Source organism: Salmo salar, chromosome 04 (genome assembly GCF_965601325.2).
Source record: "Salmo salar chromosome 04, fSalSal1, whole genome shotgun sequence".
Classification (NCBI taxonomy): Eukaryota; Metazoa; Chordata; class Actinopteri; order Salmoniformes; family Salmonidae; genus Salmo; species Salmo salar.
In genome coordinates, this window is record NC_138294.1 from 42,720,624 (window position 1) to 42,853,323 (window position 132,700).

Here is a 132,700-nt window from a genome sequence, read left to right on the forward strand (position 1 = left end):
CATGTCCTCCCTTATGTCCTGCTCCCATGTCCATACTTTGAATATTCATTTTCTACAGGCAATACAACAAAAGGAAAAAAAGTATATAGTATGATGAATATTATTAACAGTTAAATCTCAATAATCACTCCTCTTTGACATACTGTAGATTGCTTAATTGAGATTTTGAGCATTCATTGATTACACTGTTGATGCTTTACCAAAGCAATCATCAAAAATAATAAAATGAATAAAATATTATTCATAAAATATTATTCATATTTTTCTGTTAATAATTATCAGACTCCAGATAATAAAGTAGGGCCACAGTAAGCGATGAAATAAAGACTCACATGGAATGACTCTGGCATGCGGTGGTGATGACGGGTCTCCTCAGAAGTGAGGCCCTTGTGGGGCGTGTAGACAGTGTCTCTCAGCCCAGCCTGCTGCTCAAACCTGTACATGCTGTCCTGGGTTTGCTCTGGAAAAACACAAGAGGACATAATATGTATTAATAATGTGGGAAATAGTACAAATAAGGAAAACACTAAAACGAGTAGGTGTCTCCACACTTTTGACTAGTACTCTATATAAACACCCCACCCTAATCAATGTTCCATTAATGAGCAACAGGATTGGATGAGCTCACGTTGATAATACAGTAATCATCATTCATTATCACAGTGAAGAGACTTACTGGTCATCAGAGAATTCAAAATGATGGAGGAGGCTTTGGCTTTCACCACTACTGGCATATGTGGCCTGAGGCCAGCGTCAAACATGGCAGCATGGGTCAGGGCATTTCCAGATTCATCCTCCTTTAAAACAAGAGATTTAAAAAAAAATAAAAAAAAATTAAAATACATGGATCACACAGACAGGTACAGGAATATTTGTATGATTAAAAACACCTGGGATCATATCCATAAAGTGTGTTGGAGTATGAGGGCTGATCTAGGATCAGTTTAGTCTTTTAGATCATTATGAATAAGATTACATGGATGGGGGGGACATGATTCTAGATCAACACTTCTACTCTGAGACGCTTTATGAATACGGACGAACACAGACCACTATCTTAACTACGTGAGGCTATAGATCAGTGGAAAATTGTGTGTGATATCTACCTCAGCCAGATGACTGAACCTCCTGTCTGGTACCATGGGCCTCCTCCCCCATAGGTTGTTGATGTTGATGTCAGAGGGAGGGGGCGACATGGGCGCCTCCATGTTGTCATCATAGCTCATTGCACGGCGGGTCATGCCAATGGGCAGGGACATGCCTCCCAGGAGCCCCTCTGGGGTCCCAGACTCCAGAGCTGAGGAGGGAATGTTCAAGCATTAAAACACTGTCTAAAATAACTTAAAATGTGCTCAAAATACATAAAATGATGATCAGTATATCTTGCCACTCTATAGGTGTTGGAAGCATATGTTTCCATACAGTATACCATCACCATTTTAAACAAGTACACAACACTGTAATGCCCACTCTTACTGCCCCCCATCCTTACCTGGTATATCTCCTGACCTGGACATTGTTGCAGAAGGCTGTCTCTGTTATGGCTCACAATGGGTTATTGTTCAGATGAATCCAACCTGACAAAAGATTGGACTGGACCTTTAAGGGATAAAGAGACTATTTTGAATACCTGTATCTAATTTCATCAACACAGAACAACCTATTTTGTGATCATATTAGGCTATTCATAATAAAATGTACAGTGTACACGCTCACCTCAGAGAAAGAATGTCATAATCAAAATGATGTATGTAATATGAACACGCACTACTTAGAAGTGAGTGATCCAGATAACCATTGGGAAAAGGACGAAACTTCCAGTTGCATGCTTGAGTAAGTGGCCAAAGACTGTAAGCAACCGTAATTAAACAGCTTGTTCATTGACAACATTGCGCTGCTCAGGTGAGTCAATGTTTCACTGCTTGGCAGCTGATATGGTGTTGTGCTCTGTTCTGGTGTTCTATTCTCTCAGGTGCTATTTGACAAAGCAATCTGGAACATCTGTGACAGGGAGGTCAAAGTCTTTACTGACAGATACAACCTGAAATGTAGGTTAGGTTAGATAATAGAGGCAGAGGCTTGCCCATGCTTACCGTGTTGTGCAGTGCTGAATAGAGGTAATGACCACTACAGTAGGCTGGGTTTATTATCTGGCTCACTCTCAGACAGTAAGGCCCGCTGACAAAGCATTTTGTTGGAGATGCAAAGGAGCACAGCCCTGTGAAGCTGAAAAGGAACCAAAATACAGCAATCAGCAGATGACATGACAGACAGGCGGTCTTTGGCTGAGGCACTCTCTGGCCATGTTCAGAACAACAAGAGCTCTTGAGCAGATAATAGCTGACACTACCTATTATCATCATCATCATCATCATCATCATCCAAAGGCATACAGCACAGTATACCGCAAACTGTGTGTGGGAACTTGTACTTAATACAATGGCTACCTATATAAAACACTAATGTCCCTGCATATGGCACACGTTCATTGGGATCATCTGTAACCATTTCTAATTCTCAATGCAAGTTAACAACAACTGTCATCGATTTACGTAATTAAAATGTAACAAATAAAATGCAATACATGTGAGCGTTGCTGCCTGGGATTATCTCACTCTATGCGCAATCCGTTATGCAATGTAATGGCTGTGCGTGTTGCGCTGGATCAACCGGTGTAGACCGGTGATGATGGACACTGCGAGTAAAATAGAATAGCGCGCGGCTGTTCTTCCTGAGCATCATCACCAAAAGCAGTTTTGTTGGACAAATAAATTAGAATGCCTGACATACTATTTCAAATGCATTATGAAGCAGATAGGCAGCCATATCAAGCTACAGCGAGCGATTATGGTGCTGTAACGACAACAATGGTCATTGAATGACAAACACGATCTAACATGTACAATTTCGTTTCAATTTACCAGATATAACGCCCCCACGTCGCTTACAACAGACACGTTGACGACGAAGACGGTCGTAACCTTATAATGTCAACGGGAAAGGTTTCGGCACAACTGAGAAACATCTCGCCCATGATAATATCCCGTTCTCAATGTGAGGAGGAAAGTCGGAGCGTTATGAACCTCGGCCACGTGATCATACTGCAAATAAAAGTCCCCCTGACAAAATGTTACTTGACTGTTACTGGACGTTTTTCTGATTTAAAATTGTAAAAAGTATATCGTCTAAAGTAGCTTAGACATACATTTATTGAAAATACAAACAATATATTATTTAAATAATTTAACAAAGATCGATTTAGTGTATATATGTATATATATATTGTTTTTCATTATAGTCCCCTGTAAAAAAAACAACAACAATACAATACCAACACTGTTGCTGGACGTATCAACTCTTAAAAGAACATGATTTAAAAATGTTTTGAAGATAACATTTTCATATTGATTGGCCCAATCCAAGGCTACCTGTTAACTGGGACACAGTGTCGCAACCAGTGTTCGAGCACCTCTCTCTCACTCTTTCTCTCATGGACTTGCTGTGTCGACGTCTGAATGCCTGGCTATGATTTATTTGTGTTCTTTTCAGATTTTTCAGGGGGTGCTGCAGGACTAGGGGTTTGCCTACATGGCCATACTCGTATTCATATCCATACATTGACTGTTGTTAGTCGGATCGAATGATAATCCTGATCGAAAAAAAGTGAAGTGTTTTAATATGCCTAAATAGATGTTGGGGATAAAATACCTGTCTGCACATTCTCACTGCAAAAAAACCTGCTGATTAAGAGCACCGTGCCGAGTGGTGTGTGTGTGGCAGAGGGCAGCCACATTTGCTGTCACTCAGTCAGAATGCACAGTCATCCAACTAGCATGTTCGAATCTGGGAGCAAATAAAGCAGAATATATTGATAAAAGTCACCTTGTCTGAGAGAGATTTACATGGTTATCCAAACGTCACGCCAGGGTAAGCCTGCACAAAACACAGCCCTTATTTTAAGTGTTTCTAAAATTCCCTATGGGAAAAGTGAATGGTGGACGGCTAGGTTTTATGGGTATCATGACACCTCAGCTGTGGGGCTTTATTCTGAAAATTACTCCCCTTTCCGCAGCAATCCTCACTGGCTAGTGGTTACTATGGCAAACCATACTCGATCAACTGAGCAAACTTGCACCTGCTAGCAGCCTAGTGGGAGCTTGTTTGAATGGCCATTACGGTAGCTAATTTGCCAGCTTGTTGATGAAGTTGTACAGCAGCACCAAAGTTATGGGGCTGTTCTCAGAAATCAGCATGTATCTGATTCTGACGAAAACGCACCCCATTCCGTACAAATGTGCGCAACCGCGACATTCAAACGAGGCTGCAAAGAAAACTAACGGGACTGTGCTGACTTCAAAATCTGGGGTGTGAACTACGTTTCTATTCAAGCATTGATCGACATGGTAATGGTTCTTTCGTACTGGAGAAAAGTTGAAAAAACTGACCCACCGTTACATCGTGACGTGTCATGCCGTAAGGTACAGCACGCATAAAGCAACTATTTCTGTCTTACAATCTCTCTCCACAAGGTGTAGCATTTCTCTCATCGTTTAAAAACAAGAAAGGGACATCTTGAGCATCTGATCCCGTTAGCGGGATCAAAATCCAGCGAAAAATCATATCGCCAATTAGCATTAAAAAATTATCATAATTTTTTACAAAAATAAAAAATATATATTTTTTTTTTTTATAGATACACCTCTCCTGAATCGACCCACGTCGTCCGATTTCAAAAAGGTTTTACAGGAAAAGCAAATCATTAGATTATATTAGATGAGTCCATCGTAAAAAGCAGCTTCATAGCCATTTTCCGACCAACCACTTCCATCACATATTATCAATAAACAGCTAAATGTAGCACTAACCTTTTACAAACTTCATCAGATGGCACCCCTAGGACATCATGTTATACAATGCATGCATTCTTTTGTTCAATAAAGGTCATATTTATATATAAAAACAGCATTTTACATCTCTGTCTGACGTTGACTACCTAATTTCCCCTCAAAAGCGTCCCGGTAAACAATGCTACGTTTCAATAAATTGCTATACTATAACGATTTTTTAAATGTATATTGTCAATCTAACATTTATAGATGAATATCTCTTGAGAACACCCGTCATACCAGATTTTAAATTAACTTTACTGGGTAATCACACTTTGCGATAAAAGGAGATGCGATACTCAGAAAATCAGCTAATATACAGTGCTCGGCGCCATCTTGGATGCAACAGTATGAACCATCTCATCTTCAATAATATTGTCAATAATCGCCTACCTTTAGTTGTCTTCATCAGAAAGCATCCCAGGTCCACAACAGATGTATTTTCGGTCAAAAAGTCCATACTTCACGTTCCATTAGCCTGATGTTGGTAGCGCGTCCTATGGCTCTCTCCAAACGCAGCTCTGCACTTCATACTGAAAGCAATCCTCGCGCATGTAGGTTCGTTCAAACATGTCAAACGTTGTATAAAATAAATGTTCAGGGCCACTAACACCAAGAGAGCCAATAAGATTCGAGGGGGATGATTTCATTGCCTTTAAAACCGTTTCCAAAGGTGGGGGCAGACATGGCCGCCGGCGTCATAATGGTGATGGCCCATCCCCTGTGACCAATTTCAAACTCCTGTCATTCACTGAGTTTTGACTCTATAAGGCTCAAACCACTGTGAAAGGACTGGCGACATCTAGTGGAAGCAATAGGAAGTGCCAAAATATTCCTAAACCCCTGTGTTTTTCAATGGGATAGGTTTAAACTCAATACAACACATCAGGTATCCACTTCCTGTCAGAAAATGTCTCAGGGTTTTGCCTGCCAAATGAGTTCTGTTATACTCACAGACACCATTCAAACAGTTTTAGAAACTTTAGAGTGTTTTCTATCCATATATAATAAGTATATGCATGCCCTATCTTCTGAGTTTGATTAGTAGGCCGTTGAAAATGGGAACGATTTTTTTTCAAAATGCGCTGTGGCGCCCCCTATCCTAGGGTATCCTCAAGAGGTTAAGGGGGATACCTAGTCATTTTTTTGCGTCATCACTGTAAGCGATCATGACTCTCAAAGCCGCTGTTTACTTCTGAAGATCACTTTAGCACCGACCTAAAAACCCGATTCAAATTCGACACAAACCTTCTAATAGGTATGTAATGACACATTATATAAACTCTTCATAGTGTTTTATTTACATTTACAAGGTGATAAGTTGGACAGATCGAGTGAAAAAGCCGTTTTCCCACACATCTCCTCTCCTTCTCACTACCACGCATTAGTTTCGCTTCCCCACCCGCCATTTTTAAAAAGACCCGATGGAGCTCAATTGCCTTCTTGAATCATGCAGAAACGGGCAGCTTGGAGGCCATGTCATTAATTTTGTTGGAAAGGGGAGAAATTGTGCTTTACAATGGTATTGACATTACAGTTGATCTGGAAGTATTACGTTTTTTGGGTGCTAAAATAAGGTCAATTGTACGGACCAAGGCGATGTACAAAAGTGAGTGAGTTTACGTTACTTTGTAACATTTGGCCAACACCATAATGTCGCAGCTAGCGCAGGTATCTGGATAGTTGTGTGATGCAGAACTCAATCACAGCAGAACTGAAACTAACTGCCTTATCATGAAAACCAATTTGTTATCTTAGCTACAATTTCACTACACTAGCTAGCTAGAGGGAGTATTAATCATTGAATGTGTGAACTCTAATTCTGTAGTTCTGGATTGATTTGAAACTGGTTCAGCCAGCGATTGCAGATGTTAACCTTAGCTAGCTAGCAAATTTTCGGGCACATTTCGACTTTCATAAAAACTGATTCTAAAACCACAAAACACCTTAGCTAGATGTAGAATTAGGTAGTGAAGACTTGCTCATGAAAAAAAAAAATCAACATTAGCTACAGGTTTATATGTTTTTGGCAAGATTAACTCTCTTTTGACGATGTCGTCTTGGTAAGATTTTAGAATGTTAGCATCATTAAATGTATTTTTTTTGGTCTGTGACTTAGGCTTTTTCTGTCTCCTCTAGTAACTTATTTTATATGGACAACTGGTCCCCTTAAGCTCCCGTGCTAATGCAAACCATTTATGATTTCACCCACTCTTCACAATGTAGGTCTATTGTTTTAACAATGTTCTGTAGCAATGTAAGAATTTGCTCTTGAGTGGAGCAGTGGTCTAAGGCAGTGCATCTCAGTGCTAGAGGTGTCACTACAGACCCTGGTTTGATTTCAGGCTGTATCACATCCGGCCGTGATTGGGAGTCCCACAGGGTGGCGCACAATTGGCCCAGCATGGTTAGGGTTTGGCCGGGGTAGGCCATCATTGTAAATAAGAATTTGTTCTTAACTGACTGGCTTAGTTAAATAAAGGCTCAATATCTTTTTTTAAAGTAATACGTGTTTAGAACAGTCAATAATATTGTAGTGACAGTCTATAGCAGTGTAATAACTGTTTTGTACAATGTACAGCACATCTACCAATGCACAGATGCATTTCAAGAGCCTAAATTATTTTGTTTATTTTGCTCACCACGGACAGAGTAGTATACTTTTTTTTACACCGGTGTGACATAGGATGTGAAATCTGAAACCACTTGAAGCTGGGCTGTACCTCCTACCTTTCCAATCGCTCTTCCGACAGTGTGAGGGAAAAATCCTGTATAACTTCTTTAAGCTTGTATAGCAGAGACAATGCAATGAAGAATTACTTTAATAGTTCTTAATGTTAAACTTTGTTATGCACATGTGCTGTAGGAGCCTTAAACCTGTACATTTCTACTGTGTGTTTGAAGGTCTTGTAAGAAGGAGCTGGTATTTTTCCGCTCTGCCTCTGTTCAATTTAGTCACACGGTGTCACACCAGCCTTCTCTTTGGTTCCCCCTCCTGTCCAGCTCAGGTGTTTGGCGTCACCGGCCTTCTAGCTGCTGCCCAACCTACTGCTGGCACACGCCCTTCACTCATCAACCCCGGACTTGTCTAGTCATCATTACACACACCTGGTTCCAATCCCCACTCTATCGCTATATATACTCCCTCTGCCATTTGTCTTTCTCGGTCATTGTAAATGTTACTTGTTTTTCTGAGAGGAATCTCTCCTATTTCCTGAGTACTTTATATTTTGCACTTTGGGTTCGCCCTGTGCCTTTTTGTTTATGAAGATATATTTTGAGCACAACAGTATTTGGGTTTCGTCTCGCTTTGATCTATGGTGCTTACATAAATTCAGTAGTTCTAAACCTGCGACAGCTTCCTGCCTACTCATCTCTACACCAGTGACACACAGTCAAGACAAAGAGCCTCTAAGAGTGACCACAGTTTTTCAGTCCATCCTGTCTTTTACCATCTTCCAAGGGTACAGCTGTGTGGAGATATGAAGAGGACAGAAGCTGGCTTGAACAGAGGAGTAACGGAACTAACGTTATCACTTGTTTGTGCACTATGACCTGATACACATAGCCACAAGAAGAAAACAAGGTAGCTTATGATGCCCTGAACCTGCCCAGGAAGGGGTGGAACCAGCCATGACTAAGCATTTTTAGGTCCACTATATAAGACCTCAGCATTTCCTCTATTGTCAGGCTCTATTGCAATAATTAATTGATATTCAAGTATGATTGCTTGAAGAATTATCCAAGTCTCTCCTGATTCTTTAGAACTTCCACAACAACTGTCCATCAACTCCTGGCTGAACCCTACATTACAGCCACTGACAAAGCACATGCCTGATATCTTTACATCATAGTGCAGCAGGTGATAGGGATTTCATCGCTATAGCACATTCAGCGATCAATTTATTGCCATTCATCTAAAATAATTCATAGATTTTAAACAAAAAATGCATTCTGTTTGTCATAGATGGACAAGATTAATATGAGATGAAAGGCGAGTTCCTAACGAGTTCAGATAAGATAATGGAGCAATATATATACCAAAAAAATAAGATGATCTTTGAGAAAATAGCAATCATCCAACTACAAACGAGACAGTCAGGGAGAATCTGAAATTCCAAAAATGTCATGGCAAGGGGCACCTATTGATTTTCTTATAATGTTTGAGTCATTCAGATAGCATGAAAACAAAGCACAATACCAGCACTAGTAGGAGACATCAAAGGATACACTATGAGACACTATTTAGTGTGTTTCAACTGTGAAATATATTTTTAAACAGTTCTCCGTTAACTCTTAACATGGTCTAAAATCTGTTGCAGTTGTCTTATATATGGCTATACACAGACAAGTTATATTTACATTATTTAGCATAATTAATTCATCATTACTGGTGGTTCGCACATGTGACTGACCAATACCTCACAAGGCTTTCTCTAAGTTGAGACCTTGAAACTGAGATACCTTGGTTTTTCCCATAGCAACATTCTGGGCGTACTGTCAAGTTTCTTATCAGTGATAGTGAGGATTCCTCCATACACGATCAGTCAGTCACCTGCATGAACTCATCGAATTGGTTAAGAGAAAAGCAGCATTGATTTGATACAAACATAACATTTCCCTCACAGGGTCTCAGGGACCAAATCGAATTTCTGTTGCGCCTTATTCACTACACTGTTTGTGTGAAGGCCATTTCAGACCGTCAATGTGCTCTCTCTGCTGTCTCCCGTAGTTCGAGATCAGCTCGTTCATTTTGTTGACGTTGAGGGATAGGTTATTTTCCTGGCACCACTCTGCCAGGGCTCTTACCTCCTCCCAGTAGGCTGTCTTGTCGTGTTGAAGACATGGATGTCTCATGGTATGGTGTGTTATGCAAAATAGGTCAAATTTGAGCACCTTAATCTCTTGAATGTTTTGGCAAAAAAAGTCACTTTCTGAGCACTTCTACCATGGGCAAACATGTATGGGAATTTTTGTTTAAATCAAAAGGGGTGCCATCAAAAAGTGATTGAATTAAAATGGATTTACCCTACCTCAACAAGAGGCCAACGTACTCTTGTGTCCTGACTGCTATCACTCACTGGAGGACACTGTGTTACTTGTTTGCACAAATCAGCCATTGGACTGACAAAGTTATTATTGAATCTCAGTTGTATATTCATTATTGTAATCTAATTTCTGTAAATCCTTTTCACAAATAACATCCCTGGTTAATTCTAGGAATTTAGAATCCGTCATAATGCTTCAAGATATAGGGCAGGGGGCCTCCCGAGTGGCGCAGCTGTCTAAGGCACTGCATCGCAATGCTAGAGGCATCACTACAGATCCAGGTTCGATCCCGGGCTGTGTCGCAGCTGGCCGCGCCCGGGAGACCCATGTGGTGGCGCACAATTAGCCCAGCGTCATCTGGGTTAGAGGAGTGTTAGGTCGGCTGGGATGTCCTTGTCCCATCGGGCTCTAGCGACCCCTTGTGGCGGCCGGGCGCATGCATGCTGGCTTTGGTCGCCAGCTGTACGGCGTTTCCTCTGACACATTGGTGTGGCTGGCTTTCAGCTAAAGTGAGCAGTGTGTCAAGAACCTGTGCTGCTTGGCGGGGTCGTGTTTTGGAGGACGCATGGCTCTCGACCTTCGCCTCTCCCGAGTCCGTACGGAAGTTGCAGCGATGAGACAAGACTGTAACTACCAATTGGGGAGAAAAAGGGGTAAAAAAATTGATACTGAGCAGGACTTCAATTTTATTATCTCCCCATCACAGAAGGGTTTTGGATAACTTGTTTATCTTGCACTATACGGATATATTTCCTAGTGCAACAGGTCTAGGTTTTGGACACTCAGAGGCAGGGTAAAACACATAATTTTATTAGATTACGAGCCAAAAATGGACAGAGTTAGAAAAGCCATACCATACAAGATCAAACGATTGTATTGTCAACCATTTACAAGTTAATTATACTGTTTTCTTTCCATTTGTATATTTTGACACAGAGTTCATTGTACTGTCATGGAGGACCATTAAACACAATCAAAAAGTAATATACAACGTCACATGCTGTTTCACTCAGTGTGAATATGATGTACTGTTTCATCATGGCTTTACTTAGTGGAAGATTTAAATAGACTCATCAGTTTTGCACAGATCTACATTGTCATTGCATAACTCATATCATACATGAGAGAGGAAATCGCAAGAGACATTTTCAGAACCACTGAGAATAATCTGAGTTTGAATGCTCTCCTACAGGGAGCCTGAACTAGCTATAGGATCACATTATCCTCCGTTCTGATTCTAAAACTGTACCATTCCAATTTTTATGAAAAGTAGAATGTTTTTATTTGACCAGAGTTATCATTTGTCAATAATGGAGTGAGCTATCACTCACTCAATAGTAAAGATTATGATCTGTCATTTTTTGTAGTCATATGTCTTTGTGCATAATCCTTATAGCAAATTCTGCATCTTTTCCACACATCTTTACTCTCCCTAATACTTGTCTCGCGTGATCATCCTTCCAAAATCTGATGTCTTCTAAGCACTGTCAACATTCCACTTACTGTAATATGTGTGAGGCATACGCTAGTCTACAATATGTCTTACACTACATACTGTACAAAAAGGGCAGGCATGAAAACTCAATTTGTACATGTTACCACATGGACCTGCATTGTCCAAATGTACCAATTAAGCGGTACATAAGTACATCAAGGATCCATAATGTACAATACTTAAAAGTGGGAATTAACAACGCTACACAAGTTTACATCTCTGCGATGGCAGGAAGCATGCACGCCCTGATTCTTGCTTCTCTCCAGGCCGAGCGACAGTCAGCGATCCAGTGTGATACCATTGTGTGATTGTCCATGTAGCGTGTGCACTTCCCCCTCTCACCTGCAGGTGCCCTGTCTGGGTCATTCTGGAACCTCCATGAGAATGAGCTGGAGGCATCAGGTTTCTGCTGGTCTGATGAGGATGTCTGTGGTGGAGCAGGGTCAGGGTTTGGCTTCTTTTGGTCAGTGGGGTCCACCAGCCATAGCTCACGGCAGCTGTTTTTGCGCTGGGTCAGGGGTGAGGAACACATGCGGGGGAAACTGTTGGCACGTACCGGGGGTTGTGGTCGACGCTGGGTCGCACTCTGACTCCCTTCACCCATCCAGCCCTGTGAGCCATGGGCGCGACAGGCGGCTGAAAGGAGTCCTTCCCTGTGACCGTAGAGGAACTCCAAGGGGTCAGAGACACTGGGGACAACCCTACTGGAGGTCTGACGTGAACTGACATCCACCACTCTCTCTGGGCCACTACACTCATTCTGACTCTCCTCTTGCTCTAACTGTGTGTGGCGGCTGACCTTAGAGATCAGAGGCTGACAGGGTGGCACAGGGTCCCTCAGTCTGTGCAGCCTCAGGCAAGGCCTCAGGGAGGCCAGAGCGCCCACCGTGAGGATGTCACAGTCAGGTTCTCCCTGGGGGAAGGTTGGTTGGGCGAGCTGGCAGATGGACAGGAAGTAGTCATGGGTAGACAGTGAGTGTACCTGACCATGGGGAGGGAGGTGGCGGCTGTTGGCCTGGTTCATGTCCTGGACCAGCTCCTCATAGCCCTCCCTGATGGTGGGCAGGCACCTCTTAGCCAGGAGTCTGGAGCGGGGTCGCATGCCTAGGAAACAGGAGGGAGAGAGAGGCTGGTCAGGTCAGTCTCTGAGAATAACTTTTTGTTTTTGCAAAGCTTGGATTGTGGAAAATGTAAACAATGCCATGAGAATGACACATTTTTTTATGAATTATCAATTTGCATCTAGTTAAATACAGGAAAAAGTCAAAAACAGGCAAAGTGTAATTGACTGTGCTCTTTGTATGTTTTTTAAATACATAATTGCATATGAAATGCATTTGTGTATTTGATTCGTATGTGCAATCTTTTACAGGAAAGATGTGCTGAGCCTGTCTCCATGGTAACCTCGCTTTCCCTCATCACATCTTAAGGTGTGCTCATATTAGACACACACACTCACATAATCCACCCACCTAATAACCCACACATACAGCACACAATCCACCCACCTAATAACCCACACACACACTCACATAATCCACCCACCTAATAATCCACACATACACCACACAATCCACCCACCCAATAACCCACACATAAACCACACAATCCACCCACCTGATAACCCACACATACACCACACAAAAACATGTTCACACACACTAATAAATATATAAAAGCACAGATTAACATTGAGTGGGTTTAAACTATTAGCTTTCCTTTTATTGAAGGTAACACAGCACAGCTCTCCATTTTAGGACCCCATGTAAACAACTCATTATGCCCCTCCCTATTCTCATGTTGTCTCAGGAACAGTGAGCTTAGAAGACAGACTGACAAACCGACAGTCAGACCAGTGTTACTAACTTACATTAGGCATGGGGACTTCATTCACATAGCAAAACAAATCCCTATTACATAATCTCATCTAGTATCCTAAAAATATCTTAATTTTATGCAGAATTTTAAATATAGGTTATCACGTATATTTGTTCTACACATCCCATAGGGTACCAAAATACTTTAACTTGAATTAATGACATTTTAAGCATATCAACTATTTTGCCATTGAGCATCAGCACTTACATTGTTTTTTGTGTACTTATTGCCTGGCCATTTACGCAGCTATGATATAACCATTCAATTTCCTCAGGGCACGTACCATCTATTAGTATTGCTATCAGTCCAGGTGTCTGGCTTTGCCTGTTCTATGTAGAATGCAGCAGAGCTTCCTACCTGTGTCTTATTTGTGTTTCTGGTGGTGTCGTTTGCTCGTTTTCGTTGCCTCTCAATCCTCTCGCTGTCTCTAGCCAAGCTACCCCAGAGCTCTGTGCCTCCGACCAACATACAGCTACAGAACGAAAAGAACGGTTTATCCCACCCCCTTTCTCTCTCTCGCTCCCATGCCCTCCCTCTCCTCCCTTAGCCGGCTAAAAATAGCACCTCCATCCCATTTTGTGGCTGAGCATAATCATGTGCCAAATGGATTTTATTGATGTACAGAGTAAGAGTGTGGAAGGTACAAGGAGTGAGTGGAGTGGCAAGAAAGGGAAAGAGAGAAGAGAGTAGGAGGTTAGGCATTAGGAGGAAAGAGGCGGCATTTAGAGGAGGATGAGGTCGTGGAGAGGAGGATGAGAGGAGAACAGGATGAGGAGGAGAGGATAATGGTCCCCATGATTCAACACGGGGTCGTGATGCAAGAACACAGGAGTGCCCCAGGGGTGGGTCCTTTCACTGTTGTTGTTCTCTCTCGACCAACCAGTGGAGGTGGTTAAGTGTTTAAATATCTAGGGACACAAATTGATAACAAGCTGAGTTTTTTTTAAAGAAAGCCAACGCCTGTTTTTAATCAGGAAATGAAAGGGGTTTGGGGTCAGCCAGGATGTTCTGGAGAGGGTGTACAGCAGCTTGGGCGAGAGCATCCTCACGTTTAATATGACAGTCTGGTATGGTAATCTGAGCGTGAGGAGCAAAAGCAAACTGACCAGAATAGTAAACACAGCCAGCAAAGTAATTGGTCGACCACAGGCACATTTGAGCATTCTGTTCCACAAAGCAACCAAAAAGAAGACACTGGCTGTCATTAGCAACCCCTCCCACCCTCTACACCCTCAGTTCGAGAGGCTTCCCTCTGGCCGGTGCTTCAGAATGCCCATGGCCAAGAAGAACGTGTTCAAACATTCATTAGTTCTTTGTGCTGATGGACTACTAAATGCAAAGTAAATTGTATCGGTATATGTACTTCTCTATCTAGTGCAGCTGGGACAGTGGTCGTTTGTGAGTGAATGTATTAATGTCTTAATGTTTTAATACTTGTTTCGATATCTCACAATTGGATTTCTCAGGTGATCACAAGTAACCGATCACACAACGTCTGTCGGAGATAAACAGGTGGCGAATAAGGTGAGCCCATTCCTCCTCCTGAGGCGCCACTCGCCCGCCTTATGGTCATTCTTGCATCTCTTCCTTGCGGAAATGATCACGACGGCTCCTGAAGCTTTCCTCAGCATGACTTAAATTCCTGAATTCCTACATAACAGTTCACAGGCGAATGTTGAGGTTAACCCTGCCGAACGTAGGACCTCAGCTTTTATCGACAGTGTTTAGTACTTACCGAAAGGAACATTTTGGTTCGAGTCGAATTGCTTTTCTACTTCTCAGTCTCTGGTGACAGCTACTGTAACATGGCTAGCTACCGAGACTCAGTTAGCCCACGCTGCAAGGCTTAAGCTAACTTGGCTAGTTAGCTGGAAAGCAAACTAGCCACACTTCTACCTGCACATACGATAGTATTGCTAGCTCCCTTCTCTTGTAAACCTACAGTACCAGTCAAAAGTTTTGACACACCTACTCTTTCCAGGGTTTTTCTTATTTTTACTATTTTATAGGTACAGTATCTTGATTTGATTACATAAGTATTCAACCCCCTGTTAGAATCACCTTTGGCAGTGATTACAGCTGTGAGTCTTTTTGGGTAAGTCTCCAAGAGCTTTGCTCACCTGGATTGTACAATATTTGCATATTAGTCTTTAAAAAATTCTTCAAGCTCTGTCAAGTTGGTTGTTGATCATTGGTACACAGCCATTTTGAAGTCTTGCCATAGATTTTCAAGAAAATGTAAGTCAAAACTGTATCTAGGCCACTCAGAAACATTCAATGTCGTATTTGTAAGCAACTCCATTGTATATTTTGCCTTGTGTTTTAGGGTTATTTTCCTGCCAAAAGTAGTGGAGGCTGCTGAAGGGAGGACGGCTCATTATAATGCCTGGAATAGAGTGAATAGAATAGTATCAAACACATGTTTGGAGTTGGTCTAGGTTTTCTGGGATGATGGTGTTGATGTGACACAATCTCAATCACACTCCAAACTGACCTTTCACACCTGGACAAAAGGAACACCTATGTGAGAATGCTGTTCATTGACTACAGCTCAGTGTTCAACACCATAGTGCCCACAAAGCTCATCACCAAGCTAAGGACCCTGGGACTAAACACTTCCCTCTGCAACTGGATCCTGGACTTCCTGACCGGCCGCCCCCAGGTGGTAAGGGTAGGCAACAACACATCTGCCACGCTGATCCTCAACATGGGGGCCCCTCAGGGGTGCGTGCTTAGTCCCCTCCTGTACTCCCTGTTCACCCACGACTGTGTGGCCAAGCACAACTCCATCACCCTCATTAAGTTTGCTGACGACACAACGGTGGTAGGCCTGATCACCGACAACGATGAAACAGCCTATAGGCAGGAGGTCAGAGACCTGGCAGTGTGGTGCTAGGACAACAACCTCTCCCTCAATGTGAGCAAGAAAAAGGAGATGATCGTGGACTGCAGGAAAAGGACGGCCGAACACGCCCCCATTCACATCGACGTGGCTGTAGTGGAGCAAGCCGATAGTTTCAAGTTCCTTGGTGTCCACAACAACAAACACAGCAAGAAAGTTATGAAGAGGGCACGACAACACCTATTCCCCCTCAGGAGACTGAAAAGATTTGGCCTGGGTCCCCAGATCCTCAAAATGTTCTATAGCTGCACCATCGAGAGCATCCTGACCGGTTGCGTCACTGTAAGGCGCTACAGAGGGTAGTGCGTACAGCCCAGTACATCACTGGGGCCAAGCTTCCTGCCATCCAGAACCTATATACTAGGTGGTGTCGTGTCTTTGGCTATGCCGGATTAAGTGATATGACATGCTATCCTATAAAATCCTTTCTCTGTAATTAATATTACCTGATTAAGCTAATCATGTAAATGTAATTAACTAGAAAGTCGGGGCACCACGGAAGAACGTTTATAGAGCCGTTATCTTCCGAATAAACTCTTAAAATACTTAGTCATATTTTACATCGATAGCAGTCAATATTAACCCTTATCTTATTTTCAGTCTCATAATGAAAGTTGTAAATTCTTGGCTATCTTCATGAACCCTGGCTAACAAGTTGAATCAGCAATACAAAATTGGGTTTAATTATTTATTTACTAAATACCTAAACTAATCACACAGAATTACAAATACACCGAATACAAATGATGTCATACATGATGGCTGGTTACACAAAGGAAAGGGGGTTGGGCTTGAATGAAAGAGCGGGAAGACTTAGGAACAAAGAAACAGCAGCTATGCTATCGTAAATACATTATCTTATGCATTCTAAATTACCGCCCATTTGAAAAAGGAAAATGCAATAAATATTTACTCTGAGCTGCGCTTCGGTAGATTGGTCGTAGATGCTGGCCGGGTTGGCCAACAGATCTTCCTGTCCTCGGAAGAATGTCTCTGGTGGTAAATTGGATACGTGGTGGTATCTTTGTCTGTCTGTTAGACTGGATCCGTCGTCCGTCCTTTCCTAGCCCCCGTCTACAGCGGCCGCTGCTAACTCAACGGCTAGGAAATATCACTTCTGTAGTGAATAAGCTCAAAGTTCATACCATTCGCCACCAAAGCTCACGCCGAGGTTGGCTTAGTTCTGTACTTGACGTGTGTCCTTCTAACGTAGAGGCTGCAGACCTCACGTACTGGAACCATGGTTATCTTTACGTCAAAGGCTTATATAGTGGAGAGGGAGAAGGATGTGTTTCATCGTTTATAACCCGTCTCTTCACAGGGGTGGGCCACTGATCAAGCAGGGCACTTTCCTTATGAAAACCCAATTCTCTCATTTGGAAGCTAAAATTACATTTAATCTCCTAACAAACAATTTCAATATCAAACATTTCAATTGCAAAACAATTCCATGTTACTCTGATAACTAGAGGGTGTATACTTTCTCAGGTACAGTTTATGTCGTCCTGTCATCAGTCATAATGTCTCAGATGACAACCGAACTGACATCCATACTCATTACATTCCCAAGCATATTTCCAACTGGTTTTATTACCAAAATATGGTTCCTTTTCCCCATTTGTTTGATGTTCCCAGACTCTCTATATTTAACATAGGCTATTCAAGTCCTTCAGTAGGGTCAGAAAGAGAGGGGAAGGGAGAAAGGTATTTATGGGGGGGTCATAAACCTTACCCACAGGCCAATGTCATGACAGTGGTGTCAGAGGAAGGCCCAATTTTTTTTTTAAATACTCCAGTCACCCAAGTCATAGACTGTTCTCTCTGCTACCACACTGCAAGTGGTACCGGAGCACCAAATCTAGGTCCGAAAGGCTCCTTAACAACTTCTACCCCCAAGTCATAAGGCTGCTGAACAATTAATCAAATGGCCACCCGGACTATTTTTATTGACACCCCCATAGTCACTTTAACCCAACCTACATGTACAAATTACCTCGATTAACCTGTACCCCCGCACATTGACTCGGTACCGGTACCCCCTGTATATAGCCTCATTATTGTTTAATTGTGTTACTTTTGTATTTAAAAAATAATAATTTTTACTGCAATTTATTTTGTCAATATTTTCTTAACCAACAATGCAGTTGGTAGAGTTAAGGCTTGTAAGTAAGCGTTTCATGTTAAGGCGTTAACCTGTTGTATTCTGCTTGTGACAAATAAAATGGCACAGATATCAAGACGAATCCTCTATCTATCTCTATGGGGGATGATTTTTCATGAGCACAGTTCCTGCCCACATTTTAAACCCTGCCTTCCCACACTTGTGATGTGTTAGGAGGGATGTTTGTCTGAAGAGGACCCACCCCAGAATTGTTTTCCCCCTCCGTCATTGAAACCAGACCCTAGGCACTCTCTGTTACCTAGGGTCTGGTATTCAAGACTAATTCCTACCTTTACTCATCAATCAATGTGTCGCTTATCACATGGTCATATCACATAATCACTTATATCAGATGGTGTACAGTATCAGATGGATTGAAAATTATATTACACAGGAACTATATTCAATCACATCCACTGTTTGGGTTTCTGATGAAAGTAAAACATGTCCAATCCTTTTACTCTGCATGAATGCATGTAGCCTACTCAATGAAACAATGTGAAATTAAATTATAATTCATATCAAATTGACTTTCTGGCTGTGTGGAATTGCTGTTTTTGACTGATCCCAGAAACCCATACAGATAAATGAGACACGAAATAGCAATCAGGTGGAGGTTAAAGACAAGAAACAATACAAACAACAACAACATCAACAAACACATGGCTGGAACAACCCATACAAAAAAATCTACATAGTGACACAAAATTGCCTATATAAAAATAAATTCTTCAAATTCTCTTCAGAAAAGGAATTAAAAAAATATTTATAACGGCAGGGGTACATATTATATATACATATACATATATTCATCTTTTGAAAGTAAGGCTACAATAGAAATTGAGACTTTCCATGGTATAGCCTATATTATTGTACCCGCCTTTAATTGCATCTACAGGAAATGTTGAAATAGGTCTAGAAGACAAGACAGGCATTAGTGCCACCCGGTGGACACCGCAAGGTGTTCAGCATCATAGAGAGCCTAGTTCTCCACTGCACATTATTATTACCTCATTACCACTGGGGGAGCAAGAGATGGTTTGGCATTGCAGGCCTACAAATTCCTGAAAATGTATTTTATTTGGTATGCAATCTTCATTATGTGGATATTAGCATTCTTTACCATTCTTGACACAGTTCAAAAGTCAAAGGAGGACAACAGTAGTATATTTCAATTGCAGTTTTATTACATTATCAGATTATCAGGTATGAAAACATTCAGTTTATATTGTTGTTTCCATTGACAAATGTGTTAGAATACTACAAGGTGATTGTGCTGCTGCTAGTCCTATGAGCACATGGCTCATGCACCTGCTGTGTGAAAAGCACTAAACATTTGGCATTATTTAGGCTGGGTAGTAATTATATGCCCAGTATGATACGGCTAGCAAACTTTATTAGCAGATAATGACAACATGACAATAACAGTAGCTTTAGATGATGTAATGAGATGGAGGAGGGGATGGGATGAGTGGGCGGATTGCTGGGCAATCAGACGTCACTAGATGCAGAATTTCGTCTGGAGGGAGAGGAGAGATTTAAAGGATGAGGAGAGGAAAGAGGCAGAATCAAGAGAGGCTTGATCAGGTGCTGCGGCTAGTTCTTCCTGTCACTTGTCCTCGACAGGCAGCCAGTCTCAGTCAGGAGTTCAATAACATGGGCCTGGTTTAGTTGGAAGCCCTCTCACCATGTCAAGGCACAGGTCGAGAGAAGGATTTTGTTTTTAATTAAGGCCTTTAACCCCCTACTCTATCTTTGTAGTGCTTGACCTGATGGGGCTTGGATAGGTGTAGCAATATGGCAATATGACTCAACCCTGCTGTGTAATGGACTCCGGGACAATTCTGCCATATTACATACACAAATCTAGAACCTCCAGACATGCAAACACTAACTAGAAACCAATGTCCAATTCCATACCAACCCTGGCCTAAAATTTGATTTGGAATTGGACACAAAAGATTAATGGCTACGGAGAAGGGGTTAAGGACCAGTAAGTCTGTACCTGATCAACTGAACAGTCAATTTTAGTCAATTGAAAATTTTACCTGCAATGAATACATCTAATATGCGAATGTATACATTTACAGCCAATTCAAGCAAGTTTCAAATATTTACCAGCAAACAAATGGAAAATATACAAATATTTACATGCTTGTAAACGTTACTTGGAATACAAAACAGATACGTACGCTATATACTTACCAAACAACTTACCAACATAACCAATGTCTGCAAAAAAACACATCTTTATACAAATTTAAAACAATATTACAACAGGTTATTAAGGTTATTTACAAGAACATACAATTTACAACAACACGCAATGTAGTAAAATACCTACCGTCTTGAGGTGGGGAGCTGGCCAAGCAGTGAAAACAAGGATGTGGAAAACATCAGACAAAACAGATGACGGACGATGGACAGACAAATTCACGCACATTGACAACATGAGACAAACAAGACACATGAAAATGCTTGCCGCATCTCCTGCACCAGGCCACCTCCTTACCTTTTCTCACGTATTTCCAACAGAAGCAGTGGACGATGACCTCTGTTGTGTAGAGTGTGGACACCTTGGGAGGCCAGGACCCAAGACGGGGACTGGAATCGGGACTGGGAAATGGTGCCAGTTGCCCAGCCTGAAAACAAGAGATATATGTTTTCTCATGGATTTATGATGGTATTGTGCCATGAGGGTTCTTCATCTCTGCAGAGAGTAAGACAATAGCAAGACATTTTGCAATAGCAAGAAAATCTAACATCAGTAAATAAACTTGGCTATTTATATCATTGGTGACAGAATATAGCCTGTAATGTTATTACCTTGTTCCAGAGTTCATGACCTCGGTCACTCAAGATGACCTCAGGGAACAACACCGTCTTCGAAGAAGTAGGAGGTAAAGATCTACCGCCCACGGATTGCCTCTCTTGCTGCGTTGTTGAACCCCATCCTTGAAACATCCTGCAGAGCAGCAGACTTCTCCTCTGGCACACAGCGGCGAGCTACAGATCCCCTCCTGGTCCTCATGTCCATCCTCATGAAGTTATGCAGGACACAGGTAACCTTCACATGCCTGAATTTCTCCAGGAGGCAGTCCCAGATGGCCCTGGTCACCAAACCTTGCAGTGCCCTACACGGTAACTGTAGGCAGGAATCTCCAGTTACAAGGTATTTGTAGGAATATGGAAGATAATGTAATTATTAGACTTTTACATCACCAGGTCATTGTGGATTACTAAAGTATTCTATCCCTTATATCAAATCATGATAACATTGGATTGATAGATGCATGTGCACATGCAGGATAATATCAAGGATAGCATCACAAATGAATACATAAATACCACTTGAAGCTTGATGATGAGTTGACCATTTGAATCAGCTGTGCAGTGCTAATGCAAAAACAAAAATGTGCACCCCTTTGAATCCCCAGGACCAGGACTGAGAACCACTGCTCTTTATTGTGACCTCTTTGTCTGCAGACAGGCTTTCACAGCTCTCTGTATCTGAAGACAGAAAACCTCATACTCAAATTAGACCACACTGAATATTATGTTATTATTATCTCCGTCCTCACTTCTAGGGACTGGAACTACACAAAAGTACCTGCCCTATCCAGAATAGCATAACGTTACTCTCTCACTTTGACAGTTGGGGCTGCTATCCTTTCACCCTCCTCCATGGCTGTTAGCTAGCTACCTACAAATGCAGGTAGCTAGCAGTGATAAATACATCAAGATAGCTAACGTTAGCTAATATGAAGTTGGGTTGCTGGTGATATTTAATTCACTTAGCTAGCTATCTATACAGAATGTAAAGTTGGCTAGATAGCTAACTACTGTTAGCTACGTTAGCAGCTCATTTGAGTTTGTCTGCACTGTAACGTTGTCTAGTTAGCTAATAAAACACAGTTTATTTAAAAAAAAATACATTTTAGAAATGTATTTACTTAAAGTTACTTGAATAGGTTATCCCAGCCATGTGGACGATTGGAAACAGGGCAGCAAAAAATGTGTTTGTCACCACAGCGTTTTAGAGCATATTACATTACATTTACATTACATTTAAGTCATTTAGCAGACGCTCTTATCCAGAGCGACTTACAAAATGGTGCATTCACCTTATGATATCCAGTGGAACAACCACTTTACAATAGTGCATCTAAATCTTTTAAGGGGGGGGGGGGTTAGAAGGATTACTTTATCCTATCCTAGGTATTCCTTAAAGAGGTGGGGTTTCAGGTGTCTCCGGAAGGTGGTGATTGACTCCGCTGTCCTGGCGTCGTGAGGGAGCTTGTTCCACCATTGGGGTGCCAGAGCAGCGAACAGTTTTGACTGGGCTGAGCGGGAACTGTGCTTCCTCAGAGGCAGGGGGGCCAGCAGGCCAGTGGTGGATGAACGCAGTGCCCTTGTTTGGGTGTAGGGCCTGATCAGAGCCTGAAGGTATGGAGGTGCCGTTCCCTTCACAGCTCCGTAGGCAATCACCATGGTCTTGTAGCGGATGCGAGCTTCAACTGGAAGCCAGTGGAGAGAGCGGAGGAGCGGGGTGACGTGAGAGAACTTGGGAAGGTTGAACACCAGACGGGCTGCGGCGTTCTGGATGAGTTGTAGGGGTTTAATGGCACAGGCAGGGAGCCCAGCCAACAGCGAGTTGCAGTAATCCAGACGGGAGATGACAAGTGCCTGAATTAGGACCTGCGCCGCTTCCTGTGTGAGGCAGGGTCGTACTCTGCGAATGTTGTAGAGCATGAACCTACAGGATCGGGTCACCGCCTTGATGTTAGTGGAGAACGACAGGGTGTTGTCCAGGATCACGCCAAGGTTCTTAGCACTCTGGGAGGAGGACACAAGGGAGTTGTCAACCGTGATGGCGAGATCATGGAACGGGCAGTCCTTCCCTGGGAGGAAGAGCAGCTCCGTCTTGCCGAGGTTCAGCTTGAGCTGGTGATCCGTCATCCACACTGATATGTCTGACAGACATGCAGAGATGCGATTCGCCGCCTGGTTATCAGAAGGGGGAAAGGAGAAGATTAATTGTGTGTCGTCTGCATAGCAATGATAGGAGAGACCATGTGAGGATATGACAGAGCCAAGTGACTTGGTGTATAGCGAGAATAGGAGAGGGCCTAGAACAGAGCCCTGGGGGACACCAGTGGTGAGAGCGCATGGTGCGGAGACAGATTCTCGCCACGCCACCTGGTAGGAGCGACCTGTCAGGTAGGACGCAATACAAGCGTGGGCCGCGCCGGAGATGCCCAACTCGGAGAGGGTGGAGAGGAGGATCTGATGGTTCACAGTATCAAAGGCAGCAGATAGGTCTAGAAGGATGAGAGCAGAGGAGAGAGAGTTAGCTTTAGCAGTGCGGAGAGCCTCCGTGACACAGAGAAGAGCAGTCTCAGTTGAATGCCCAGTCTTGAAACCTGACTGATTAGGATCAAGAAGGTAATTCTGAGAGAGATAGCAGGAGAGCTGGCCAAGGACGGCACGTTCAAGAGTTTTGGAGAGAAAAGAAAGAAGGGATACTGGTCTGTAGTTGTTGACATCGGAGGGATCGAGTATAGGTTTTTTCAGAAGGGGTGCAACTCTCGCTCTCTTGAAGACGGAAGGGACGTAGCCAGCGGTCAAGGATGAGTTGATGAGCGAGGTGAGGTAGGGGAGAAGGTCTCCGGAAATGGTCTGGAGAAGAGAGGAGGGGATAGGGTCAAGTGGGCAGGTTGTTGGGCGGCCGGCCGTCACAAGACGCGAGATTTCATCTGGAGAGAGAGGGGAGAAAGAGGTCAAAGCACAGGGTAGGGCAGTGTGAGCAGGACCAGCGGTGTCGTTTGACTTAGCAAACGAGGATCGGATATCGTCAACCTTCTTTTCAAAATGGTTGACGAAGTCATCCGCAGAGAGGGAGGAGGGGGGGGAGGGGGAGGAGGATTCAGGAGGGAGGAGAAGGTAGCAAAGAGCTTCCTAGGGTTACAGGCAGATGCTTGGAATTTAGAGTGGTAGAAAGTGGCTTTAGCAGCAGAGACAGAAGAGGAGAATGTAGAGAGGAGGGAGTGAAAGGATGCCAGGTCCGCAGGGAGGCGAGTTTTCCTCCATTTCCGCTCGGCTGCCCGGAGCCTTGTTCTGTGAGCTCGTAGTGAGTCGTCGAGCCACGGAGCAGGAGGGGAGGACCGAGCCGGCCTGGAGGATAGGGGACAGAGAAAATCAAAGGATGCAGAAAGGGAGGAGAGGAGGGTTGAGGAGGCAGAATCAGGAGATTGGAGGAGGTTGGAGAAGGTTTGAGCAGAGGGAAGAGATGATAGGATGGAAGAGGAGAGAGTAGCGGGAGAGAGAGAGCGGAGGTTGGGACGGCGCAATACCATCCGAGTAGGGGCAGAGTGAGAAGTGTTGGATGAGAGCAAGAGGGAAAAGGATACAAGGTAGTGGTCGGAGATTTGGAGGGGAGTTGCAATGAGATTAGTGGAAGAACAGCATCTAGTAAAGATGAGGTCAAGCGTATTGCCTGCCTTGTGAGTAGGGGGGGAAGGTGAGAGGGTGAGGTCAAAAGAGGAGAGGAGTGGAAAGAAGGAGGCAGAGAGGAATGAGTCAAAGGTAGACGTGGGGAGGTTAAAGTCACCCAGAACTGTGAGAGGTGAGCCATCCTCAGGAAAGGAACTTATCAATGCGTCAAGCTCATTGATAAACTCTCCAAGGGAACCTGGAGGGCGATAAATGATAAGGATGTTAAGCTTGAAAGGGCTGGTAACTGTGACAGCATGGAATTCAAATGAGGAGATAGACAGATGGGTCAGGGGAGAAAGAGAGAATGTCCACTTGGGAGAGATGAGGATTCCAGTGCCACCACCCCGCTGGCTCGATGCTCTAGGGGTATGCGAGAACACGTGGGCAGACGAAGAGAGAGCAGTAGGAGTAGCAGTGTTATCTGTGGTAATCCATGTTTCCGTCAGCGCCAGGAAGTCTAGGGACTGGAGGGTAGCATAGGCTGAGATGAACTCAGCCTTGTTGGCTGCAGACCGGCAGTTCCAGAGGCTGCCGGAGACCTGGAACTCCACGTGGGTCGTGCGCGCTGGGACCACCAGGTTAGAGTGGCAGCGGCCACGCGGTGTGAAGCGTTTGTATGGCCTGTGCAGAGAGGAGAGAACAGGGATAGACAGACACATAGTTGACAAGCTACAGAAGTGTTGTTTCTTGTATTATTGTCTCCTGTGTCTTTAGAGAACTGTTTCACTTTGATATCCTTTTTCTTCTGTCCTGATTTTCTCTTTCGTTTCTTCTGTTAACTAGATATTCTTTGTTGTTCTTCGTTAGCTAGCTAGCTTCTTCCAAAAGAGTCCCTAGCAACTGCTTAGCAACTGGTAAACAATTCAGCTTGCTAAGATAACTACAGTTTTATGAAAAATAGTTATTTTTCAAAAGCCTATCTTCTTTGTTTGTTGCTTGTTTTTTCTCCTATTCAGTCTTGCAGTTTTCTTTTGCTTTTTTCCAATGTACTTCACTCTAAAAACCATGTAAATTTCAATATTTGTAGGAGCTCATTTTTCAGCTGCTGCTGCTCAAATTGGAGTTCCGGAACAACCTATCATATTAAACCTAACATATTACTATGTAGCTATTTACCCATTTTAATAACCAGACCTTCATACAAACTTGCTATGCTGAATTCTTGACGCACAAGGTGCTGCTATATGCTGGCAGAAAGCCCACAAGCGAGCCACTCTGGGCGGCGGAGCGCTTCTGAGGTGAAACAGAACTAGAACTGCCGGCGTCCTCCTTCCTTCCCGCTGCTACGAGGTAACCAAGCAACCAGCATAGCAACGGACGCGTTTGTTAGTTGTTTTAAAAATCCGGTAAGAATGTTGCAAATTCGAGCAACAGCCCTAACAACATAAATTAGAACTCATAGAATCCCATTGTGACGTGGGGGGGGGGGGGGGGGGGGGGGGGGGGGGGCATGACATCAAAGCTCCACCACTATATTTTACAGTAGGTATGGGGTTATTTTCTGCTTATGCATTTTCATTTCGAAGCCAAACCCACCGCTGGTGTGCATGGCCAAAGAGCTTTATTTTCATGTAATCCAAGAATGCCTGGAGTTTGCTCAATGGCATTGGCACTTGGGATGGAACTGGTGCTTTGGTCAGATGACATGAAAAATAGAGCTCTTTGGCAAAGCACACCAGTGGCCATGCACACCCAATGTGTTCTCCAACTCATAAAACATCTTAGAAGGTGAGATATTGAAAGGTATTGAAAGACCCTACCTTTTTGAGAATTTGTTTTAGAACTTGTTTAATAACTATTGCTCAGAGAAAGATAATTAGTATACAATAATTATATACAATTCTTTAGCATGCAATATACAGTGCATTCGGAAAGTATTCAGACCCCTTGACTTTTTCCACATTTTGTTACATTACAGCCTTATTCTGAAATGTATTAAATACACATTTTCCCTCATCAATCTACACACAATACCCCATAATGACAAAGCAAAAACAGGTTTTTAGAAATGTTTGCAAATTTATAAAAATCTGCTATTAGACACGGAATTGAGCTCAGGTGAATCCTGTTTCCATTGATCATCCTTAAGATGTTTCTACAACTTGATTGGAGTCCACCTGTGGTAAATTCAATTGATTGCACATCATTTGAAAAAGCACACACCTGTCTGTATAAGGTCCCACAGTTGACAGTGCATGTCAAAGCAATAACTAAGCCTTGAGGTCGAAGGAATTGTCCTAGAGCATCAAGACAGGACTGTGTCGAGGCAAAAATTTGGGAAGGGTACCAAAACAGTTTTGAAGCTCCCCAAGAACACAGTGGCCTCCATCATTCTTAAATGGAAGAAGTTTGGAACCACCAAGACTCTTTCTAGAGCTGGCTGCCCGGCCAAACTGAGTAATCGGAGGAGAAGGGCCTTCATCAGGGAGGTGACCAACAACCCGATGGTCACTGACAGAGCTCCAGAGTTCCTCTGTGGAGATGGGAGAAACTTCCAGAAGGACAATCATTTCTGCAGCACTCCACCAATCAGGCCTTTACGGTAGTGGCCAGACAGAAGCCACTCCTCAGTAAAATGCACATGACAGCCTGCTTGGAGGTCGCCAAAAGGCACCTAAAGGACTCTGACTGTCACGGCCGTCGTTGAAGAGAGAAGGGGACCAAGGCGCAGCGGGTTGCGTGCTCATCATTATTTATTTAATTAAAGTTTCACATGCTATAATAACAGCAGTGCAAAATACAACTACCCACAATGAGACAGGTGAAAACAAGCTCCCTAAGTATGACTCTCAATCAGGAACAACGATGTACAGCTGTTCCTGATTGAGAGCCACACCAGGCCAACAAAGAAATACAAAACCTAGAAAACCTAGAAACACAAAACAAGAACATACACCAAAAACCCCGGAACACATAAATACAATACCCCTCTACATGCACATAACCCCCCGAACCATATAAAACAAATACCCTCTGCCACGTCCTGACCAAACTACCATAACCAATAACCCCTATACTGGTCAGGACGTGACACAGACCATGACAAACAAGATTCTCTGGTCTGTACAGAGAGATCCTTGATGAAAACCTGCTCCAGAGTACTCAGAACCAAAGGTTCACCTTATGGTAAGTTGAGCCAATAGCCATGGGGTAAGTTAAGCCAATGGCCACCATACCCCATACAAATTATGATAAATGTTGTCCGTTTTATGCATAACATGCATAGTATTTTTGCAATGTGTCATGCATATGAACTCAACTGCATTTTTATTGTTACAGAGCAGACATTATCATTCCCTGTGTATACAAAAGTAAAACAAGCAGGGGTCTAGCCCCCCTTGAGGTTTTTAAAAGAGAGCAGGTAAGGAAGTGAGAAAAGGGAAAAAGTCAATTTGAGGTGCAGCAAGGAATAAAACAATAGACAAAAATAACACTGAAGAGGTGCATTGACAAAAAAGAAAACGAACATGTAACTGCGAAAGAGAGGCTATGATGGAGTAGCAGAGGCTCACAACCCAGCTAACCATTCTAGGGAGAGAGAACATTTTTGTAATGTTATCCGGAATGTTCCCCTAATGTTTGAGTGTCCAGTTTTCCCTTAGTTAGGGGAACATTCATTCTCTCTATGTTAGTAAAAACCTTCTGAGAACCTTTTTAACATGTTTTGGTGTTGAAGTTACATTCCTTTAATGTCAAACATAACTTATCTAGAACGTGGTTACAATGTACAATATTAACCTGTTGGGGCTAGGGGGCAGTATTTGCACGGCCGGATAAAAAACGTACCCGATTTAATCTGGTTACTACTCCTGCCCAGTAACTAGAATATGCATATAATTATTGGCTTTGGATAGAAAAGACCCTAAAGTTTCTAAAACTGTTTGAATGGTGTCTGTGAGTATAACAGAACTCATATGGCAGGCCAAAACCTGAGAAGATTCCATGCAGGAAGTGGCCTGTCTGACAAATTGTGTTTCATCTTGGCTCTTTTTATTGAAGACTGAGGATCTTTGCAATAACGTGACACTTCCTACGGCTCCCATAGGCTCTCAGAGCCCGGGAAAAAGCTGAACGATATCGAGGCAGGCTCTGGCTGAAACACATTGGCAAGTGGCCGATCAGAGTACTATGGGCTTAGGCGCGTGCCCGAGTCGACCGAATGCTTTATTTTCTTTCGTCTGTTTACCTAAACGCAGATTCCCGGTCGGAATATAATCGCTTTTTTATGAGAAAAATGGCATAAAAATTGATTTTAAACAGCGGTTGACATGCTTCGAAGTACGGTAATAGAATATTTCGATTTTTTTGGTCACGAATTGCGCCATGCTCGTCACCCTTATTTACCCTTTCGGATAGTGTCTTGAACGCACGAACAAAACGCCGCTGTTTGGATATAACTATGGATTATTTTGAACCAAACCAACATTTGTTATTGAAGTAGAAGTCCTGGGAGTGCATTCTGACGAAGACAGCAAAGGTAATAACATTTTTCTTATAGTAAATCTGACTTTGATGAGTGCTAAACTTGCTGGGTGTCTAAATAGCTAGCCCTGTGATGCCGGGCTATCTACTGAGAATATTGCAAAATGTGCTTTCACCGAAAAGCTATTTTAAAATCGGACATATCGAGTGCATAGAGGAGTTCTGTATCTATAATTCGTAAAATAATTGTTATGCTTTTTGTGAACGTTTATCGTGAGTAATTTAGTAAATTCACCGCCAGTGTTCGGTGGGAATGCTAGTCACATGCTAGTCACATGCTAATGTAAAAAGCTGTTTTTTGATATAAATATGAACTTGATTGAACAAAACATGCATGTATTGTATAACATAATGTCCTAGGGTTGTCATCTGATGAAGATCATCAAAGGTTAGTGCTACATTTAGCTGTGGTTTGGGTTTATGTGACATTATATGCTAGCTTGAAAAATGGGTGTCTGATTATTTCTGGCTGGGTACTCTGCTGACATAATCTAATGTTTTGCTTTCGTTGTAAAGCCTTTTTGAAATCGGACAGTGTGGTTAGATTAACCTGTTGGGGCTAGGGGGCAGTATTTTCACGGCTGGATAAAAAAACGTACCCGATTTAATCTGGTTACTAATCTTACCCAGTAACTAGAATATGCATATACTTATTATATATGGATAGAAAACACCCTAAAGTTTCTAAAACTGTTTGAATGGTGTCTGTGAGTATAACAGAACTCATTTGGCAGGCAAAACCCTGAGACATTTTCTGACAGGAAGTGGATACCTGATGTGTTGAATTACCTTTAAGCCTATGCCATTGAAACACACAGGGGTTGATTAATGTTTTGGCACTTCCTATTGCTTCCACTAGATGTCACCAGCCTTTACAAAGTGTTTTGAGTCTTTTACTCTGAGATCTGACCGAACAAGAGCCATGGAACGGTGATGGCCGATTAGACTCTGGCGCGCGAGTTCATGTTGGGTACCCTCGTTCCAATACGTTATAAAAGAGAATGCATTCGTCCACCTTGAATATTATTCATGTTCTGGTTAAAAAAGGCACTAATGATTTATGCTATACAATGTTTGACATGTTTGAACGAACGTAAATATATTTTTTCCCCTCGTTCATGACGAGAAGTCCGGCTGGCTTAGATCATGTGCTAACAACACGGATCTTTTTGGATATAAATGATGAGCTTTTTTGAACAAAACTACATTCGTTATGGACCTGGGATTCCGGGAAGTAACATCTGATGAAGAGAATCAAAGGTAATGGATTATTTACATAGTATTTTCGATTTTAGATCTCTCCAACATGGCCGTTTGTCTGTATAGCAAAGCATATTTTTCTGGGCGCAGTGCTCAGATTATTGCAAAGTGTGATTTCCCAGTAAGGTTATTTTTAAATCTGGCAAGTTGATTGCGTTCAAGAGATGTAAATCTATAATTCTTTAAATGACAATATAATATTTTACCAATGTTTTCTAATTTTAATTATTTAATTTGTGGTGCTGACTTGACTGCCGGTTATTGGAGGGAAACGATTTCCTCAACATCAATGCCATAGTAAAACGCTGTTTTTGGATATAAATATGAACTTGATAGAACTAAAAATGCATGCATTGTCTAACATAATGTCCTAGGAGTGTCATCTGATGGAGATTGTAAAAGGTTAGTGCATCATTTTAGCTGGTTTTATGGTTTTGGTGACCCTGTCTTTGAATTGACAAAACATTACACACAGCTATTGTCAATGTACTCTCCTAACATAATCTAACTTTATGCTTTCGCCGTAAAACCTTTTTGAAATCGGACAACGTGGTTAGATTAAGGAGATGTTTATCTTTCAAAGGGTGTAAGATAGTTGTATGTTTGAAAAATTTGAATTTTGACATTTATTTGGTTTCAAATTTGCCGCTCTTGAAATGCACCTGCTGTTGATAGGGTGCACCACGGGTGGCACGCTAGCGTCCCACATAGCCCCAAGAAGTTAACGACAGTCTTATCTTTAAAATGGTGTAAAATCGTTATAGGACAGATGTTTCCGGCGGTTGTCGCATTCAATGATACCGAATTCCTAGCTGCAGACTAGTAATTAATATCAAAGACTTGTTCTTATTCTGTATCGATAGTCTAATAGTTTAACCACGTGGTATGGTTAAAGTTCAGTAGAGGGATGCATGGTCAAACCTATTAGCCAACTCGTAATGGAGTGGAGGCCTGATCTGGTGATAGAAAGCCTGGGTGGGGGTTTTATTCGGAATGACAGATAAAGGCTGTCTAATGACGCCAGGTCTCGTCTGTTCATGGGGGCGTGCCGATGACTTGGTAAAACTTTAAACAGAGATATCCCTTATTGGGCCGGTGGTTAGGTTGTTCGTCATTGATGCTGGTGGCTCTGGGTTCAAGACCTTCTAGGGCAGTTACCCTACACTCACATTCTTAGTAATATATGTTAATGTCATTATTCGGTAGAATCCTAAATAGCTGTGCATCTTAAAAACTTCTTACGGATCATTGGGACGCTACCGTCCCACCTGGCCAACATCCGGTGTAATTGCAGAGCGCGAAATTCAAATTACAGAAATCGTAATATTAAACATTCACGAAAATACAAGTGTCATACATCATTTAAAAGCTTAACTTCTTGTTAATCCAGCCGCGTTGTCAGATTTCAAAAATACTTTACGGCGAAAGCACACCATGTGATTATCTGAGGACAGCGCCCCGCACACAAAAGCATTACATACATTTTCCAACCAAGCAGAGGCGTCATGAAAGTCAGAAATAGCGATAAAAATCACTTACCTTGGAAGATCTTCATCTGGTTGCAATCACAAGGATCCCAGCTACATAACAAATGGTCCTTTTGTTCGATAAAGTCTTTCTTTATATCCCCAAAAAGTCTGTTTCATTGGCGCGCTAGACTCAGTAATCCACCGGTTTCCCTCGTTCAAAATGCATACAAATGAATCCCGTAAATTACCAATAATCTTCTTCCAAACATATCAAACAACATTCCTAATCAATCCTCAGGTACCCTAATATGTAAATAAATGATCAAATTTAAGACGGAGAATACCGGAGACCATTATCGGAGATAAATAACGAAGTATGCGCACTCACCGGAACACGCAAACACTACAGCCAAAATGGGAGCCACTTACTAAAACTACAAATTCTAGCTCATTTTTCATAAAACAAGCCTGAAACTCTTTCTAAAGACTGTTGAATATCTAGTGGAAACCATAGGAACTGCAATCTGGGAGGACTTCCTTTTATATTCCCATTTCCAGCCATAGTAATCAAGGGTGAGCTGAAAGAAAAACAAATTCTGGATGGATTGTCCTTGGGTTTTCGCCTGCCATATCAGTTCTGTTATACTCACAGACATTATTTTAACAGTTTTGGAAACTTTAGAGTGTTTTCTATCCAATAGTACCAATTATATGCATATCTTTCTGGGCCTGAGTAACAGGCAGTTTACTTTGGGCACCTCATTCATCCAAACTTCCGAATACTGCCCCCTAGCCCGAAGAAGTTAAGAGGACAGGTTCCACTCAGAACAGGCCTCGCCATGGTCGACCAAAGAAGTTGAGTGCACGTGCTCAGCATCATATCCAGAGGTTGTCTTTGGGAAATAGACGTATGAGTGCTGCCAGCATTGCTGCAGAGGTTGAGGGGGTGGAGGGTCAGCCTGTCAGTGCTCAGACCATACGCCGCACACTGCATCAAATTGGTCTGCATGGCTGTCGTCCCAGAAGGAAACCTCTTCTAAAGATGATGCACAAGAAAGCCCGCAAACAGTTTGCTGAAGACAGCAGACTAAGGACATGGATTACTGGAACCATGTCCTGTGGTCTGATGAGACCAACATAAACTTATTTGGTTCAGATGGTGTCAAGCGTGTGTAGCGGCAACCAGGTGAGGAGTACAAAGACAAGTGTGTCTTGCCTACAGTCAAGCTTGGTGGTGAGAGTGTCATGGTCTGGGGCTGCATGAGTGCTGCCGGCACTGGGGAGCTACAGTTCATTGAGGGAACCATGAATGCCAACATGTACTGTGACATACTGAAGCAGAGCATGATCCCCCTCCCTTCGGAGACTGGGCCGCAGGGCAGTATTCAAACATGATAACGACCCCAAACACACCTCCAAGATGACCACTGCCTTGCTAAAGAAGCTGAGGGTAAAGGTGATGGACTGGCCAAGCATGTCTCCAGACCTAAACCCTATTTTGCATCTGTGGGGCATCCTCAAATGGAAGGTGGAGGAGTGCAAGGTCTCTAACATCCACCAGCTCTGTGATGTCGTCATGGAGGAGTGGAAGAGGACTTCAGTGGCAACCTGTGAAGCTCTGGTGAACTCCATGCCCAAGAGGATTAAGGCAGTGCTGGAAAATGATGGTGGCCACACAAAATATTGACACTTTGGGCCCAATGTGGATATTTTCACTTAGGGGTGTACTCACTTTTGTTGCCAGTGGTTTAGACATTAATGGCTGTGTGTTGTGTTATTTTGAGGGGACAGCAAATGTACACTGTTATACAAGCTGTACACTCACTACTTTACATTGTAGCAAAGTGTCATTTCTTCAGTGTTGTCACATGAAAAGATATACTCAAATATTTACAAAAATGTGAGGGGTGTACTCACTTTTGTGAGATATTGTAGTTCCATCTCCAAGTTTTAATGTGGAAAAACAGACAAATTGCAACCGAATCACTTTGAACATATCAGACATCACAATATGTTAAAGGTGCAATCTGAAGTTGCTACATCAATTTTTGAATGGTGTGGATTTCAAGAAAACAATTTATTTTATTGAACTTTTATTTAACTAGGTAGCTGTATAGAATTAATAAAAACTGATAACATATGAGAGGTAGTGGAAATATGGTCATCATTTGTGCTCAAAGGTAATCCTACAGATTCCCATCTTTCAAACTCATTTTAATTAGACAGATAAGTGTGTTGTAACTGTCATTAACATATATTGCTGAGAACGTGAATGTAGGATGACTCCCTTAGCAAGCCCAGGCCAGCAGCATCAATGACAAACACCCTAACCACTGTCCCAATAAGGGTTATATCTAGGGCATGTGTTTAATGCGCTAGTATAGTAATGAGCTGTCCAGAAGAAACTAACCTCTACTCCCTAGGCACTTGTGTAGATCTGAAACAACTTGATAGGTCTAAGCAGTAGGGTGAATGCACTTTCAAACTAAATCTCAGCTCTGTTAAAAGTATTTTATTGATGATAGTGATTCAGGAATATCAGTAAAACAGATTAATATGCCCCACCAACATTAGACACCTATACACAAAGCCCTTAAATTGCTGAAATAAGTAAATCAAATCAATGATGACACAATCTTCAGATTAATGGATATCTGACACGGACATGGCCACCATGTCCGTGCCCAATATCCATTAATCTTACTATTGAGGGCAGGAAGATTGGAGTACCGTGGACCCAAGAGGTTGTGAGTTCAAATCCCAGGTGAGGACATGTTGAATAAGAGTTAGTGCTTACAATTTACATATTTGACACACATGATTACACTTTGCAAGTGTAATCAATTAATCCCTGTGTGCGGGAGTATACCCAACTTTGCCAACAGACAAAGAGCTATCAGTGGTTCACTGATCAGGGCCTTGATTGGCTCAGCACAAGATGTGTAATGGATTTTTTGTTGTTGACACATTGCAAAAACAATGTTCCCATGAAATGTTACTAGAACATTCATATCTTATGTTCTGAGAACATGGCAACCATCTTCTGTGTACAGTATGTTTGGTGGGGCGGAACATTCTCCTAACCCTTAGGAACCTGGACACATGAATGTTCTTGCAACATTCCCATGAAATGTGTCTAGAACATTAACATATTACGCTCTGAGAACATGCACCAGCCCCCACTGTCACAGGACACCATCACCCACTTACCCCAAGGTGGCTCAGACCCACCCTGTCCCTATGCTCTCCTTACCCTGTCCCTATGTTCTCCTTACCCTATCCCTATGTTCTCCTTACCCTGTCCCTATGCTCTCCTTACCCTGTCCCTATGCTCTCCTTACCCTGTCTCTATGCTCTCCTTACCCTGTCTCTATGCTCTCCTTACCCTGTCTCTATGCTCCTCCTTACCCTGTCCCTATGCTCTCCTTACCCTGTCCCTATGCTCTCCTTACCCTGTCCCTATGCTCTCCTTACCCTGTCCCTATGTTCTCCTTACCCTGTCCCTATGTTCTCCTTACCCTGTCCCCTATGTTCTCCTTACCCTGTCCCTATGCTCTCCTTACCCCTGTCCCTATGCTCTCCTTACCCTGTCTCTATGCTCTCCTTACCCTGTCTCTATGCTCTCCTTACCCTGTCCCTATGCTCTCCTTACCCTGTCCCTATGCTCTCCTTACCCTGTCCCTATGCTCTCCTTACCCTGTCCCTATGCTCTCCTTACCCTGTCCCTATGCTCTCCTTACCCTGTCTCTATGCTCTCCTTACCCTGTCCCTATGCTCTCCTTACCCTGTCTCTATGCTCTCCTTACCCTGTCCCTATGTTCTCCTTACCCTGTCTCTATGCTCTCCTTACCCTGTCTCTATGCTCTCCTTACCCTGTCCCTATGTTCTCCTTACCCTGTCCCTATGTTCTCCTTACCCTGTCCCTATGCTCTCCTTACCCTGTCTCTATGCTCTCCTTACCCTGTCCCTATGCTCTCCTAACCCTGTCCCTATGCTCTCCCTACCCTGTCCCTATGTTCTCCTTACCCTGTCTCTATGCTCAACTTATCCCATTCCTGGCGTAAGTTGTGCCAAGATACAGTACCACTAATGTTATGTTTTCAGAACTATTATGTTTACATTAATTCTGATTATGTCCAGGGATAAACAACAACAAATAAATATATGTAGATATCTTTGTTAGAAAGAATACTACAGTATATTTCCCTTGATACTGAATGTAAAAAATGCCTCAACATACTCCCCTCTCCCCTATATATACTGTATATGTATGTATACATTCTTTACGTACAGGTGGTCCTGGGACTCAAACCCACTACCCTGATGTTGCAAGCACCATGCTCTACTAACTGAGCTACAAAGGTCCAAATTGTAAACTGTTCACAATATTAACAAAAGTACAATGTAATAACATCAAAGCATAAAAGACAATCAAATCTCTTCATTGCCAAGTAGCAAGTACAAATGTGCAATTATCGCTCAAAATAATATATTTACAGAATAGTAATTGTAGTGTTAGTATATTCATTTCTGAATATTTTGTCTGTTTTGTCCATTGCTGTCCCCTTTCCTCATTGGATAAAAAAAGCAAAGCAGCCCAAATTCTAATCTTCAAGCCGCAAGTTTTAATTTCTACATGACTGACAGTCTGAGCTGGAATGAGTGGTTTCACTCTGGTTTCAATAAAGCAAAATTGTTATGCAGGTGTTCAATAGGAATATCTCCATATAGAGCACTAACAAAGATGACTTGAATGACTGACTATCAAGGTCCTGGTTTTCTTTTTGCTCGTCTGAGAAGTAAGTCTTGCCTCCTTTTCTCTGCTAGGAGTTCTTGTATCCTTTTGTTTCGTGTCGTTTCTCGGTATGGAGGCCGTATTCTAGGAACAAAGTGGTTTTGAAAGACCTCATTGTCTACACCAACGATCCTATACGGCACGTCCACCGAGTTGTTTTCTCTCTTGTCCTCTGTCCGGTGGGGGGCTATGGTGGAGGGCATGAGTGTCACAATGACCCTACGCTGTGTTGGAATGGTTTTCCGTCTCTTGTCTCCTTTAGGTCTGGAAGTGGATGGAGCCAGGGTTGTCCAGGACTCCCTCTCAATAACATCAACCCAAGCTGTGGTGGACTTGGGGACATTTGTAGTTCTGAGAGTTGATGGGTCCTGACTGGTGGGGATTGTGGTGGGTTCAGCGGTAGTGACGGTGATGATGGAGGTTCTGGGAACCGTAGTCTCCTCAGTGGTGGTGGTTGGAGATGTAGTACTTCTGGCAGTAACCGGATAGGTGGTTATTCTTCTGGGCTGTCTAGTGGTTAATCCAGGGGTGGTGGTAGGCCTATATGTTTTAGTTGTGTTGTGTTCGTCGGTTTTGGTTGTATACTCCCCATAATCATCATGCTCGACATAAGCAAAGTCAGTGCTATATATCCCAGCGGTGGGTTTGGGTCTGAGGGTTGTTGTGGGGTTTGTTGAATAGGTGCCATTGATGGTGGTGGGTAGTGTGGTGTACCTCCAGGGCCCAGTGGTGATGTTTTGGCCCATAGTGGTGAAGTTCCCCTCAGTGCAGGACTTGCAGCACATCTGTCTGTACCCTGGGTTGGTGCAGTACCTGCTCAGCACCTCCATACGACAGAACGCTGACCTATCCCCCTTACACTGCCCTGAAACACAAAGCAACACTCATCTCAGAAACGAAACACAACCTCTATAGGCCCAGATGTTATGGTAAACATAATAAACCACAGAACTACCCCAAAGAAAGAAAAGGTGAGAAAGTAACAGAAAAGGATACTGTGATTAAGCAAGCATATAGGAAGGGGATGCTTGTTTGTCAGACTGAATGGATGTAAACGGTAAGATACAGTTGTTCTTCACCATATTATTCATCACCCGCGGTGTATAATCTGTGAGACAAAAAGTTGAATCATTTATGAGTTTATTTGTTGGGTTTGGGCTGTACTGCTAAAACAAACTAGAAACCAAAGTCATATAATACACTCTCCCTGTCAAATATATGAAGCTGTCTATGCAGTTCAGTATGGAGCTGTTTGTCTTGATTGAGTACTGTACATTAAATCAGAAGGTACTGTACACAGTTAACAATTTGGTAAACACTTTGGTTAAGAACTGCATAACACCAGTAAGCCAAAACAGATTAACAATAACTGATATAAACACTGGTTGTCAAGGGAAACAATAAATGTGTCCTCCTATGTGTAAAAGGAACATATTTAATGTCTCCTGATAAGCATAAAAACTCTTAATCCAGTATCTCTGATAAAAAATTATTTTGGACCAATATATAGTAAGGAACACATGCTTTCAGGCCTTACAAGTTGGCTGGTGAAAGCACACAATTCATTGTCACCAAGTTCAGAAACTTGGTCCTTAATACAGGCAACACAATTTGATATACTGTAGATACTCTCAAGTCTTGTTGACACAGGGTTTTCCCCACGGCGGACAGAATATAGCTTTCCACAATAATGATACAAGGATAATAAATGACGATCTGTGTTGTCCATGAAGGTGCTGTGAATAGAATCCATTTGGTTGTAAACATCAAGTTCAAGTAATTTTTTCATCCTCAGGAAGCTTCTGCTGTATCACACAAGAAAAAGCCATGTTTTCATTTCTCTCAACAGCCTAATAAGGCAAAGGTATTCTCGAGATGTTTATGACAAAATCATTGCATGAGGTATCTGTTTTGACTAATGCCTTACAATTATACACTAACAAACAAGCATTTAGCGATATAAGGGCACATTTTAGTGTCCTTGGTCTGACGCACAAAATGTGTTTTGAGTAAAATTCACAGTACTTTCTGAAAGTGAGAATGAACCATACTCACCTCCCCATAAACATTCTGGCCTCCTTACTAAATTCCCATACTCTTTAATGCTAATTAAACATTTCACATAAATATTTAGGTAGAATTGATACAAAAATACATATACGGTATGGTAACAGTCAGTAATGGAGAGGCATAGTAATCCACACTTTATTTCTGTGGAACTATTTCTGTTGATAATTGTGTATGCATAATGTATAACTATAATGAGCTGCTGCACCTTTTGTGTTAACAATCATGGAATAAATGTCTCTTCTTGTTATCAAATCCACTGCAAAACTCCATATTCACTTCCATGGAGTGTCCCAGGTTGAAACCCAACAACACGCAAACCAGTGAGCAACTCCATATACAGAGGCTAGGCCACAACCATAGTCCTGCATCCAGGCGTTAATAGAGCCTTATCAGGATGGGAACTTCCATTTCTCTCGTCAGTGAGTGTTCCAAGGCCAGCTCTGCAGCCTACAGTACAGTAAGACCCCTGAAGGATAGAGTGTATATGTGTGAGAGAAAGAGCCAAAGAGACCATAGTACCGGAAGCCTCCACCTCTCAGCCAGACAGAGAAGCCAAAGTCAGGCAGGAGCTTTTCGGAGCCAACCTCCAGAGTAGAGGAGAAGAGGAGAAGAACAGAGAGCCACTATCAATGCAGTCTGCCCCGCAGAGAGAGGCAGAGAGAGAAGGGTAGAGCCCAGGTGAGCAGAGGCATGCAGCGGACTCCTCGCTCCGCGCTATAGAGGGGACGTTTACTTGAGGAGATCTTGGGTCCAGGAAATTCTGGGTTGGACCGTGACAGCCACTGGATCAAAACGTTTTTTCCGTCACCTGAGAACAAAACAAACAGAAAAGGATTGTGTACGGTGTGAAAAATAAAACAATATTGTATCAGTAATACATTTTTATGTACTTGTGTTCAATAACTTAAGCCTTGAGATTGGACAGTCACCTGTGCAGGGGACTAGCTGGCAGGTCCTGAGTGTGATGGGTTTGGTCTCCATGCAGAGTCCAACTGAGTTATCAGGAGTGCTACACAGAACCTGGCGCTCCTGGGTCCCATTGCCACACGTCACCGAACACTAAAACACACGCACACACTCCTCTGAGTTAAAGATTTCATGGAAACAAGTGTTTTCCTGTCTATCTTATATTTGCTGTTGGTAATGGTGGAGAATTATTCACATTTGTCTTTCAACGCCTACGTACCTGGGACCAGGGTCCTACTCTCCACTGGGCAGGGCAGAGCTGGCGATTGCAGGGTCGTCGTCCCTCTGGCCTGTCATCATTACAGTACTTGCTGTGGATGGAACGTTGGCCACCGCCAGAGAGGGGCTGCTGACAGCGTACAGAGCGGCTCTGGTAGCCAGTCTTGCCACAGGATGAACTGCACTCCTCCCAGTCCCCAGTGATCCAACTGGAGAATAGAGTTGACACACACACATACACATCACCATACAGGTAGAGTGAGAACAGAAATAACTTACTGAGACAACAGGAATATTAAAAGCTTATGTACAGACATAGTAATACAATAGTTGCATAGAACATTCACAGCACACGTATCAAACAAACACATCAATGCATTCACATACACTGGCTGGGAGCACTCTTTCTGGTTACAATCCCTGCTGATAGCTCTGAGATTGTCGATGTTCACACAGTAGGTGCGGTGGACCATCTTCCCATCGGACTTTCTCCTGCAGCCAAACCGTGTGTACTGCTTACCTATCGAGGGTACACAGTGTACACAATACCACTCACATCAACAATGTTGGTCAACATCCAAGGTTATTTGGCAGGTAGCCCTTTCCTGCAGTCAATGACCAAAAGCGCCCTCTTTGGTTTCATGGGTGGAATGTTATTAATATTTTTTATAATTTCATAATTAATAATGACTAGAAATATACGAAAATACAGCGTTTCTATGTCAATTATTTTGTGTATATTTCAGTCTTCTGTGATGTACAGTATATAAAGTGTAATATTGGGATGCAAACTCAAAATGTACATAGTACGTGTCTCCTTTTGTTAAGCCCATAACCATGTGTGTGAGGTCTACACTTTTGTTTCAAAGTAGATTTGTTTAAGACTACCCAGAATGTGTGACCTTGATTCAGCCAACTGCAGTAAAAAGTTTGAATAGCATGTTTATTGACACTTTTAAAGACACGCTTGTTACCTACCTCCTCCACAGGGTTTAGAGCACTGAGACCATTTCTTCAGAGCCCATTCAAAGTAGGCTGTGTCCTCCTGCACCAGATTGTTCTCTATGGATGACTGCAGCTTCTCGTGCAGAATGTATTTGTAGGAGAGGGTCACTTTGGCGTCACCGTGGGAACGGATCTGTGGGAGGAAAAGATACAGTAAATTATGGAGCAGCTTGAGACGTGGCAAACATGACAGCGACAATGATATGGTACATTTTCTTTAACTACTGTGCATTTGTTTTAAAGGCCCACACTGTTAGGTTGGAATAATATTGTGAAAATGATCCATTTCAGCCTGTTTTGGTGGGATGTAGTTTTGGCCTTCCAGAGACATCACCATGCAGTAAATTAGTTAATAAACCAGTAAGAAACATCTTTGCCAAAACCAGCAAATTTTTCATTTTCCCCACCGCACTCAGACCACTCCAAGACAGTCCTAGCAAAATTCTTGCCTGAGAGATTGCTCTTTGCTAAGCTACTTTGATTTCTTTTTGACAATTTTAATTGAAAACAATCACAGTAAGGTAATTAATTGTTACCCAAAATGATTTGATATTGAGATAAAAACAGCTGCATTGGACCTTTGACTAACTCCACATGAGGCAAACCGATGCACTGAGGTTTTTGCCAACGATATGGCTGGATAGTGGATACTCACTGCACAGAGAACATTTCAGGTTAAATTATTTCCTGAAGCCACTGCTACTATATCCGTTGGTGAGGTGGTTTTAACTAAAAGTGGGTACGGACTAAACAATGATATTAAAAACATTGCTCTGTGACATGTAGGCTACACATTAATACAGGTCATCGCAGTAATTTTGACTTGTCGGGGACCTGAGTATATTGACTCACCATGACCAGAACAGCGTATCCCAGAGGTCCTGTGGTCTGGACGGTCTCCGTGTCGTCATCGTTGTAGTACTCCCACTCCACCCCCTTCTCTATCACCATACGGGACTCTGGGAACTCATCCTCGTTATTCAGAAACAGATGACCTGTGGCCTGGTTCTTCACCGCTGACACAAGGAGAACAATGAGAAAAGGAAATAGTAATGGTTGGTTTCTTTTCCATCTCAGAATTACACTTTTGGTTAAACTTGAATTTTCTAAAGTTGGTTATTCATATGAGGAACGAACCAGAGACATTTGGCAGGATTATGAGGATGAGCATTAGATCAGTATAAATCAGTATCCGCAGGTGATCTCTTCCCAGCAGTCCAGATCCATTACTGGCAGCCAACTAGAGTTGTCTGTACTCTCAAACCCAACGCAGCCAAGACCTGACTGAAGCAGCAATTAATAACAACCTTCCATACCCAAGCTAGTCACAGATTACTGATTTATAGAGACCAATGTCCAGGATATTAACGACCCACTCTGTTATTCACAGAACCGTCCATAAATAAACCTACCTAGGATGTGAGGGGTCCCCTTGAACTCCTGGATCAACAGATGCCTGGCCCCGCGGGGGATTTCAAGTATCTTGAGGAAACCTGAAACAAACCGCAAACAAAATAGATGTGTGATGACGAAGAGTCTCATCTTGGTATAAAATCAGCTTAAGATACCGAGAAGAGCATCCCTAGACTCCCATTAAAATGTTTTATTGTGAAGTGAGGGTAGAGGAAGTTGAGGAGGGGCTCACCTTGTTTTTTAACGCTTCTAGTGAAGTTTCCCTTGATGATCTTACAGCTGGAGTTGTCTCCACCGCATATCCCACATTTGTCCTCCTGCGTGTCTGAGGCTATCTGGTTATCACAGCCAATGTGCTGTAGAGAGATAAGCTGAGTCAGTGTTTGGGAATATGGGATCAGGCTGAGGAGTGGACCTGGATGGGTCAATCAGGACAAAGACATTCTTTCTGACAAACCTCCCTCCTCCCATTGCACAGTCAGCATTTGCCGTCCACCTCATTTCTCATACTACTGTAATAAGGTGGACAGACAGTATAATACATTATATTTCAATATGTATTGCACGGAAAGGGAAAATATAAGAGAGAGAGACCCAGTAGCAGGAGGAGATTTATGGGATTGTATAAGGCGTTGTAATGTTTATGGCCGTATTTAATCATGTCCCTTCATGCATGACTTTTGTAGGCCATAAGACCTGGGCAATGCCTACCTCACAGTCCCCCCGCACACATATACTGTAAGGGTCTTTGTAGGAGCAGCGTGTGCCATCGTGCACCATCCTGTTCATGGCCACCACGTCTCCTGTCTCCTTAGACTTGCAGTAGAGTTGGCATCTCTCATCAGCTACAGTACAGATGAGAGGGGAGGAGAACATGATATAGGGTTTCATAAAGAAATTATAGTCATACAGTACATGTCTTCAGCTTTCTTTGACTGTGCCCATATTCCTGTCCATATTCCACTGGCACAAATGAAACAATCTGAACAAACAATATTTTGAATTCTATATCATACTATGTCAGCATTATTTTGTTTTAGTCATGAGGATACACAATTATGGCAATAACAACAGGATAATGCAAAAGGACACTGTAAGGGTGTGTAATGAGACCCCATTTATAAAGCTAATCAAATAACACAATAACAATCTTTCCACCCCGGAGGAAAGCAGGAGGGAGGATCCTGAGTAATGACATTTCCATGTGTCCTTATTTAAACACTGGCCTGACCGACATTCCCCTGACATGTGGAGAGGCATGGCCTGTCTGTCTGAGGGCTTCTCAGATTCCCCGGTAAACCAATCATTCCCATTGACCCCACTCATCACCCCACAATCATTATAGCTGCCAAGAGACTTGAGCTGCTGGGTCATTAACTGAGCTGATACAGCCTCATGAAGTAGTGTGAATATCAGTACAGCCAGATGCTTCTCCTCCTACTCTTCCTCCTCCCTTTCCTCCTCCCCCTGCTCTCCACTTAGAGCTCAGCTGTCTGTTTTAGCTATGGGCCACCTTATGTAACTTCAGATTTTTATGATGGTGTGCCATGGAAATTGGTCCTGGCCTCACAACGGAAGAATGAGAGCAGTGGTGTAGAATTTTTCCTTTCTCTGTCTCAACAAAGCCTCCAGGTCAACTTCTGATAAAAAAAAGCCATCTGGCCTCTGGACAGTCCATGGATGGAGAAGGCATGCACAACACAGGAGGTTGGTGGCACCTTAATTGGGGAGGACAGGCTCGTGGTAATGGCTGATGCCATTCTCTTATTCCGCTCCAAAACACATAGCTCCGTTTTCAAAGCCAGGCCTTTTGACTCCCAGGCAGCACTGTGAACTTACGATCAGGATGCTCATAGGGCAGCCAGTGGTGCTTGGTGTTGTCATACTCAAAGTAGGGGTCCCACATCTTGCACTGCTCCTCCCTGAAGTCAGCGAAAGGCTCGGAGCACTCCTCTAGGTTGCACAGCTGGAATTCATAGCTGTTGCCATAGCAGGTGCGTCCTCCATTGGCAGGGCTGAGTTATGGCAAGGGAGAAAGACAGCGGGAGTTCCTTACATTTTAGACATCTTCCTATTATGAAGAGAGAGTAAAGGCACATCTATCTGTGTGTCGTCTTGTTGTACTCACATTGGGTTGTCACACTGACGGGTCCGGAAGCGCACACCACCCCCACAGGTACGGGAGCAGGAGCCAAAGTTACTCCACGTGCCCCAACCACCATCCTGCCTTAGAATGTCTGGGGTCAACTTGATGCAGTAACCTTTGAAGCAGTGCTGAAAGAGAGGTAGAGGGTTGGGACGAGAGAGAGAACCAGGGTGATAGGAAGAGAGTTGTCACTGCTTATGTTTACACAAACATTGTAGCAAAGCATTAACGTGTAAAGAGGAATCGTTCTCACCTTCCCCGGTGAACACTTAGTGCCGTCGATGGGCGGACCCTTCTTGGTTTTGCAGAAGAATGGGTTGTCTGGGTGACTGCACCAGAGCTGTTTGCAGGGGTCATAGGTGCTGTACTAAAAGAAACAGATTCATGCTCTCTCTCACACATGCAGCTGAAGAAAGCTTCCCCACAGCCTTGACATGTCAACCAAGAAAACATCAACAGTAGTGTGTGTACACAGCCATCCAACATTGTTGGTATACCAGTCCAATATATCTCTAATATTGTGAATAGTTGTAACTTTACGTAAGATATGGTTTACACAGGTCAATAAATAATACAGTCATTAAGGACGTCTATGTTAATACTTACATTTTGTGAAGTACATATATTACCAAGACATTGAACTTGGTCAAATCTGATTCAAAAATAATGTTTGAATTACATACAGTACATAGAACCACACATACTATGAATCTATTGCGGTCCCTCACAGCACAGTACAGTCAGATACATTTGCAGGAGGATGTTTCACATATTACGCCTTAACTCCAGTCGTTTACACTTTAGGTTGAAATCACCCCATCTTTGCTTACTCCATCACCATCAAATAAATGAACAAGCTGCATGCGAACATACCGTACATGTAACCTGGCCTGAAGGACATCGAACAAATCATGGAGTCAGGTGTGTGTGTGTGCGCGTTTGTGTACACACGAGGACAGGTCTGTAAAACCAGTCCACCTACCTCATAAAATACTAACCCTGATCGACACAACTGTACATCAATGTCACGAAGGATAGACGGTGACATGGTTGACCACCCTAACAGACACCTTAACAGCTACATGGTTTGTGGACAACATTAAACAAAGAAGTTATGGACACACTTCTCGGACCTAAGCTTATCCCTTACCTGCTTTGCTGAACAGGCCACCCTTCGCAGCTAAGGAAATAGTTTGACAAGAAAGTGAAGCAAAGTGCCCAATAGGCACTCCCTCCAATTTACTCCAGAATGTGATCCAAAAACCTGCTGTCCCAGCTGTCTTTATTCTCTCCTTTCCACATCAAACAAAAACCATCTCTCCAAATAGTTCAGCCTTCTTGAAACGAAACAATGAAAAACATTTCAATATAACTGTCTCTGAAATGTTGATTTCCTCTTTAGAGGGACAATTGAATGTACCCGTTATTGTTATGTAGCTCTTTTCATCCAAAGACTAATGAGGTCATACTGCAGCGACAGATCAAGTCAGCCTGCTTTGAACTCATGAGTTCATAAAAATCTGATTTGTTCCCCTGGATGCTTTAAAAGCTAAGATGGCTCCAGTTTTATGGTCACACCCTGACCTAGACCTAGACAAGGAGGTCAAGGAGGAAGTCAAGGACGATGGTCATTAGAGAGACCCTGGAGTGAAGCTCAAGCTCTGTTGGATTTTACCAGCCCCAGATGGCAGCCTTTCTAAGGGAGGGATATTCAATTCAATTGGTAACACCACTAGATGCTGCTGGTGTGGCGATTAGTCAGCTTGTTGGGCATACGAGTGCGTACGGGTGAGGAGTTGAAGGACTCACCGCCGTGCACATGGTGTAGCCGGCGCCAAAGTCAAATCGACACTGCTCGTCCATGGAGTAGTGGATCCCTGGTAACTGTGGCAACGCCGGCCAGTCATGGTCAAAGGGGTCGTCACGGAGACAGTCATAGGAGCTGTGGGAGAAAAACGTTCATTGGAATTGAAGACTTTGGTTTCAATCTAACAGTTGAATAAACATTTCAAAATCTAACCCTTCACTGTAATCACATAAGGAATGAGCCACATGACTGCAAGACAGAAGAGAACAAGACAGAGAAGCCTCCATAACTAACCTGATCTAATCTGTATAAGACCATTAGACAACATACAGTGCATTCGGAAAGTATTCAGACCCTTTGACTTTTTCCACATTTTGTTACGATACAGCCTTATTCTAAAATGGATTCAATCTACACACAATACCCCATAATGACAAAGCAAAAACAGGTTTTTCGAAATTTTAACAAATGTATAAAAAAAATTATAATAATTAAATGTAACATTTACATAAGTATTCAGACCCTTTACTCAGTACTTTGTTGAAGCACCTTCGGCAGTGATTACAGCCTTGAGTCTTCTTGGGTTTGACGCTACAAGCTTGGCACACCTGTATTTTGGGAGTTTCTCCCATTCTTCTCTACAGATCCTCTCAAGCTCTGTCAGGGTGGATGGGGAGCGTCGCTGCACAGCTATTTTCAGGTTTCTCCAGAGATGTTCGATCGGGTTCAAGTCCGGGCTCTGGTTGGGCCACTCAAGGACATTCAGAAACTTGTTCCAAAGCCACTCCTTTGTTGTCTTGGCTGTTAGCTTAGGGTTGTTATCCTGTTGGAAGGTGAACCTTCATCCCAGTCTGAGGTCCTGAGCGCACTGGAGCAGGTTTTCATCAAATATCTCTCTGTACTTTGCTCTGTTTATCTTTCCCTCGATCCTGACTAGTCTCCCAGTCCCCGCTGTTCAAAAACATCCCCACAGCATGATGCTGCCACCACCATGCTTCAACGTAGGGATGGTGCCAGGTCTCCTCCAGACGTGATGCTTGGCATTCAGGCCAGAGAGTTCAATCTTGGTTTTATCAGACGAGAACAAGACTGAGAGTCTTTAGGTGCCTTCTGGCAAACTCCAAGCGGGCTGTCATGAGCCTTTTACTGAGTAGTGGCTTCCATCTGGCCACTTTACCATAAAGGCCTGATTGGTGGAGTGCTGCAGAGATGGATGTCCTTCTGGAAGGTTCTCCCATCTCCACAGAGGAACACAAGCTCTGTCAGAGTGACCATTGGGTTCTTGGTTACCTCTCTGACCAAGGCCCTTCTCCCCCGATTGCTCAGTTTGGCTGGGCGGCCAACTCCAGGAAGAGTCTTGGTGGTTCCAAACTTCTTCCATTTAAGAATGTTCTTGGGAACCTTCAATGCTGCAGACATTTTTTGGTACCCTTCCCTAGATCTGTGCCTTGACACAATCCTGTCTCTGAGCTCTACGGACAATTCCTTCAACCTCATGGCTTGTTTTTTTTCTCTGACATGCACTATCAACTGTGGGACCTTATAGACAGGTGTGTGCCTTTCCAAATCATGTCCAATCACTGAATTTACCACAGGTAGACTCCAATGAAGTTGTAGAAACATCTCAGGGATGATCAAAAAGTTGTGCGGTCTGAATACTTTCCGAATGCACTGTAAAGCCATGTTCTATGGGGGATTGAGATGTGTTGGTCCTGACTGTGGGAACAGGGAGAGGTCAGAGGTCAGCGTTGACCTGGACTCACTTCAGGTACTTGCTGAGCTCCGCCTGGCTACATCGGGACCAGTGGAAGCGATGGAAGGCAGCCTGCACCAGAGGGGCCATGATGCTGCCCATGGGCACCTCGTCACCACACTCATTACCAGGGGGGCCATCATGCTCCATACCCAGCCTGCCAGGGGAAGACAGGATGGCGTCAAATAAACAGCAAGCACTAATACATATCTGTGAGTATGCACTCATGTATCCTGTGTATTATTTTAGATTTTTTATAGAGTTTCTTGTTATCCTACGACATGTAAATGCATAGTAGTAACTGTTGTCATGCATACAATATTACTGTTGTAATATATACAATAATACAATATTTGTGCATACTGTGTGTTGAACGGTGTGTATAAGTGTGTCTCACACGTGTCCAGTCTCATGTGCCACGACGAAGGCAGAGGAGAAGCCATCCTCGTGGTTGAGAGTGCAGCTCCGCACTGGGTGGCACATGCCCGTTACAGGAGCGTAACCTAAGCAATGAGAAAGAGAACAAAAGTGAGAGAAAAAGAAGGAATATGTATACTGTGTGAACACACATGATGTGTATATCGTATCTCCAGTACCTTGCATGCCGGAGGGACCAAACTCCTGTCGGGTGAGGAAGATGGCATGGTCATGGTACTCCGGATCACTCCTGTCTTCCTTCTGCTGCAGGAAGGCCCAGCGACATATGTTCTCTAGACTCTGAGACGGGTTGCCCAGCTCTATCAGACTCATAGACTGGAGACAATACAGGAAAGGACAAACTGTGACCCCATTACCTGAGCCCATTCTTATGACATAGTTATGCTAAAAAAACTCGATCAGTTATTGATGAGGGTGACTCATCAAGAGGATGTCGACAACTTATTTTTGTATATTTCCCTGTATGTCTGCAATGCATTGAAAAGGCTTTTTTCCAAAGTATTTCTGGCATATCCTTCTAGCCAGTAGGTGGTACTCTTGAAGTGACAAATGCACACCGGTGCCATGACAGCAAATGAGGAATTCTCTCATATAAACTGACAATCACATCCAATCCATAATACAATTGATGTAACTCTGCATACAACAAAATGCTTTTGCAGACTGGAGATAATAGGATTTTACTATTACATTTACTTAATCAAAGTAAATACAGTAAAGGACTATTCTTTTTTGATCACGTTTTTTTTTATCTGGCATTTTAAAGATTATACAGACTAACAGGTAGAGGGCAAAACAAACAGATCCCTTACCGCATCAACCCTGCATGCTCCAACAGAGCCCCACTGCAGTACCAGAGTACAGATCAGTCTATCTCCTACAGGTTACATCTGGTGACCATGTGAGTGAATGACTGAGGCCTATTGTGTCTTACCTTGGCAGGACACAGCATGATGATACGGACCAGAACCACGTTGATGTGAGCACCCAGGGTACGATCCTGGTAAATCTCATTCACCTGCGGAGACAGACAGACAGACAAACTGACAGAAGCACGTGGCCTGCGACTACAGTACAGGATCATAATGCATATCACTTGGCTGACTTATCTGAGAGAGGTTGGATATTGTGCAGGAGGAAGAGAGCAGTTAACAGGACCTGGTGTTTTTCCATCTGACATTGATATGTTGGAATTTTATCAATGCATCATGTGCACCTCTTCCCCAGAAATGCACCTCTTGCTAGGAATGCTCTTCTCTCTCTAAGAGGTCTAATTAAAAAAGTATCCACACATATTTTATGTCTTCTGTCACTATTCCAGTCCCAACTGTCAAAGATTAGTAGGAGAGGCAGGGGTGTCCTCAGCCTGAGTGTGCATCTCCCAGAGAGGGATGGTCTCCTCTGGCCCTGTCTGTCACTCCTTATTCATTTACACACCTCACCTTTCCTGGCATAGGGGAGGAGGCCCACGACAGTGCAGTGAGTGAGAGTGTGATCTCTCTCTCTCTCTCTCTCTCTCTGTGTGTGTTTGTGTGTGTGAGAGACTGTGAGTGTGAGCGTAGAGGAATAGAAGGAGGACAGTCCCCTGTCAGATAGACTGAGTTAATGAGGCCAGGGGAGGAGAATAGAGACAAGAGAGCAGAACAGACACGCACACTGACAGACTGACTGACATGAGATAATGTAAACGGTAACTCTGATTGAAAATCTTTAGCTTGTATTATCATATCAGATTTCATCTAATACACATGGTAGCCATTTCACTACAATGGACCATTACAGGGTTTCTTGAAAAAGGCTAAAAGGAAAAAGTTATTGAATGTGCGTTGGAGTCTAGATACTTGATACACCGAATCCTTTATGTATTATGCAATTGAATGCAGTTTAATTGGCACCAATGCACAAGAATCCAAACGAGCGTATTAGAGCTAAACAGACCCGTTAAGGACTAGTCCCCAGTACCTAGTCCCCAGTCAGGAGAACACTGCCTGTCTCCCTCATGCTCTCTATCTCTCTCTCTCCTCTTCTTCTGCATAAGAGTTGCTAAGCAACCTTCAGAAGATGTCCTTGGTAGAAACCCCCTGGGGCCTGTGTCTGTCTGGGCCCCTCCCTCTTGATAGGCTGGGCCAGCTGCACCTGAGCCCCTGAGCCCTGAGAACGCCTGGCCATGTCTGTCTGTCTGTCTGTCTGCCTGCCTTTCTTCCTTCCTGCCTGTCCGACTTTCTGCCCGCCTGTCTCATCATCTTTCTGTAGACCTATCTGTCTTTCTGTCTGTCTATGTTTGTCTGTATGTCTGTCTTTCTGCCTGTCTGCCTGTCTGGCCACCTGTCATCATCTTTCTGTTAACCTGTCTGTCTGTCTCTCTGCCCGCCTGGCCTCTGTCTATCTGCTTGCCTGCCTGACTACCTGCCAGTCTCATCTTTCTGTCTGTCTGTCTGTCTGTCTGTCTGTCTGTCTGTCTGTCTGTCTGTCTGTCTGTCTGTCTGTCTGTCTGTCTGTCTGTCTGTCTGTCTGTCTGTCTGTCTGTCTGTCTGTCTGTCTGTCTGTCTGTCTGTCTGTCTGTCTGTCTGTCTGTCTGTCTGTCTGTCTGTCTGTCTGTCTGTCTGTGTGAATTGATTTACTTGGATTCATCCTCTTGCTCTGCTTCAGTGGATCAAATGTAAAATGGCTAAATGACTCCCCTCACTGAGGAATAACAGAACTGTGCCACAGTGTGTTTCTGGGTAGTGCATTTGATCTTGTTTTTCTTATATTTCTTGAAAATGAGCCGTCATGAAGCTTTCAAATTCATGCAAAGTGAACAGTGCTCCACTGGATCATACTAACAAGTGAAATAGCGAAGGGAGGCCTGCTGGTGTAGATACAGATGTGAAGCAAATTCCTCCCTTGGCCAAAGAAAAGAAGCATCTGATCAATATTCACCAGACTCCCATCGCACCCTTCTCTCGCTGTTCCTCACACACACACACACACTCTTTTGCCCTCATCCTTATACGTATCTACCGTCCCCTGTTTAATTCCTCCCCTCTCTTTATATCTCTTCCTGGTCCTACCCCATGCCCCTGCCCCCCCCACCCCATCCCTAACCCTGTGTTAATAACCCTGGCAGCAGGGCCCTCATTAGCACTGGCCCCTGTCCTGACCCACCGGAGGGCATGGGCTGGATCCTATTTCACTGGCCAGGTAGCTGGCTAATTGAAGCCAGAGTGCCAGAAAATCATTAGAATCAAATTAATAATTCTGCAAGGTCTCAAACAGGAGCCACTGTGCATTCACCTGAGGGGAGATGGGTGGTGGAAGAGACAGAAATTAAAAAGGGGAAAACACATTGAAAGCACATAGAACAGGTTACAGAGTTTAGGTTAGAGAATGATTTTGTGGTAGAAAAATCACCTCAGAGGTGGAAATGGTTGCATGTGTGAAAAAGGTTTAGTGTAGTGTCGTGTTGCGTAGCGTTGCATAGCATTGCATAGCGTTGCGTAGTATATGGTACTAACTATGTTCATGAGGGTGAGGAGGTACTTCTGGATGTGCTCTCTGCCATGGAATTGGACCACAGAGGAGTCCACCCCGAGTAGGACCTCAATGTTGAACAGCTCGTGTTCCTCGTTGGCCTGGCGTCGGGCCCGAGCCTGCCTGGTCCTGTTCCAGATCAGGTTGTGATGCTGCTGCTGCACTCCTCTGGACAGAGCCTGCAGGTCCATCAGATCACCTATAACTGACCCTGAACAACACAGACAGACAGATACAGTATGTGTGGAAGAAGGCCTTAGAGAGGAGTCACAGTAGTTAATGGCATTGTACAGAAATAAGCTGGATGATATTAGCCAAAAAAACATGAACCTGTTATGGCTAGGGGGCAGTATTTTCACGGCTGGATAAAAAACGTACCCGATTTAATCTGGTTACTACTCCTGCCCAGTAACTAGAATATGCATATAATTATTGGCTTTGGATAGAAAACACTCCAAAGTTTCTAAAACTGTTTGAATGGTGTCTGTGAGTATAACAGAACTCAAATGGCAGGTCAAAACCTGAGAGATTCCTTTACAGGAAGTGGCCTGTCTGACCATTTATTGTCTTTCTTTGACATCTCATTCCATTACAAAGGATCTCTGCGGTAACGTGACACTTCCCACGGCTCCAATAGGCTCTCAGAGCCCGGGAAAAACCTGAATGTCGTCATTCCAGCCCCAGGCTGAAACACATTATCGCCTTTCTCAAGTGGCCGATCAAGGGACTGTGGGCTTAGGCGCGTGCACTGGCCGCCCCCGTCTTTGTGATTTTTCCTCTGTTTACCGAAAAGGAGATTCCCGGTCGGAATATTATCGCTTTTTTACGAGATAAATTGCATAAAAATTGATTTTAAACAGCGGTTGACATGCTTCGAAGTACGGTAATGGAATATTTAGAATTTTTTTGTCACGAATTGCGCCATGCGCACGACCCTGATTTACCATTTCGGATAGTATCTGGAACACACAAACAAAACGGCGCTATTTGGATATAACGATGGATTATTTTGGACCAAACCAACATTTGTTATTGAAGTAGCAGTCCTGGGAGTGCATTCTGACGAAGACAACAAAAGGTAATCAAACTTTTGTAATAGTAAATCTGATTTTGGTGAAGGCTAAACTTGCCGGTTGTCTAAATAGCTAGCCCGTGATGGCTGGGCTATATACTTAGAATATTGCAAAATGTGCTTTCACCAAAAAGCTATTTTAAAATCGGACATATCGAGTGCATAGAGGAGTTCAGTATCTATAATTCTTAAAATAATTGTTATGCTTTTTGTGAACGTTTATCGTGAGTAATTTAGTAAATTGTTAGTAAATTCCCCGGAAGTTTGCGGGGGGTATGATAGTTCTGAACGTCACATGCTAATGTAAAAAGCTGTTTTTTGATATAAATATGAACTTGATTGAACAAAACATGCATGTATTGTATAACATAATGTCCTAGGTGTGTCATCTGATGAAGATCATCAAAGGTTAGTGCTGCATTTAGCTGTCTTCTGTGTTTTTGTGACATTATATGCTAGCTTGAAAAATGGGTGTCTGATTATTTCTGGCTGGGTACTCTGCTGACATAATCTAATGTTTTGCTTTAGTTGTAAAGCCTTTTTGAAATCGGACAGTGTGGTTAGATAAAGGAGAGTCTTGTCTTTAAAATGCTGTGAAATAGTCATATGTTTGAAAAATTGAAGTTTTTGTATTTTTGAGGAATTTGTAATTCGCGCCATGCCTATCATTGGATATTGGAGCAGGTGTTCCGCCAGCGGAACGTCTAGATGTAAGAGGTTTTAAACAAAGGGCTGACTCAAATTGTATTCTTCTCCAAAAATGTTTTTGTGTGTCACATATACTCCCTCTCCGGACTCTAGGTCATCAGGCTGCTGATTATCCCGCACACCTGTCACCATCGTCTTGCTCACCTGTGCCTTATGACACTCACCTGGACTCCATCACCTCCTTCATTATCTTCCCTATATCTGTCACTCCCCTTGGTTCTTTCCTCAGGTGTTATTGACTCTGTTTTCATGTCAGTGCGTTGTTTGGGTTTCGTGGTCATTGTTTCTTTTATTTATTAAAACACTCACTCCCTGAATTTGCTTCCCGACTCTCAGCGCACTCGTTACATGGTGCTATATCCTTGCAAGTAATCCATCATGTGCATGGTGGTAAAAATGTGTTTTTACCATTTAATATTCCATATTAGTCAATAGCCATTTTTGGAACATACAGACAAATAAAATGTGTCTAATTCACAGCAGGGTTGGACTAAATTCAGAATTGAATTGAGGAGGCCTCTTAAATTCAAATTTGAATAAAAGGAAATATAATTGAATTCAATTAAATTGAAATGCCTCTTCTATATTACATGTAGGTGTATTTTATACAAATATACATGTTGTACGTAAAACATCAAACATGTCGTTATATAAACTCAGTAACAACAAAAAAATGTACCTTTTTCAGGTCCCTGCCTTTCAAAGATAATTCGTAAAAATCCAAATAACTTCACAGATCTTCATTGTAAAGGGTTTAAACACTGTTTCCCATGCTTGTTCAATGAACCATAAACAATTAATGACCACGCACCTGTGGAACGGTCGTTAAGACACTAACAGCTTAGGTAGGCAATTAAGGTCACAGGTAGGCAATTAAGGTCACAGTTATGAAAACCTAGGACACTACAGAGGCCTTTCTACTGACTGGAAAACGTCAAAAGAAAGATGCCCAGGGTCCCTGCTCATCTGCGTGAACGTGCCTTAGGCATGCTGCAAGAGGCATGAGGACTACAGATGTGTCTAGGGCAATAAATTGCAATGTCCGTACTGTGAGACGCCTAAGACAGCGCTACAGGGAGACAGGACGGACAGCTGATCGTCCTCGCAGTGGCAGACCACGTGTAACAACACCTGCACAGGATTGGTACATCCGAACATCACACCTGCGGGACAGGTACAGGATGGCAACAACAACTGCCCGAGTTACACCAGGAAAGCACTATCCCTCCATCAGTGCTCAGACTGTCCGCAATAGGCTGAGAGAGGCTGGACTGAGGGCTTGTAGGCCTGTTGTAAGGCAGGTCCTCACAAGACATCACCAGCAACAATGTTGCCTATGGGCACAAACCCACCGTCGCTGGACCAGACAGGACTGGCAAAGAGTGCTCTTCACTGACGAGTCGCGATTTTGTCTCACCAGGGGTGATGGTCGGATTTGCGTTTATCGTCAAAGAAATGAGCTTTATACCGAGGCCTGTACTCTGGAGTGGGATCGATTTGGAAGTGGAGGGTCCATCATGGTCTGGGGCGGTGTGTCACAGAATCAACGGACTGAGCTTGTTGTCATTGTAGGAAATCTCAATGCTGTGCGTTACAGGGAAGACATCCTCCTCCCTCATGTGATACCCTTGCTGCAGGCTCATTCTGACATGACCCTCCAGCATGACAATGCCACCAGCCATACTGCTCATTCTGTGCGTGATTTCCTGCAAGACAGGAATGTCAGTGTTCTGCCATGGCCAGCGAAGAGCCCGGATCTCAATCCCATTGAGCACGTCTGGGACCTGTTGGATCGGAGGGCGAGGGCTAAGGCCATTCCCCCCAGACATGTCCGGGAACTTGCAGGTGCCTTGGTGGAAGATTGGGGTAACATCTCACAGCAAGAACTGGCAAATCTGGTGCAGTCCATGAGGAGGAGATGCACTGCAGTACTTAATGCAGCTGGTGGCCTCACCAGATACTGACTGTTACTTTTGATTTTGACCCCCCCCTTTGTTCAGGGACACATTATTCAATTTCTGTTAGTCACATGTCTGTGGAACTTGTTCAGTTTATGTCTCAGTTGTTGAATCTTGTTATGTTCATACAAATATACACACACTAAGTTTGCTAAACATAAACGCAGTCGACAGTGAGAGGACGTTTCGTTTTTTACTTAATTTACATATACCTGTATAGGAAATATTGTTGAAACAATTGATTTTAAAATGAATGATCATGGAAAACAAAACCTGTATGCAAAAATTCTTAGTTACTTCATTTCATTAATCACAAAAATGTTCTTCAGTATGGGAAAATGCTAAATTTCCCAAAATGCATTAGTTTAACCCTCACTTTGACCCTGAGGCCTTCAAAAAGAAGCCAAACAAATTAAACGGTTGGTGGAAATATAATAGGCTATTCTAAGCACTATGGTTGAAAAAGTACAGTATATGAACATTGTTTCCTGAGAAAAGTGATGTATTCTTTCATATCTGAAAGTGTGACCTGTCAGATTCAATGAAACTCTCGTTCTATTGCTGGCTTCACATGCTCGTGGGAAATGGAAAACTGGAAAGTGGGAAGACATAAATCCAACATGACTGTGTTCAATTGCTTTTGAAGTCAGAAACAATTCTTCATCCAATAAGATTTTAGCTAGCTTAATAAAGTTAGCTAATTTGCTTAACATTGACTATATGGTCAAACTAGCTACATTCTCCATATTGATAAGGTTGTAGTTGTCAGATAATGTCAGATAATTACGATAGCATGTGAATGCATGCAGCATATGACTGAGTGGAATTTCTTTGAATTGTACTGAATAGAATTCTACTTCTTGTCAGTCAAACTCATATTCTACATCCTGTGGGGTGTGGCCAATTCAATTTGAATTTAAACTCATGAGCTGATTCACAGTGCATAACCTTTTCTATGCCATTTTGAAGTCTTGTGGTAAGATAGGTTGATCTGACAGCTTGTTAAAAAGTATAATCCTCTCGACTGTTTACACACACATCTTCGTCCTGCCAGAGAGCAGGTTTGTGTCACGTCCTGACCATAATAAGAGGTTATTTTCTATGGTAGAGTAGGTCAGGGCGTGACAGGGGGTGTTTTGTGTTTCTATGTTTAAGTTCTAGTTTTTCTATTTCTATGTTGTTGTTTTTTGGGTCGATCTCCAATTGAAGGCAGCTGGTCCTCGTTGTCTCTAATTGGAGATCATATTTAAGTAGGGGTTTTTCTTCCTGGGTTTTTGTGGGTTATTATATTTTGAGTAGTGTTTGTTTCTCTCTGCGTCACTGTTTGTTGTTTTGTTAATTCAGTTATTTATGTATTGCAAAGTTTCACGGATTTAATCAAATGTGGAACTACAACCACGCTGCACTTTGGTCCCCTCTATACGACAGCCGTTACATAACTGCCCACCACAACTGGATCAAGCAGCGTGCTCAGGAGGAGATGGATACCTGGTCTCTGGAGGACAGGCTAGAGAGGGTAAACTGGACTTGGGGCCAAGTACTGGATAGATATAGAAGCCTGCCGGGGAGGCACGAGAGGCTACAGAAACCCACATTTTTTGGGGGGGGTGGGGCACATGGAGCAGTCGGCGGAGCCAAGGAGTAAACCAGAGACAATCCGGGAGAAGAAAGAGAATTTGGAGAAGGGAGAAATGGGAGAGTTATTGAGTTGGTGGAGGACGCACAAGTTTTTCCCCAAAGGAACGTGTCGTCAGTTTGGTGCCACCTGAGTCAGCTCCCCGTACTCATCCTGAGAAGTGTGTGGCAGTTCCGGAACAAGTGATACCGGCTATACACACCAGGTCTCCAGTACGTCTCAACAGCCCGGTGCGTCCTGTGCCTCCTCTCCGCACTCGCCCTGAGGTGTGTGTCATCAGCCCGGTGCCACCTGTACCGGTCCCACGCATCAGACCTCCGGTGCGCCTCCACAGCCCAGTACGTCCTGTACCTGCTCCTCGCACTCTCCCTCCAGTGTGCTTCCACAGCCCAGTACGTCCTGTGCCTCCTCTCCGCACTAGCCCTGAGGTGTGTGTCATCAGCCAGGTGCCACCTGTACCGGTCCCACGCATCAGACCTCCAGCGACGCTCCCCAGTCCGGAGCCTCCAGCGACGCTCCCCAGTCCGGAGCCTCCAGCGACGCTCCCCAGTCCGGAGCCTCCAGCGACGGCCTGCAGCCCAGAGCCTCCAGCGGCGGCCTGCAGCCCAGAGCCTCCAGCAATGATCTACAGTCCGGTTCTTTCGATGACGATCCACGGTCCGGTGGTACAGAAGCAGAGGGATCTGCGGGCGGAGCGGGAGTTACGCCCCGAACTGGAGCCGCCTCCTCTGCTGGAGGTTAAGGTTTTGTGGACTGCATTTGAGCCGCCATAGATAGGAGTTACCCAGCCAACCCTTCCTTTTGTTTTTGTTTATGTTTTGTTTGGTAGCATTCGGAGTCTGCACCTTTGGGGGGGGGGTGGGGGGGGGGGGGGGTACTGTCACGTCCTGACCATAGGTAGAGTAGGTCAGGGCATGCCAGGGGGTGTTTTGTGTTTTTCTATGTTTTGTATTTCCATATTTAAGTTCTTGTTTTTCTATTTCTATGTTGTTGTTTTTTGGGTTGATCTCCAATTGGAGGCAGCTGGTCCTCGTTGTCTCTAATTGGAGATCATATTTAAGTAGGGGTTTTTGTTCCTGGTTTTTGTGGGTTATTATATTTTGAGTAGTGTTTGTTTCTCTCTGCGTCACGGTTTGTTTTGTTCAGTATCGGTGCTTCTACACCTGCATTGCTTGCTGTTTGGTGTTTTAGGCTGGGTTTCTGTACAGCACTTTGAGATATCAACTGATGTAAGAAGGGCTATATAAATAAATTTGATTTGAAATTTGATGATTCAGTTATTTATGTATTGCAAAGTTTCATGGATTTAATAAAATGTGGAATTACAACCACGCTGCACTTTGGTCTGCCCCTTTCGACAGCCGTGACAGTTTGAAAGAGAGAGATTCGTTAAGACAATCGCAAAATCTTGGGTTTGCTCCTGAGAATAACTTCTCTCTATCCATTGGTGAAATGAAAAGCGATGGTTCACCTTCCAACAGGACAAAGACCCTAAGCACACAGCCAAGACAACACAGGAGTAGCTTCGGGACAAGTCTCTGAATGTCCTTGGGTGGCCAAGCCAGAGCCCGGACTTGAACCCGATACAACATCTCTCTAGTGACCTGAAAATAGCTGTGCAGCGACGCTACACATCCAACCATCCAAGAAATTGAGAGGATCTGCAGAGAAGAATTCAATCTTGGTTTCATCAGACCAGAGAGTTTTGTGGTCTGAGAGCCTTTAGATGCCTTTTGGCAAACTCCAAGCGGGCTGTCATGTGCCTTTTACTGAGGAGTTTTTGCTTTGTCATTATGGGCTATTGTGTGTAGAATGATGAGGAAAATGTTTTATTTAATCAATTTTAATAAAGCTGTAACGTAACAAAATGTGGAAAAGGTAAAAGGGTCTGAATACTTTCCGAATGCACTGTATATCTTCATAATAGCGTTAGCACAATGACATGCTAGCTGTTCTCATAGACTTTCAGTCATTGCATCAACTGCTATCTATTTAAAAGCACATCCCAGCGTTGTACGAGATCTTCAGTTCCTTGGCAATTTCTAGCATGGAATAGCCTTCATTTCTCAGAACAAGAATAGACTGATGAGTTTCAGAAGAAAGTTATTTGTTTCTGGCCATTTGGTGACTGTAATCGAACCCACACATACTGATGCTCCAGATACTCAACTAGTCTAAAGAAGGCCAGTTTTATTGCTTATTTAATCAGAACAACAGTTTTAAGCTGTGCTAACATAATTGCAAAAGGGTTTTCTAATGATCAATTAGCCTTTTAAAATGATAAACTTGGATTAGCTAACACAATGTGTCAATTGGAACACAGGAGGTGATGGTTGCTGATAATGGGCCTCTATACGCCTATGTAGATATTCCATAAAAAATCAGCTATTTCCAGCTACAATAGTCATTTACAACATTAACAATGTCTACACTGTATTTCTGATCAATTTGATGTTATGTTAATGGACAAAAAAGTTGCTTTTCATTCAAAACAAGGACATTTCTAAGTGTGACCAAACTTTTGAACGGTAGTACATAGGAAACTAGGCATATGTCATGTGTCACTACCTCACAGGAGAGGCATTTGAACATAAACATTCTGGAACATATGCATTTTCATGTGCCTTAATAAAAAAACTTGTATGCCATCTGTAAAAATTAATAGATTGTTAAATTATGAACCTAGTTGGTTTAGCCACAGAAAAATCCAGGAACCTTCCTGCTAGCCATGATTGGCTGAGATAATGGATGGGCTGGACATGCCGAGAGATGAGTTCGGATTGGTCTGCCATGTATTACGCTTCTGTCTATAACATAAAGTATGTGTCGGTAATTCGTTGTATCGCAGTTTTTTTTAAGATATCACGAAGAAGACCGAGTTTTGAAATCAGTGGAATGCCCGGTGGAAGCAGAGAATGATAGCTAAGGAGATAGCAGTAGAGAAAATTGAGGCGTTTGATTGCAAATGTGGAGGAAGTCGAAAAAAGAGAACACAGAAGGCTGTTGTATTCCGAAGACAGGTGTTTTATACATCTTCAAACTAAGGGCAACCATGGCATCCGTGGCAGAGAGGGAGAAGCGTTCATCCATGTATACAAGCAAGAGAGTCTAGCTAGCTACATTTTCACTTATTATACGTTTCTAATTCGGTCAGAAAGTTGTTTTCATTTAAAGTTAAAGGCTGGTTCGCTATCTAATGTTACGAATATTATCTTTGTATTAATACTATTGTTTTCATAAATAGTTATAGACTAATGTTAGCTAGTTAGCTAACATTAAACCTAGTTGGTGGTTAGCTTTAGCTACCTGTAGATTTATGCAGGGTAGTAACATTAGGAGTTGGGTTTATAGTTCATTGTGTAGCTAGCTAGCTAGCTAGCTTCATGTCTAAACAAAATACTACACTATGCAAGTAACCATTTCACTGTACCGTTTACACCTTCTGTATCCTGTTCATGTGACAAACTTAGATTTTATTTGATATAGCATGTGGTTACCAGAGACGGTATTGTGAAGAACAACATGACCTGCACCAAAGTCAAATTAGGATGTAACGTTAGTCCAACAAGACAGTGTCCCTGTTCTAAAATTCTCTGGTAGAATGCACTGCTTTTATTTTGTCACACTCACAACCGAGAATATATTTTCTGTAATTAGCTCGCCATTAACTTGTAAATAACGATCTTGTTGCGAGTTTATTTTCCTATATTAATGAATACAAATTAGCTAAAGTTAAGACGTTGTCAGCTATATGATATGGTCATTATTTGAACTGGCTAGCCAGCTAACTTAACTTTAGCTAGTTAGCTAACAAGCTAGAAATGAACCAAAACATTATTTAGAAAGTTGTCTTTAGTTGCCTGTTTCGCTAGATTTACATATACTAAACACATTTTTAAACAGATTAGTTTATTTGTTTTAAAATACACCAGTTATTCTATTGTGGACCACCAGGCTGCTGATGTCATGGAGCCTGTCATTTTTGTGTTTATAGCTACTTTTTCACTACGACAAGTTTGATGGTGAACGACTATAGAATGTTCATGATGTCACTGCGACAACTGTATACAGAAGTGTCGATAGACGTAGTATAAACCAGCCTTTAGTCTTGAAATCTTTGGTTGTTTAGTACAATATTTGGTTGTTTAGTACACTCACTACTGTACTCACTGTTAAGCACATGGCCTCAGATTTGAATCCTGAGTCTAGGGTTAACTTTTTATGGATAGGGGGCAGCATTTTCACGGCCGGATAAAAAACGTACCCGATTTAATCTGATTATTACTCCTGCCCAGAAACTAGAATATGCATATAATTATTAGCTTTGGATAGAAAACACTCCAAAGTTTCTAAAACGGTTTGAATGGTGTCTGTGAGTATAACAGAACTCATTTGGCAGGCCAAAACCTGAGATGATTCCAAACAGGAAGCGCCCTCTCTGACCATTTCTTGGCCTTCTTTGTTATCTCTATCCAAAACAGGGGATCTTTGCTGTAACGTGACAGTTTCTAATGCTCGCATACGCTCTCAGAAGGCGCCAGAACGTTGAATGATGACTTTGCAGGCCATGGCTGAAAAACAGTAGCGCATTTGGTAAGTGGTCGATCTGAGAACAATGAGACTGTTGCGCGCGTGCACGAGACGACTCCATGTTTACATTTTCAGTCTTTGAACGAAAACAACGACTCCCGGTCGGAATATTATCGCTTTTTTACGAGAAAAATCGCATAAAAATTGATTTTAAATAGCATTTGACATGCTTCGAAGTACGGTAATGGTATATTTTGAATTTTTTTGTCACGAAACGCGCCGGGCGCGTCACCCTTCGTTACCCTTCGGATAGTGTCTTGAACGCACGAACAAAACGCCGCTATTTGGATATAACTATGGATTATTTTGAACCAAACCAACATTTGTTATTGCAGTAGAAGTCCTGGGAGTGCATTCTGACGAAGAACAGCAAAGGTAATCCAATTTTTCTTATAGTAAATCTGAGTTTAGTGAGTACCAAACTTGGTGGGTGTCAAAATAGCTAGCCCGTGATGGCGAGCTATCTACTCAGAATATTGCAAAATGTGCTTTCACCGAAAAGCTATTTTAAAATCTGACACAGCGATTGCATAAAGGAGTTCTGTATCTATAATTCTTAAAATAATTGTTATGTTTTTTGTGAACGTTTATCGTGAGTAATTTAGTAAATTCACCGGAAGTGTTGGGTGGGAATGCTAGTTCTGAACGTCACATGCTAATGTAAAAAGCTGGTTTTTGATATAAATATGAACTTGATTAAACAAAACATGCATGTATTGTATAACAAAATGTCCTAGGAGTGTCATCTGATGAAGATCATCAAAGGTTAGTGCTGCATTTAGCTGTGGTTTTGGTTTTTGTGACATTATATGCTAGCTTGAAAAATGGGTGTCTGATTATTTCTGGCTGGGTACTCTGCTGACATAATCTAATGTTTTGCTTTCGCTGTAAAGCCTTTTTGAAATCGGACAGTGTGGTTAGATAAAGGAGAGTCTTGTCTTTAAAATGGTGTAAAATAGTCATATGTTTGAAAAATGGAGGTTTTCGGATTTTCGAGGACTTTGTATTTCGCGCCACGCCCATCATTGGATATTGGAGCAGGTGTTCTGCTAGCGGAACGTCTAGATGTAAGAGGTTTTAAGAGGGTATGAACGATGCTAAATGGGTGTAGACAAATAAGAGCTCTCCAGTCCGAAGTTGTCACGGTTGTCGTCGGTGAAGGAGGACCAAAACGCAGCAGGTATGTGTATGCTCATCTTGCTTTTTAATAAATACAAAATGAACACCAAAATAACAAAGAACGAACGATCAACAAAAACAGTCTGGTAAGGCACAAGGCGAAACACAGAACAATCTCCCACAAAATACAAGACAAACACACCCAACTAATATAGGACTTCCAATCAAAGGCAACACCAAACAGCTGCCTTCAATTGGAAGTCCAACCCCAATTAACTCAACATAGAACCAGACACACTAGACTAAACATAGAAATACCTGAACATAAACCAAAACCCGGAAATACTAAATCAAACACCCTTTTAACAAACACACCACCCCGAACCACATAAAACGAATACCCTCTGCCACGTCCTGACCAAACTACAATACTAATTAACCCTTATACTGGCCAGGACATGACAGTACCCCCCCCTTAAAGGTGCTAACCCCGGAAGCACCTAAAAAAAATATTTAAAAAAACAACAACCCCAAACAACAAAACCAAAATTCCCCTCTACTAAAGGGAGGGAAGGGAGGGTGGCTGCCGTCAACGACGGCACTGTGCTACACTATATCTGGAGGTGGCTCTGGTTCCGGCCGTTCCAGGCTGTCGGGCCACTCTGGCATCGCCGGGGGGCAGTCGGGCCACTCTGGCATCGCCGGGGGGCAGTCGGGCCACTCTGGCATCGCCGGGGGGCAGTCGGGCCACTCTGGCATCGCCGGGGGGCAGTCGGGCCACTCTGGCATCGCCGGGGGGCAGTCGGGCCACTCTGGCAGTTCGGGACAGTCTGGCAGTTCGGGACAGTCTGGGCAGTCTGGCAGTTCGGGACAGTCTGGGGAGTCTGGCAGTTCGGGACAGTCTGGGGAGTCTGGCAGTTCGGGACAGTCTGGGCAGTCTGGCAGTTCGGGACAGTCTGGGCAGTCTGGCAGTTCGGGACAGTCTGGGCAGTCTGGCAGTTCGGGACAGTCTGGGCAGTCTGGCAGTTCGGGACAGTCTGGGCAGTCTGGCAGTTCGGGACAGTCCGGCAGTTCAGGGCAGTCTGGCCACTCCGGCAGTTCAGGGCAGTCTGGCCACTCCGGCAGTTCAGGGCAGTCTGGCCACTCCGGCAGTTCAGGGCAGTCTGGCCACTCCGGCAGTTCAGGGCAGTCTGGCCACTCCGGCAGTTCAGGGCAGTCTGGCCACTCCGGCAGTTCAGGGCAGTCTGGCCGCTCCGGCAGTTCAGGGCAGTCTGGCCGCTCCGGCAGTTCAGGGCACGTCCTCGGCCGCTCCGGCAGTTCAGGGCAGCTGGCGCTCCGGCAGTTCAGGGCAGTCTGGCCGCTCCGGCAGTTCAGGGCAGCTGCGTCGGGCGCTGGCCGCTCCGGCAGTTCAGGGCAGTCTGGCCGCTGCCGGCAGTTCAGGGGCTAGCCTGGCCGCTCCGGCAGTTCAGGGCAGCCTGGCCGCTCCGGCAGTTCAGGGCAGTCTGGCCGCTCCGGCAGTTCAGGGCAGTCTGGCCGCTCCGGCAGTTCAGGGCAGTCTGCAGTTCAGGGCAGTCTGGCCGCTCCGGCAGTTCAGGGCAGTCTGGTCGCTCCGGCAGTTCAGGGCAGTCTGGCCGCTCCGGCAGTTCAGGGCAGCCAGGCCGCTCCGGCAGTTCAGGGCAGCCTGGCCGCTCCGGCAGTTCAGGGCAGTCTGGCCGCTCCGGCAGTTCAGGGCAGTCTGGCAGCTCCGACGACTGTTGACTGGCGGGCAGCTCCGAAGACTGTTGACTGGCGGGCAGCTCCGAAGACTGTTGACTGGCGGGCAGCTCCGAAGACTGTTGACTGGCGGGCAGCTCCGACGACTGTTGACTGGCGGGCAGCTCCGACGACTGTTGACTGGCGGGCAGCTCCGACGACTGTTGACTGGCGGGCAGCTCCGACGACGACTGTTGACTGGCGGGCAGCTCCGACGACGACTGTTGACTGGCGGGCAGCTCCGACGACGACTGTTGACTGGCGGGCAGCTCCGACGACGACTGTTGACTGGCGGGCAGCTCCGACAACGACTGTTGACTGGCGGGCAGCTCCGACGACGACTGTTGACTGGCGGGCAGCTCCGACGACGACTGTTGACTGGCGGGCAGCTCCGACGACGACTGTTGACTGGCGGGCAGCTCCGACGACGACTGTTGACTGGCGGGCAGCTCCGACGACGACTGTTGACTGGCGGGCAGCTCCGACGACGACTGTTGACTGGCGGGCAGCTCCGACGACGACTGTTGACTGGCGGGCAGCTCTGATGACGACTGTTGACTGGCGGGCAGCTCTGATGACGACTGTTGACTGGCGGGCAGCTCTGTTGACTGTTGACTGGTGAGGCTGGGTTTACGCACTTGAAGCCTGGTGCGTGGTGCTGGTACTGGGCTTACCAGATTTTGAACACGCACCTCCAGGCTAGTGCGGGGAGCGGGAACAGGACGAGTCGGACTGGGTTGACGCACTTCCGGGTTCGCACGAGAGACAGGAGCTGGAAACCCAGGGCTATGGAGGCGCACAGTCGGTCTTGATCTTACCTCCTGCACAACCCGTCTTGGCTGGATGGAACTAGTAGCCCTCTACGAGCGGGGTGCTTGTACAGGGCAGACTGGGCTGTGCAGGGGCCTGATGGTAGCCGTGCGTAGAGCGGGAGTTGGGTAGCCTGGTCCTCGGAGGCGTACCGGCGACCAGATGCGCTGCGCAGGCATCCTCCTACCAGGCTGGATGCCCGCTCTAGCACGGCACCTGCGAGGGGCTGGAATAACGCGCACCGGAATGTGCGTGCGTATGGGTGAGATAGTGCGCTCCTCAGCGAAACATAGCGCTCTCCACCCCATACGCTCCTCCATATAACCACGGGTAGCTGGCTTCCGGCTCTTCCTACGCCTAGCCAAACTACCCGTGTGCCCCCCCCAAAAAAATTATTGGGGGTGCCTCTCGTGCTTCTCCCTCAGCGCGTCCATGGCCTCGTACCTCCGCCTCTCTGCCTTGGCTGCCTCAATTTCCCACTGCGGGCGGCGATACTCCCCAGCCTGGTGCCAAGGTCCGGCCCCGTCCAGAACTTCCTCCCAGGTCCATTTTTCGCCAGTCCAACTCGAAGTCCCTCTGCTCCTTCCTCTGCTGCTTGGTCCATTGTTGGTGGGAGATTCTGTCACGGTTGTCGTCGGTGAAGGAGGACCAAAACGCAGCAGGTATGTATATGCTCATCTTGCTTTTTAATAAATACAAAATGAACACCAAAATAACAACGAACGAACGATCAACAAAAACAGTCTGGTAAGGCACAAGGCGAAACACAGAACAATCTCCCACAAAATACAAGACAAACACACCCAACTAATATAGGACTTCCAATCAAAGGCAACACCAAACAGCTGCCTTCAATTGGAAGTCCAACCCCAATTAACTCAACATAGAACCAGACACACTAGACTAAACATAGAAATACCTGAACATAAACCAAAACCCGGAAATACTAAATCAAACACCCTTTTAACAAACACACCACCCCGAACCACATAAAACGAATACCCTCTGCCACGTCCTGACCAAACTACAATACTAATTAACCCTTATCCTGTTAGAGCTAGGGGGCAGTATTTGCACGGCTGGATAAAAAAAAATGCACCCGATTTAATCTGGTTACTAATCCTACCCAGTAACTAGAATATGCATATACTTATTATATATGGATAGAAAACACTCTAAAGTTTCTAAAACTGTTTGAATGGTGTCTGTGAGTATAACAGAACTCATTTGGCAGGCAAAACCCTGAGACATTTTCTGACAGGAAGTGGATACCTGATGTGTTGTATTACCTTTAAACCTATGCCATTGAAAAACACAGGGGCTGAGGAATATTTTGGCACTTCCTATTGCTTCCACTAGATGTCACCAGCCTTTACAAAGTGTTTTGAGTCTTCTGGAGGGAGATCTGACCGAACAAGAGCCATGGAACGATGATGGCCCATTAGACACCTGGCGCGCGAGTTCATGTTGGGTACCCTCGTTCCAATACGTTATAAAAGAGTATGCATTCGTCCACCTTGAATATTATTCATGTTCTGGTTAAAAAAGGCCCTAATGATTTATGCTATACAACGTTTGACATGTTTGAACGAACGTAAATATATTTTTTCCCCTCGTTCATGAAGTGAAGTCCGGCGGGCTTAGATCATGTGCTAACAAGACGGAGATTTTTGGACATAAATGATGAGCTTTTTTGAACAAAACTACATTCGTTATGGACCTGTGATACCTGGAAATGACATCTGATGAAGAGAATCAAAAGGTAATGGATTATTTACATAGTATTTTTTCGATTTTAGATCTCCCCAACATGACGACTAGTCTGTATCGCAACGCGTATTTTTCTGGGCGCAGTGCTCAGATTATTGCAAAGTGTGATTTCCCAGTAAGGTTATTTTTAAATCTGGCAAGTTGATTGCGTTCAAGAGATGTAAATCTATAATTCTTTAAATGACAATATAATATTTTACCAATGTTTTCTAATTTTAATTATTTAATTTGTGATGCTGACTTGACTGCCGGTTATTGGAGGGAAACGATTTCCTCAACATCAATGCCATAGTAAAACGCTGTTTTTGGATATAAATATGAACTTGATAGAACAAAAAATGCATGCATTGTCTAACATAATGTCCTAGGAGTGTCATCTGATGGAGATTGTAAAAGGTTAGTGCATCATTTTAGCTGGTTTTATGGTTTTGGTGACCCTGTCTTTGAATTGACAAAACATTACACACAACTCTTGTAAATGTACTGTCCTAACATACTCTAAATTTATGCTTTCGCCGTAAAACCTTTTTGAAATCGTAAAACGTGGTTAGAATAAGGAGATGTTTATCTTTCAAAGGGTGTAAAATAGTTGTATGTTTGAAAAATTTGAATTTTGACATTTATTTGGATTCAAATTTGCCGCTCTTGAAATGCACCTTCTGTTGATGGAGTGCACCACGGGTGGGACGCCTGCGTCCCACCTAGCCCATAGAGGTTATACTGGCCAGGACGTGACAGAAGTGGATGTCGATTAAGGCAGCCCCCTGCACCTCTCTGATTCAGAGGGTTTAGGTTAAATGCGGAAGACACATTTCAGTTGAAGGCATTCAGTTGTACAACTGACTAGGTATCCCCCTTCCCCTTTCCCTTTCCAGTAGGTGTACCAAAACATTCAAGGGCCATTTTCTCAAAAGTGGAGTTACAAGTGTATCAACTTTCAAAGCAGAATTACTTTCATATTGTTCCTCAACTGTAGTGTATGATATACCATTTTCTAGCTCTGAGTCTCTACTTTTATCCAATGTAAAAAAACACAATTTCTAATTTTACTACATAAGACATAATCGAGATGGTGAGTCACATATATATAAAAAATGACATCATTTTTACAGCGGTGGCAACAATAGGGGAAACAATGATGCTCTACTGTACTGCAATTGCCAATACAATTTCAATGAGGCAAAAAGCATGTATAAATCCAGCATATTTAAATAGAGCCTGGATGATGACAGGGGTGCTCTTGAATTATGACAAAGTCAATTGACTCAGAAGTGACATATAAAGCTCAGACTAATAACAAGCTAAAAGGGTTCACATAAGGCCAGTTATATTTTTTTTTGAAAGCTCCCCTTTCAAGTTTTAAACATATTTATTTGATCATTAATGATGTGTTCTTCTCAATAAACAATCTCCTCGGGTTCATTACAGGAGCAGATTTATGGCTGATTCATAGAAAGACAGGGTGGTTAGAGGACAGAGAGCTGGGGCAGCCCTACTGCTGCCTGGCCACTGTACAAGACCTCATATGCTGTAGGCAGTAAATGTCATGAATAAATGGGAGAACTTCTAATAGGGAAACTGGAGGAGATACATTAGATCACTGTAATCATTTTTAAATATCTCTGGCAAAACATATGTAGAAAATGTATCTAGATTTATAAAATATGAAAGATAATATTAAGGGTGAAGAAAAAGGTTCCACATTCCACGATAAAAATTGATTTCATATCTCTCTTTAAAATGATATCATTGCTCCTCAATATTACAATAATACATCTTAAAGCATTATGTCTTTGTACGCACTTCCAGGCTTTCCTACCATAAAAAATGGTATGAGTTCTGTCTTCATGGACTCTCTTGCAGGTGAACTCTTGATCGAAGCATTGGAATAGATGGAGCAAACCTGGCAATCCAAGCAGCTTGGGAAGTGAAGCATGGGAACAGGGGACAAAACACCCATTGCTCAGGTTACCTTCAGCTCACACCCGGGCCCCGTTTCCATTCCAGCCCATCAAAACATAACTCAGCACGTTCCAACACAGGCACCCTGAGCTAAAAAACAAAGTCATCATATTTCAAGGGTAAAGCCTTCGAAGAACAACAATGTTCTCTGCCAATGACTATAAATAGATTGATACAGAGGCGGGTGGGTCACGTGCTCTGGGTTTCTATACTGACTGTGGACATTGATTCCTCATTAGTGTTGATAGATACTGTGTGTCGATGCTGGTGAGCTTTAATACTGGGCTTCCCAGTAGCAATCCTCAAGGACCCCTCATATTACACACAGATGAGAAAGTGTGAATTGAGACATGATAGCGCTTTCATATTATAAAATGGTTGAATAGAAAGCAATCAACCACAGGTGTTTTTTTTATTGGAGTGTCTACGCTACTTACATTTACATCATTTAGCAGACACTCTAATCCTGAGCGATTTACAGTAGTAAGTGCAGTGCATACATTTGTAGATTTGTTCGAACTGGTCCCTTGTGGGAATTGTACCCACAACCCTAGCATTGCAAGTGCAATGCTCTACCAACTGAGCCATACGGGACAAGAGTCTATACTTCAAGTATAAATAGCATGGTGCAGTTCTAATGCTGTTAGCTGTAACCCTAGGTGGGACTGTGAGGTGTGCCCTTGAGGCAGGTACTTAGCCTTAGGGGCCTCTGGGAACATTTTAGTGACAATGCAAAATCTAAATAGTACACCCACCACAAAAGTCACCCTGGATGAGGGTGGTCTCATGAGGTATGCTGGCTCAGCTGCTTTCAATCTGAATGTGAAGAGAAAGGATTCGGGTGCAAGGGAAAAGCGTATCAAGATCACGTCTACGCAAGATGAAGTGATTCTTGATGTTGTTTTCTCTCTGAGCGGATCTTAAAACACAGCATCCGTCTGAGGTCACACTTTCCTTCCCCTTTCCATTGCCGCCTGCAGCCAAATCCCATCCAGATGTGTTTAGAATCCTAAACCTTCCCTGGGTTACACAAGGTCCCCCCTCTGTCACTCAACTGATCCGCCGCATCAGCCCAGGCTAGCTCCACATTCAGGGGATAATGCCACCACTCAGATGAGATTGGAATACTGACATGACAGCCAAATAAAAAAAATTATGCTGCAGTGAAATAAAGGAAATCTGTTATGTGACGCAGTATACAAGACCCAAACGACTAAACAAGATGTAGTCAGAACATTTAAGACAGCACAGCACTTTGTAAAGACAGAGAGAACCAGGGACGTCTGTAGCGTCTACGAAATCGCCTGTGAAAAAACATGTTCACCGTCCAACATTTGTCAAAAACAAACAGAATGTTTTTATTTTAGATGACTTTCAATGAAAAACATGTGCGGTGGTGAAACACAGACACACAGACACACACATACACGTGCAGGCCAAACGAGGCAAGCATGCACATACACACAGACACACGTACAAACACACGTACACACATACACACGTACACTCTTAGCTACACACACAGTACGTAGAAGTAATGCAAGGTTTCAGCCACCTCTAGTATTAGGCATGACTATGTGTTTATAGGGTAACAGGGTATTAAGGGTGACCAGGATATACAGCAGCACTTCTTTGACCCATTCAAAATCACTCCCTGCTGCATGGCTATTACAGGATAACATTACCAAATCCTCAGAAATAGTTCACCTACTCTTACCATGAATGAGCTCACTCAAGTCATTGTCTTGCATCAGATACAGTTGAAGTCAGAAGTTTACATACACCTTAGCATAATACATTTACAGTGAGGGAAAAAAGTATTTGATCCCCTGCTGATTTTGTACGTTTGCCCACTGACAAAGAAATTATCAGTCTATAATTTTAATGGAAGGATTAATTGAACAGTGAGAGACAGAATAAAAACAAAAAAATCCAGAAAAACGCATGTTAAAAATGTTATAAATTGATTTGCATTTTAATGAGGGAAATAAGTATTTGACCCCTCTGCAAAACATGACTTAGTACTTGGTGGCAAAACCCTTGTTGGCAATCACAGAGTTGAGAAGTTTCTTGTATTTGGCCACCAGGTTTGCACACATCTCAGGAGGGATTTTGTCCCACTCCTCTTTGCAGATCTTCTCCAAGTCATTAAGGTTTCGAGGATGATGTTTGGCAATCTCGAACCTTCAGCTCCCTCCACAGATTTTCTATGGGATTCAGGTCTGGAGACTGGCTAGGCCACTCCAAGACCTGAATGTGCTTCTTCTTGAGCCACTCCTTTGTTGCCTTGGCCGTGTGTTTTGGGTCATTGTCATGCTGGAATACCCATCCACGACCCATTTTCAATGGGAAGGAGGTTCTCACCCAAGATTTGACGGTACATGGCCCCGTCCATCGTCCCTTTGATGCGGTGAAGTTGTCCTGTCCCCTTAGCATAAAAACACCCCCAAAGCATAATGTTTCCACCTCCATGTTTGACGGTGGGGATGGTGCTCTTGGGGTCATAGGCAGCGTTCCTCCTCCTCCAAACACGGCGAGTTGAGTTGATGCCAAAGATCTCCATTTTGGTCTCATCTGACCACAACCCTTTCACCCAGTTGTCCTCTGAATCATTCAGATGTTCATTGGCAAACTTCAGACGGGCATGTATATGTGCTTTCTTGAGCAGGGGGACCTTGCGGGCGCTGCAGGATTTCAGTCCTTCACGGCGTAGTGTGTTACCAATTGTTTTCTTGGTGACTATGGTCCCAGCTGCCTTGAGATCATTGACAAGATCCTCCCGTGTAGTTCTGGGCTGATTCCTCACCGTTCTCATGATCATTGCAACTCCATGAGGTGAGATATTGCATGGAGCCCCAGGCCGAGGGAGATTGACAGTTCTTTTGTGTTTCTTCCATTTGCGAATAATCGCACCAACTGTTGTCACCTTCTCACCAAGCTGCTTGGCAATGGTCTTGTAGCCCATTCTAGCCTTGTGTAGGTCTACAATCTTGTCCCTGACATCCTTGGAGAGCTCTTTGATTTGGCCATGGTGGAGAGTTTATAATCTGACTGATTGATTGCTTCTGTGGACAGGTGGCTTTTATACAGGTAACAAGCTGAGATTAGGAGTACTCCCTTTAAGAGTGTGCTCCTAATCTCAGCTCCTTACCTGTATAAAAGACACCTGGGAGCCAGAAATCTTTCTGATTGAGAGGGGGTCAAATACTTATTTCCTTCATTAAAATGCAAATAATTTTATAACATTTTTGACATGCGTTTTTCTGGATTTTTTTTGTTGTATTCTGTCTCTCACTGTTCAAATAAACCTGCCATTAAAATTATAGACTGATCATTTCTTTGTCAGTGGGCAAACGTACAAAATCAGCAGGGGATCAAATACTTTTTTCCCTCACTGTAAACTCAGTTTTTCACAATTCTTGACATTTAATCCGAGTAAAAATTCCCTGTTTTAGGTTTTAGGTCACATTATTTTAAAGAATGTGAAATGTCAGAATAATAGTAGAGAGAATGATTTATTGCAGCTTTTATTTCTTTCATCACATTCTCAGTGGATCAGAAGTTTACATACACTCAATTAGTATTTGGTAGCATTGCCTTTAAATTGTTTAACTTGGGTCAAACATTTCGGTTAGCCTTCCACAAGCTTCCCACAATAAGTTGGGTGAATTTTGGCTCATTCCTCCTGACAGAGCTGGTGTAACTGAGTCAGGTTTGTAGGCCTCCTTGCTCGCACACGCTTTTTCAGTCCTGGCCACACATTTTCTATGGGATTTTGGTCAGGGCTTTGTGATGGCCACTCCAATACCTTGACTTTGTTGTCCTTAAGCCATTTTGCCACAACTTTGGAAGTATGCTTGGGGTCATTGTCCATTTGGAAGAACCATTTGCGACCAAGCTTTAACTTCCTGACGGATGTCTTGAGATGTTGCTTCAATATATCCACATAATTATCCTTCCTCATGAAGCCATCTATTTTGTGAAGTGCACCAGTCCCTCCTGCAGCAAAGCACCCCCACAACATGATGCTGCCCCCCGTGGGCTTCACGGTTGGGATGGTGTTCTTCGGCTTGCAAGCATCCCCCTTTTTCCTTCAAACATAACATTATGGCCAAACAGTTCTATTTTTGTTTCATCAGACCAGAGGACATTTCTCCAAAAAGTATGATCTTTGTCCTCATGTGCAGTTGAAAACCGTAGTCTGGCTTTTTTATGGCAGGTGTGGAGCAGTGGCTTCTTCCTTGCTGAGCAGCCTTTCAGGTTATGTCGATATAGGACTCATTTTACTCTGGCGATAGATACTTTTGTACCTGTTTCCTCCAGCATCTTCACAAGGTACTTTACTGTTGTTCTGGGATTGATTTGCACTTTTCGCACTAAAGTACGTTCATCTCTAGGAAACAGAACGCGTCTCCTTCCTGAGCGGTATGACGGCTGCGTGGTACCATTGTGTTTATACTTGCGTACTATTGTTTGTACAGATGAACGTGGTACCTTCAGGCATTTGGAAATTGCTCCCAAGGATGAAGCAGACTTGTGGAGGTCTACAATTGTTTTTCTGAGGTGTTGGCTGATTTCTTTTGATTTTCCCATGATGTCAAGCAAAGAAGCACTGAGTTTGAAGGTAGGCCTTGAAATACAGCCACAGGTACACCTCCAATTGACTCAAATGATGTCAATTAGCCTATCAGAAGCTTCTAAAACCATGACATCTTTTTCTGGAATTTTCCAAGCTGTTTAAAGGCACAGTCAACTTAGTGTATGTAAACTTCTGACCCACTGGAATTGTGATACAGTGAATTCTAAGTTAAATAATCTGTCTGTAAACAATTGTTGGAAAAATGACTTGTGTCATGCACAAAGTAGATGTCCTAACCGACTTGCCAAAACTATAGTTTGTTAACAAGAAATTTGTGGGGTGGTTGAAAAATGAGATTTAATGACTCCAACCTAAGTGTATGTAAACTTCCGACTTCAACTGTAGGAGTGACGCCACCTGATGTAAGACAATGCACTCAAGTTAGACGGCTTGGATCACCTCAGCAGTCTACAGAGCAATGGTATACAGAGATATGCACTGATAACCATTTCAGAGATAGTCTATGGAAGGACCACTGCTATATGGAAAGTCAAAGGTGAATCCCTCTGCCATAAACAGGACCTCTTCCTCAAATCAGATTGAATACTGGGAAATGTTGTCATTGTTTTTGTGAGTGATTACGAAATTATGTTTACAAATGTTTCAGTCTGCCTGAAAATAGATTATATTCATTTGAGGTGATGGAAAAGAATCCTTGATTAGTTAGTGAAATCCATGCGCATGATGTGAAAGGGAAGGCTTCCCACAAAATGAGAAATAACATTTGCCTGTTTCCTTTTATTTATTTTTATTAGGAACAAACTTTTAGTCCTAAATTCAATCAGCATTAACATGCGATAGCAGACACCCTTATAGCGGATGTTTGGTGGTGTCAGAGGTGGAACTGCTTTGAAGCTGTCAAATTGATGAGCAGCTGTTCTTGTGATCATTGTCATGAAGTCCGCCCCTCTTGTGTTAGAAGTTCTGAATGAGAAAGTGCAGGCTATATAGAAATAATTATGCTCAAATTGAAAAATCATTCAACTAAATAATGAGGGTTTCTATCATCCTAATGGAGGAGTAGATTCCATCTCATATTCCACTGTTCCAACTTGTAAACAAGCATGTGATTTCTGTTAATGTGACCCCGTGCAGCCAATGGCAATGTCCGCTTTAGGTATAATCATTTGACAGTTCGAACGCAGTTCCACTTCTGACACTGCCAAAATAACCGATATGCAGATGTCGGCTAAAGCTGATCTGATTGAATAGTGCCCTTCATGTTTATTTTTTACTCAGGGCCCTTATCATTCTCTTGAACTACAAGGTCCATCTAGAGTCTGCTCTAGATCAACCATGCTCTCCTCCACTGGAGGAGTTAAGTTTACTGTAGGCTAATATCCCATCAGCCCTCAGCCCTGCCACGTAGGAGTTGGCTGCGACCGAACCGCCTCTGATGGATTTGTGCGACTACATCTGAGCTTTTAATCCGATCCACACATTCCAGCTGATGTCGCCAAAGTCCATCATGAGGGTGTTCTCCTGTATCTCCACCAGTTCCCCCTTTAGAAGTTCATAGCATTTTATTTGTACTGTATGTGTGTGTATTGGTGTCCTTTACGTTTATATAAATTGTGAGAGAATGTGTGCATTTGTGTTATGAGAATTTGTGTATAACAATTCAACCGGAATACATCTGCCTTTTGTATATCGTCTTTTAGAGTAGACAGTAGAACTACTCAGACTAAGAAACTCCAAATTTGAAGTGACTGAGAAGCAAGTCTAGCCTCCCAATATCTTCAGGCTGAGCTCCATTGTTGGAACTGAAGTGACATGTGAATCCCTTTTATAACTTTATTACTTGTCTTGATCCACCCACTCAGTGACTCAGTGTATATTCCTGCTCTGTCAGGAGAAAGTTCTGGCAAACTTTAGGAATGGACAGGGTCAAATGGGATTCATGGGGGGGGGAGGGGGGGGGGGGGCATTGCACCATACTGTACTTTTCCCATCTAGTGAAAATGCTTTATCACAATTTTGCAAAGTCGAATGGCTGTATACGGTAGAGAGAAAATAAAAAGTTGCACATTTGGGTCAATCGAGTTTAGTAGCATTTGCTTTGTCAAACAAGGGTGTTGAACTATCCTCCAGAAATGATTTGCTTAGTAGAGGCATGCCAGAGAGTGCACACATTTGCGTATTTACTTGTGGAGTCATGACAGGTTATGTATACAGTGAACTAAATATTAGACTTATAGAATCAGGAAACACAAAAAAATCGGAATAAACAAATGTGGAATAAGATGCTTTCTCTGGATAGCATCCATAATGTTCATCAGGCTGGACCAGGAGAACTTGGAGGACATGGAGAGGGATACATTTGTTTTCTCTCTGCACAATAAAGCAAAGTTCACTGCCATATCAACATACAGTATATCTCAAAAGGGATACAAATGGAATGTCTAGGAGACAAGTCTTTCATAACTGTTTCACATTTCAAAATGAAGGACAATAATCTGACAGAGTAGCTCATACATTAAACCCAGAAATCCCATAAGGCTTATCTGCATCCATCACTCTAAAGTCACAAATGACGATGACCTATGAAGGAATTTTATCATGTCTCCTGACAGTCAGGAAAATCATATGGAGTCTGTAAAGATGTATCTGAAGTTCCTTTTACCTCGGGGGTGAGAGTCTGCTGTTTGATTGATAGGGGGCCTCTTAATGGCAGAGGAGCGATAAACAATGTGATGTCGTCCTTCTCCGCTCTCCTCCTCCTCTACCATCAGACCCCCTCCACGCACCAGGGGCTCGATGAAGAACTCCTCCTTCCCCGTATGGATCATTCCTGCCTGAGAGAGAGAGAGATGAGAAGGGGGGGTTTGAACTCTACAATCACAATCTTCTAACATGAAAAACTAACTTTTAAAGGTGCACTATGGAGAAAAATCACCATTTCCTGGTTGCAAAAATTCTAATAGTTCGCCTAATTTCAGTTGATGTGATAAAACAAGCAAATATAGTGTAGAGAATCATTGTACCACCTAAACCGCTGTGAAATATATTTTCCATAACCTAAAATATTGTATTTTCAGCTGTTTGAAGCTGGTGTACCAATCCAAAAGTAAAATACGCAAAAAAAACTAAGCTTAAGAATGGGAAGCATAGAAATAGCTCACATAGAACATATCTATCACTTTATAGACTTGCTTTCAATGAGAATGACAGATCTATAACTCACATTTCTCTGTGAATTTGGTTGGGTCGCCCAGAAAGTTACCTATTGCAGCTTTAAATATCACTTTGAGAATAACTTTGAGAAAGGGAAATACACAGTAATCAATATCTCAACCACTTTGAAGATCAGCCAGAAGAGAGGACAGCATTGACAAGTAGAACTGACATGAGACTGAAAGGGAAATTAGTTGATGAATATGGGGCCATAAACAGTAAAAAAAAAAAAAAAAGTACTAATGTTTCCATAAATGCAGAAAGCCTAAATGTGGCGTGACAACCCAAGCCAAGTGCCCCCCCCCCCCCCCCCCCCCCCCAAGCTAAGTCTTCGTGAATGTGAAGACAAGGGGCATGAATGTGAACCGCTCCTCTCTCTCCCCCGTGACCGCAGAGCTAGAGCATGGCCGCTGATGCGGCCATTTAGCCACAGCATCCTGGGAAATTTTACATAAGGAGCTGTCACATCCTCCCGAGGTTTAATTACCAAAGAAAGGTCTGGACGCAGCATAAATCGACACCAGCGGATACACCTCGATTAGCCAACTCTCTGAGCCACTGTGAAGTCAAACGTAATCTGCCTGACGATGCTGCAGGGCTAAAGACACAACATCCTCACCTCAGAAAGGCAGTTGCTCACCTCATCTCAGGAAATCTAGAACTCTAACAGCTGATTAAAGTCATGCTAGGGATTAAAGGAGCTCACAGAAAAGATTCTACCCTGGGCCGGAGGAAAGAAGCACACACCTCAATGTTCAGAAGACTGAAGTCTTGAAAGCAATAATTCCCATTCTTCCACGTGTCAGGGAAGGCTATCCGTTATTGCAGCCACTTGTAAAACGAATAAACCAAGTCTAGTTATTTTTTATTAAACAATGGTGCAAGACTGGGGTTTTGCAGACTAATTATTTCTGGCTTCAATGTGAAAGACATCCAAACTCCCAGATCTGAAATCAATCTCTGTCTTCAACAACAAAGCACATTGCCATTTGGGCTAGAAAATCTCAAACTAACATTTGAAGGATCAACTTCACCTCACAATGATATCACTCTGTCACCAGCTTTACTGTCTGAAAAAATTATACAGTGTCAAGACATTTGGATCAGTGGTCCACAACTCTGGTATTTTCACCACATGAGTCCAGAGCACAATAGATCTGTAGCTGTAAATTGGCATACAAATTGTAAACCTTGACAGGAGCAATGATTGATAAGTCAGCATAAACTATGCTGAAGTGCAGCATCTTATTGAAGATGTGATGGGATCCAGCTCCACTGTAATAGTGAGACTCTGGTTTTTCAGAGCCTGACAGACTCCAGAGCATGCCTGGCCTTCCAAGGCTGAAATGGGAGAGCAGAGCCTGAGAGAGCCTGAGAAGCCCTGTCACGTCTGGGTTTCCTGCTCAGAGTCAGGCCTGCTGCCTCGTTAAAGTACAAATCCACCCAAAACCACTAATTCCTACAATTTACCTTGTTAAAGCTGCAATATACAGTATAACTTTTTGGGCAACCCGATAAAATTCACAAAGAAGTATGAGTTATAAATCTGTCATTCTCATTGAAATCAAGTCTAAGAAGTGGTAGATTTGTTCTATGTGCACTATTTCTATGCATCCCATTTTAAAGTTTAGTTTTTGTATCTTTTACTTTTGGTTTTGTACACCAGCTTCAAAAACAGCTGAAAATACAATCTTTTTTGTTATGGAAAATATATTTCACAGCGGTTTAGATGGTAAAATGATTCTCTACACTATACTTGCTTGTTTTGTCACATAAACTGAAATTAGACAAACTATCAGACTTTTTGCAACCAGGAAATATTGATGCCAAACTCAATATCAGCATGTGAAGTACTAGTTAGCTGTAAAATCACCTAAACAAACTGCACTATCAATTTAAGAAGTCTACAGTCTCACCAGGTTGAACCTGCAGATCGATGTGCCTCGCAGAGTGGAGTCTGACATTCGCAACGGCCATGCAACGGCACAATGCAATGCGCTCTGGACTGAAGACGCAGACAAATAGGAGAAATTTGGTGGACCCTTTGCTAAATTACACATTTCAGGATGAAACAGTTAGAGGTCACCAAGAGCAACACAGCTTCAGTGTATAAATCAACTAGAAAGATGTGTCAGCAACCAGTAATTGTCTCTGGCCCCCTCCCAGTTAGGGGGAGTGATGAGCTCTACAGCAGTCTCACAACTCAATCGCTGGTTGAAAACTGTTTTCTGCCCCACCCAAAAACTTGAATTTGAAGATAATTGGCACACTTTCTAGGACTCACCCACAAACAGGACCAAGCCTGGCCTGCTGTGGAGTGACGGACTCCATCTTAGCTGGAGGGGTGCTCTCATCTTATCTACGAACATAGACAGGGCTCTAACTCCCCTAGCTCCACAATGAGATAGGTGCAGGCCAGGCAGCAGGCTGTTACCCAGCTTAGTGGTCTGCCACTAGGGCAGTCAGTGTAGTCATCTCAGCTATCCCCATTGAGACCGTGTCTGTGCATCGATCTAGGTTGGGCAAAACTTAACATGGCAGTGTTCGCCTTAGCAATCTCACGGAATAAAGATCTCCATTCCTGTCATTATTGAAAGAGATTGTGATATCTCACATCTCAAAATAGGGCTACTTAATGTTAGATCCCTCACTTCCAAGGCAGTTACAATCAATGAACTAATCACTGATCATAATCTTGATGTGATTGGCCTGACTGAAACATGGCTTAAGCCTAATGAATTTACTGTGTTAAATGAGGCCTCTCCTCCTGGTTATACTAGTGATCATATCCCCCGCGCATCCTGCAAAGGCAGAAGTGTTGCAAACATTTACGATAGTAAATTGCAATTTCCCCCCCAAAAATGACTGCGTTTTCTTCTTTTTAGCTTCTAGTAATGAAATCTATGCAGCCTACTCAATCACTTTTTATAGCTACTGTTTACAGGCCTTCTGGGCCATATACAGCATTCCTCACTGAGTTGCCTGAATTCCTATTGAACCTTATAGTCGTGGCAGATAATATTCCAATTTTTGGTGACTTTAATTTTCACATGGAAGGGTCCACAGACCCACTCCAAAAGGCTTTCGGAGCCATCACTCAACTAAGTGTGTTTTGTCCAACATGTCTGCCACAGTCATACTCTGGACCTAGTTTTGTCCTGTGGAATAAATATTGTGGATCTTAATGTTTTTCCACATAATCCTGGACTATTGGACCACCGATTTATTACGTTTGCAATCGCAACAAATAATCTGCTTAGATCCCATCCAAGGATCATCAAAAGCCGTGCTATAAATTCCCGGACAACCCAAAGATTCCTAGATGCCCTTCCAGATTCTCTCCACCTACCGAAGGACGTCGGAGTACAAAAATGAGTTAACCACCTAACTGAGGAACTCAATTTAACCTTGCGTAATACCCTAGATGCAGTCTGACCCCTAAAAACAAAAAAACATTTGTCATAAGAAATTAGCTCCCTGGTACAGAAAATACCTGAGCCCTGAAGCAAGCTTCCAGAAAATTGGAACGGAAATGGCGCTCCACCAAACTGGAATCTTCCAACTAGCTTGGAAAGACAGTACCGTACAATATCAATGAGCCCTCACTGCTGCTCGATCATCCTATTTTTCCAACTTAATTGAGGAGAATAAGAACAATCCAAAATGTATTTTTGATACTGTCGTAAAGCTAACTAAAAAGCATTCCCCAAGAGAGGATGGTTTTCACTTCAGCATTATTCCTTGTTAATAAAACAAACATGTATGCTTTCATTTTTGTAATACTTTTTGACAGAAACCGGCAAAGGTTTCAATATTGTCACATAATGGTTATTTCATGAACTTCTTTGACGAAAATATCATGATCATTAGAAAGTAAATTACAGACTCCTCTTTTAAATCTGCATATTTCTCCAAAGCTCAGTTGTCCTGAGTGTGCACAACACTGCCAGGACCTAGTATCAAGGGAGACATTCAAGTTTTTTAGTCCTATATCTCTTGACACTTTCATGAAAATAGTAATGGCCTCTAAACCCTCAAGCTGCATATTGGACCTTATTCCAACTAAACTACTGAAAGAGCTGCTTCCTGTGCTTGGCCTTCCTATGTTGAACATAATAAACAGCTCCCTATCCACTGGATGTGTACCAAACTCACTAAAAGTGGCAGTAATAAGGCCTCACTTGAAAAAGCCAAACCTTGACCCAGAAAATATAAAAACTATTGGCCTATATCGAATCTCCCATTCCTCTCCAAAAAATTTTTTTAACTCACTGCCTTCCTGAAGACAAACAATGTATACGAAACACTTCAGTCTGTCCTCATGCTCCTAGACCTGAGTGCTGCTTTTGACACCATCGATCATGACATTCTTTTGGAGAGATTGGAAACCCAAATTGGTCTACACGGACAAGTTCTGGCCTGGTTTAGATCTTATCTGTCGGAAAGATGTACGTTTCTCTGTGGATGTTTTGTCCTCTGACAAATCAACTGTAAGTTTCGATGTTCCTCAAGGTTCCGTTTTAGGACCACTTATTCTAGGTCCTAAGAAACAAAGAGATCTTCTGTTGGATCTGACAATTAATCTTAATGGTTGTACAGTCGCCTCAAATAAAACGGTGAAGGACCTCAGCGTTGCTCTGGAACCTGATCTTTCTTTTGACAAACATATTGAGACTATTTCAAGGACAGTTTTTTCCATCTTCGTAACATTGCAAAAATCTGAAACTTTCTGTCCAAAATTATGCAGAAAGGTTAATACATGCTTTTGTCACTTCTAGGTTAGACTACTACAATGCTCTACTTTCCGGCTACCTGGATAAAGCACTAAATAAACTTCAGTTAGTGCTAAACACGGCAGATAGAATCTTGAAATGTGATCATATTACTCCAGTGCTAGCCTCTACACTGGCTTCTTGTAAAGGCTAGGGCTGATTCAAAGTTTTTACTGCTAACCTATAAAGCATTACATGGGCTTGCTCCTACCTATCTCTCTGATTTGGTCCTGCTGTACATACCTTCACGTACACTACGGTCACAAGATGCAGGCCTCCTTATTGTCCCTAGAATTTCTAAGCAAACAGCTGGAGGCAGGGCTTTCTCCTATAAAACTCCATTTTTATGGAATGGTCTGCCTATCCATGTGAGAGACGCAGACTCGGCCTCAACCTTTAAGTCTTTATTGAAGACTCATCTCTTCAGTAGGTCCTATGATTGAGTGTAGTCTGGCCCAGGAGTGTGAAGGTGAACGGAAAGGCACTGGAGCAACAAACTGCCCATGCTGTCTCTGCCTGGTTGGTTCCCCTCTCTCAACCGGGATTCTTTGCCTCTAACCCTATTATGGGGGCTGAGTCACTGGCTTACTGGTGCTCTTCCATCCCGTCCCTAGGAGGGGTGCGTCACTTGAGCGGGTTGAGTTTCTGACGTGATCTTCCTGTCCGGGGCTGGCACCCCCCTCGGGTTCGTGCCGTGGGGGAGATCTTTGTGGGCTATACTCAGACTTGTCTCAGGATAGTAAGTTGGTGAATGACGATATCCCTCTGGTGGTGTGGGGGCTGTGCTCCCTCTAATTCTCTCTCACTCCCTCTCCCTCTCCTCCCTGAGGAACTGAGCCCTGGGACCATGCCTCAAGACTACCTGGCCTGATGACTCACTGCTGTCCCCAGTCCACCTGGTCATGCTGCTGCCCCAGTTTCAACTGTTCTGCCTGCGGCTATGGAACCCTGACCTGTTCACCGGACGTGCTACCTTGTCCCGGACCTGCTGTTTTCGACTCTCTCTACCGCACCTGCTGTCTCTAACTCTGAATGCTTGGCTATGAAAAGCCAACTGACATTTTTTCCTGAGGTACTGACCTGTTGCACCCTCTACAACCACTGTGATTATTATTATTATTTGACCCGGCTAGTCATCTATGAACTTTTTAACATCATGGCCATGTACTGTTATAATCTCAACCCGCACAGCCAGAAGAAGACTGGCCACCTCTCAGAGCCTGGTTCCTCTCTAGGTTTCTTCCTAGGTTCCTGCCTTTCTAGGGAGTTTTTCCTAGTCCCCGGGCTTCTACATCTGCATTGTTTGCTGTTTGAAATTTTAGGCTGGGTTTCTGTACAGCACTTTGTGACACTGGCTGATGTAAAAAGGGCTTTATAAATACCTTTGATTGATTGATAGTAAAATTGCAAAAATATGATCAATGGTTAATTCGAGAGAAGACAACCTCCACGTTATGACATTGGCCAGTATTGAAATCTGACATGTATGATAGACATTTACCTGATCTAAAAGTTGTATTCCTATTAATTTCCAGTGTAGTGACAGCAGTTTTATCGCAACATCACACCGGACAAATTTCTGCTGCTTGAACGGCAATAGTTCAGATACACATGAGAACATGAAATGACTCTGGGAATCGATAGAACATCGCTTAGAGATGCATAAAAACAATATAACATTCAAAATGGGTGAATCTTTCCTTTAAGAGATTGGTCGCCCGGGAGACCCGTTGTTGAAAAGGCTCTAATAAGGAAGCCACGGCAACAGCAGCAGTCAGAGGTTAACTCCTGTCTCTGAGGCAGTCCCTCTGCGCATACCATAACTTCAGTGTTCACTGATCACTGTTCAGTGTATGTGTGTGTGTGTGTGTTTGACTCTGAGTGCCTGCATGCGTATTTTCAGGGACTGCAATATACCAGGCCATAGAACGGGCCTAAAACAACAAAACATTTCCAATAAGACAACACACTTATCTTGGGTAGAGGGAACTTAACTTTTTGATTCAGTCAAAAATAAATAAACAATTCCAAGTAAAGATGAGAGCTAATTCAATTTTACTGAGAAGGGCAGGTTTAAACTATTTTCAAACCAGAGAAAAAAGCTGAGAAGTCAGGAGAGAAGAGGTAGGGAGAGGGGTCAGGAAAATGAATTAATACAGAGGTAGCCATGTCTGTAGGGAGAAGGGAGAGGAGAACATAGCCTGCCTGACATGTTCCAAATAAGAGACAGGCAGAGCAGAGCTCTCACTCAGGCTGACTTTGCTGTGCTGCCTTGCCATTAAGAACCAGACAGCTATCTGTCTGTCTGTCAGTCTGAACAGGGGTGGAAGCACCTGAGCTCTCAAAATGGACAGCTCATTGCGCAATTACAGATACTGTATACTGCAGCTAAGCACATCTCTAAGAGGTAATGGAAGGTTTAATAGGGTTGACAATAGTACTATTGTCCAGTTGATATGAATGAACGAGCCATTGTAATAACTCCAGCCCTGTTTGCACTCACATCCCTGTCATCCCGTATATGTCTTGAAAATGGCAGATTTGGTCACTGATAAGTGCCTCAATTGGAATGCAGTGGCTGTATAGTAACATACTCCAGAGGTCTGACTCCAGAGGTCATATAAAGTGCATTCGAAAAGTATTCAAACCCCTTGACCTTTTCAACATTTTGTTACATTACAGCCTTATTCCAAAATGGATAAAATTATTATTTTTTCCTCATCAATCTACATACAATACCCTATAATGACAGACCAAAAACAGTTTTTTCAGAAATGTTTGCAAATTTATAAAACAAATTAAAAACTGAAATGTTACATTTACATAAGTATTCAGTACTTTTACTCAATACTTTGTTGAAGCACCGTTGGCAGCGATTACAGCCTCAAGTCTTCTTAGGTATGACGCTACAAGCTTGGCACACCTATATTCGGGGAGTTTCTCCCATTCTTTTCTGCAGATCCATTCAAGCTCTGTCGGATTAATGGGGAGCGTCAAAGCACAGCTATTTTCAGGTCTCTCCAGAGATGTTTGATCGGGTTCAAGTCCGGGCTCTGGCTGGGCCACTCAAGGACATTGAGAGAATTGTCCCGAAGCCACTTCTACGATGTTTTGGCTTAGTGCTTATGGTCGTTGTCCTGTTGGAAGGTAAACCTTCACCACAGTCTGAGCGCTCTGGTACAGGTTTTCATCAAGGATCTCTCTGTACTTTGCTCTGTTCATATTTCCCTCGAACCTGACTAGTCTCCCTGCCCCTGCCCACTGAAAAACATCCCCACAGCATGATGCTGCCACCACCACTCTTCACCGTTGGGATGGTGCCTGGTTTCCTCAAGACGTGACGCTTGGCATTCAGGCTAAAGAGTTCAATCTTGGTTTCATCAGACCAAATAATCTTGTTTCTCATGGTCTGAGAGTCCTTTAGGTGGCTTTTGGCAAACTCCAAGCGGGCTGTCATGTGCCTTTTACTGAGGAGTGGCTTCCGTCTGGCCACTCTACCATAAAGGCCTGATTGGTGGAGTGCTGCAGAGATGGTTGTCCTTCTGGAAGGTCCTGCCATCTTCACAGAGGAACTCTGGAGCTCTGTCAGAGTGACCATCGGGTATTTGGTCACCTCCCTGACCAAGGCCCCTCTCCCCCACAATTGCTCAGTTTGGCTGGGCGGCCAGCTCTAGGAAAAGTCTTGGTGGTTCAAAACTTCTCCCATTTAAAAATGGTGGACGCCTCTGTGTTCTTGGGGACCTTAAATGCTGCAGTAATGCTTTAGTACACTTCCCCAGATCTGTGCCTCGACACGGTCCTGTCTCAGAGCTCTGCGGTCAATTCCTTCGACCTCATGACTTGGTTTTTGCTCGGACATGCACTGTCAACTGTGGGACCTTATATAGACAGGTGTGTGCCTTTCCAAATCATGTCCAGTCAATTGAATTTACCAAAGTTGGACTCCAGTCAAGTTGTAGAAACATCTCAAGGATGATCAATGGAAACAGGATGCACCTGAGCTCAATTTTGAGTCAATTTTGAGTCTCATAGCAAAGGGTATGAATACTTGTGTAAATAAGGTATTTCCGTTTCAATATTGAATTTGCCAAAAAAAAAACTGTTTTCACTTTGTCATTATGGGGTATTGTGTGTAGATTGATGAGGGGAAACCATTTTTTTATACATTTTAGTATAAGGCTGTAATGTAACAAAATATGGAAAAAGTATACTGTACAGTGCCTTCAGAAATGATTCACACCCCTTTGACTTTTCCCACATTTTGCTGTTTGTGTTACAGCGTGAATTTAAAATGAATAAAATGTAGATTTTTTTGTCCCTGGCCTACACACAACCCCCCGTAATGTCAAAGTGGAATTGTGTTTTTATTTTTTTAGTTCTTTTTTATAAAAAATGAAAAACTGAGTCAATAAGTATTCAACCCCTTATGTCAAGCCTAAAGTTCAGGAGTAACATTTCCTTAGCAAGTCATATAATAAGTTGCATGCACTCACTCTGTGTGCAAAAATACTGTTTAACACGATTTTTAAACGACTGCCTCATCTCTGTACCCCACACATACAATTAATTATCTGTAAGGTCCCTCAGTCGAGAAGTGAATTTCAAACACAGATTCAACCACAAAGACCTGGGAGGTTTTCCAATGCCTCGAAAAGAAGGGCACCTATTGGAAGATGGGTAAAAAATAAGCTAACACTGAATATCCCTTTGAGCTTGGTAAAGTTATCAATTACACTTTGGATGATGTATCAGAGACTGAAAAACAGCATGCATATACTGTATTCTAGTCAAGTCATATCCCATTCAACTACTGCTATACATATACTCTTCTATCCTACATATTCTTCAGATATACTACATATTCTATCCATATACTGTCCATAATGTCTATACATCCCATCATATATATAACAGTGGAGAACAGCGTCAAACACATGGACACCATCTCTGTGGTGTATTTGATATCATTCCACTTATTACGCACCAGCCATTACCACAAACCTGTCCTCCGCAATTAAGGTGCCACCAACCTCCTGTGATATACAGTTGAAGTCGGAAGTTTACATACACTTAGGTTGGAGTCATTAAAACTTGTTTTTCAACCACTCCACAAATTTCTTGTTAACAAACTATAGTTTTGGCAAGTCGGTTAGGACATCTACTTTGTGCATGACACAAGTCATTTTTCCAACAATTGTTTACAGACAGATTATTTCACTTATAATTCACTGTATCACAATTCCAGTGGGTCAGAAGTTTACATACACTAAGTTGACTGTGCCTTTAAACAGCTTGGAAAATTCCAGAAAATGATGTCATGGCATTAGAAACTTCTGATAGGCTGATTGACATAATTTGAGTCAATTGGAGGTGAACCTGTGGATGTATTTCAAGGCCTACCTTCAAACTCAGTGCCTCTTTGCTTGACATCATGGGTAATTCAGAAGAAATCAGCCAAGACCTCATAAAAATAATTGTAGAACTCCGCAAGTCTGGTTCATCTTTGGGAGAAATGTCCAAACGCCTGAAGGTACCACGTTCATCTGTAGAAACATAGGACGCAAGTATAAACACCATAAACACATACCGCTCAGCAAGGAGACACGTTCTGTCTCCTAGAGATTAACGTACTTTGGTGCGAAAAGTGCAAATCAATCCCAGAACAACAGCAAAGGACCTTGTGAAGATGCTGGAGGAAACAGGTACAAAAGTATTTATATCCACAGTAAAACGAGTCCTGTATCGACATAACCTGAAAGGCCGCTCAGCAAGGAAGAAGCCACTGCTCCAAAACCGCCATAAGAAAAGCCAGACTACGGTTTGCAACTGCACATGGGGACAAAGATCGTACTTTTTTGAGAAATGTCCTCTGGTCTGATGAAACAAAAATAGAACTGTTTGGGCATAATGACCATTCTTATGTTTGGAGGAAAAAGGAGGAAGCTTGCAAGCCGAAGAACACCATCTCAACCGTGAAACACGGGGGTGGCAGCATCATGTTGTGGGGGTTCTTTGCTGCAGGAGGGACTGGTGCACTTCACAAAATAGATGGCATCATGAGGAGTGAAAATTATGTGGATATATTGAAGCAACGTTTCAAGACATCAGTCAGGAAGTTAACGCTTGGTTGCAAATGGATCTTCCAAATGAAAAATGACCCCAAGCATACTTCCAAAGTTGTGGCAAAATGGTATTGGTATTGGAGTGGCCATCACAAAGCCCTGACCTCAATCCTATAGAAAATTTGTGGGCAGAACTGAAAAAGCGTGCTCGAGCAAGGAGTCCTACAAACCTGACTCAGTTATACCAGCTCTGTCAGGAGGAATGGGCCAAAATTCACCCAACTTATTGTGGGAGGCTACCCAAAACATTTGACCCGAGTTAAACAATTTAAAGGCAATGCTACCAAATACTAATTGAGTGTATGTAAACTTCTGACCCACTGGGAATGTGATGAAAGCAATAAAAGCTGAAATAAATTATTCTCTGTACTATTTTTCTGAGACTTCACATTCTTAAAATAAAGTGGTGATCCTAACTGACCCAAGACAGGGAATTTTTACTAGGATTAAATGTCAGGAATTGTGAAAAACTGATTTTCAATGTATTTGGCTAAGGTGTATGTAAACTTCCAACTTAAACTGTATATACAGTACCAGTCAACAGTTTGGACATAACTACTCATTCAAGGGTCTTTCTTTATGTTTACTATGTTCTACATGTTAGAATAATAGGGAAGACATCAAGACTATGAAATATCACATATGGAATCATGTAGTAAGCAAAAAAGTGTGAAACAAATCAAAATATATTTTAGATTTTAGATTCTTCAAAGTAGCCACACTTTGCCTTGATTACATTTTTGCACACTCTTGGCATTCTCTCAACCAGCTTCACCTGGAATACTTTTCCAACAGTCTTGAAGGAGTTCCGACATATGCTGAGCATTTGTTGGCTGCTTTTCCTTCACTCTGTGTTCCAACTAATCCCAAACCATCTCAATTGGTTAGAGGTCGGGTGATTGAGGAGGCCAGGTCATCTGATGCAGCACTCCATTACTCTCCTTCTTTGTCAAATTGCCCTTACACAGCCTGGATGTGTGTTTTGGGTCATTGTCCTGTTGAAAAATAAATGATAGTCCCATTAAGCACTTACCAGATGGGATGGCGTATCGCTGCAGAATGCTGTGGTAGCCATGCTGGCGAAGTGTGCCTTGAATTCTAAATAAATCACCAACAGTGTCACCAGCAAAGCACCCCCACACCATCACACCTCCTCCTCCATGCTTCACGGTGGGAATCACACATGCGAAGATCATCCGTTCACCTACTCTGCATCTCACAAAGACACGGCAGTTGGAACCAAAAATCTCAAATTTGGACTCATCAGACCAAAGGACAGATTTCCAAATCAAATCAAATCGTATTGGTCACATACACATATTTAGCAGATGTTTTTGCAGGTGTAGCGAAATGCTTGTGTTCCTAGCTCCAACGGTGCAGTATAATATCCAACAATTCACAACAATACACACAAATCTAAAAGTAAAATAATGGAATTAGGAAATATATAAATATTAGGACGAGTAATGTCGGAATGGCATTGACTAAAATACAGTAGAATAGAATACAGTATATACATATTGTCACGTTCGTCGTAAGGATGGGACCAAGGCGCAGCGGGAATGTGTAAACTCCTCTTCTTATTTATTGGGAAGAAACCGTGAACACAGAAAAACAAAATAACAAACAATGACGACGCCGCTAACAGTCCTGTAAGGCACAACACTATACCAGGAACAACTACCCACAAAAACCCATAGAAAAACACCCCTACTAAATAGGACCTTCAATTAGAGGCAACAAGGAACAGCTGCCTGCAATTGAAGGTCAACCCAATAAACTACACATAGAAATAGAAAAACTAGAACGAACATAGAAATATACTAACATAGAACATTAACCAAAAAAAAAACTGAAACACATAAAACAAACACCCCCTGCCACGCCCTGACCAAACTACAATAACAAACAACCCATTATACTGGTCAGGACATGACACATATGAAATAAATCTAGCAGTATGTAAACATTATTATCCTCCCTGGGCAAGGTGGGACGCGTGGCGTGAAATACAAATACCTCAAAAATGCTATAACTTCAATTTCTCAAACATATGACTATTTTACACCATTTTAAAGACAAGACTCTCGTTAATCTAACCACATTGTCCGATTTCAAAAAGGCTTTACAGTGAAAGCAAAACATTCGATTATGTCAGGAGAGTACCCTGCCAAAAATAATCACACAGCCATTTTCAAAGCAAGCATATATGTCACAAAAACCAAAACCACAGCTAAATGCAGCACTAACCTTTGATGATCTTCATCAGATGACACCCCTAGGACATTATGTTATACAATACATGCATGTTTTGTTCAATCAAGTTCATATTTATATAAAAAAAAAAGCTTTTTACATTAGCATGTGATGTTCAGAACTAGCATACCCGGTGAATTTACTAAATGACTCACGATTAACGTTTACAAAATACATAACAATTATTTTAAGAATTATAGATACAGAACTCCTTTATGCAATCGCGGTGTCAGATTTTAAAATAGCTTTTCGGCGAAAGCACATTTTGCAATATTCTGAGTACATAGCCCGGCCATCACGGCTAGCTAATTTGACACCCACCAAGTTTGGCCCTCACCAAACTCAGATTTACTATAAGAAAAATTGGATTACCTTTGCTGTTCTTCGTCAGAATGCACTCCCAGGACTTCTACTTCAACAACAAATGTTGTTTTGGTTCCAAATAATCCATAGTTATATTCAAATACCTCCGTTTTGTTCGTGCGTTCAGGTCAGTATCCGAAGGGTGACGCGCGAGCCATTTCATGACAAAAAAATTCAAAATATTCCATTACCGTACTTCGAAGCATGTCAAACGCCGTTTACAATCAATTTTTATGCAATTCGACTATGAAGGCCTGCTTCACGCAGTCTCCTCTGAACAGTTGATGTTGAGATGTATCTGTTACTTGAACTCCGTGAAGCATTTATTTGGGCTGCAATTTCTAATGAACTTATCCTCTGCAGCAGTGGTAACTCTAGGTCTTCCTTTCCTGTGGTTGTCCTCATGTGAGCCAGTTTCATCATAGCTCTTGATAGTTTTTGCAACTGCACTTGAAGAAACTTTAAAAGTTCTTGAAATTTCCGCGTTGACTGACGGGCCAAAGCTACTTGTGATTTGTGTTGGATTGTTGATGTTCATTCTAGTAATCCCTTTAATTTCTCTGCTAACCACTGAAAGCAGAAATATAGGACATGGATAGATTGAAACTGAAATCCCTTCTGGGCTGCATTCATTCTTCATTACAAGCTGACAATCAAACTCACAGCAGCCAGCCCTGCTAACAGGTGTCAGGAATCAACACAACGACGTCAATGTTCACCTCAACAGACTAAAATCATAAAAGCCTAATAAAACAATAACTGTTTAAAGTGCAATATATACACAAGCATGGTCTAATGCAAACAATATTGCTCTCCCTCTCTCTCACACGCACAACCCCCCCTCCCCCCAGCACGCATGCGGGTGGAGGGGGGGGGGCATGGCTTCTGGGGGCCCCAAAAAGGGGTTGGAGCCCCTCTCCCCAGATAGCATATGGCAAACTGTGTAGAATAGCAGGAAATTAAATTAAAGAACGCTAAATTCTCTCAGCCTCATTGCAAAACATGTAGAATAGTAGTTATAAAACTGGACATTTTCCTCAACCAGTATAATGTGTTGAATTGCAGGAAATTAACTTCAAAACATTTTCTCTTTCTCTCATGGAAAAATGTGTTGAATAATAAGAAAAGCTCAGATACTGGGGGAACCGCAGAACTGCTGTACGCCACTGACGCATGCACACACATTAAACTGTTCTGAATCATCGGGTCAGATCTCACATGTATTGCCTCCATTCTGAACTCTCTTGACTAACATCCACGCCACACTGCTGTTTTCCATTTGGAGACTGCAACTCCTGCAGGGACTGGCCAAGCCAGGTGGCTGAGATCATATCGCACGCTGTAACTACAGACAGGACCGGAGGGAACTATCAAGACCCAACTCCTCTTTTTCATTCCCACCCATCACTTTAACATTGCATTTGGATAGAGTCACACTTAACACTTTGTGTGTGTGCCCTGACACGCTTTTCCTTTGAAATGTTTTCCTCAGAAACATCTACTGTATGTATCCAGGTCATGCTCCTCTGCACCATGACATCCATAGACAACTCTAAATGCAAAGGTGTCAGTCATTGAATTCTTCAAGACGTTCCATGTTTTTCATCTGCATAATTGGACCAAGTATCATGGCCCTGAAAGAAAGCTGACACAGAATCAAACAAAAACAAAACATGACAAGACATTTATTGGCTTCCATGTTTGTGATGAGACAGTTGTGTTCTCTAAGGTCAGCTATATTCATGTGTATAGACCTGTTCTCTACAGCAGAGGCATTGTGTCTTCCGGTTCAAAGTCCCTCTTTACGCTCAAGCTGGGCTTGTTATCTCAACTATAAATCCTGACAAGAGCGCCAATATGTCACTTTGAAACGGTAATGTAACACACAGCCTGCTGGACTGGGCATTCAGCCAGGTGGATGAGAGATGGAGAGAGAGAAGGCGGAAACTAGACAGACAGACAGTGAGAGACAACATGATAGACAGACAGTGTGGTAGACAGACAGACAGGCCACATGAGCGCTTAGTGGTGGAGGAAGAAGAATGCTTTCTTTTATCCGACATTTAAGACTGAGGTTTTCATCCACACATATATAGAACGAGATCTAAACTCTGGTGAGAGGAAAGGAAATGTGCCTGTGGAGTGTGCTCCTCACTTCTATCATTCAATGCTGCTTCCTCCAGCTTGTAGCAAGTGTGGCTTGTGGAATGTTAATGGAATCATCAAAGGCCACAGATACTCCACAGAGACCAGATCCAGGGGATTCTGGAATGGCCCTAGCTGACAAGTGTGTTCCTCTTTAACCCCTAACCACTGCCCACTCAGCTCCACAAAAGAGAGTGTCTCCTATTGGCCCAAACCAGAGAGGGGGGCAACAGATGGCTGCATCCTCTGCCAAGTCCCCAACAACTGGATGTTGGAGGTTATACACAACTGACATACGCTGAGTATACCAAACATTATGGACACCTTGAGTTGCACCCCTCCTTCTGTCCTCAGAACAGCCTCAATTCGAAAGTGTTCCACATGGTTGCTGGTCCATGTTGACTCCAATGCTTCCCACAGTTGTGTCAAGTTGGCTAGATGTCCTTTTGGTGGTGGACCATTCTTTGATACACCTGTGAAAAACCCAGCAGCGTTGCAGTTCTTGACACAAACCGGTGCATCTGGCACCTACTACCATACCCCGTTCAATGGCACTTAAATGTTTTGTCTTACCCATTCACCCTCTGAATGGCACACATACACAATCCATGTCTCAATTGTCTCAAGTATTAAAAATGATTCTTTAACCTGTCTCCTCCACTTCATCTACACTGATTGAAGTGGATTTAACACGTGACATCAATAAGAGATGATAGCTTTCACCTGGATTTACCTGGTCAGTCTATGTAATGGACCAGGTGCTCTAAATGTTTTGTATACTCAGTTTATATAATGCAAATAATAGAGGATTTTCAACCAACACAGAAACCATCAAAACGCAAAATTGCAAAACAGATAGATATCACGTACGCATACACGCACACGCACACACACACACACACACACACACACACACACACACACACACACACACACACACAAAGCTGACACGCTGACCCCTTGGGACAAATTGCATAAGAGGACGGTTTCCATGACAACTGTCTGTAGCATAGGCTATGTCACTTTCTCCAATTTCTGTTTCCTATACATACTGCGGCAATGGCAACAGCTTGTGCCTCTGCTGGATGTCTGAAGCGGACACTTGTAGTCGCACCTCCTACTCAGTTCTCACTTAGCAGGGGTAGCGGCCTGCTCTGCTCTGGGTTGGTGCATTCTGCTAATGATGATACTAATGCCTGGCCTGCAATACCATACCATGGTGATGTGTGGAGAACATAGAGCTGATGATGAGAAGACCTGGGGCCTTAAAACCCGACTCAGCAAGTCCCAAATTAAATGTCACTTTTTTTCTGGTATATTATATCTTGAAGTGTATAGACGAAAGATGAATTGGCCATTTGGATCACTTCAAAGTGATACACATGAAGGTTTTATGAATTATTGTTTACAAACTGCAGGTTAGGTTTCTCCAGGTGATCATGACGCATAGGCCTATTGATAATTTATCTTGCGCACATTCTATCTGTCCCTCTGATCCATCCAGGACTACTGATCCATCCAGGATTGCCCCCATCCAGGATTGCCCCCCATCTATCATCAGAGTTCGTATTGTTAGGTGACCTAAACTGGGACATGCTTAACACCCCGGCCGTCCTACAATCTAAGCTAGATGCCCTCAATCTCACACAAATTATCAAGGAACCTACCAGGTACAACCCTAAATCCGTAACCATGGGCACCCTCTTAGATATCATCCTGACCATCTTGCCCTCTAAATACACCTCTGCTATCTTCAACCAGGATCTCAGCGATCACTGCCTCATTGCCTGCGTGCGTAATGGGTCCGCGGTCAAACGACCACCCCTCATCACAGTCAAAAGCTCCCTAAAACACTTCAGCGAGCAGGCCTTTCTAATCAACCTGGCCCGGGTATCCTGGAAGGATATTGACCTCGTCCCATCAGTAGAGGATGCCTGGTTGCTCTTTAAAAGTGCTTTCCTCACCATCTTAAATAAGCATGCCCCCATTCAAAAAAATGTAGAACTAAGAACCGATATAGCCCTTGGTTCACCCCATACTTGACTGCCCTTGACCAGCACAAAAACATCCTGTGGCGTTCTGTATTAGCATCGAAAAGCCCCCCCGATATGCAACTTTTCAAGGAAGTCAGGAACCAACATACTCAGTTATTAAAGCTAAGGATAGCTTTTTCAAACATAAATTTGCATCCTGTAGCACTAATTCCAAAAAGTTTTGGGACACTGTAAAGTCCATGGAGAATAAGATCACCTCCTCCCAGCTGCCCACTGCACTGAGGCTAGGAAACACTGTCACCACCGATAAATCTATGATAATCGATCATTTCAATAAGCATTTTCCTACGGCTGGCCATGCTTTCCACTTGGCTACCCCTACCCCGGCCAACAGCTTAGCACCCCTCACAGCAACTTGCCCAAGCCTCCCCATTTCTCCTTCACCCAAATCCAGATAGCCGATGTTCTAAAAGAGCTGCAAAATCTGGATCCCTACAAATCAGCTGGGCTAGACAATCTGGACCCTCTCTTTCTAAAATTATCCGCCAAAATTGTTGCAACCCCTATTACTAGCCTGTTCAACCTCTCTTTCGTATCGTCTGAAATCCCCAAAGATTGAAAAGCTGCTGCGGTCATCCCCCTCTTCAAAGGGGGAGACACTCTTGACCCAAACTGTTATAGACCTATATCCATCCTGCCCTGCCTTTCTAAAATCTTCGAAAGCCAAGTAAACAAACAGATCAGCGACCATTTTGAATCCCACTGTACCTTCTCCACTATGCAATCTGGCTTCCGAGCTGGTCATGGGTGCACCTCAACTGCGCTCAAGGTCCTAAACGATATCATAACCGCTATCAATAAAAGACAGTATTGTGCAGCCGTCTTCATCGACCTGGCCAAGGCTTTCGACTCTGTCAATCACCGCATTCTTATCAGCAGACTCAATAGCCTTGGCTTCTCAAATCACTGCCTCACCTGGTTCACCAACTACTTCTCAGATAGAGTTTAGTGTGTCAAATCGGAGGGCCTGTTGTCTGGACCTCTGGCAGTCTCTATGGGGGTGCCACAGGGTTCAATTCTCGGGCCTACTGTTTTCTCTGTATATATCAATGATGTCGCTCTTGCTGCTGGTGATTCTCTCATCCACCTCTACGCAGATGACACCATTCTGTATACATCTGGCACATCTTTGGACACTGTGTTAACAAACCTCCAGACGAGCTTCAATTCCATACAACACTCCTTCCTTGGCCTCCAACTGCTTTAAATGCTAGTAAAACTAAATGCATGCTCTTCAACCGATTGCTGCCTGCAATCGCCCGACCGACTAGCATCACTACTCTAGACGGTTCTGACTTAAAATATGTGGACAACTACAAATACCTAGGTGTCTGGTTAGACTATAAACTCTCCTTCCAGACTCACATTAAGCATCTCCAATTCAAAGTTAAATCTAGAATTGGCTTCCTTTTTCGCAACAAAGCCTCCTTCAGTCATGCTGCCAAATATACCCATGTAAAACGGACTATCCTACCGATCCTTGACTTTGGCGATGTAATTTACAAAATAGCCTCCAACACTCTACTCAGTAAATTGGATGCAGTCTATCACAGTGCCATCAGTTTTGTCACCAAAGCCCCATATACTACCCACCACTGCGACCTGTATGCTCTCGTTGGCTGGCCCTCACTACATATTTGTCGCCAAATCCACTGGCTCCAGGTCATCTATAAGTCTTTGCTAGGTAAAGCCCCGCCTTATCTCAGCTCACTGGTCACCATAGCAACTCCCACCCGTGGCACGCGCTCCAGCAGGTAAATTTCACTGGTCATTCCCAAAGCCAACACTTCCTTTGGCCGCCTTTCCTTCCAGTTCTCTGCTGCCAGTGACTGGAACGAATTGCAGTCCTTTATCTCCCTCTCTAACTTTAAGCATCAGCTGTCAGAGCAGCTTACCGATCACTGTACATGTACACAGCCAATCTGTAAATAGCACACCCAACTACCTCATTCCCATATTGTTATTTATCCTCTTGCTCTTTTGCACCCCAGTATCTCTACTTGCACATCATCATCTGGACATCTATCACTCCAGTGTTAATGCTAAATTGTAAATATTTCGCCTCTATGGCCTATTTATTGCCTTACCTCCCTAATGTTCTACATTTGCACACACTGGACATAGATTTTTCTATTGTGTTACTGACTGTACTTTTGTTTATGTGTAACTTTGTGTTGTTGTTTTTGTCGCACTACTTTGCTTTATCTTGGCCAGGTCGCAGTTGTAAATGAGAACTTGTTCTCAACTGACCTACCTGGTTAAATAAAGGTGAAATCAAAAAAATAAAAACATAAATAAAACAGCAATACATCAACAATATATATCTAGCTATATCCTCTCAATACAAACGAGACACATAAATGAGAGTTGAGTGATACAGAATAAACATGTAATTTAGCTGACAAATAAATATGGTAAAGGTTAATAATATTGGCTCCTGGCTGTCAGTCCGTCTGTACGTCTGCCTGTCTGTGCGACAGTTGACGATAGGCCGGGGCACAGATTTGAAAACACTGGTGGGTTTGTCGTTACAAAATTGCATTGATGTTGCTAGCTTGAGCTTCTGAATGAAAACTGGAATTGTGGGCGATTTTCATTCAGCAAGGGATTGAGAATATTTTCCTAATGCAACACTTGCTAGTTGGACCATATTTCAGACTTCTCACCATGACCAATGCCAGCAGCATGCTGGACACTATGGATAATAATCACGAAAGCCCGCTCGGTCTACTGGTAAACTAATTTAGCTGGCTCACAAACAGATAGATCCACACACGCATTGCTTGCAAATCTGCATAGCCTACCAGTGGGTGATTAACCTATAGCCAAACAAACTTTCATGCACTTGCAAACTTTGCTGGAGTTGCTAGCTGGCTGAGTGTTTTCATTTAGGATGTGCAGTTTACTATCGCAACTTTTTGATGGTTAATTTATTCAACCCTATAGTTGCTGAGGATCAACTTTTCCAGGCAAGTGTTTGCACTGCAAGAGATCAAGCAGATAACGACGCTACTGTTGCACCACAGTAGGTGGCCTATATTGTTCAACTTGTCTATGTAATTTAGAATTACATCTTAGTTCTGTAATGTTCATAGCCGACTCCACTTGTAAATTGTAATTCTTATGCAGTAGAGTAACCTACACTGAACAAAAATATCAACGCAACATATAAAGTGTTAGTCCCATGTTTCAATAATAAATCCCTAAAATGTTCCATATGTACAAAAAGCATATTTCTCTCAAATGTTGTGCATAAATGTGTTTACATCCCTGTTAGAGAGCATTTCTTTTTTGCCAAGATAATCCATCCCCCGACAGGTGTGGCATATCAAGAAGTTGATTAAACAGCATGATCATTACACAGGTGCACCTTGTGCTGGGGACAGTAAAAGGCCACTGTAAAATGGACAGTTTTGTCACACAACACAATGCCACAGATGTCTCAAGTTTTGAGGGAGTGTCCAATTGGCATGCTCTGCAGAAATGTCCACCAGAGCTGTTGCCAGAGAATTGAATGTTCATTTCTCTACCATAATGTCACAACCGTCGTCAAGAATGGACCAAGGCGCAGCGGGAATGTGGATACTCATAGTTTCTTTTAATAAACTTAAGTAAAGCAGCCACAGGCAAAACAATAAACAAATACTCACGACGGCAACAGTGTAGCAGGCTCACAAACGCAGTGCTCACAAACAACTACCCACAACCCCAAAGAAAAACACACACTCCTATATAGGACTCCCAATTATTGGCAACTCAACACACCTGCCTTCAATTGGGAGTCCAATCACCCACACAACATTTAACAAACACAAACCCCCTGCCACATCCTGACCAAGACTAACACAATTACGTGACACATAAGCCGCCTCCAACATCGTTTTAGAGAATTTGGCAGTACATCTAACCAGCCTCACAACTGCAGACCACATGTATGGTGTTGTGTTTCTAAAAACCTGTTTTTGCTTTGTAATTATGGGGTATTGTGCGTAGATTGATGAGGAAAAAAACAATTTCATACGTTTTATAATAAGGCTGTAACATATAACAAAATGCGGAAAAAGTCAAGGGGTCTGAATACTTTCCGAGAGACTGTATGGATTAAATAGAGAACCTACACTAGTCTGTCACAACACAGACAGCACTCTGTATGGACATGCTCTGGTGCTATGTGCTCCAAGCAGAGAAATGTAACACTCCTCACAGAGAGGAAAGAGTAATACAAGTCACTCACAGTCACAGACAGAAACTCACCAATGAGACTGTCCATGTTTGAATACTGGTCTTTCTCTTGACAGTTGTTTTCTGACACTATAATCTGGACTTGTTTATTGGACAGTTCTGATCATAACACTGCAAGTGTGATTTGTCCAGATGACATGGGGGGTAAAGAGAGAAAAACACAGTGGTGTGTTTTTAACAAATGGTTTAATTTATTGCTAATTCTAAATTCAGACTTGTCTGAAACCCACCTTGAGAGAATAATATTCTGCAATGAGTTGTCTGTGTATCTTTAAGACGGGTGGGGGCTTTGGCTAAACTATTTCATGTCATCATTAAGAGATGTGGTTTTATTCCAGCTGGGTGGGAGGGAAAGAGGAGTGGATAAAGTAGCTGTCTGGGATATGAAGCGTAAGCCTCCAGGGAATTACAGCTCCACTGGGCCTCGCTCCCTCCCTCAGCACAGAGACCTGCATACTGAATACTGCCACCCTGCCTGCCGGAGGCCAACCAGCATGCCAAGCAGGGAAAGAGAAGTTTAATATGAGATTACGTATGATGCTTTTGTTTTTTACAGTCCTATATTTTCATGCAGACAATTATGAATAACATCTGCCTACATGAAAAAAAAACGTGAGTCCTTCTGTGCAGAGATACACAACCCCAACAATGTGCCAGAGGTTCAACTCTCCAACCTCTCCTGTCTTTTGGATGACATAAACCTAGCCACCTTAATTACTATGGGATTGCCACTTTGTCTATCATCTCTACCTAATAAAGCTCTACAGGTGCAATATCAGTGTAACAACTATACATGAGGGGTACATATATCAACAGTGCAGCGCTTACCAGGCCATCACAGTTGCTGATAGCGACGGATGTGCCCCTGACGTTGGTGACCTCTCCTACATAAAAGCAGTCGCTGTCCCGTAGAGGCTCATAGGTGGTCTGGCTGCCCTCCTCGTGCCACTCCACCTTAGCTCCGGGGGCCACCAGCCTGGAGTTGAGGTGCAGGCGCAGGTGGAGCTCCTGGCCGAACACAGTGACGTTGTAGAAGAGTGTCTCCCTGTGCCTGGCTGTACCCTCTCCCTCCTCCAGGTCTCCATGGCTGGAGTCTGAGGCGGCTGCAGCCTCTCTTCTCCAGCGTCTGTGGGCCTGCTGGTGCTGGCTGTCCAGTTGAGGTGCAGAGACAGCACCTGAGAGGAACCGGCCCTCTGAATCAGTGTTCACAGGCTTAACAACGCCATACTCCCTCAGGACATGCTGCAGAGACTCTGTATACACAGGGAGAGACAGAACCACACACTGATCAATACACACATCATCATGCACAGGAGCACAGATGCACGCAAACAGAGTCCCCCCATACACACACATGCACAGGCACATGCATGTGTGTGTGTGTGTCTATAGTATCGATAGCACAGTGGAGGCTGGTGAGAGGAGCTATAGGAGGACAGGCTCATTGTAATGGCTGAAGTGGAATAGCGTCAAACATGTGGTTTCCATATGTTCGCTGTGTTTGATATGTTCCATAAATCCCATTCCAGCCATTACAATGAGCCTATCCTCCTATAGCTCCTCCCACCAGCATCAACTGCTCTAGCATAGGTCAAAAGTTATGCTGGGTCTAACTTTATAAACACATTATATCATAAAATGTGAATCTATCGCTGACACATTTTACAACCACAACTGACTTTGGTATATTTCCTACCTTATCAATAAACCACAAGCAATAATGAGCATTGACAAATAGGCCTATCAACAACAACAACAACAACAAAAACGTCGTTGTGCCCCTGTGTTCACGCCCGTTCGCGCGCAGATGAGCACGCTCGGCTCGTCCAAGTTCAGGGCAAACACATCAATTTATATGCATGACTGCATCTATTGTCTACTTGAGAGTTGCGACAGTTTTGGTTGGAAGCTGTGACCCAGCACGCATACAAGCACATGTCAAGACCGGGTGATGATTGATGCTGTCAACTAGGAAGAATAACTGAGGTCGATATTCACGAAATCAGGTAATTACAAATGTCAAATCAAATTGAAGCGTAAAGTTGAATTTCATTCCAACCATTTATTGTACTAGTCAAATGCAATGGCTTATTTGGAGACGGTCGTTGTTAGGTTAACTTAAGCTATAACTGCTATAAAAACTTCAACAATAAATTTGCTAATTCATACAACCATATATATAACGAATTTCAATCAATAGTGCATGATCTATGTTCCATTGGAATGTTCTTCAGATGCTGAAATTGAGCGCACGTAAACTGTGTTTGAATGAAAAAGAAATGTGGAAAAAGTTGGTCTTATGCAAAAGAAAGGGAAACATACTGAGACACTGCAAAAAAAAAAAAAATACCATAGGTACTCAACGATATTTCTGTTGTGTAAAATGTTATTGAACTTGTATAGGCTACGACATAACCTGTGTGAATTTGACATGCTCCAAGATCGTATCGTGATCAGATCATTTTCGCAAGGGTGGTAGCCTACCTAGGTTATAGCCTAAGCTTTACAAAATTGTATAAAACCATAAATCACACATACCTATGCCATTGGAGATATAAAGTCCATTCGCGTGAATTAAATGCAATAAAATAATAAAGAATGCAAATCCAGGCGTAACATCCATTGCAGGTATGAAGAAAAAGACCGCACATCAGAGAGGCGGACTTTGAGATTCTGGATAATGTGATCTACCAGCCCCGAACCTCCTCTGGAACAGATCGCAAAGTGCTCTCTCTCTCTCTCTCTCTCTCTCTCTCTCTCTCCTCTCTCTCTCTCTCTCTCTCTCTCTCTCTCTCCTCTCTCTCTCTCTCTCTCTCTCTCTCTCTCTCTCTCTCTCTCTCTCTCTCTCTCTCTCTCTCTCTCTCTCTCTCACACACACACACACAACGTAATAAAGTAATGTGTAGAAATTAAGCCAACTTGGTCTTTGACAGTGTTCACACGGTGACAGCTGAATATCATCCACTCTCTCAATAGCTATTATATCATGTAACATTATCACTTACAGGGAACAGTGATAACGACATAGCGCACATATTTGGCCACTTTAAATCGATAACGAACTTTACAAATGGTTATAAGACATATCGGTGTGGGAACCAAGACTGTCCATCACCCTCTGACCTTGAATTTCCATTGTTCTATGGAGCCTTGCATAATGATAATAATAATAATAATAATTAATAATAATAATAATAATAATGAATGCCATTTAACAGACACACTTTTTCCAAAGCTACTTAGTCATGATGTGCCTACATGACCACCAATCGAAAAAAGATCTTGGTGTTGCAAGTGCCATGCTCCACCCCCCCTCCCCCCCATATATATTTCAAGTTGAGTTGAAAATAGCTCTTTATTGCAATATTATGGTGTATGACTTTTTCCTTTGTATCTGAATTAATTAAATTATACACAGTGACAGCAATCAACATACTGTAGAATTGCTAAAATCCCACAAAAAGATGTGCCATCCTAAAGAAGCAAAAAAAAGCTATCATAATCTTGTGCCTCTTCTGCTGCCCTCACTTCCTGCAGGTATTTTAGCTATGGCTTCTATCATTTACTGAGCATTTGAGTCCGGCAGCTGTCGAAACATGTATTCAAGACATTACCTAGATCCCTCAACCACGCTTCAAATATGCGACGTCTCACCAAAGCACATAACCCATCTCTTTTTATTACATGCCAGGTCTGCATGTGAAGATGTGGCCACTGCAGCCTTTAAAATATGTATTCCATGCCTTATCAATCTCCATCGTGTTATGTGCATGGTAAAATAGGACTGTGTGGTACGTTCACCCCTGTTAATAAGCAATTGAATTGATTGCATATTACGCTGTGTATTACACAGACAAGTTGATTGATGGTATTTGTAGCCATATTAGCAGGGACATACAGGAACTGCCAAAATAAAGGAAATGCTTGAGTGAATGAGGGATACAAAGTATATTGAAAGCAGGTGCTTGAGTTAATTAAGCAATCTCATCATGCTTAGGGTCCTGTATAAAAATGCCCAATTGCACATTATTTTGGCTACCATGGCTAGAAGAAGATGTCTCAGTGACTTTGAAAGAGGGGTCTCAATGGAGTATAGGGGATTTAAAGGGTGTGTGTGTGTGGTGTGTGTGTGTGTGTGTGTGTGTGTGTGTGTGTGTGTGTGTGTGTGTGTGTGTGTGTGTGTGTGTGTGTGTGTGTGTGTCTGTGTGTGTGTGTTTCTCATTCACCAGATCTCAACCCAATTGAAACCTTATTGGACATTTTGGAGCGACGACTGAGACAGTATTTTCCACAACCATCAACAAATCACCAAATTATCTTATTTCTCGTGGAAGAATTGTGTCTAATCCCTCCAATAGAGTTCCAGACACTTGTAGTATCCAAGGCCATTTAAGCTGTTCTGGTGGCTCAAAACCCTATTAAGACACTTTATGTTGGTGTTTCCTTTATTTTGGGTTGGCTGACAAAGTCCTAAAAATGATGAGGCAGAAGGCCGTGTGGTGTTACGATTCTGAATGGTTAGATAGCTAGCAACAATGACAAGAATCTGCCATGTGGGGAATCTTAGGTGGCTAGTTTCAGCTTGTTGTATCTTGTTATCGTATCTTGTATCTTGTTATTTTGACTCACGCAATGGCTATGCTAATATAGCACAAAATTTGCTAGCTAGCTAAGCAACAACTGTAGTGATGTATTTGAGAGACAACAAGTGCTCATTGTGCAAAAGTATTTATGTAGAGACTAAATATAGTTTACATGTTGTCAAAGATCTAAGCCAGGGCCAGCTCTAGCCCATTTTGCCATGACTTACATTATGCCATGATATCTGAGTAAGAAAGGAAAGGAAAAGGGGGATACCTAGTCAATTGTACAACTGAATGCATTTAACTGAAATGTGTCTTCCGCATTTAACCCAATCCCTCTGAATCAGAGTGACTAACAAAATCAAATGGGGGCCCCCTGGAGGTCAGGGCCCCTGGGCACATGCCCTGTGTGACCAGTCGGTATTCGGCCAGGATTACTACTAATTTAGATAGCTGGCAAGACTAATTTACAATCTAAAAATTGTTAGCTCTGTTGGGTATCTCTGTTGGGCCTGGTCTTTCGTTCTCAGGTTTAAGTCTCTGATTGTCCACAAGATGTCACAATGTCCTTCTCTCTTAGGTGTCTGTTTACTTGTACTTGTTCTGTAAGAGGCTCCTTTGTCTTCTTCAACCTCGTGTTGCGTTTTGGGGTCGTGACTAATTGTAGACCTCGGCTGCAGCGCGTGGTCATCCGAGTCTGGTATGTTAATTCTTAACTCAAATGCTTTATACCTTCGGGTAGAAAGGGGCATTTCCGTCTTGCTGGCACACTCTCTGGGATCCCTGGGGCGTAGCTAGTTACGAGGCAAGGTATCACAATATACTATGATCTTGTTAGACATCGTCACAGAAACATTCTCTTTAATCTGGATATTTTCGAAACAACATAAAGTATGTAAACATCATATACACATTACGAAAACTCTTCAAGTTACAATGTTTTCATCATAACGTCTTCATTTAACTTTTAATGACGTCACAAAATAGACATTCATCTTCCACATTCCATCTCTTATCATTGCCAGCATTCGGAGGATGAAATATAGTGTCCCCGTGTCCATTGTTTGATGTTCTAGTTTTGGGCTGTTAGCTTTTCATAGGGCACAAAGACATTCCAGTCACCCATGCTAGAGCAGAAATCGTCTGCTGCCTTAGAATTTACGATGGGCGTGAGGTGTCATAACCCCCCCCCCAGCCCCCTCTGGGGAAGAGAGGGAGTTCTGTAATGCTGATACACTGTAACCTGATCCTTTGGATCCTCACAGGATAGTCATGACACTGTTTTAGCAGGATCAGATGGTGACAGGTATCCCTGCAGGGTCAGACAGCCAGGGAAGACCAGTCTAAGAAGCTTCAAAGATTTTAAGGCAGTGTGACAAACCTATAAAGTTGATTTCCAAACTGTATCAAGGGTTGTAGTGGCTTTTCCCGATGACACAAAACATGTAAAACAAAAATGTGAGGAAGACCTGGGCGAAGCTATTGATGATGATGAATTAATACAGATACAGTTGAAGTCGGAAGTTTACATACACCTTAGCCAAATATATTTAAACTCAGTTTTTCACAATTCATGAACTTAATCTTAGTAACAATTCCCTGTCTTAAGTCAGTTAAGATCACCACTTTATTTTAAGAATATGAAATGTCAGAATAATAGTACAGAGGATGATTTATTTAAGCTTTTATTTATTTTATCACATTCCCAGTGGGTCAGAAGTTTACATACACTCAATTAGTATTTGGTAGCATTACCTTTAAATTGTTTAACTTGGGTCAAACATTTCGGATAGCCTTCCACAAGCTTCCCACAGTAACTTGGTGAATTCTGTACCATTTCTCCTGACGGAGCTGGTGTAACTGAGTCAGGTTTGTAGGCCTCCTTGCTCGCACACGCTTTTTCAGCTCTGCCCACAAATGTTCTATAGGATTGAGGTCAGGGCTTTGTGATGGCCACTCCAATACCTTGACTTTGCTGTCCTTAAGCCATTTTGCCACAACTTTGTAAGTATGCTTGGGGTCATTGTCCATTTGGAAGACCCATTTGTGAGTAAGTTTCAACATCCTGACGGATGTCTTGAGATGTTGCTTCAATATATCCACATAATTATCCTTCCTCATGATGCCATCTATTTTGTGAAGTGCACCCGTCCCTCCTGCAGCAAAGCACCCCCACAACATGATGCTGCCACCCCCGTGCTTCACTAACTTTATACCAGTTAAACTGAATATCATGCACTCAGAAAAGTAATTATTCTTCTGGAGGTGTAAAACACAAAAGGGGACATATTTGCAAATGTTATGGTTTTGTGAAGGCTGGCTTAATTCTGGCAAATAGTATGTTCTTTAATCTCAGCATGTCTACAGATTCTCCCTGTTTTTGTTTGCTTGGAAATGTTGATAATGGAGACTGTTATCAGAAGAAACTGTGTAATCTAGCATTCATAGCGGCTAAGAAATGCTTTGCATTAATTGGAAGGTTTGTTATCCTCCCACAATGTCATAATGGATGGCAGAAATGTCAAGTTATGTATCACTATATTTGATTTATTACCAGACTAAGGTTATGCTGTGCAACTTTCATAAGATCTGGATTCCTTATATGGAATACTGTATGACAAAAGGAGTCTATATTGAAAACATGCCCACGTCAGGAGAGATACCTATTTACTGTAGGCAATCCCTAGCTGCTGGGCTGCTCAGTCCTGGCCCTGGGGTTCTGACATACTGTTGGTTGTCACTCTGGCCTAACACACCTGAAACCAATAATGAATGTTTCACTAAGATCTTAAAGCTGAATGGGGTGTGTTGGGTTGGGGAGCTGCAGGGCCGTGGACCCCTTTGAGCAGGACGGGGTGACACAGCTATATTGTGTGCAAGTAAAAAGAGCTCTACAGTACTATTAGGCCTATGATATGAATTATATGGAGGATATACTGTTTCTGTGTGTTAATGTGTAGGAGGTGTATGTGTGTTTTTATTAAACGTTGGTTTTCCAAACCTTTCCATTGAGACATAAAAAAAGATTGGAAGGAAGTTGTGTTGGGAGGAGACAATCAAAGACAATCAAAATCAAAGACAATCAAAAGTTAAATCTTTGTACTTTATTTGTAAGTGTTGTTCATTTGTTAGGCTATTGGTTAATATTGATTATTGAATTATCATTAATATAGTTAAGTCTTATCAATCATTTAAATATATTTAATAATGGTCTCTTTCCTAGCTTGATGACCGTGGGCATTTTTGCTCCCTTTTTGTAGTTCTAAATAGAGACGGCTAAAAGGGCCATAGGTCATATTAGATTGTGTAGATATTCGGGAAATTAGCTTTAGATGCCCCCAAAAAAGAGTGGACCCTCTGACCCCCCACTTCTAAAACCAAAGTTGCGCCCCTGATAATTAGATACATTTAGCTTCTCTTTTCTCCTTATACATACAGCACCAGTCAAAGGTTTGTAAACACCTACTCATTCAAGGGTTTTTCTTTATTTTTACTATTTCCTACGTTGTAGAATAATAGTGAAGACATCAACACTATGAAATGACACATATGAAATCATGTAGTAATGAAAAAAGTGTTAAACAAATCAAAATAGATTTTAGATTTTAGATTCTTCAAAGTAGCCACCTTTTGCCTTGATGAGAGCGTTGCACACTCTTGGCATTCTCTCAACCAGCTTCATGAGGTAGCCACCTGCAATGCATTTCTATTAACAGGTGTGCCTTAATAAAAGTTAATTTGTGGAATTTATTTTCTTCTTAATGCGTTGTTTGAGCAAGTCAGTTGTGTTGTGACAAGGTAGGGATGGTATACAGAAGATAGCCCTATTTAGTAAAAGACCAAGTCCATAATATGGCAAGAACAGCTCAAATAAGCAAAGAGAAACAACAGTCCATCATTACTTTAAGACATGAAGCTCAGTCAATACGGAAAATGTCAAGAACTTTGAAAGTTTCTTCAAGTGCAGTCGCAAAAACCATCAAGCGCTATGATGAAACTGGCTCTCATAAGGACCACCACAGGAAAGGAAGAAATTGCAGAAATTGCAGCCCAAATAAATGCATCACAGAGTTCAAGTAACAGACACATCTCAACATCAACTGTTTAGAGGAGACTGCGTGAATCAGGCCTTTATGGTCAAATTGTTGCGAAGAAACCACTACTAAAGGACAGCAATAAGGAGAAGGCTGTGTAAGGCTATGTAAGGGTTATTTGACCAAGAAGGAGAGTGATGGGGTGCTGCATCAGATGACGTGGCCTCCACAATCACCCGACCTCAGCCCAATTGAGATGGTTTGGGATTAATTGGACCGCAGAGTGAAGGTAAAGCAGCCAACAAGTGCTAGGCATATGTGGGATGTCAGGCGTGTGCGTACTGGTGGTGAAGTCAGGTGCAGGAGAGCAGAGAATTGTGAACAGGTGCACACTTTATTACGGCAAGAGAGATATACAGATGAACGCAGCTCATCAAAAATCTCCTCCAGCCAACAATGCAAATTGTATAGCACACACAGATGTCACACAACATGAATGTATAGCAATACAAACAAGCTTCGTGAAAACACACTGAAAATAATAAACGCATAGCCTAGTGCGTACAACACGTAACACACAAACAATCTTTCACAAAGACATGATGGGGAACAGAGGAATAAATACATGTAGATTGATTGGGGAATGAAAACCAGGTGTGCAGGGAACAAGACAAAACAAATGGATACATGAAAAATGGAGCGGCGATGGCTAGAAAGCCGGTGACATCAACGCCGAACGCCGCCGGAAAAAGGAGAGGAGCCGACTTCGGCGGAAGTCGTGACATGGGAACTCCTTCAAGACTGTTGGAAAAGCATTCCTCACAAAGCTGGTTGAGAGAATTCCAAGAGTGTGCAAAGTTGTCATCAAGGGAAAGGGTGGCTACTTTGAAGAATCTAAAATAGAAATATATTTTGATTTGTTTAACACTTTTTTGGTTACTACGTGATTTCATATGTGTTATTTCATAGTTTTGATGTCTTCACTATTATTCTACAATTGAGAAAACAGTAAAAATTAAGAAAAACCCTTGAATAAGTAGGTGTGTCCAAACTTTTGACTGGTACTGTACATACAGTACATATACAGTGCATTCGGAAAGTATTCAGACCCCTTGACTTTTTCTAAATTTTGTTACGTTACAGCCTTATTCTAAAATGCATGTTCAAAAACCTTTTCCTCATCAATCTACACACGATACCTCATAATGACAAAGCGAAAACAGGTTTTTAGAAATGTTTTCAAATGTATTAAAAATATACATAACTATTCAAACCCTTTGCTATGAAACTCGATATTGAGCTAAGGTGCATCGTGTTTCCATGGATCATCCTTGAGATGTTTCTACAAACTGATTAGAGTCCATCTGTGATTTGGAAAAGGCACACACCTGTTTATATAAGGTCCCACAGTTGAAAGTGCATGCCAGAGCAAAAACCAGGCCATGAAGGCTCAGGACCTGACTGGTAGCGAAGGTTCACCATTCAACAGGACAATGACCCTAAGCACACAGCCAAGACAACGCAGGAGTGGCAAGTCTCTGAATGTCCTTGAGTAGTCAAGCCAGAGCCCAGACTTGAATCCGATCTAACATCTCTGGAGAGACCTGAAAATAGCTGTGCAGCGATGCTCCACATCCAACCTGACAGAGCTTGAGTGGATCTCGACAAGACAAATGGGAGAAACTCACCAAAATTCAGGTGTGCCCAACTTGTAGCGTCATACCCAAGAATACTCGAGGCTGGAATCGCTGCTAAAGGTGTTTCAACAAAGTACTAAGTAAAGGGTCTGAATACTTATGTAAATGTGATATTTCAGTTTTTTATGTTTAATGTGCAAACATTTTTAAAAACCAGTTTTTGCTACATCGTTATGGGGTATTGTACGTAGATTGATGAGAAAATGTGTTGTTTTTTTTAAATCAATTTTAGAATAAGGCTATAATGTAACAAAATGTAAATAAAGACAAGGGGTCTGAATACTTTCCGAATGCACTTTATGTTGCCCTAGAATACTAAATAAACCTTTGCTCAACAGAATAATGTAATAATCGATAGAATGAATGCGTCAATCTAGTTGACATCCGTAAAGTTCTCTGTCAACTTATGCGGAGCAAAGACGTTTAAGGACTGGGGAGAAAATACAATAACGCAAAATAAAAAAACAGAAAATATTTTCTTTGCAAAATGTCCATATTACATCAGTTTTACCAGTTTTAAGGAAAACGAAATCTGTGAAAACAACCCAACGTGTTTCTGATAAGATTTCAATTCGGCTTCCATGCATATTGTCTGTGGTTGAAATTCGACAGTCACAAGACGGGACTTCAAATAGTCCTATGGCATGTCAAGGGAACTGTAGCCTACTGTTTAGATGGGTTAAATGGAAACTGAAATCTGGACACTGACTGATGCTTTTATGATGAAGACAGCACCTCTACAGGTGGTAACATCAGATAACATTCATACTTTACATTAGCCATTTCTGAGACTCAATTAGATAATATGTTTGATGATACAGCAGTAGCAATACAAGGATATAACATATGTCTGTAATGCTTAGAGAATATCGTATGTCAAGTGTTATTGAAGTGTTGTGGTTGCAGGTTCACTTGGTACATCTAAAGCCGTTTCCTTTGGGGTGTTGCTATAGGCCGCCAAGTACTAACAGTCAGTATCTAAATAATATGTGTGAAATGCTTGATAGTGATTGTGATGTAAAAAGAGAGGTCTACTTTCTTGGTGACCTGAATATTGACTGGTTTTCATCAAGCTATCTGCTCAAGAGGAAGCTTCTAACTGTAACCAGTGCTTGTAATCTGATTCAGGTTATTATTCAACCTACCAGGGTGTTTACAAACACTACAGGAACAAGATCATCCACATGTATCGATCACATTTTTTACTAATACTGTAGAACTTTGTTCTAAAGCTATATCTGTACCCATTGGATGCAGTGATCACAATATAGTGGCTATATCCAGGAAAACCAAAGTTCCAAAAGCTGGGCCTAAAATAGTGTATAAGAGATCATACAAAAGATTTTGCTGTGATTCTTATGTGGATGATGTTAAAAATATTTGTTGGTCTGATGTGATTAATAAGGAGCATCCAGATGCTGCACTTGATGAATTTATAAAATTGCTTCTTCTAATTATTGATAAAAATGCACCTGTTAAGAAACTGAATGTTAGAACTGTTAAGGCTCCATGGATTGATGAGGAATTGAAAAACTGTATGGCTGAAAGAGATAAGCAAAAGGAGTGGCTAATAAGTCTGGCTGCACATCTGACTGGCTGACTAATGGCAAATTGAGAAATTACGTGACTAAACTCAACAAAAAGAAGAAGAAACTGCATTATGAAGCCAAGATCAATGACATAAAGAATGATGGGAAAAAAAAACTTTGGAGTACTTCTGCCCTTACTGAAATTAAGGGCAGAAAGACAAATTCAACTCCGTCTTTCATCGAATCAGATGGCTTATTCATCACAAAACCATTTGATGTTGCCAATTCTTTTCATGATTACTTCATTGGCAAAGTGGGCAAACTTAGGCAGGAAATGCCAACAACGACTAGTGAGCCATCGTACTTATGCATAAAAAACTAATAATGAAGGAAAAGCATTGCCAGTTTGAATTTTGTACAGTTAGTGTGGGAGAGGTGGGGAAATTATTGCTAACGATGAATAATGACAAACATCCTGGCATTGGCAACTTAGATGGAAAGCTACCAAGGATGGTAGCTGACTCTATAGCCACTCCTATCTGTCATATCTTTAATCTGAGCCTAGAGTAAGGTGTTTGTCCTCAGGTCAAATCAAATCAAGTTGTATTGGTCACATACACGTGTTTAACAGATGTTATTGTGGGTGTAGCGAAATGCTTGTGCTTCAAGTTCTGACAGTGCAGCAATATCTAACAAGTAATATATAACAATTTCACAACAAATACCTAATACACACAAATCTAAGTAAAGGAATTGAATTAAGAATATATAAATATATGGATGAGCAATGGCATAGACTAAGATACAGTAGATAGTATAGATTACAGTATATACATATGAGATGAGTAATTCAAGATTTGTAAACATTATAGTGACATTATTAAAGTGACTAGTGTCCATTTATTAAAGTGGCCAGTGATTTCAAGTCTGTGTATGTAGGCAATAGCCTCTCTGGACTAGTGATGGCTATTTAACAGTCTGATGGCCTTGAGATAGAACCTGTTTTTCAGTCTCTCGGTTCCAGCTTTGACGCACCTGTACTGACCTCACCTTCTGATTGATAGCGGGGTAAACAAGTAGCGGCTCGGGTGGTTGTTGTCCTTGATTATCTTTTTGGCCTTCCTGTGACATCGGGTGCTGTAGGTGTCCTGGAGGGCAGGGAGTTTGCCCCGCTGATGTGTTGGGCAGACCGCACCACCCTTTGGAGAGCCCTGCGGTTGTGGGCGATGCAGTTGCCATACCAGGCGATGATACAGGCCGACAGGATGCTCTATATTGTGCATTTGTAAAGGTTTGTGAGGGTTTTAGGTAACAAGCTACATTTCTTCAGCCTCCTGAGGTTGTCTGTGTGGGTGGACCATTTCATTTTGTCGGTGATATGTATGCCGAGGAATTTAAAACTTTCCACCTTCTCCACTGCTGTCCCGTCGATGTGGGTAGGGGGGTCCCTCTGCTGTTTCCTGAAGTCCACGATAATCTCCTTTGATTTTTTTACCCATTTTTCTCCTTAATGCCATGGTATCCAATTGGTAGTTAGTCTTGTCTCATCGCTGCAACTCCCGTACGGACTCGGGAGAGGCAAAGGTCGAGAGCCATGCGTCCTCTGGAACACAACCCAACCAAGCTGCACTGCTACTTGACACAATGCCAGCTTAACCCGGAAGCCAGCCACACCAATGCGTCAGAGGAAGCACCATGCACCTATCAACCGTGTCAGAGTGCATGCGTCCACCCACCACAGAAGTCGCTACAGCGCCAAACCCTCCCCTAACTCGGACGACGCTGGGCCGATTGTGCGCCGCCCCATGGGTCTCCCGATCTCGGCCAGCTGCGACAGAGCCTGGACTCGAACCAGGATCTCTAGTGGCACAGCTAGCACTGTGATAGAGTGCATTAGACCACTGCACCACCCGGGAGGCCCATCTCCTTTGTTTTGTTGACGTTGAATGAGAGGTTATTTTCCTGACACCACTCCCAGAGCCCTCACTTTCTCCCTGTAGGCTGTCTCATCGTTGTTGGTAATCAAGCCTACTACTGTTGTGTCATCTGCAAACTTGGTGATTGTTGGAGGTGTGCATGGCCACGCAGTCATGGGTGAACAGGGAGTACAGGACGGGGCTGAGCACGCACCCTTGTGGAGCCCCAGTGTTGAGGATCAGCGAAGTGGAGATGTTGTTTCCTACCTTCTCCACCTAGGGGCGGCCCATCAGGAAGACCAGGACCCAATTGCACAGGGCGGGGTTCAGACCCAGGGCCTCAAGCTTAATGATGAGCTTGGAGGGTATTTTGGTGTTGAATGCTGAGCTATAGTCAATGAACAGCATTCTTGCATTGGTATTCCTCTTGTCCAGATGGGTTGGGTCTGAGGGAAGCCAAAGTAATTCCACTAACCGATAGTGTCCTTTCCCGGTTCTAATAGCAGACATATCAGCTTGCTGCCAGCTCTTAGCAAACTGTTGGGAAAAATGGTGTTTGACCAAATACAATGCTATTTCTCTGTAAACAAATTAACAACAGACGTTCATCATGCTTATAGAGAAGAGGGCACTCAACATGTACTGCACTGACACAAATGACTGATGATTGGTTGAAAGAAATTGATCAGAAGATTGTGGGAGCTGTACTGCTAAATTTCAGTGCGACCTTTGATATTATTGATCATAACTGTAACGGCTGCCTTTAGAGAGAGTGGACCAAAACGCAGCGGAGTTAGTGTTCGTCATATATTTAATTTCGGCAAGAACACTATACAATACAAAACAATAAACAGAAAACCAAAACAGTCCTGTCACGTTAAACACAGTAACACGAACAGAAACAATTACCCACAAAACCCCAACGGAAAAACATGCACTTATGTGTGACTCCCAATCAACAGCAACGAACTTCAGCTGTGCCTGATCTGGGAGCCACACACGGCCCAAAACAAAGAAATACAAACACATAGAAACAGAACATAGAACGCCCACCCAATGTAACACCCTGGCCTAACCAAAATAAAGAATAAAAAACCCCTCTCTATGGCCAGGGCGTTACAATAACCTGTTGTTGAGAAAACGTATGTTATATCTTTTCAACCTCTGACATATTGTGGAATCAACACTATCTATATAATAGAACAAAAAAAAAAGATTATGGAAGCTTTGTTAATGTCAAACATGTGTGGTGTACAGCAGGGCAGCTCTCTAGGCACTCTACTATTTTCTATTTTTACCAATGTCCTGCCACTGGCATTAAACAAAGCATGAATGTCCATGTATGCTGATGATTCAATCATATACGCATCAGCAACCACATCTAATAAAGTCACTGTAACCCTTAAGAGTTGCAGTCTGTTTTGGAATGGGTGGCCAGTAATAAACTGGTCCTGAACATCTCTAAAACTGAGAGCTTTGTATTTGGTACAAATCATTCCTTAAGTTCTAGACCTCAGCTGAATCTGGTAATGCATGATGTGGCTATTGAACAAGTTGAGGAAACGAAATTACTTGGTGTTACCTTAGATTGTAAACTGTCATGGTCAAACTATATACACTGCTCAAAAAAATAAAGGGAACACTTAAACAACACAATGTAACTCCAAGTCAATCACACTACTGTGAAATCAAACTGTCCACTTAGGAAGCAACACTGATTGACAATAAATTTCACATGCTGTTGTGTAAATGGAATAGACAACAGGTGGAAATTATAGGCAATTAGCAAGACACCCCCAATAAAGGAGTGGTTCTGCAGGTGGGGACCACAGACCACTTCTCAGTTCCTATGCTTCCTGGCTGATGTTTTGGTCACTTTTGAATGCTGGCGGTGCATTTATTCTAGTGGTAGCATGAGACGGAGTCTACCACCCACACAAGTGGCTTAGGTAGTGCAGCTCATCCAGGATGGCACATCAATGCGAGCTGTGGCAAGAAGGTTTGCTGTGTCTGTCAGCGTAGTGTCCAGAGCATGGAGGCGCTACCAGGAGACAGGCCAGTACATCAGGAGACGTGGAGGAGGCCGTAGGAGGGCAACAACCCAGCAGCAGGACCGCTACCTCCGCCTTTGTGCAAGGAGGAGCAGGAGGAGCACTGCCAGAGCCCTGCAAAATGACCTCCAGCAGGCCACAAATGTGCATGTGTCTGCTCAAACGGTCAGAAACAGACTCCATGAGGGTGGTATGAGGGCCCCACATCCACAGGTGGGGGTTGTGCTTACAGCCCAACACCGTGCAGGACATTTGGCATTTGCCAGAGAACACCAAGATTGGCAAATTCGCCACTGTCGCCTTGTGCTCTTCACAGATGAAAGCAGGTTCACACTGAGCACGTGACAGACGTGACAGAGTCTGGAGACGCCGTAAAAAACTTTCTGCTGCCTGCAACATCCTCCAGCATGACCGGTTTGGCGGTGGGTCAGTCATGGTGTGGGGTGGCATTTCTTTGGGGGGCCGCACAGGCCTCCATGTGCTTGCCAGAGGTAGCCTGACTGCAATTAGGTACCGAGATGAGATCCTCAGACCCCTTGTGAGACCATATGCTGGTGCGGTTGGCCCTGGGTTCCTCCTAATGCAAGACAATGCTAGACCTCATGTGGCTGGACTGTGTCAGCGGTTCCTGCAAGAGGAAGGCATTGATGCTATGGACTGGCCCACCCGTTCCCCAGACCTGAATCCAATTGAGCACATCTGGGACATCATGTCTCGCTCCATCCACCAACGCCACGTTGCACCACAGACTGTCCAGGAGTTGGTGGATGCTTTAGTCCAGGTCTGGGTGGAGATCCCTCAGGAGACCATCCGCCACCTCATCAGGAGCATGCCCAGGCGTTGTAGGGAGGTCATACAGGCACGTGGAGGCCACACACACTACTGAGCCTCATTTTGACTTGTTTTAAGGACATTACATCAAAGTTGGATCAGCCTGTAGTGTGGTTTTCCACTTTAATTTTGAGTGTGACTCCAAATCTAGACCTCCATGGGTTGATAAATTGGATTTCCATTGATTATTTTTGTGTGATTTTGTTGTCAGCACATTCAACTATGTGAAGAAAAAAGTATTTAATAAGATTATTTCTTTCATTCAGATCTAGGATGTGTTGTTTAAGTGTTCCCTTTATTTTTTTGAGCAGTATAGATTGAATTGTTGTAAAGATGGGGAGAGGTCTTTCCGTGATAAAGAAATGCTCTGCTTCTTTTGACACCACACTCGAAAAAGCAAGTCCTGCAGGCTCTAGTTTTGTCTTATCTCGATTATTGTCCAGTTGTGTGGTCGGGTGCCGCAAGGAAATACCTAGTTAAGCTGCAGCTGGCCTAGACCAGAGTGGCATGTCTTGCTCTTCATTGTAATTAGACGGCTGATATGTATACACTATGCATGCCAGTCTACCTTGGGTAACAATTGAGGAGAGACTGACTGCATCAGTTCTTTTTTAAAGAAACATTCATGTGTTGAAAATCCCAAATTGTTTGCATAGTCAACTTACACACAGCTCTTACACACACACACACACACACACTTACCCCACCAGACATGCCGCTAGGAGTTTATACAATAGTCCCCAAATACAGAACAAATTCAAGAAATCATACAGTGTTATATAGAGCCATTATTGCACGAAACTCCCATCTCATATAGCACAAGTGAACATTAAACCTGGTTTCAAAAAACAGATGAAGCAACACCTCAAGGCACAACGCCTCTCCCCTATTTGACCTAGATAGTTTGTGTGTATATACACTAATATGTAGGCTACGTGTGCCTTTTTGAAATTGATGTAATTCTGTCCTTGACTATTAATGTTCTGTATTATGTCATGTTTTGTGTGGTCCCAGGAAGAGTAGCTGCTGCTTTTGCAACAGCTAATGGGGATCCTAATAAAATATCAAAATAGAACTGAGCATTGCATTCTCTCAAGATGCAGAAATAAAATTTCTCCACTCCTGTTCCCAAGACCAAATTTTGCCTACTTTTGGTGTATAATTTTACTGCAAAAAATGCTTATTATTATTAAGGCTATGAGAGAGGTTATACACATACAGTCAGTGTCCACATTTCAGTTTCCATTTAACTCATCTAAACATCCCTTGACATGCCATATGTCTATTTAAAGTCCCATCTTGTGACTGTCAAATTTCTATAGCAACTGACAATCACCACAAATAATTATCATCCTACTTTACAACTTCACCAAATATTTTCCAAACATTACTTTTCTGGGCCTCCGTTCTCTTTATTTTCAACTCTCCATTTTGCAGCTTTTGTCTTATTGAATTTATAAGGGCACAGGGCGAGACCAAGATGCAGATACGGGAGGCAGATGGTTCGAGTCTCTGATATTTATTAGTATCCAAAGGGCTGGCAAGAGAAGGGTCGTGGACAGGCAAAAGATCATAACAAGGTCAGAGTCCAGGAGGTACAGAGTGGCAGGCAGGCTCGAGGTCAGGGCAGGCAGTATGGTCAGGCAGGCAGGTTCAGAGTCAAGGCAACATCAACACCTCAGTCAATAAGGCATAGTAGTATTCAATGTAGGCAATGCACGGAAGCAGGGTCCCTGCGCCGGCAGGGGATGCCGAAGGCCTGATTCCTCCAGCAGACAGAGTCCTCAATATATTCCTCCATGGCCTTGGTCTCTGGGCCGGATAGGGAATACAGTTGATGTTGTAAGTTTACATACACTTAGGTTGGAGTCATTAAAACTAATTTTCAACCACTTGGCAAATTTCTTGTTAACAAACTTCAGTTTTGGCAAGTCGGTTAGGACATCTACTTTGTGCATGACACAAGTAATTTTTCCAACAATTGTTTACAGACAGATTATTTCACTGTATCACAATTCCAGTGTGTCAGAAGTTTACATACACTAAGTTGACTGTGCCTTTAAACAGCTTGGAAAATTCCAGAAAAAGATGTCATGGTTTTAGAAGCTTCTGATAGGCTAATTGACATCATCTGAGTCAATTGGAGGTGTACCTGTGGATGTATTTCAAGGCCTACCTTCAAACTCAGTGCCTCTTTGCTTGACATCATGGGAAAATCAAAAGAAATCAGCCAAGACCTCAGAAAAAAATTGTAGACCTCCACAAGTCTGGTTCATCCTTGGGAGCAATTTCCAAACGCCTGAAGGTACCACGTTCACCTGTAGAAACAATAGTACGCAAGTATAAACACCATGGGACCACGCAGCCATCATACCCGTCAGGAATGAGAACTGTTTGGCCATAATGACCATCATTATGTTTGGAGGAAAAAGGGGGAGGCTTGCAAGCCGAAGAACACCATCCCAACCGTGAAGCATAGGGGTGGCAGCATCATGTTGTGGAGGTTCTTTGCTGCAGGAGGGACTGGTGCACTTCACAAAATAGATGGCATCATGAGGAGTGAAAATTATGTGGATATATTGAAGCAACATCTCAAGACATCAGTCAGGAAGTTAAATTTGGTCGCAAATGGGTCTTCCAAATGGACAATGACCCCAAGCATACTTCCAAAGTTGTGGTAAAATGGCTTAACCTCGAACACCGATCCAATATCCAATGATAGGGCGTGGCGCGAATTACAAAGTCCTCAAAAATCCAAAAACTTCAATTTTTCAAACATATGACTATTTTACTTGACGAAATCGTCCCACCTACTCAACAGCCAGTTGAATCCCGTGGCGCGTTATTCAAATACCTTAGAAATGCTATTACTTCAATTTCTCAAACATATGACTATTTTACACCATTTTAAAGACAAGACTCTCGTTAATCTAACCACACTGTCCGATTTCAAAAAGGCTTTACAACGAGGCAAAAAACATTAGATTATGTCAGGAGAGTACCCAGCCAGAAATAATCACACACCCATTTTTCAAGCTAGCATATAATGTCACAAAAACCAAAACCACAGCTAAATGCAGCACTAACCTTTGATGATCTTCATCAGATGACACTCCTAGGACATTATGTTATACAATACATGCATGTTTTGTTCAATCAAGTTCATATTTATATCAAACACTAGCTTTTTACATTAGCATGTGACGTTCAGAACTAGCATACCCACCGAAACTTCCGGTGAATTTACTAAATTACTCACGATAAACTTTCACAAAACACATAACAATTATTTTAAGAATTATAGATACAGAACTCCTTTATGCAATCGCGGTGTCCGATTTTAAAATAGCTTTTCGGTGAAAGCACATTTTGCAATATTCTGAGTAGATAGCCCGGCCATCACAGGCTAGCTATTTTGACACCCACCAAGTTTGGTACTCACCAAACTCAGATTTACTATAAGAAAAATTGGATTACCTTTGCTGTTCTTCGTCAGAATGCACTCCCAGGACTTCTACTTCAACAAAAAATGTTGGTTTGATTCCAAATAATTCATAGTTATATCCAAATAGCTGCGTTTGTTCTTGCGTTCAAGACACTATCCGAAGGGTGACGCGCCGGCGCGTATCGTGACAAAAAAATTCAAAATATTCCATTACCGTACTTAGAAGCATGTCAAACGCTGTTTAAAATCAATTTTTATGCGATTTTTCTCGTAAAAATAGCGATAATATTCCCACCGGGAGACGTCGTTTTCGTTCAAAGACTGAAAATGTAATATGGACTCTTCACGTGCACGCGCGCGGCCGTTTCATTGTTCTCAGATCGACCACTATCCAAATGCGCTACTGTTTTTCAGCCAGGGACTGCAGAGTCATCATTCAACGTTCTGGCGCCTTCTGAGAGCCTATGGGAGCCTTAGAAAGTGTCACGTTACAGCAGAGATCCTCTGTATTCGATAAAGAGGCTATAGAAGGCCAAGAAATGGTCAGAGAGGGCACTTCCTGTTAAGAATCTTCTCAGGTTTTGGCCTGCCATATGAGTTCTGTTATACTCATAGACACCAATCAAACAGTTTTAGAAACTTTAGGGTGTTTTCTATCCAAATCAAACAATTATATGCATATTCTAGTTTCTGGGCAGGAGTAATAACCAGATTAAATCGGGTACGTTTTTTATCCGGCCGTGAAAATACTGCCCCCTATCCTAAACAGGTTAAGGACAGCAAAGTCAAAGTATTGGACTGGCCATCACAAAGCCCTGACCTCAATCCTATAGAAAATGTGTGGGCAGAACTGAAAAAGTGGGTGTGAGCAAGAAGACCTACAAACCTGACTCAGTTACACCAGCTCTGTCAGGAGGAATGGTCCAGAATTCACCCAACTTATTGTGGGAAGCTTGTGGAAGGCTACCAGAAACGTTTGACCCAAGTTAAACAATTTAAAGGCAATGCTACCAAATACTAATTGAGTGTATGTAAACTTCTGACCCACTGGGAATGTGATGAAAGAAATAAAAGCTGAAATAAATAATACTCTGTTATTCTGACATTTCACATTCTTAAAATAAAGTGGTGATCCTATCTGACCTAAAACAGGGAATTTTTACTAGGACTAAATGTCAGGAATTGTGAAAAACTGAGTTTCAATGTATTTGGCTAAGGTGTATGTAAACTTCCGACTTCAACTGTATAGCCGACCACAAGGCGATGTGGTGCCTGGGAGAAGGTCAATGGCACAATTGTAGGGACGATGTGGGGGAAGAGAAGTAGTCCGTGCCTTGCTGAAGACCTCTAGGAGGTCATGGTACTCTGCGGTGACGGAAAAGAAATCCAAGGCTTGATTAAGCCCTGAGGAGGCCGTCTCGGGGGAAGGCTGAGCTGTTTTGAGGCAATGGGAATGACAGAATGGACGACAACCCAGGACTGAACTCAGTGTCCAGCCAATAACGGGGTTGTGTTTTTGGAGCCAAGAAAATCCCAAAACAGGAACATGGGGGGACTCAATGAGGAGAAGCTGTATAACCCACAGATTAACAGGAACAGTGCTATGGGTAACTATACCAATGGAGCGGCCGTCCAGTGCTCTAGCGTCCATAGGAACAGAGAGGAGTTGAGTGGGGATACCCAATTCAGAAACTAGGGTAGTCCATAAAACTCTCATCCGCCTCAGAATCAATGATCACCCGGAGAGACTTAGACTGGTCTCCCCACAGCAGTATCACAAAAAAGGGAGTGCGGTTGATGGGAATTAGAGGATTTTCAGTCCAGCTCACCAGAGTACTTGTACCTACTAAAGACATAGGTCTCTTAACCGGGCATGTGGCTATATATTGTCCCGCAGCCCCACAGTACAGACAACTGTTGGAACTTAGCCTATGTGAACGTTCCCTAGGCGATAATCTAGCTCTACCCAGTTGCATAGGTTCCGGTGTATCTGACTCACCCGTCACCGATGATTCTTGAGGGAACTCGGGTGACTTCGGGTCTTCTCGGAAATACAGCCATCGGGGACTTCCGGGATTCCTTTGGAGAGGAACAAACAGCAGCGGATGAACGAGTCTGCCCAAGACCAGACCTCTCTCTCCTGCGTTCCCGTAGACGCCAATCAATCCTAAGAGTAAGGGTGATAAGGGAATCGAGGCCCAGCGGTAAGTCCCGAGCTGCTAGCTCGTCTTTTATCTCCTCTGAAAGTCAGTGAAGGAAGGTATCAAATAGGGACTCCGGACTCCAAGCACTCTTGTTGGCCAATGTGTGAAAGTCTACTGCGTAGTCTGCCACACTACGGGAGTCTTGATGTAATTCAAGTAGTTTTCGGGTCGCCTCTCTCCCGGATACCAGAGAATCAAACACCTTCCTCAGCTCTACAGTGAAATCTTCCAGATGACGACAAATGGTGGATTGTTGCTCCCAAACTGCCGTAGCCCAGTAGAGCACCCTTCCCGTCATTAGCGTAATAATATACGCCATCTTCGACCGGTCCAAAGGGAACAAAGATGGCTGTAGCTCAAAAATAAGGGAGCACTGAGAAAGAAAACCCCGGCAGGTTCCAGAATCCCCAGAATATCGCTCCAGAGGAGGTAAGTGGGGTTCTCGGGGAGCCGGGCTAGGCTGTTAGTAGACAGGATACTGGGTGATAGTAGACAGGTTACTGGGTGGTTGGAAGGTCAAGAGATGGTGGGCTGCCTATGAGCTAACTCACTGATTTGCTCCATAATAGCCTTGAACCCTTGGTCGTGGCGTTCCGTCAGAGAACGAAGCCCTTCCGAAAGGTCCAGCAGTAGCTCCTCATGCCTCCCAGTGGTGGCTCCCTGCAGGGAGACAGTGTGGCAGAGCTGGTCCAAGTCTGCTGGGTCTGTCATGGCCAGTTCGTACAATAAGAGCACAGGGCAGACACGGGAGGCAGATGGTTCGAGTCTCTGATATTTATTACTATCCAAGGGGCAGGCAAGAGAAGGGTCATGGACAGGCAAAAGATCATAACAAGGTCAGAGTCCAGGAGGTACAGAGTGGCAGGTAGCCTCGAGGTCAGGGCAGGCAGTATGGTTAGGCAGGCGGGTTCAGAGACAAGGCAGGCAAGGGTCAAAACTGGGAGGACTAGCAAAAAAACAGAGAAAAGGAAAAAAGCAGGCGCTCGGAGTAACACGCTGGTTGACTTGACAAAACAAGACAAACTGGCACAGACAGAAAACACAGGTATGAATACCCAGGGGATAATGGGGAAGATGAGTGACACCTGGAGGGGGTGGAGACAAGCACAAGGACAGGTGAAACAGATCAGGGTGTGACAGAATTAAACTTCAACAATGTCCTTTTTGCCTCCATGGAATGACGTTAACTTTTTCTGCCCGTTCCCAAAAGCATAATTTGGCGATTGGCTGTGTAGGCTATTTGGCTTGCGTACAGTTAAGCCCTAAAGCTTAGGCATATGCACTAAACCTCAATGTATCCTATAGATGTAACTTGCACAAGAATGAAACATTTATGGATTTTTTTTGGTATTGTTTCTCTTTATAAAAAAATTGCAGGCTTTCCAGCCTCACACAATTCTAGGAACCCCAGGTTGTCTGGGTGCCACAGCTATGTTAGCCTGCTGAGCTAAAGCCTTGGCATTTGGTCATGGAGTTAACTTAAGTCTACAGGTCTCAGGAACGGTTAGTCATTATACAAGCGTGGTTCATCAAACCACCTTATTACACAATGAAGAACTACAACCAATGAGAACACCACGCCATAAGCCTCCATATGATTTGCAGGACCTCATGTGTCTCATCCTGCCACAAGAGGGCCTGGTGTCTGTCTAGTCTAGTGTACAGTATAACCCAGATCTCTGTGTGCGGTATCATATACCAAAGCCAAAAAACACACATTACCACACAACGTCATCTAAATGTACAACTTGTCAGCTTAACAACATAAAGGAATACAATTCTTAGTATTCAACAAAAGTGTTTTTTTAATGAAGAATATTTTACACCATGGTCTGACTGCCTCTAACAGTATGTTAGCAGAACTGCTGAAAAGTGGGTTGGTAAAAACAGATGGTCATGTATATTAATTATTTTCATGATACTGAACCCAAATGGCATATTCCTGTATGTAGGAATATTTTGCTGTTGCCACTCTACTCACAGCCCCTGTCATCCCATATACAGGTTGAAAATGGCAGATTTTGTCATTGATAAGTGGTTAAATTGGAACGCAGTGGCTGTACAGTAACATGCCGTACATGATGTTAGAGCTCCAGTTCTCCGCTTCACAGTGCAGTAAGGGTTTTGCTTGACAGCAGTTATAAACTTGAACACTGCACGCGACAAGAAGATGCCCCCATCCATCCCGCTAACTGGGCTATTTTGCACATTTGTTGTTGTCTGAGTGAGGTTAATGCTGTAAATCAAGAGGAGTCGATGTGTTCTGAAAGATAGATGAGACATTGAGGATTATAATAAATACCACTTTGATGTCATACAAGCAAACCACACACCCACGTGTCCAAGTGTGCACTTCACATTTCCATATTTGAAAACTCATGTCCTTTACAGTATCAACATTTACAATCACTATGTTTGATCCACAGTTACAAGGATGACATGTGTTATACCCTGGGTTGTCCTGGACAGAATGAGACTGTTTGTCATATTGTGACGAAAATTTGTCGTGGAACATGCACTTGAATGCACTCATGATGCCGTTCTATGTGCACCAAAATTACAATCTGATTGTCTGAAGTGCCTTTTGAAAGGAAAACACTGTAAGATCGTATTTTATAACTTAGCTAACCATGTTGGAAATATAATAAGCTTTTAAATGATGCCCACCTGCCCCAATTGTACAGCTTGTACATAAATACCATCCTAGTAGCAGTGAGATATATACATTGTGTCATGAACAATAGACTAGTGTTTTTAAAATAAGCTAGCTAGATGATTATTAGCAACATACCCTTATGTTAGGTGGTCCATGTACCTGCTGTCAATTGTGAGCTGCACATTTACCACTGCATTCAGTGTGAAACCCAGAATAAGCAGGAAGACAGCATTACACAGGTGAAAAAAGGTAGAATAAATAGTATAGCATAAAAGCAACATAGGGAAAATGGGTGAAGGTAGGGTGGGTTTATGGAGATAAGATGGAGAGTTCCAAAGTGTCTGAAGTTGAGGGACCATGAGGTATAAAAGGCATAGTGTGGAATAAGCAGTGGTGGAAAAAGTACTCAATTGTCATACTTGAGTAAAAGTTAAGATACCTTAATAATAGAAAATTACTCAAGTAAAAGTGAAAGTCACCCAGTAAAATACTACTTCACACAGTAAAATTCTAAAAGTATTTGGTTATAAATATTCTTAAGTATCAAAAGTAAATGGAATTGCTAAAATGTACTTAAGTATCAAAAGTAAAAGTGAAATTATAAATATTTAGAAATTACTTATATTAAACAAACCAGATGGCACTATTTTATTTGTATTTACGGATAGCCAGGGGCACACTCCAATACTCAGACATCATTTACAAACAAAGCATTTATGTTTAATGAGTCTGCCAGATCAGAGGCAGTAGGGATAACCAGGGATGTTCTCTTGATAAGTATGTAAATTGGACCATTTTCCTGTCAAAATGTAACGAGTACTTTTGGGTGTCAGGGAAAATGTATGGAGTAAAAATGACGTTATTTTCTTTAGGAATGTAGTGAAATAAAAGTAAAAGTTGGCAAAAATGTAAATAGTAAAGTAAAGTAGAGATACCCCAAAAAACTACTTTTAGGTCATCGTCACAAATATCCGGCCCATGTCCAGTCATACTCGATTTCTGTTGGTAACACGCTGGTGTTCCCTTCGACATCATTCCTTCTTAGTTGTAGCATTCAAATCGTGGTCATCGTGAGTCTGTGAATCACAACATTAAAGACGATGAGTGATTACAACGTTTCCACAAATTGAGCCATACACAATACAACTTAAGCATTGAGGACAGCATTTTGTTGACAACATGGTGGTTCACACTATGTATACTGTATGATAAATAATGGATCTTACCCCAGTTGTAGGTCCATTTGAGTGTGTGTGGTCACTTAGGCCTGCACATCAACCAGTACTGTAACCATTGGAGACTTGGGATGCTTTCTCTTAAAGTGCAGGAAGTGTAGGAGCTTAGATTGAATTCAAAGCTGACCCAATGATAAACTCAGCAATACGATGCAACAAACTACTACTCATATGAAAGACTGTACCACACAGGCCAGTACAATAGCCTACACATGGAGAGGAACCTAAAGCACATACAGTATCAACCAATATTATTCACCTGACAGACAGGACAGGTGAGGACCAGTGCTGCCTTAGCTGCAGTTTTCTGGTCCGCAGCTGCCGCCTTGGCATCAGTCAACAAGTTTAACTTCAACTTGAGAGTTGAGCATGCGTTATATATCAATACTGTAGATTGGTGAAAATCCACTTAGACTGAGGATGATAGAGAATTAGTGTAAGAGGAATTTCACCATAATATAATCTTCAATTGGACCCTATTATCATGTGAACGCTATGGGCCCATAAGCGTATCCAATGGGTCTAGCCAAGGTAGTGAGCCTTGCATCACCACTTGGAATACTATAAGTTGCATGTGTCCAAGGTAACTGTTGTGCAATTATTAAGAGGCTGAGGCACAAGAAGCTAATATCTTGCAATCAAATTCCTAGCATTAAATGATTGATTTCACCGTAGCTCAGAGCTGCACAGTTAGAGGCCAAACATACACTGTATGCTATGTGTAGTGTGAATAACATTTACCATTAGATCATTCACCAAATAATAATACAAGTAATATTACGCAGAAATATGAGGCCTATGGTTCGTATCCATTTCAAAGTAATCAGATTTATACAGTTATGCAATACGAATACTGTCACACCCTGATCTGTTTCACCTGTCTTTGTGCTTGTCTCCACCCCCCTCCAGGTGTCGCCCATCTTCCCCATTATCCCCAGGGTATTTATACCTGTGTTCTCTGTTACCAATTCGCCCTGTCTCATCAAGCTTTCCAGCGTTTTTCGCCATACTCCTGTTTTTTTCTAGTTCCTGTTTTCTAGTTCCTGTTTCTAGCCTGCACTGACTCTGAGCCTGCCTGCCGTTCTATACCTTGTGACACCGCCTTGGATTACTGACCTCTGCCTGCCCTGACCCTGAGCCTGCCTGCCATTCTGTACCTTTTAGACTCTGTTCTGGATTACTGACCTCTGTCTGCCCTTGACCTGTCATTTGCCTGCCCCCCTGTTTTTGTAATAAACTTTTGTTACTTCGAAACTGTCTGCATCTAGGTCTTCTCCTGAGCCGTGATAGTACGAACTGGCCATGACCAACCCAGCAGACTCGGACCAGCTCCGCAACGCTGGCTGAATGCCATGGCCGAGCGTTGAACATATAGCTGGAGCAATTATGCGGGTTGTCTGTCAGTCAGCCTACCACACCGGTAACCTCTCAGCCCCTCAGTTACCTGGCTGTTAGCAGCGCGGCCTCCCCGGTCATCCCGGTTTCCTGAGAACCCTGCTTACCTCCCCCGGAATGCATCGCTGGAGAGTCGGGAACCTATCGGGCATTTCTTGCTCAGTGTTATCTCATCATCGAGCTGCAGCCCTCCTCCTTCCCCTCGGACTGCTCAAAGATAGCGTAACTCATCACGCTGATGTTCAGGAAGGCTCTCGCCTGGGCTACGTCAGTGTGGGAACAACAGTCAGCCATATGTTTCAGTCTGGAGGAGTTTGTGGCAGAGGTTAAGAAGGTTTTCAATGATCCATTGTAAGGGAGAGAGGCTGCCCTGAAGTTACTCCAGCTTCGGGCAGACTCCCACAGTGTGGTAGATTATGCGGTGGATTTCCACACTTTGGCAGCTGAGAGTGCCTGGAACCTGGAATCGCTGTTCGACATGTTCCTGCACGGAGTATCGGAGGAAGTTAAGGACGAGCAAGCAGCCCGGGAACTACTGACGGATCTCGACTCGCTCATCGCCTTGACCATCCGGATCGATGGGCGGCTACGGGAAGGTAAGATGGAGAGGAGGCCCAATTCCACTCATCCGCCCAAGGATTCCACCACATCTCCATTGCCGAAAGAACCCGAGGTTACCCGAGTTTCCCCGAGAGTCTCCAAAGTCTGACGATTCACTTCTTCCCAAGCCGATGCAACTAGGCAGAGCTAGGCTGTCTCCAGCTGAATGTCTTCACAGGCTTCACATGAAGAGTTACCTGTATTGTGGGACTACTGGTCATTTACTGTCCTCCTGTCCAGTAAAAGACCAGGCTAACCGGTAGGGGTGAGTATTCTGGTAGACAATACGGATAACTTTTCCTCTTCCCTTACTCGCACCCCTTTCCATCCCATCCTGCTGTGGGGGAACCAGTCTAAATCTCTCTGGGTACCCATCAACTCTGGGGCCGATGAGAGTTTTATGGACGCTACCCTGGTGTCCGAGCTGGGCACCCCCACTCAGCCCCTCTCCATTTCCATGGACGTTAGAGCGCTGGGCGGGCGCTCCATAGGCTGGGACACCCCTGATACCACCCCCATCAAATTCATGCTAATAAAGTCTCCTCAGGTTTCTGTGGTTTTGGGATTCTCTTGGCTCCAGCGACACAATCCGCTCATTGACTGGACTGCTGGTGCCATCATGGGCTGGAGCTCGTTCTGCCATGCCCATTGCCTAAAGTCAGTGCAGCCTGCCCCAGGGCATCTCCTGGGGGCTCGGAAGTTGCCCCGTACCTCTCCTCCATTCCCGCGGAGTACCAGGACCTCCAAGAGGTTTTCAGTAAGGCCCGGACCACTTCGCTTCCTCTGCACCGACCCTATGACTTTGGGATCGACCTTCTCCCAGGCACCACACCGCCCTGGGGATGATTGTATTCTCTGTCTGGTCCAGATGCCTACAACGAGGACTCTCTAGCTGCAGGGTGTATCGGTCCTTCTGCCTCCCCCGCCGGCGCTGGGTTCTTCTTTGTGGAGAAGAGGGACAAAACCCTGTGCCCATGCATCGACTACCGGGGCCTCAATGACATCACGGTGAAGATCCGCTACCCATTACCACTCATCGCCTCGGCTTTCGAAGCCGCTCCAGGGGGCTACTGTTTTTTCCAAGCTGGACCTGTGGAATGCCTAACACCTGGTGTGGATACAGGAAGGGGACGAGTGGAAGACTGCCTTCAACATGGCCAGCGATCATTACGAATATCTGGTCATGCCATTTGTCCTTACCAATGCTTCAGCTGTGTTCCAGGCCCTGGTTAATGATGTTCTCCACGACATGTTGAACTGGTTCGTCTTCGTCTACCTCAATGACATCCTCGTTTTCTCCTGCTCAGCCTAAGAACACGTGCTCCATGTCCGACAGGTCCTCCAGTGCCTCCTGGAGAACCAGCTTTTTGTGAAAGCGGAGAAGCGCAAATTCCATCGCTCCACCATCCCCTTCCTTGGTTACATCATCACTGCAGGGAGTGTACAGGTGAATGCCGGGAAGGTGAGAGTGGTGGTGGATTTGCCCAAGCATGCGTCCAGAGTGCAATTGCAACGTTTCCTGGGATTTGCTCAATTTTATCGCCGCTTTATCCGTGGGTTACAGCCCCCTGGCTTCCCCCTGGTCTGCACTCACCTCTCCCAAGGTTCCGTTCACGTGGTCCCCAGCGGCTGACCGGGTGTTCCGGGACCTCAAGCACTGCTTCACCATAGTTCCCATATTGGTTCATTCTGACCCGTCCCATCAGATTGTGGTGGAGGCCGGCGCTTCAGATGTCAGAGTGGGGGCTGTCCTGTCCCAGCCTTCTGCCCTGGACTTCAAGTTACATACCTGCGCCTTCTTCTCCTATCGCCTTAATGCCACAGAAAGGAATTACGATGTGGGGAATCGTGAGCTTCTCGCGGTGAAGATGGCGTTGGAGGATTGGAGGCACTGGTTGGAGGGGTAGAACATCCATTCATTGTGTGGACAGACCACAAGAACCTGGAATATATCTGCACCACCAAGCATCTCATTTCCAGGCAAGCTAGGTGGGCCCTGCATTTCACCTGGTTTAACTTCTCCCTCTCCTACCAACCAGGATCCAAGAGCATTAAGCCGAATATGCTGTCACACCCTTATACCCCCATGGCTACACCCTCAGACCCCAAGACGATCCTTCCAACCTTGTCCCTGGCGACAGCACACAGCTGGAGAATAGAGAAGCAGGTCCATGAGGCGCAGTGATCCCAGCTGAACCCCGGTGGGGGCACAGATAACCGGATGTTTGTTTCTGACGCTGTCCGCCTCTCGGTCCTGAAGTGGGCCCACTCCTCCAGGCTTGCCTGCCAACCGAGGTCCCGTCGGACCCTGGCCTTTGTGCAACATCACTTTTGGTGACCTACCATGGTCCCTGACGTCTCTGCGTTCGTTGCCGCCTGCATGATCTGTGTGCAGAACAACACTCTTCCGCAAGCTCCGGCTGGTCTCCTTCAACCACTGCCGGTCCCTCACCGTCCCTGGTCTCACGTATCCCTGGACTTTGTCAAGGGTCTCTTCCCGTCTGATGGCAACACTGTAATCCGGGCAGTAGTGGACTGGTTTTCCAAAGCCACCCATTTCATTCCTCTTCCCAACCTACCCTGTGCCAAAGAGAGGGCCCAGCACATGGTGCAGCACATCTTCTGGATCCATGGACTCTCGGTGGACATGGACTCCGACCGGGGTCCTCAGTTCTCGTCCCGGTTCTGGAAGGCATTCTGCACACTCATTGGGTCGTCGGCCAGCCTGTCGTCCTGTTTCCACCCTGTCCAATGGCCAGTCGGAGCTAGCCAATCAAGACCTGGAGATGACTCTTCGCTGCCTTGTCTCTGTCAACCCCACCACCACGCCCACAACACCCTCCCCTGCTCTGCCACTGGTCTCTTGCCCTTTGAGTTTTCCCTGGGTCATCAGCCCCCGCTCTTCCCAGAGGAAGAGGTCGGCACACCCTTAGCCCAGATGTTTGTCCGCCGCTGTCACTGTACCTGGAAGAGAGCCCAGTCAGCTCTTCTCAAGACCACTTCCAGGTATCGACGACAAGCGGACCGCCACCGGACCGCGGCTGTGTCTCCATCCACCGCATCCGCCTATGTCGGCCTTCCACAACTGCGGAGGAAGGTGGGCGAGCTTCAGCGGTGTTTGTCAAACCATAACATGCCAAAAATCAGTCTGATCAAGAAACCGTCTGTAGTGTCCAAGCAGTCATCTGAAGTCGGTAATGCTGATGTTCCAACTTCCCTCTGTACCGTCTGAACCATTTGGGCTACAAACTAATACGATGGTGTTCTCCGTTTTGCTCTACGAGTGTAACAGGACTCATACAAATGAATGGAAGTATGTAGGTAGCTTTTGTATATCTTTCTTATAACTTTCTTATATCTCCTAGATATAAGGCAGAAATGCCAACCTTATTCCTTATTTATTTTTCTACTTATTTAGCCATTTATTAATGTGTTATTCAATGCGTTTCTATGGACTACAGTAGTAAAAGCCAAATTCAATATTTTTTCAAATTATTATTTTCTAAATATTTTTTTATCATTTATATGTAAAGAGTTCCAAGAATTCATGGTTAGCTCAGTAACCATGAGTTAGCTGAGTAACCATGAGCTAGTTTGCTAGATAACAGGTATTGTGTAAATGTTTTACTTGCCCAAGACAGTTCACAGAATTATCAATTTTATTTTGCCAATTTATTACATTTACATTTACATTTAAGTCATTTAGCAGACGCTCTTATCCAGAGTGACTTACAAATTGGTGCATTCACCTTATGATATCCAGTGGAACAACCACTTTACAATAGTGCATCTAAATCTTTTAAGGGGTGGGGGTTAGAAGGATTACTTTATCCTATCCTAGGTATTCCTTAAAGAGGTGGGATTTCAGGTGTCTCCGGAAGGTGGTGATTGACTCCGCTGTCCTGGCGTCGTGAGGGAGCTTGTTCCACCATTGGGGTGCCAGAGCAGCGAACAGTTTTGACTGGGCTGAGCGGGAACTGTGCTTCCTCAGAGGTAGGGGGGCCAGCAGGCCAGAGGTGGATGAACGCAGTGCCCTTGTTTGGGTGTAGGGCCTGATCAGAGCCTGAAGGTATGGAGGTGCCGTTCCCTTCACAGCTCCGTAGGCAATCACCATGGTCTTGTAGCGGATGCGAGCTTCAACTGGAAGCCAGTGGAGAGAGCGGAGGAGCGGGGTGACGTGAGAGAACTTGGGAAGGTTGAACACCAGACGGGCTGCGGCGTTCTGGATGACTTGTAGGGGTTTAATGGCACAGGCAGGGAGCCCCGCCAACAGCGAGTTGCAGTAATCCAGACGGGAAATGACAAGTGCTTGGATTAGGACCTGCGCCACTTCCTGTGTGAGGCAGGGTCGTACTCTGCGAATGTTGTAGAGCATGAACCTACAGGATCGGGTCACCGCCTTGATGTTAGTGGAGAACGACAGGGTGTTGTCCAGGATCACGCCAAGGTTCTTAGCACTCTGGGAGGAGGACACAAGGGAGTTGTCAACCGTGATGGCGAGATCATGGAACGGGCAGTCCTTCCCCGGGAGGAAGAGCAGCTCCGTCTTGCCGAGGTTCAGCTTGAGCTGGTGATCCGTCATCCACACTGATATGTCTGACAGACATGCAGAGATGCGATTCGCCGCCTGGTTATCAGAAGGGGGAAAGGAGAAGATTAATTGTGTGTCGTCTGCATAGCAATGATAGGAGAGACCATGTGAGGATATGACAGAGCCAAGTGACTTGGTGTATAGCGAGAATAGGAGAGGGCCTAGAACAGAGCCCTGGGGGACACCAGTGGTGAGAGCGCATGGTGCGGAGACAGATTCTCGCCACGCCACCTGGTAGGAGCGACCTGTCAGGTAGGACGCAATCCAAGCGTGGGCCGCGCCGGAGATGCCCAACTCGGAGAGGGTGGAGAGGAGGATCTGATGGTTCACAGTATCAAAGGCAGCAGATAGGTCTAGAAGGATGAGAGCAGAGGAGAGAGAGTTAGCTTTAGCAGTGCGGGGAGCCTCCGTGACACAGAGAAGAGCAGTCTTAGTTGAATGCCCAGTCTTGAAACCTGACTGATTAGGATCAAGAAGGTCATTCTGAGAGAGATAGCAGGAGAGCTGGCCAAGGACGGAACGTTCAAGAGTTTTGGAGAGAAAAGAAAGAAGGGATACTGGTCTGTAGTTGTTGACATCGGAGGGAT

At 43.3% G+C, this 132,700-nt stretch overlaps 3 protein-coding genes across 5 annotated transcripts in view; all 3 read right to left on the reverse strand.

Annotated features, from left to right (window-relative positions):
• LOC106602919 (putative monooxygenase p33MONOX) overlaps positions 1-3,086 on the reverse strand; it is a 6,566-nt gene extending 3,480 nt beyond the window's left edge. The window contains exons 1-8 of one of the 3 annotated variants that reach the window (XM_014195927.3): positions 2,922-3,086; positions 2,094-2,226; positions 1,717-2,001; positions 1,493-1,599; positions 1,107-1,297; positions 677-797; positions 333-460; positions 1-52 (exon numbers count right to left, since the gene is read on the reverse strand). The exon at positions 1-52 is cut by the window's left edge and continues 73 nt beyond it. In XM_014195927.3, the coding sequence (XP_014051402.1) occupies positions 1-52; positions 333-460; positions 677-797; positions 1,107-1,297; positions 1,493-1,517 (517 nt within the window). In that variant the 5' untranslated portion in view covers positions 1,518-1,599; positions 1,717-2,001; positions 2,094-2,226; positions 2,922-3,086. The remainder of the gene's footprint in view (positions 53-332; positions 461-676; positions 798-1,106; positions 1,298-1,492; positions 1,600-1,716; positions 2,002-2,093; positions 2,227-2,921) is intronic. The other 2 variants (XM_014195928.3, XM_014195925.3) reach the window with 2 other exon arrangements.
• Positions 3,087-11,143: 8,057 nt separating this feature from the next.
• On the reverse strand, positions 11,144-13,784 carry LOC106602920 (uncharacterized). Its single transcript, XM_014195929.3, has 2 exons — positions 13,666-13,784; positions 11,144-12,534 (listed from the first exon to the last, which is right to left on the reverse strand). The coding sequence occupies exon 2, from the start codon at positions 12,530-12,532 to the stop codon at positions 11,642-11,644; it is 891 nt and encodes a 296-aa protein (XP_014051404.2). The 5' UTR covers positions 12,533-12,534; positions 13,666-13,784; the 3' UTR covers positions 11,144-11,641.
• A 20,790-nt stretch (positions 13,785-34,574) lies between these two features.
• On the reverse strand, positions 34,575-102,056 carry adamts2a (ADAM metallopeptidase with thrombospondin type 1 motif, 2a). The gene is made up of 22 exons (XM_014195930.3): positions 101,885-102,056; positions 100,175-100,599; positions 76,842-77,013; positions 52,187-52,413; positions 49,624-49,707; positions 48,848-49,004; positions 48,649-48,754; positions 48,262-48,408; positions 46,501-46,633; positions 44,945-45,058; positions 44,674-44,819; positions 44,385-44,560; positions 43,257-43,390; positions 42,778-42,901; positions 42,545-42,625; positions 41,985-42,148; positions 41,106-41,265; positions 40,515-40,647; positions 40,129-40,336; positions 39,872-40,001; positions 39,676-39,750; positions 34,575-37,737 (listed from the first exon to the last, which is right to left on the reverse strand). The coding sequence occupies exons 1-22, from the start codon at positions 101,967-101,969 to the stop codon at positions 36,842-36,844; spliced, it is 4,077 nt and encodes a 1,358-aa protein (XP_014051405.2). The 5' UTR covers positions 101,970-102,056; the 3' UTR covers positions 34,575-36,841.
• Positions 102,057-132,700: the final 30,644 nt, after the last annotated feature.

Bases quoted from the DNA above. Each gene is read 5' to 3' on its own strand.
- LOC106602920 (XM_014195929.3), bottom strand. From the start codon at position 12,532: ATGCGACCCCGCTCCAGACTCCTGGCTAAGAGGTGCCTGCCCACCATC.
- adamts2a (XM_014195930.3), bottom strand. From the start codon at position 101,969: ATGGATGTTACGCCTGGATTTGCATTCTTTATTATTTTATTGCATTTA. The intron at 49,005-49,623 runs GTAAGACACAAT...TATTGTCTCCAG, and splicing joins TCATGCTGTGTCCTGCCAAG to TCTATGAGTCTGATAGAGCT. The intron at 46,634-48,261 runs GTGAGTCCAGGT...TTTCTCCCACAG, and splicing joins GAGCTCAGCAAGTACCTGAA to CTCCTATGACTGTCTCCGTG.